General features: G+C 44.0%; 3 protein-coding genes and 1 long non-coding RNA gene across 5 annotated transcripts; 3 read left to right on the forward strand and 1 right to left on the reverse strand.

The window, feature by feature from the left end:
• Window positions 1–25,615: 25,615 nt before the first annotated feature.
• On the reverse strand, window positions 25,616–31,355 carry CEBPB (CCAAT enhancer binding protein beta). The gene has a single exon (XM_054045532.1). The coding sequence runs from the start codon at window positions 31,101–31,103 to the stop codon at window positions 30,120–30,122; it is 984 nt and encodes a 327-aa protein (XP_053901507.1). The 5' UTR covers window positions 31,104–31,355; the 3' UTR covers window positions 25,616–30,119.
• Window positions 31,356–33,032: 1,677 nt separating this feature from the next.
• On the forward strand, window positions 33,033–37,544 carry LOC128846437 (uncharacterized). The gene is made up of 2 exons (XR_008446786.1): window positions 33,033–36,279; window positions 36,620–37,544. It is a non-coding gene; the product is annotated as an uncharacterized LOC128846437 (long non-coding RNA).
• A 6,577-nt stretch (window positions 37,545–44,121) lies between these two features.
• PEDS1 (plasmanylethanolamine desaturase 1) lies at window positions 44,122–80,022 on the forward strand. The gene is made up of 6 exons (XM_054045470.1): window positions 44,122–44,464; window positions 50,833–50,952; window positions 71,085–71,176; window positions 71,897–72,041; window positions 72,847–73,059; window positions 78,781–80,022. Exons 1-6 carry the CDS (start codon window positions 44,164–44,166, stop codon window positions 78,900–78,902), a joined length of 993 nt encoding a protein of 330 aa, XP_053901445.1. The 5' UTR covers window positions 44,122–44,163; the 3' UTR covers window positions 78,903–80,022.
• Window positions 80,023–93,037: 13,015 nt separating this feature from the next.
• On the forward strand, window positions 93,038–112,203 carry UBE2V1 (ubiquitin conjugating enzyme E2 V1). Of its 2 annotated transcripts, none has more exons than XM_054045471.1 (4): window positions 93,038–93,140; window positions 105,947–106,095; window positions 109,917–110,042; window positions 110,426–112,203. In XM_054045471.1, exons 1-4 carry the CDS (start codon window positions 93,119–93,121, stop codon window positions 110,570–110,572), a joined length of 444 nt encoding a protein of 147 aa, XP_053901446.1. In that variant the 5' UTR covers window positions 93,038–93,118; the 3' UTR covers window positions 110,573–112,203. The 2 variants fall into 2 exon arrangements, with proteins under 2 accessions (XP_053901446.1, XP_053901447.1); XM_054045472.1 differs by lacking the exon at window positions 93,038–93,140 and adding an exon at window positions 104,287–104,334.
• The last annotated feature ends 31,976 nt before the right edge of the window (window positions 112,204–144,179 follow it).

Here is a 144,179-nt window from a genome sequence, read left to right on the forward strand (position 1 = left end):
ACCAAGCTTGTTTCCTGGGTGGTGGATGGGGGAGTATCTGCATGTGGGCAGCTCCGAATAATGAGTAAAGAGCCAAATGCAGGTGGACTTGGTGATCTTATCCATAACAAGCAAAGATACTGTGACCGTGGAACATGAGGACATAGTGTTGTGACCCTTAGTTGCCCAATGACCCTGTATCATGAAGAGAAGCTCTTGGAGTTTTGCAATAATAACCATTGTGCTACTTCAGTGGAATTTTCTAACACTCTGATAATGTCTCCTCCCGTTACCAGCAAAAACCACATCACAGCTTGAAAGCTTTATTATTATTATTATTATTTATTTACTTACATCTTTATAACAGAGGAAGAAGTTAGATCTATTCAAGTCAGCAGGGCCTGATGAAATTCACCCTAGGGTACTTAAGGAACTAGCTGAAGCAATCTCAAAACCATTAGCGATGATCTTCAAGAATTCATGGAGGACAACAGGTGAGGTCCCAGAGGACCAGAGAAGGGAAAACATAGTACCTATCTTTAAAAGGGGAAACAAAGATGATTTGGAGAAACGAGCCAGCCTAGTTTTGATAACTGGAAAGATACTGGCACAAATTATTAAACAAACAATTTGTAAACACCTAGAAGATAATAGCGTGATAAGTAATAGCCAAGATGGATTTGCCAAGAACAAATCATGTCAAACCAGCCTAATTTCCTTCTTTGACAATTTACTAGCCTAGTGGATGAAAGAAAGCAGTAGAGGTGATATATCCTGATTTTAGTCAGGCTTTTGACACAGTCCCGCAAACTAGGGAAATGTGGTGTAGATGAAATTACTATAAGGTGAGTACCCAACTGGTTGACAGACTGTACTCAAAGAGTGGTTATCAGTGGTTCGCTGTCAGATTGGGAGGTTGTATCTAGTGAGGCCCTGCGGGGGTCTGTCCAGGGTCCGGTATTGTTCAACGTTTTCATTAATGACTTGGAGAATGGAGTGGAGAATATACTTATAAAATCTGCATTTAGCACTAAACTGGAAGGGGCTGCAAGCACTTTGGAGATAGCATTAGAATCCCAAATGACTTTGACAAATTGGACAATTGGTCTGAAATCAGCAAGATGAAATTCAATAAAGACAATTGCAACGTACTACATTTATGAAGGAAAAATCAAATGCACAACTGCAATATGGGGAATAACTGGCTAGGTGGTAGTATTGCTGAAAAGAGTCTGGGGGTTATAGTGGATCGTCAGCAATGTGATGCAGTCACAAAAAAGGCTAATATAATTCTGGGGTGTATTAACTGGAGTGTTGCATGTAAGACACAGGAGGTAATTGTCCTTGTCTACTTGGCATTGGTGAGACCTCAGCTGGAGCACTGGGTCCAATTCTGGGCACCGCACTTTAGGAAAGATGTGGAAAATTGGAGAGAATCCAGAGGAGAGCAACAAAAATGATAAGTTTAGAAAACCTGACAGTCTTGAGAAAAGAAGACTGAGGGACAATCTGATAAGTCTTCAGACACGTTAAGGGCTGTTATAAACAAGACTAAAAGCATCTAGGTGCCCAATAGGTATTAGGCATTTAGGTACTTTGGAGAATTTTATTAGGCACCTATCTGCATGTAAATTCTCTGTGTCTCAGTTTACTGACCTGTGACATGGGCATAATAACTTAGGCTGAAATTGATGTGTATGTACTCAGCATGGCTGAGCTGTGTCTCCTCTGCCACTATCTGTGCTACCATGGCTACACTGCTGTTTATTCGTGTGCTAGCTCAGTGAGAGCTAGCACAAGTATGTATACATGAGCAGGCAGGGCCAGATTTCCAATTAGGCACATGCCTAGGGGTGCTGGCATTCTAGGGGCTCCTTACCTCTTTAAAACTGTGGGCAACACAAAGGTCATCTGTAGGTGGGGGGGAGCTGAAGATGCTGTGCCTAGGGGAGCATAAGGTGTAAATCTGGCTCTGTGAGCAGGGGAATAAACTCCCTACTCTGTAGTGTAGACGTAGCCTCATCATAGAGACGTTGTGTTGAAACGTCATTAATTAAAACATTGCAAATTGCCTGATCTCTAATGAAGGGCACTATATTTGTGCAATCTAGTCTGAATTATTACATAACAATAATTAATACTTTACTTTGCAATAGAACTTTTACTTTCATATTGTAGATTTACCTCAGTGGTGGAAGATGACAGAACAAGAAGCAATGGTCTCAAGTTGCAGTGGGGGAGATCTAGGTTGGTATTAGAAACACTGTTTCACTAGGAGGGTGGTGAAGCACTGGAATGGGTTACCTAGGGAGGTGGTGGAATCTCCATCCTTAGAGGTTTTTAAGGCCTGGCTTGACAAATCCCTGGGTGGGATGATTCAGTTGGGGATTGGTCCTGCTTTGAGCAGGGGGTTGGACTAGATGACCTCCTGAAGTCTCTTCCAACATTAATCTTTTATGATTCTACCTTGCAATGGAATTCTCCACAAACACCCCTAGCAAAATGATGAATCTGAGACATGCAGGAAGTGTTACCCTTGCTCTGAAGTAAGAGAATGACCAGCTTTGATCAAAACTGGTCTCTTTCACTGAACACCTGAAAGAAAAATTTCCTAGGCCTGGAATCAGTTTTGTACCAGACGAGATACCATTGTGGTTTAAAAACACTTGGCTAGAGTGGAACAAACACCATAAACCCCACTGACAAACAGATTAAAATTAATAGTACCCTTAGTTTGCAGGCAGTCCAACAACTGACATTGGATCCCACCCTGCAAATATACATGACTTTTCTCACATGAGGAGTCCCACATGAGCAGTTCCATTGACTTCAACACTTCAGTGAGGCTACACACATGAGCACAGTCACTCACATGTGTAGGTGCTTGCATCTGTTCAGTGCTGCAAGTGCCGAGCACCAGTAACTTCCACTGGCCTCCCTGAGAGTTGACAGTGCTCAGCACTTCATCGACTCAAGCTCATCAGCCCTAAGCATGTGCTTAACAGTAAATCAGTGGGATTTTGGCACATGTAGTAGTGCTTTGCTGAATCAGGGCCATAGTGAATAACTTTGTGCACCTGCACCCTGGGGTTTAATGTGTGCTTTCAACGAGTATTTTGCATTGAATTTAGAACTTTCAGTGAAAATATTAAGTGACGAATAAAAGTGCTGCTGACAGTTTTCTCTGATGCTATTAATAATGTAGGGCTGGTTTCACAGGGTGCCACTGGTCCTTTTAGAGAGAGCAGGGCCAAAGCATCTGTGACGGGTCAGCTGACCCCAATAAGGTTTAAAAAGGGGCTTCGGGGCCTAGAGAAGAGAGAACCTAGGTGAGTCAGCTCTGAGAGTCAGTCAGGAAAGGGGCAGAGAGAGCAGACCTGGGACTTTCACTGCCTGCTCCCTGGGAAAAAGGAGACAGACCAGCAGCCAAGAGGCCTGGGTAGTGGGAGAGGGAGCAATAGGGACTCCCCTGAGGGTGGGTGCCAGGCACTGTCAGACTCCCCTGGGAAAGGAGACAGTGGGACCCTGCTGGGGAAAAACACCTCCAGGGAGTAACAGTGTTCAGTGAAGAGAGCATGGAAGATTCCTGCAGGAAGGACAGAGGTTAAGGGGGAAAACCCCTGGGAGCTGTAGCCCAGGCTGGCTTGAGGAACTGGTTTTGTTAATTTTGCCTTTGTTGGGAAAATAAAACAGCCTGGAAGGATACTCTGGGTGTGGCAGTGGGCCCTGTGTGAGCTGGAGAGCAGGCCAGCTTATTCCAATCAGGTTGGGCAATCTCGACTCAGGGAGGTGAGCTCTTGCTCACATGAGGAGTCAGGCCTATTGACTTCAGTGGGACTGTTCATGAGAGTGAGTGCTCACCAATGTGAGTCAGGGGCCTGTGATGTTTGCTACGTAACAGCCAGATTACGAATCCCTTACTCAAACTGGTGAGCAGTTACTCACATGAGTAAACTTCAATGGGACGAATCTTGTGGCCCTACATTATTATCATTGTTTATTATTTTGCAGCTACAGGCCACCCAGATCAAAGCCCCAGTGTGCTAGGTGCTGTGCAAACATACAGTAAATGATAATCCCGGGCCCAAAGAGCCAGTACATTTTGAAAATGTTCATTTTCTCCGCTGTTGGACAATACAACCTTAGGGCACAAGCTTATTCAAATCAGGGCGTCTCAGAACTGACGACCACATCATCACCCAAATTATTATTATTATTAATTCATTTGACTTCATTTTCATTAGCTAGAGACTTCAATGTGGATTCACACGGTCTGAGTTAAACTAAAATCAGAAGCCACGACATTAGGAACGGAGCTAAAATAAAGGCTATCATACGGTAAATCAAGGAAAGGCAAACTGTACATCTGCTAGCATTGTAGCGTACCATTCCTCACAACCTCTCTGCAGCATGGAGAGCTGTGAGCTGACATTTTTCAAATGGCCCAAAGAATGTGAAATGTAAATGTTTAGAAAAGAGTTTTTCTTGCCAAATTCAAACTGAAACAGCAGCTTCTAATAGAAACGTTTTCAAAAACCGCATTCTGCTGCCAGCTTTTGAGATCAACACTATTTAAATTAAATTGGAGCCTTCAAATTCCTGATGCTTCGTGGCTGCCTGTTATTTGCCAACAATTGCTGGATTAATATAATGGGAAGCTTAAAATATGAACTGCAACTGTATAAAATGTTGCTGAAATGTCATGCAGATGAGTGATCAATCACCTGCCAGGCATTCAAATTGGTGGAGACACAGAACTAGAGTAAATGTGGAATTAAGAGAATCATTGTTGCTAATGATTAGGTATTATTTCTATAGTGCCACAAGTATGCATGCTGCTTTCCCTGTCCAGAGGAGCTTGCAGTCTAATTGAGACACAACTCAGCAACACGTGGCAATAAATGAATGAGTCCACCTTGACCATCCTCTGCCTCTGGAGATCCCATTCAGTAGATAGATCCATGGATGTAATTGATAAAATAACCGGATAAATAGCCATCTTAGATCTATATCTGCTAAGGCCCTGCCTGTCGCCATGACCCGGAGGAGGGAGCCCTGTCTATCACAAACCAAATGTCTCTTTATTTAGTCTTCATGCATGCTCCCAGGCCTCCCCCTTTGTTGCATAGTGAGCAAACCAAGTCTCCTGAAGTTCCTGTGATTTTTGGACCATGATTATGCATCTATTTTGACAAGGGCTTTGAAACAACCAAAGAAGAGTCTGACCCCAGATAATCTACTCACACCCCTCCATCCCCAGGTTTTACATTAAACCCAACTCTTGCTGGGACAGGGCATTGGGATTTAGGGGAAGACTTTCATAGGCACAAAGGGTGGTTTTAGCACCTACCTCTTGTGACCCAGGAACCTCTTGGTGCCAACTGGGGGAGGATACACAGGGTTTTACAGAGATCCCTGGGTCAGATATTTGCCTAATAGTTCACTAAAGGGTGGGAGAGGGGCATGTGAGGTCTCTACCATGAGCCAGTAGCCCTCTTGTCAACATAATCATTGCAAAATGTATGGACAGATAATATTAAAGAAGTTAAGTATCTATACCGAAAATGATGTTATTGAAGATTTGGGATTATGGCAGATCACCAGGAGGTGATAAGAGGAAAGCTACAGGAAGAAGCAATCAGCCAGGGGAGTCCTGCTTATGAATAATGATTGTTCTGATCTATCTAGGGGTACTAAGAGACACTCTGGATCCTTCACTGAGGAGACAAACTGACAGAGCATTGTGTCTCTTGAAAGAGGGGTCATAGCCACCCTGGCTGTAAAGCACTGGTGAGCAATACTTTATTAGACATGAAAGTATCTTCTTTAGTAAGTCTAGACTCTAGAATGCATGTTTTTATTTTATATGTAACCATTTGTTTCCAAAACTTCTACTTTCTATTACTCTGAATCTCTATTTTTTTGTTAAACCTATTCTTGAGTTCACTATAAATGTATCTTAGTGCTGTGTGTTAAGGGGGTGGAGCAGTGATGAGAGGTGGAGCTGGTAAGATGGGGTGTACTGTGTCTTTGGAGGAAGCAGATTTGTAAGTGACCAGTGGACCAGGGGCTGGACACTCCAGGGAGATGCTCAGAGGCCTTTCTTTAACCTGTAAAGTGACAGTGAGGCCTGTGTAGGCCTAGAGGGGTACACTTCTGTTGCTCCTGGCTGTTGGAGTTGGGGAACTGACCCCCAGCAGGCACAGCCAAGGCTTCCTCGCAGTAAGGACAGGTGGTAGCGAGGTGCCTCTCAACCTGGGGCAGAGTCACAATTCCTAACTTAGTGGGAGCAGGGCACCACAACTGCCCTTTGGGCCTTGGAAAATCTCCCCCCTTAGTCACTGCTGTGTGGATACCCATGCAGTGCAGACATAGTCAGTAATTCTCATTGTTTTGTAGCCAGCATTGCCTACTACAAGCTTTCAAAAATCACGAGTCAGACTCCCAAAATCTCAAGACTAGCTTAAAAATTATGAATTTTTTTTAAAGTAGTATATTTGGGATTCTTTTTATTTGCCGTCTGGCTTCTGAGCCTTTGGGGTGCACGCAGGTCACATTGTAAAGACTTCTTATGTAGCCATGAGGGTTAGAAACTTACTTTTTATTTTAAATGAAAGCTGAGAGTCTCATTTAATCACATGATTCCAGGAGCTGAGGCTTTAAGAAAAAATCAAATATTGTGAGACTTGTGATAAAATCACAAGAGCTTGCACCATCTCACTAATGAGTCTCAGTCTCTTGAATTAAGGAGCTCCCAGTAAGCTGGGATGCAGTCCATTTGTGTCTTGAAATTACAGTGAGTCCAGCTGTTTTATGTTCCTGCATTCATACCATAAGTCCTTAAGAAGAAGTGGGCCAGTTATTCTGAGATCAGCTGGATGTTCCCATGAGGCTTATAATGAAAAGCAAGAAGGAGAAACACTATGCCATCAAGCCAGGGAGATGTCCATTCAAGTTAACACAGGAGCCCATGAGTGAATGCATAGAACAAAAATCTCTGCCTTGCTTCTTACTCTCTACAGGAGTTAATTTCTCCTCGTGATGGAGAAGCCAGCCTGGTACTTACATGGTTAACTGTGTCAAAGAAAGAGAAGCAGAGAAGAGGAGTGGGCATAGATTGGACACCACACAGAGAAAGTAAAGGAGGGAACCCCAGAACAGCAGCCGAGAGGGCAGAGAAAGGGAGGATTTGAGCCCAGTCCTGCTGCCATTGAAATCAGTGGGAGTTTTGCCATTGACCACAATGGAAACAGGACTGGGCCCCATGTTGCTTTATTCTGTATGAGCATAACTACAAATTACAAATAAAAAATTAAAATTAAAAGGCAGGCAGGAAGCTGGTTTCCTTCCAGTAAGTCAAGAGCCAGCAAAAGGCGGGGGCCCTTGAGCCAGCCAATCCCAGCCAAGCTGTCTCCTATGTAGAGTCTTCACTCCCAGAATCCTGCTGGGGCCTTTTTTGCTCCCATCTCCCCTATCTCACAGCCCTCCTTTCCCTCCTTTGAATTCGAGTTCCACTCTTTTCCCTTCCCTTCATCTGATCCAAAACCTATTGCTGTCACTAGGAGTCTTTCCATCGACTTCAGTGGATTTGGGATCAGGAGCAGAGGAGAGATGGTTTATAATTTATTTCATTGACAAACTGGGGCATTTTGCCAGTATTCTTATTTAGGCTTGAGGTAGCCTCTGACTGAATAGATACAGCAAAGACTTAAAAAGGCTACAGGGCAACCAGGAAAGTTTACAGAAGTCATCCCAAGTCACCCAGCTAAATTGGTGACAGGATTAGGACTGGAACCCAGGAGTTCTGACTTCTAATGCCTTCACCACTAGGTCTTGTAAACTCTCATAAATGAATGGAGGCTTGTGCAAAGAGTGACATCCAACAGAGACAAGCTAAGCAAGCTTCCACTAGCTAGGCACGGGCCTATAGGATGGAAAGGGGAGGCTGAGAAGGTGGGGGAGAGAAGAATCAGGCAGTTCATTTCAAGAGGGTTGCCCCCCCCCTTTTTTTTTCTTCCTCTTTGTGGTTGTTTGTGAAATGCTGGAAGAGAACGTTACACCGTGCAGATAATGTTCCGAGGAAACCCTCCTCCAGGCCCTTGCCCAACAGGCATCAGACGTACCAACCAAAGAGCTGGACATAAGAACGTAAGACACACACTGGGGCCTACAATTTCAGCTGGGCTAAGGCTGTCCTCCCTTTTGCACTCACAATGGGATGCAGCCCCAGAACCTCAGCGCTGGCACCTCCAACTGCCTCTTCTGTACCCTCCCACCCCCCAATTCAAATGCAGGTGCAAAATTACCGGTTCCAATTGCATGAAATGGAGGCTGCCCTCTGAGCACTTTGCTCTTGCTTTCCTGGGAGTTTTTTAGTTCTCCTCCTGGGCTGTTTTCTCCGCTCTGCCACTTGCAGCTTCAGCCTGGACCAAAATCTCAGCCTCTGTAATAGCCCTGAATCCAGATCCAGCCTTCACATCTGGGTCTTTGTCTAGAATGGCCCAAACCAAAACCCTGGAGCCCAACACCCTGTATTGTTAGATCTTCATGGCTCTGGGCTATTTTTAGGCATTCGGATAATTCACATAGAGCTAAAACCTGTCCTCTCCTCTGAGGCCTGGTAAAAGGATTCAATATAGTGGCAGAGTCAGAAATAGAACCCCGGACTCCTGACTTCTGTTCCCCTGTTTTCACCAATAGATCATGCAGACTTGGGCAAACACCCAAGACTATCTGCTCCAGATTGATACAGGAAGAGTGAGAGGATGATTCGGGCCATATTTCAGCAAAGCTAATAGGCAGCAGCTGCTCCATTTAGAAATAATTAAGTACAGCGCTAACAACTGAGAAATTAACTCAGATTGCTTCTGTGGTTGAAAGCTGATATGTTTCATTGGGGAAGGGGATATTACAGTGACCTTGGACTATATCTTTTCATGCTAACCTAACATGTTGCTTTCCTCTTCTGACCTTTCTTTCCTCCAAATATCCACACTACCACCTGTTTTGTAGGGGCTGCCATGGAGAAAAACTGGAAGGCCCAGATTTTCTCTGGTGCTGAGATATACTCAGTCTATGATGGGGGAGCAAGTTTTGTCTCCTTAATTCTCATGTTGCGTCTATGTTGGCCCCAGCCCATTAATGTAAATTAGAGCAGTTTAGGGGCTGCTCTAACACCATGGGACTATATGCTAGTTGGGAATTGAGATAGGGCAGGCACACTCTAACCTTCCCCCCCGCCACTAAGCCAGGAATCAGCTGATGTCAGAGCTGCCCATGTCACTCCCATGCCAGGGGAATTCCCAGCTGGCCAATAGGGCTACTTTCTACCACCATGCACCACCTGAGCAGCACAAAGTGGCTAGAACAGCAGAGAACCTGGGCCACTACATGTAAGGGCCCAAACCTGTTTACTATTGTGAGCAGCCTCGCTGTAGGCAACAAGACTATTCAAGGGACTAAACATTCCATCTGGGGGAGAGAGTTTGCAGATCAGGTTGTAAGACTGAAAGTCTACAAAATAATGAAGAAAGGTGGGGGGGGGAGAGCTTTCCAGGGAAATATGTAAATTAGGAGACTTTTTTTTTTAACTGAACAAACCGCAATTATTTTGCTGGCTAATATTGTGAAGACATGATAGGACACACAGCTTCCTGCCAGGACCTGGCCTGCTCCAAAATTATTTTGTGCATTAATCATGTGGGTTAGATGAAGAAGATTAGGGCTGAGTGAGCTGGTTCAGATAAAAGAAGATGCAAGCAAGTAAGCTTTCACCCAAAAGGCCAACCCAAATTTTCTGAACTTTGAAAAAAGGTAACTTTTCTTTATTGTTTGTTTATTTTGTAATTAAGATTTAATTTAAAGATGTAGTTATTTAATTAGCCAGGGTGAGTCCAGAGCTTTGAAAGAGTAAAATGCTCTCTTTAAGTGCAAGCTACTGTTATCATTGCAAACAGAGAAACACATATTTCAGTTTCACAAAGGTTCAGTTGTGCCCCATGTCCTGAACTGCCCACTAGTCTTGCTTTGTTTTAACCTTTCTTTTTTAATTCTTTCTGGGATAAATAACAATACCTAATATCTCCAGCTACAAGAAATTTCTACATATCTTTGTTTTTACACAGTTGGCATGGAACATCCAGTTAGTGACTTCCTGGTGAGGACTCTCACAGAGCTGTCAATTTAACAGGTTATTTGGCCAAAGGTTCTCAAAAAATTACATACATAAAATTAGGTTTCTAAATCTCAATTTGGATGCTAAACTAAGTGGTCTGATTTTTTGAAAGCCAATGGACAGGAGCTGCTGGCTGTTCAGCCCGTTTGAAAATCAGGCTACTTTCTTCGGAGCCTAAACATAAACTATTTTTAGGCACCTATTTTTGAACTGTTCCTTAGTGTGTTACACACTCTGGCCTTGACTTTCAAAGGCATTTGGCATGCAATATGAAAAAGCAAATACAGACACAGTTACAATGACTATGCACAAACTTGGTAACTGCATGGGCAAATGTCAGTTGGATGCATAAGTAGCTATTTGCACGTGCAAATACCTGATTTGTATGTACAATAGTAGTAGCCATGGGCCTGATTGTCCACTGCCTTGTACCTTGTGTTGTTATTAACAGTTATACAAAGTGGGAGCAAAATGCTACCAGATCATAAAGGTAGTGTTTTACACACACTTTGCACTCATATATATATGACTATGCAATGTACAAGGCAGTAGTGAATCAAGCTCTGTGTCCAAATTAGGTGTGTAATTGCACACTTTTTTTTTTTTTTTTTTTTTTTTTTGCTTGGGGGCGGCAAAAAACCTGGAGCCGGCCCTAGGCACCATAATAGACAAATAGACTGGACAAGACTCTCATAGACAAACACAGAAGGGTAAAGGGTACATCACTGAAGATTACAAGATCATGGTGTACACTCTCCAGAGAGCTGTGTTCATCAATTTCATTTTTGTGTGCCCCTGCAATTCTTGATTCTGGAAGGGTGAGAAGTGGAGGTACTAAAATCCCATGAGCGGTACTATTGGTCCAGAATTTCTAACCCAGCTGGAATCCGGTTATATTATAAATGTCATGAGAAAGGCAGCTCTGAAGTGAGATTTCCATCTTGATTTATAAACCAAAGAGGCTTCGATTAACATTTGAACTTTTTTGTTGCTTATCCAGATAAAACCACAGAATTGTCTGAAAGCTTCATCCGTCACTAATTAAGACCTAGAATTATTTATCTGTGTTTTGTTTTTGTACCCAGCAGTCTTTGCTTAAGTGGAACTCAAGTGATGCATAGCCCTGTTGCTAGCCCGCTGCGCTGAGGTGAATGTCACCCACAGAGAAATACTTAGACTAATGAACTGTACACTTCATGTTAGCTGTTTTGATCTTGTCACATTTAAGAGACAGCAGCATGTCAGTTTGGCCCAAAATTTAGGTTTTCTGCAAATAACCTTCTACATCACCTAACAGCACTTGGAAAACTCCCAGGGCTATTTTTAAAATTCCAATTAAAAATAATTTGTTAAAAAGCAAATAAATTTCCCCCCACAACATGTGCAACCCACACATTTCAGCATGTAAGCCAGTGCACAAGAGCTGGATTGTAAAAACTGCCCATAAACAATAGTGAAACTGACAGGTCTATTTTCATTCTTCTTCTCCTTTCTACTCCTGGAAAATTCATAAATATTACCAGAAAAAAACAGGGAAGTGCAGTGTTTTTGTTTCATCTACTTAATTATAGAGCAAGAAAATGTCTTTTTTTCTGCTTAGTGAAGCAATTCAAATACTGGATATTCTTAATGTAAACATTTGTCAGGCTTATATTTATTAATATGAATTACTGCTTGTATCTTTTATGAACTGTTGTTCATATCCACACATCAATACAAGGAGATTATTTTGCTTTCAGTCTGTATCTGTACAATAACATTTAGTTATCTTCTCTGCTCTTTAGCCATTTATATGTATGCATGCATGCATGTACCCTGCACTCTGATGCATTTACATACCAGGAACTACAAATGTAGTATTATTTGGATAGATGAGGTGCCATTCAAATAATGAACATGTTGCCAAAGCAATTCAGATCAAAAGATGGGTTTTCAATACAATTAAAAGGCAAGTCCTTTAAAGCAGTTTTATCAATAGGATTTGCGGTATATAGATTACGTTGTGTCAGTTGCTCTATATGATGACTGGCTAAAATAGTTGTACATCTAATCTTATCTAGCTATCTACTTGTCTGTCTGTTTTTCAGCATTTCCGTACCCATCACCATTATATCTAGGTACCACCGCAAGATTAAGAAACTCTGGCATTACCGTCCCAACACAATCAGTTCAAAGGGCATCAGCAGAGCATTTTGTACTGGGGAAGGTTGGAAGAGAGTTAAGGGAGAAAGAGGGAAAGGGGAAGGAGATTAGTGGACAGACTCTCATTGGTTTTGCCCATCCTGATGTGGGCTGCTTAACTAGTGCTGAAATACAAAAACCTCACATTATGTCTCTGGTTCTGATGAAACAATCACTGCAGAAAATGACCCTCATGTGGCCCTTGTCTCCCTCACACGGTTCCTTTTTCCGGATCCCATTCAGGTGGGCTGGCATGCATGGTCTCGGTACATGAAATGGCACAGAACTGGGAGTCTGAAAGATTGGTAATACACACAACAGCTGTCCCCCACACTGGAAATGCTTGCTCCAAGTTACCCGAGACTCAGAGCACTACATTCCTGTTTTAGTTTTACCTTGCGCACAGTCTTGGAAGTAAGTGCACTTGAAATAAAGAGTACTTGTTCAGATGCATGTAAAGCTGCACGAGACGCCCTGAATCAGAAAAGCTGACTTTATGCTATAAGGGCCCGATCCTGCTCCCACTGAAGATGATCACTGTAATACCACTGATTGCCATGGGGGGAGACTCAGTTTGATCAGTGGGATTTGCAGGATGGAAATAAAATGTCCGCTGTACTCTACCCATTGACAAGGCCTGCGGCTGGCCATTTAAGCAAAGGCACTGGATAAGTGACAGGTTATCAGAAGCATTTTCTTCCACCCCAGCAAGTATTAGGCTCCGTCCTGTCCCTACTGAAGTCAATGGAGGCTCTGCTCCTGAATGCATGAATGGGCCCATTATTTGGTACCTTAATGGTCTTGTGCTCTTTTTTTACTTTTGCCTGCACACTGGAGAATAAGTGGCACCAAAGAGAGAAGAAAAGGAGGAGAGTTTGGAACCTCTCGACAATATGTGGGAGTAAGTGATTAACCAAAGCTTTAGAGTAACTCTGCTATCATCAGAGTCTGGTTTTATGGGTATGGCCTCCAGATGTTTCTCTCCACTTAATTAAAGAGACAGATAAGTATCTAGGTGGAGTGTGCAGATACATTCAGAATGAGTTAGCAGCTAAGGCTGGTTCACTGTGCCTATTGTTAAAGCCAAGACATAATATCAGATTAATGCATTATATGTGCTTATTATAACACTATGTCATCATTATGTGACACGTTATAATTAAAGCTGGAGTTGGAAACAAAACTATTTGGCTTGGGATATGTTGCCTTTATGACTTTCATGGTTATGGTTTCCACCTTCTTTTAACTTCTTACAAACCACATAATAGCTATCTCTAACTGTACACACACACACAGGGCCAGATTCTAATCTCAGTTGCACCAATGCAAATAAGATCACAATATGGTCAGTAGCCCTGCCAAAGCTTGTGCTCTTGACTAGCAGATGGGCAAATGCAATGCTCAAAGGGTTAAAGTAATAATGAAGATGGGCATTAGACAAAGTGAGACCACATATAAACTGCCCCTTCTGTTCTCCTTTTTAGTTCTGCTGTTCACATCAGTGCATGGCTCTGTACAATTCCTGATCTCTCTGTGGGGGAGGGAACAACTGAGAACAGTTTTACCCTTCATGGAAGTTTCTGTCGGGGGAGGGGGGGAATTGACAATTAGACTAGATTGTGGATGTATCTCTTGGGAAGGTGATGCTCACAACTGCAAATGTGCAAAATGGGTGTGAGATTCCATGTGTCATTTTGATAAGCAATTACCATGACTATAGTTTGAGTAACTGCATATGCAAATATGTCTAATTTGTGATTTGCATATGCAAGCATTGTAATTTCAAGCACAAAATTCATTCAATCATATGCCTAACATGTCTGAAAATTAGGCCTTTTGTAACATTTGGGTGGCCAGCATATGCCAGCAATGCCCTTCACGCCAAAACCCGCAGAGCTAAAAACAGCCAATGTCATGGCAAACCCATCAGTAGTTCTTGTGGGCACTCTGGTGATCTAGGAAAGAGTTAAGAATGTGACAGGGCAATATGATACAGTGTTGAAGCTTTACTCTGCTGTTGTTTAGCAATAACATATTAATAAATATTTTGCAAGACCCTTACATAGTCTCACTGATCTCCAGCAAACACTGCCTTTAGGAACTGGGCTAAGAGGGTGGTTGTTATTTTTGGTTTCTTTTTTTAATTTTAGGGTATGACTAGCCCTGGGATTGAAGTTTAATTGCTAAAAGACAACTGCTTCCACAAATATCTAGGAACAATGTCCCACTCGTGATGCAACCAGTTATCCCACAATCGGTCAAGAGGAGTTTCTTTTGATGATGTTATGCCTGTCACTTGATATCCTGATTCCTAGTTTATAGGGGTGACATTTCATTGAGAAGCCATATGGATTCAGCCCCTGCAGCTTGCTCCTGCAGTTTCAGCTCAGCTAAGTGGAATTAAACTCTTAATAAAGAAAGTTACTTATTTGTTTCTATTTCACTTGGAGGTTGAAAATGTGCTGTCTTATCTTAGATGAAATTTCCCCCTTGTGCATATGCCCAAAACAAGGCCCATGCACCAATTATATTTCCCTTAGGCCATTAGCATAGCACTTATATGGGGCATCCATAGTACAACTGATTGGAAACATATTCTTTTCCCCAAAAAACTTTTAATTCAAAAAGAAAAAAAGGACAGGGGTAGGGGAGAGAAACAACTAAAAAGTTTTGGGGTAGCTGAAGAAAAGTCAGAATTTTCTGTGGGAAATCAGAACATTTTCTGGGGAGAATTTCCTGATGTCAAAAACCCAATTTTCCATCGAAAAGGAGTTTCAGGAGAAATGTTGAGACCTGGTGTAGTCAGTTTTGCATTGGCCCTTGAGCTGGTCCTCTGCACAGAGAGAATTTCATGTGTGATCGTGCATGCTTTACTCACGGGAATACATCCGTGGACTTGATCCAGCTCCCAGTGAGACTGCTTCCACTGAAGTCAATGACCTGCTCCTGCTGCCATTTAAATCAATGGGACTACTCAGATGAGTAAAGTAGAATGAATTTGGCATCACATGGATGCACTAGAAGACAATGTGTTCCTTCCAATTGCACTTCATTTTCTGCCCTGCAAAATATTTAACAATATAAAACACTGCGTTTGCCCAGCTAATTTCTTGGAGCATTAAACCAGCTTCCCCTGGCCACGTACCTCTTACAGCTGCATATGCTGAACTGCATTCAAACATTATTGCTCCATATTGTTTGATGAGTCAGGCAGAATTACATGGCTAGTTTATTACCATGACACACTGTCACTGCACAATGTGTTATTAGGTACTTAATAAAACTGTGCCAATTCCCACCAACATATGGAATGTCATGCAGTATGGGGAGGAAAATTTGAAGGGAAAATTCTGAGGAGTCGGTAGAACTAGATGATCATAGATTTCAAAAATCCAGGGAAAGAAGAGAAAGAGTTCAGCTTTGAGGGTCATTTCAAAACACATTTTACAAATCAGGTTTGTTAAAAACACAGCCTGTTCCAGCTAAGCCATTGTCTGAAATCAAACTACAGCTGTGAAGTTAGTAAATCACTCGGAATGAAATCCCACCCAATGCAGGGAACTAGCACAAGGTCTTCGCTCTCAATATAGGGCTTTAGTAGGATGTAAGTGATTTGTAGGCCTTGCTGACCCTCGGTAAGAACTGAGTGCTTTAAAGCACATTGTCTGTATTTACAATTTTAATCTATAACGTTAATTTTCAAAGTCGCAAATTTATTTTTAGCCAGAGGAATTGATGTTGCCGACTCTTATGATCTTGTGATGTTTGGAGTCTTTCCGGGAATCGTATGAACCCGTGAGAATCTCAGAGGAAGTTTCTAATCTTCATGGTTGTGGGGAACAGCTCAAAACACCATCAGGCTAATGAAAAGATCCCAGAGTTATTATTAAAATCTTATGATTTTTAAGACAATCTTGTGATTTTGGTAAGTCTGACTCATGGGGTTAGCATTACAGGTCATGCTGCCAGTGGGGTTTTGTGCATTATGAAATGGTTTTGACATGGGAAGGTGATTCATTTTTCCCCCATTTGTTCCGGCCTCTCTCCACTTCCTCAATGAAGTTACTATGTGCCCCGTTGTCAATGACAAATCCTTCATTGGGTAAACCCCACTTTGAGGCAGATTAGTGTTGCGAAGACCAGACACACCTATAGCTTGCTTGGAGATGAGCCGCAGCAGCTAAACAAAAAAGGGTCAAATCCTGCCCTGTGTGGTGGGGCTGGATGATGGGAAAGGAGGAAGAGGGTACAAGATGATAGTCTCCATCTCCATCCCCAGAAAGTGCAGCTAGGGAAGCACTCCCTCATGGCTAGGGCCCTACCAAATTCACAGTCCATTTTGGTCAATTTCACAGTTGTAGGATTTTAAAAATCGTAAATTTCATGATTTCAGCTATTTAAATCTGAAATTTCATGGTGTTGTAATTGTAGGGGCCCTGACCCAAAAAGGAGTTGTGGGGGGGTCACAAGGTTATTGGGGAGGGGAGGGTTTTCAGTACTACTACCCTTACTTCTGCGCTGCTGCTGCTGGTGGCAGCGCTGCCTTCAGAGCTGGGCAGCAGGAGAGCAGCAGCTGCTGGCTGGGAGCCCAGCTCTGAAGGCAGAGCCACCGCCAACGGCAGTGCAGAAGTAAGGATGACATGGTATGGTATTGCCACCCTTCTGCACTGCTGTCTGCAGAGCTGGGCCCTCAGTCAGCAGCCGCCACTCTCCGGCCTCCTAGCTCTGAAGGCAGCAGTGCAGAAGTAAGAGTGGCATGGTATGGTATTGCCATCCTTCTGCGCTGCTGCTGGCAGGGCGCTGCCTTCATAGCTGGGCACCTGGCCAACAGCTGACGCCCTCCAGCCACCCAGCTCTGTAGGCAGTGCAGAAGTAAGGGTGGCAATACCGTGTCCCCCCTGCAACTTTCTTTTGGGTCAGGACCCCCAATTTGAGAAATGCTGATCTCCCCCCTGAAATCTGTATAGTATAGGGTAAAAGCACACAAAAAAAACAGATTTCATGGAGGAAAAGCAGATTTCACGGACTGTGACGTGTTTTTCATGGCCATGAATTTGGTAGGGCCCTACTCATGGCAATTTAGTGAGCTGGTGTTGGTGTTGTCCCCAGTGGATGCTTCACAATGTGACCTTTTATCAAACAAACAAAATAACTCTGTTTTATAGTTGGCAGGCTAACCTTCAGAATGTGAACTCAGTGTGAATGGATGCAATGACGTCCAATTGAGTCTTCTGACAGCCTGAAACAATAGTTTTGAGAAATGCAAACTTACCCCTTTTCTGGCCTGAAACAGCAGCTCTGAGAGGTGCAAATTGCTCCTATTCATCTCAGAACATGTTGATTCTGAAGCTTGATAGTGAGCATTTAGCTGCCAACTTTGTTAGGTATTTCACTGTCTACTGTGTGTGGTATCTCGTTTTGGCCTCCCAAGTGGGGTGGAGCCTGGGTTGTGGGTGGAACCTGGGGGAGTACCACCACTATTGTTTCCAGTCTGACCACTGCCTTGAGCACTAACTGGATAATATGATTAGTGCATCTATAGGCCTTCCATGGCCACAAGTGGACTTTGTCTGTTGACTTCTTATTGACTGGACACTGCCCAGCCCCAGTGCACATGTGATGTGATGGCAGCCAATGCTAATGGGCACATACACTCATTTTGGAGCAGCAGGACGGTGTGTTGCAGAATGATGTATTTTCCCTGGCTGCCCATGCAGTGTTGAGATGGTACAAGGCTCCAGCGCTGCATCGGCACACTCTGCTACCCTTTGTAAAGTTTGTAAAAGCTGGAGTTTGCCCTAAACCTTTTTCTTTTTTTTTTTTTGTTTTTTTGTTTAAATCCAGACATTTTCATTGTGTTTACAGTAATAAAGTGAATCTAGGGCCAATAAAACGTGCCTAATTGACAGGCCTGAAGACTGATCAGAACAGGTAGGACAGCAATGCAAGCGTCCCCCACCCAGCCTCACCCTTCCCCACCAATGGGCCTCAACCCTGCCCTGGAGGGGCCACCTGGAGGGCTGAGAAGGGAGTTCCCTCTCCACGTGCAATAAAAAGGCTGAATGCTACAGTAAACAAGTCGATCTTATGGCTGCTTGCTAGCTGATGAGCCCGATAATAAAGTGCTCAGAGGGCTTGCACAGAAGAGCACCTGCTGCCGCTGGGAAAACTGCATGGTGCTAAAGGTGTGAACAACACAGCAACCCGTTGCTGTGGTTTTGCCTTTAAGAACGTGGCATGAAAGACTGGAGCAGCAGTCGGATGACCTAGGATGACCAGACAGCAAATGTGAAAAATCGAGACAGAGGGTGAGGGGTAATAGGAGCCTATATAAGAAAAAGACCCAAAAATCAGGACCGTCCCTATAAAATCGGGACATCTGGTCACCCTAATCCCATCTGAAGGAGGTTGGGGTTGGGCTTTCTATTGAGGAAAACGCCCTGCCATTTCAGCTCACGCTCTCTTTGTTTCCTTCTGCCACAAACAGCTCTGCCCCTTCTCTTCATTCTCTCTGGGCCTGGAACAGCCTCCCCAGCCCCGTGGGCCATTTAACCTCGCTTCTGTCTTCTAAACCCTCCTCAAAACCCAGGTCTATTGGCCAACCCCCTTTCAGTGCTAACCCCTGTCCCTGCCCTCTCTCCACACTACTGTGGGCCTGATTGTGTCTCCCTTACTTGTGTTGAATGCAACCTCACAAGCAGTTCCACTGAAATCAATGGGATCACTTCTAGAGGAAGGTGCAACTTGGCATGAGCCAGGCTGGCCTGCCTGGGCTCTGTCTAGTAACAACAAAAAAGAGGTTAGATGGTGTCCCAAGGACACAGATGCTAGTAAAGGGGCGTCACGCTGTTGCACTGCCCCAAGAGTGTTTCTTTCACTCTGTGGCCTTGGGCAACTCACTCCATCTATCCAGCTGTAAAATGGGGATAATTAGACTTGCCCATCTTCATAAGGTGCTTTGAGAGCCATGAATGAAAAACCCTACAGAATATTAATTGTCATTATTAGCCTACCTGTACAGCATCTTGCTTATGGTGCTGTAGAAATGTAATCATTATAATCATGCTTTTCAGGAATTACTTGCAACAATTAGACTGGCCAATGCATGCTGCTGGCTGCACCGCTGCCACTCTCCGCACCTGCTTTATCCATTGCCTTCCAAGCCGCAGAAGCCCATAGATCATGGCACCAGCTCTTGCTGCTCTAGAATGGATTATTGCTTAGGAAGCCTCTGATTACCGGCCAGGTTCTAACACTCTGCTCTGAAATATCAGCTTGCCCAGCCCTTGCCAGCACTCATGATAAAGGGCTCTTGATACACCATTGACAGTAAATCAGGATTCCTTTTGGCCCATGTGAGTGCAAGTTGATCTACAACATCTCACTTAACACCTTTCTGAGCATCCAGTCCCTGCGTTACATGGTAACCTTTAACCACATGTTTATGTTCACTTCTATTCAGCAAAGCACTTAAACATGTGCTTAGCTTTATCATAGACTCATAGGACTGGAAGGCACTTTGACAAGCATCTAGTCCTCCAGTCCCCTGCACTTGTGGCAGGACTAAGTATTATCTAGACCATCCCTGACAGTTGTTTGTCTAACATTGCTCTAAAAAAATCTCCAACGATGGAGATTCCACAACCTCCCTAGGCAATTTATTCCAGCGCTTAACAACTGTGACAATTAGGAAGTTTTTCCTAATGTCCAACCTAAACCTCCCTTGCTGCAATTTAAGCCCATTGCTTCTTGTCCTAGCCTCAGAAGTTAAGAACAACAATTCTTCTCCCTCCTCCTTATAACAACCTTTTATGTACTTGAAAACTGTTATCATGTCCCCTCTCCGTTTTCTCTTCTCCAGACTAAACAAACCCGATTTTTTCAATCATCCCTCAAAAGTCATGTTTTCTAGACCTTTAATCATTTTTGTTGCTCTTCTCTGGACTTTCTCCAATTTGTCCACATCTTTCCTGAAATGTGGTGCCCAGAACTGGACACAATACTCCAGTTGAGGCCTAATCAGCATGGAGTAGAGTGGAAGAATTACTTCTCCTGTCTTGCTTACAACATGCCTGCTAATACATCCCAGAAAGCTTTTTTTGCAACAGTATTACATTGTTGACTCATATTTGGCTGATGGTCCACTATGACCCCTAGATTCCTTTCCATGGTACTCCTTCCTAGGCAATCACTTTCTATTTTGTATGTGTGCAACTGATTGTTCCTTCCTAAGTGGAGTACTCTGCAGTTGTTCTTATTGAATTTCATCCTATTTACTTCAGACCATTTCTCCATTTTGTCATGGGCTTACATACTTTATTGAACTGGGGTCCACTGCTGGCTGCCAGGGTGCAGAGGAGGAAGATAGTATCTGATTCCCTCCCTAGCTGTGATATGTGTTCATTCCCTGGATAGTACAAAATGCTGCTTCCCCCCCTTGTTGCACAGAGAGCCTGCGAAATCACCCCGATCCTCAGACAGCTCCACATTCCTCCTCGTGATTGATTGTGTGTATGCTAGGTGCTGTGCAAACAGAGGACACAATCACTTCCCCAGAGACTGTACGATCACAGGCCTCGATCCTGCAAAGATTTATGCATTTGCTTATCTCTACTTTCATGGATAATCCCACTGAAGCCAATAAGACTGCTTGGATGCACAAAATTAAGCCTATCTTTGTGGGATCAGGTCTCAGAAAATGGTGGATAGATGAAAAACACAAGACAAATAAGATCCAGTTCAAAATTCCCCTCCCTGCTTTCAAAGCCCTCCAGCTGAATTCCCTGACCTAGTTTATCTCTAGTGCTATGTCCTTTCTCACGAGTGTAGCAGGCCTCTCTCCAGCCTTCCAAACTATTTGTGCAAGAGCCTTCTTCTCTGCAGCTCCTGCCATCCCAAACAGCTGCTCTGTATCTTTCCAGTGCAATGACTCATAGTCAATTTTCATATCTCCCCCTTTCCCCTTTTATAGCACCTTCCATTGGAGGATCTCAAATGCTTTACAACCTTTAATAGATTTATTCAATCTATAGCCTGATGAGGAAGAATAAAGCTTATTTTTCTCCATTTTACAAATAGGGAAACTAAGATGAAGCACAGTTAATTTTTCAGAAAACTGCATGTATTGTATGTACAAAAATGTACACACTTTTGTGTGCCTATTTAACCAAGATTTATGTGTAGTCATGGTAACTGCACACACAAATGACTGGTTAGATATGTATCAGAGGGGTAGCTGTGTTAGTTTGTATCCACAAAAACAACAAGGAGTCCGGTGGCACCTTAAAGACTAACAGATTTATTTGGGCATAAGTTTTCGTGGGTAAAAAACCACTTCTTCAGATGCACGGAGTGAAAATTACAGATACGGGCATAAATATACTGGTACAGGAGGAGAAGGCAGTTACTTTACCAAATCGAGAACCAGTGATGACAAGGTCAATTCAGTCAGGGTGGATGTGGTCCACTCCCAATAATTGATGAGGAGGTGTCAATACCAAGAGAGGGAAAATTGCTTTTGTAGTGAGCCAGTCACTCCCAGTCCCTATTCAAGTCCAAATTAATGATATTAAATTTGCAAATGAATTGTAGCTCTGCAGTTTCTCTTTGAAGCCTGTTTTTGAAGTTTTTTTGTGGAAGTATGGCTACTTTTAAATCTGTTATTGAATGTCCAGGGAGATTGAAGTGTTCTCCTATTGGCTTTTGTATGTTACCATTCCTGATGTCTGATTTGTGTCCATTTATTCTTTTACGTAGAGACTGTCCGGTTTGGCCAATGCACATGGCAGAGGGGCATTACTGGTTAGATATGAAACAGGTCATTTGCACCTGCCATTACTGCAACTGCATTCACAATTGGAGCTACACATATGAGCATACATCTTCCTGTAAATATAGGCCTAACGAACTTCTAAGTCTTAGTTAATCAGTGGCAGAGCCAGGCCTAGAACCCCCACCTTCTGATTCACAGGCCTATGCCTAACCATGTCATTGATCCCCATTCCTTTTCATTTTTCTCCCTGTCTTACATTGTTAATTATTTAACTTTGCACTGCTGTTGTTATTTGGCTCTCTAAGCGTCTGGGAATACAGTGAGTCTGATGGACACTGTGTACATATACAGCTGTAGTGTTAGTCTTTTGTCTTCCATTCTGGTTTCTCAGAACTAGGGACCTGCTGCAGCAAGTTACTTGAGCACACGTTTAACTTTAAGCACAGAAGTGTTCACTGCCACCATGGCTCATTAGCAATAGCTGAAGTAAGATATCTTTATTGAGCATGCAGCTAGGCCTGTGTTACAGGCTGAAGCTCTAGAGTTTTAAGTGTAAGAGGACTGGGCCAGCTTGCACTCTTGGCCCCCTGGTACCAACTGCTAGACTAAGTCTCTCTTGGAACGTGACCTTCTTTCTTTAGTTCCATTAATTAGTCTATCGTGAACTGTTCCCTCGACTTCATTGTGACTACTCAGGTGCTTACAGTGAAGCCTGTATTAAGGACCTTGCTGAATCGTATTCTAGATTAGCTTTCTGGCTTTTTGTTTTCTAAAAAGCCCATAAGGACATAGACAGACAGTATTTCACCAGCCTGAATAAGACACCTAGACAATTAGGAGTGGAGCCAGTCAGTGTCAGAAACATCCTCAACCCCCAGCACCATTGTCTATGGCAGATGCTGGGGAACTTAGCGAAACAGCTTTTCTATTAGCTGGCCAGCAGCCCTTTTCCCCTCTGCCTGTTGAATGGGCTCCAGGCACTTTCTCTTGTTCCTGTGATTCCCTTCCTGATTTACTTCAGCCAAGTAATTATTTCATCATGTTGCACAGAAATATTTTCCCAGTGCATCACTGTGACTTTCATTTCTGAAACCAATGCTCCTCGGCTCACTGATACATAACATAAATCATGCTCCCTGAGCTTCTGCAGACCCAGATCACAGGCAGCCCAGTGTAGGAGGGAGCAGTCGATAGGTTATAAATCAGAGGGATTTTTACATTATTTTTAGAGTCCTGTTTACTGTTTCTGTAATTTGGAGGCATTGTTGATGAAATACCTACCACGGGCTTCATTATCTGTTGTTGCAATATACTAGTAAGCCAAAGTATTTATAGAAAATAAACAAGCCATGATGGTGCTGGTTTTAAAGAGGGGACAGAAACCATTAAGCTCTGTAGGCCCTATCAACGACTTTATTTCCTCACTTCATTCTGATTGGCTCAGTGTGCAGACTTGTTCTGTGTTAGAGCCAATCAAAAACAGGTCTGTTCACAAAAGGTCAGTGTTTTTAAAGAGCACTGCATACAGGGAATATGTTGGATTTGTAGAGGCTATTTTTTTTTCATTGTATTAATTACATGAAATTACAACACGGGACCTAAGTAAACCCCCAGATGCAAACACCCCTGAACTTTGAGGAAGTGCTTTGATACCTGTGTGACTGATAGGTGCTTTAAAAATATCACAGACAGGAGAGGAAGGGACAGGACAGGATGAGACCAAGACCCTCATGTGGATCAAAATGTGTATCTAGATTCTGTCCCTTGAATGGGATGAGCAAAACTGGATCTAGGCACTCCAAACTTTGGGGAAGTTGAAAGCAGATGAAGATCAGAACATTGTGGCTCTGTGTGAAATTGGTGGCAGCCAGCTGAAGGTCTGGGTCTGAATTCAGCTCTAGGGTAAATGGTGGCACCTCCATTTATGTCAGTGACATCATTTACAATCAAGCTGAATTCTACCCCTCCTGTCTCAGAATATAATCACCCACTTTTCTAGGGGGGAACAAAAGCTTCCATACAATAAAATAAAATAGAAAACAGTCGAGCAGGCAGGTGGTAACAGTTTCCAAAAGGCACTTTGGTTGTGAATGAATCAGACTGATGGAGAGTCAGAATTAGGATGAATTCAGCGGTTTCACTTCACAGGAACTCATGAATACATTTCCTTTGGCTTTGGTCCATGTGGGATTACACTCCCCTAAAATTATCTTTTGAGCTTCAGGTTCAAACATAACCAGAAATTCAAAGTGAAACTCGATTGCAGCTTCACCTAGTTTTGCATCAGGACCATATGGAACCATGGGTTTTACATGGGTTTGATGCCAATCCAAAATGGAATCTAATCTATGTGTTTACATAGGGCACCAGTCACTATAGCAACCTGGTGCTCATCCACCCAGTCTGGATTGAAATGGAGCCCAATCCACCTGAGAGACTCAAGAACCTCAGGAAACATTTTGGGAGATGTTATCTGAATTTGTTTCAATGCCAAGGGAATTTGCATGGTTTGCATTCTATTGCAAACACTTCCCATGGCTCAAGTTATGAAGTATCTTTGGAGCTCAGCAAATAATTTGCAAAGGAAAATTTATAGACTAATAGAGCCTCTTTTCCTATTCAGGGACTATCTGCCAACGGAGATACAATTTCCCCAAATATATTTTCTGTTCAACCTTGTCAACATATTTTATTTTACTTTTTTTTAACTTTATGGACTTTATGGACAAATATTCAAAATTTGAGCTGATTTGTTTAGTTGTGATTGGTCAGTTAAGTTTGTGGTGGTGTTTTTGTTCCCTGATTGGATGGTAAGTATTTTCAGCCCAAATACTTGTGGTTGTGTGTGAATTTAACTCTACTTTCCGTTCACATTGGTTCATGCAAATTTGAAACACATCGATTTGTGCTGATAAAACTGTCTCTCGAATATTTGCACAAAATAAACATAAAAGGGTGCAAACATAATTCATTCAAAAATTCATAGGATTTTGTTTGCATTATTTCATCCAGCTCTAATGTTTAGGAGGACTTTTATGTAGCAAAAGAAGTTAGGGCCCAAATCATCACTGCCCTCTACATGTTGTATAGGTATATCATGGCAAACTGGATGCAAATCCTACCCTTTTGATGTATTCATGTTCTACATTCACTTTGTATTTATGTGACTGACTGCACAACGTGCAGGGAGATAATTGGACTCTGAAGTTAAAATATAAACATAAGTGATGAGGTATAATATGGCTTCCAATTTTTTTTTTCGGTTTCTTAAAGCAGATATTATTTTGAGTTGCAGCATCCTTCCTTCTAATTTAGGACTACTGTGATTGCAAGGGTAAATCTCAGTCATCAAAACTTAGTTATACTGCCTCATTTATAGTTTTCCTGGGCTGTTTTTTTAGATATTTGATGGCTCTCACGTGATTTCAAGAAGACAAACCTGTTGTTATTAAATTAATATATGACTGATCCTTCCAATAATCTTTTTGTGCATGTTTGTAATTTGTAAGATTGCATTTATTAGTGTGACACAGGAAAAAATGAATGCAGACACAAACAAGGGTAATTTTTAACAATAATTCCTACTGCTGAAAATTCCAGGGGTAACTAATGGAAGGCAATGCGAGTTAAGCATCTTTAGAATGTGAAGCAACAGCATATAACATCAGCAATGCAGAAAACTGTTGCTAAAATATCTGTGACACGCAGATGCCACGGTGACAAGTGTAGTACAAGGTAGACAGATTGAGAGAGAACTTGCTTAAAAGTTAGAACTTGTTAATATTTTAAATTATGTTTATTTAAACAATACATTTTGAGGAATGGATTTTCTGTTGTGGAATTAAATATCACTGAATCCAAATGGTGTAGCACAGGGATTCTCAACCTTTTTCTCTCTGAGGCCTCCCGCAACATACTATAAAAACTCCACAGCCCACCTGTGCCACAACAACTGTTAAAGCCAGGGCCAGCGTTAGGGGGTAGTAAGCAGGCCAACTGCATGGGCCCCATGCCACAGGGGCCCCCACAAAGCGACATTGCTCAGGCTTCAGCTTCAGCCTTGTGTGGGCGGGGCTCAGGGCCCCGGGCTTCAGCCCCAGGAGGTCGGGCTTCAGCTTTCTGCCCTGGGCCCCAGCAAATCTAATGCTGGTCCTGCTTGGCAGACCCCCTGAAACCTTCTGCGACCCCCCCAGGGGTCCCGGACCCCTGTTGAGAACAACTGGTGTAGCAGATTCAGAAGTGGGATTTAGAACCCTTTAGAAACAGAATGTATATGGCAGGGATTTTATGTTCTCATTAGGAATATTATATTTCTAAAGATGGGGAAATTCTGCTATCTCCTACCTCAGCAAATCCCCATTGGGGTCAGCAAGCATGAGCTGGTAGAAATAAAAAATAAGTGTTAATGATAACTTGGAAAAAAAAGGCTGAAATCTGAATGGTTCGCACGTATTTCAAAGGAGACAAAATTGTGCTCATGGGTCTCATCCTGATCCTTTACTTCAATGGGAGCTTTGCTTGCATATAGACTCCAGCATCACACCCCAAAATATATTTGGCTCCTCAATGAGCGTCCTCAACACAGAGAAGCAGAAGAGACAGAGCAAAGTGACAAGTGAGGTGCATGAGGCTCTGTTTTCAATCAGCAGAAATGTATTTTTAATGGGACTCTAGATCAATATTTGAGAATGAGCTAGGTTTGGACGGGGATGGTCCCCATTTCTCTGCTGTGATCATACTTCGACGGATTGCCCAGATTGCTTTGTTTAGTTGTTTTTTGTTTCTGTTTTCCCCCAGATAACAGTCCCTGCATATTTTATACGACAAAGTCTTTTAATTGTGAGGTATTTTTTCTGAAGACTCTTATTCCATGGCCCATACACACCTAAAATCATTGCAAAGCTGCTCAACTGTAAGGTAGGTGGCTGGATAAAACACACAGAACCAGAGATTCATGAATTCTTATCCTGGCTTTGACACAGATGCCCTCTGAGGCCTATGGCAAATCACAACATTTTGCTTCAGTTTTTATCTGTAAACTAGGGGTAGTAATACCTACCTCACCAAAGCTCAGTGTTGTACTGATACATCCCAGCTGAGTTACACATGGTCCAAATTAAGGGAGGCATTAGATTCTGTAGCAATAATCCAAGTAGTCTTTATATCAATCTGCATAAATGCTGGAAATAGGGATGTTGGGGGGAGGGAAGGGGTGCTCCCGCACCCCCTGACTTGAAGTGGTTTCCATTATGTACAGTGTTTACAGTTTGATTCAATGGGTCTCAGCACCCCCACTATAAAAATTGTTCCAGTACCCCTGTCAATCTGTCTTGATTACAGCTGTGTGGGTCCCAGTTAAATTATAGCAAGTCCAGGCTTAAAGGCAACAGGTTAGCCCATCCATCATCTCTGGTGCAACTCCACTGCTGGAATTTGGCCCACTGATTTATAATGTTATTTTAAACAAATATTAGGATCTTTAATATGTCTTCTCTTTCAGTTCCATTCCCCCTCACATCTGCCCTCCACACACAGATTTGGATGGAAATGTTGTCCTTTATAAATGAAATAAGAAATGTTCCTGGGGATATTTCCAGCCCTTCATTCAGCAACTCTAAAGCCAGCAGTCCTCCCATGTAACTCAGAACCATCACTTACAAGTTTGAGAACAAATGGGCCTTCACTGCAGAGAAGAGAATAGGGTCTAAATATTAGGATAAGTTTTGTAACTAGGAGAACAGTTCAACAGTGGAACCAGTGGTAATGGGAGATTGTGGAATTCACCATCACTAGGTAGATTCAAGGCAAGACCTGACATCCAGCCAGCCTGCAAGAAGTGAACCTGCCACAATGCAGGAAGGTTGACTAGATAACCCCAAAAAGCCTGATTCTAGGGGCTCAGAAAAGTCCCTTAATTACTTTGTATAAACTGCAAAGCAAAAGGGAAATACAGCTGCATTGAATCTAATCCCACACTCCTTACTCTTGCATAGCTCCTGGTGAGGGCTATGGGAGATATGCGTGAACAGAGAGTTACTTGATCAACTCCACTGTAGACTCTAGTTTTCCCTGCCTGAGGAAGATGTGATCACTGTGACTGAAAATTAAAAACAACTCCCTCATTAACGACATATTTTGTGAGTAAAATCAGTATCAACAAACACCAAATTTAAGGCTACTCCACATCCACTCCCAATCACTGTCCTTTACAGTAAAATATATAACAGGCAGCAAGTTCAAATCCACACCCTTAAAGAAACAGAACATTTGTGCCCTACTGTAAAGCACAGTATAGAGGGGTTAAGGAAATTCTTTCCTGGTAGTTTTCGACATCTGGATTAAGAAGAGGGATGTGCTTAGAGTAGGCCTAGTATGTTGGAAAATGCTGAATAAGACCTGAACATGTACCCAACTCCCTGCACGTAATCAGCTCTAGGCTCTCATAACATTTTACAGGCACGTACACTAGAGCAAACTATAGAGAGCCATGTGTAACTCACAGGCCTTGACAAATCCCACATAGTACATCTGCTGGCAGAGCCTCTATTATTTTTGTCACAAAGTTCTTATGGCTCCATACACACATCCTCCTATACCCTAACTTTTACCCTAAACCACATACCTGACCTGTTCACTACCACCACCACTACCACACACTCACCTTTCAAAAACTCAGCTGTTTCAACAGCTTCTTTTAGAAAAACGTTTTAAAAAGAAGGCTCAGTAGGAAATTATAGAGAGAGTTGTTCACACATTTATCACGGGACCTAGTTATGTGAGAAAGAGGTCCCTCATTGCTGGCCCAAATGTACTGCCATCCAACACAAAAATACCATGTTATCACTATTCATTGCTGTAAACCACAGACATCAGAAATGCTGAGTCATGAAACTGAGAGGCTACAAAAACTTGAGCTTTAAAGAAAGAACCCCTCCTCATTTCAAACTTCCTCCTTGACTTTTTCTTTTCCCCACCCGCTCCCACGCTTTAACCTTGTCCCTCCCCTGGAGGGACTTTGTTGAACATTTTTCACGGTTTGGATGGCACCTCTGGGTCTTGGCATGTGGAGAGTTATGAGTGTTGCAAAAAATCCCAAACAGCATTTAACTCAAGGGGATTAGAGGAAATTCAGTGAGGCAGCAAGGGGGAACTGGCTGCAGCTCCCACAGCTGCTCTTCTCCGGTTCTCTCCCGTTTTTTTGCTGAGTCACAGAGAAAGTCAAAAGGCCAACAGAAAGCCCTGATTCCTGACACAGCCAGATCTAGCTGGCATTTCAACTGATTTCATTCTGGCTTTAAAGTGCCTTTAAAATAAAACAAGTTTCCTTTTTTTCCTAGCCATAAAGTTTATTAAAATTGTTCATTAATGCTTCGAATGTAGCAAGAACGTTTATAGATCCCAAAATATACATATGTGTTTTTTTCTTATAGAAATAGATTTTTCTTTATAATAAAAAAAACCCCAGGAACATCTTTAACAGATTACTCAATTCATGACTGACAGTTACACGAGATTGCATCATGTGTACACAGTATTCCCAGCCATGTTTAAAGGATTGCATCACTCTCTGCTTTTTCTCTCCCTCTCTCGCTCTGTTTTAAATAACACGAACATTCAACAAACTCTGCAGAGAGACCGCTTCGGGGAAAGGGGGGCTCGGTGGGACTGTAACATAAAAAAAAAAATTACCATCGGCAACTGTCATTCCGCCACACGGTGCTGAGGACCCCGGCGCCCGCCAGGAGAGTCCCCCTCCTAGGACAAACAGGCTGCGGCGGAAGATTTTTCCACCAAATTGCAAACAAAAGACAACAACAACAAAACAAAAACCTTGAGTCTCTCCCCATTTCTTCCCCCTCCCCGAGCCAATCTGTCCTCATAGGGGAGGGAAAAAGCAGCCACCAGATCCACCCCTCCCCCCTCCCATCCTCCTTCCCCAAATTCAAGCCCTTTCTCCCTCTCCCTCCCCCCGAACCCCAACCACTGCGGCTCTAGCAGTGTCCAGCGGTGGGGCTAGCAGTGGCCAGATGTGGCCAGCAGGGGCTCGGGCAGCTGTTTGAACAAGTTCCTGAGGGTGCTCAGCTCCCGGGAGAGCTGCTCCACTTTCTTTTGCAGCCGCTCGTTCTCGGCGGTCAGTTCCAAGACTTTGTGCTGCGTCTCCAGGTTGCGCAGTTTGGCTTTGTCCCGGCTTTTGCGCACCGCGATGTTGTTCCTCTCCCGGCGGATCTTGTACTCGTCGCTGTGCTTGTCCACGCTCTTCTTGGACTTGTTCTTGCCCCCGGGGGTCCCGGCGTAGCCCCCGCCGCCGGATTTGGAGGAATCGGACGGATTGGGGGTGCCGGGGGGGCTGGAAGAGGACGAGGTGGACAGGTTGCCGCTGCTGCCGCTTGGCACCGATTGGTAACCGAGGTAGGAGCGCATGGTGCTGCCGTAGGGGGAGGACATGCCCCCCGGCCCCGGCCCTGCGCCTCCTTCTTCCTTACAGGGCCCTTTGCAAGAGTCCAGGGACTCGAAGACCGGCTCCACTTTGGTCTCCACGATCTGGGGCGGGAAGCAGGTCAGCAGTCCCCCGAGCTTCTGGCCCTGGCCGGCGCCCGGGTGGCAATGCCTGGGCAGGCTGATGTAGGTGTAGTCGGGCTTCTTGCTGCCGCCTTTATAGTCCTCGGAGAAGAGGTCGGAGAGGAAATCTTGGCTGCTGTTGCTGCTGCAGGGAGGCTCAAAGTTGCCCCCTGCTGCTGCTCCTGCAGGAGGAGGCTGCGGCTGCGGCGGCGGCGGCTGGGATGCTAAGGGGTCCAGGTAATGGCTGATGTCGATGGTTCTCTCGTGGTCCCCTACGGTGAACTCAGTCATGGAGCGGCCCCCTGCCGCCCGCGGGTGCACCTTGCTCAGAGCAGCCAGACAGTCCGCCTCGTAATAGAAATTGGCCACTTCCATGGATTTAAAGGCGGGTGGCTGGATGGGGAGGCATGCTGGGTCCCAGGCCACCAGGCGTTGCATGAAAGCAACGGGGGGGTGCAGGGAGGAGGAGACAGCGCAGGGGGGGCCCCCCAGCCACAGGATCAAGCTGCCAAAGGTGACGTGGGGGGCCTGCAACTCCTGCCTCGGTCTCTGGTGCTGGGTCCGGCTTCCCAGCTGTGCTGCCCACCTGGGCTGGCTCAGATCCTGCTGCGGCGGCGGCTGCTGCTTCTCCTCCGGACCATCTGGTTCTAGGTCCCGAGTCCTAAAGTCTCTGACTTAGGAAAGTTCCTTTGCTGTTATTTATAGGGGTGGTGGATCCCATGGCAACAGGAACGTCACTGGCTGGATGTCTGCCACCTGGTGCACACTTTGTACAGTTGTAATTGTAAACTACCGCCTCTAGCTCCGCGGGAGGCACTTGGTGTGTGTGACTCTGACCTAGTCATTCATAAGAAAAACAGGGCTGGCTTCCGAGCGGAGGGGACTTATTCTCACCATCATTAAGGGGAGGGAAAGATTTGAGACGGAGAAAGGGATCGCAGCCTTCTCCTTTCTTCTCTCTAGCTGTTGTCAAATCTCCAGGAGATGTCACTGGACGGTAATCAACCCTGGTGTGACCCTAGGACAAATGCACACACAGTGGGACACTGCATGTGCCCATGTCCCAGTATGGGCATAAACGCTTGAGTCTCTCCCCTGCCCGATCCAATCTGTCCTCAGAGAGGAGGAAAAAGCAGCCACCAGATCCACCCCTGTCCTTCTTCCCCAGATTCCAGCCCTTTTCTTCTCCCTCCCCAACCCAAACCACTCAGGCTTTAGCAGTGTCCAGCTGTGGGGACAGCAAGTGGCCAGATGTGACTACTAGAGGCCAGTATGGGCTGGATCCATTGTCTCTGAGGCTTGTGATGTCTGTAGATTTCATCTGTAGATCTTTAAGTGTTGTACAAAGGTGGGTGAGTGTCAGTATTCTCATTTTACGTATTAAGGCACAGAAGTTAAGTGATTTACCCAAGGTAGCTCATCCAGTCAGGGGTAAAGCCAGGCAGAGCCATCCCTTGGGTATGGCGAATTGGGGCGACTGCTCCGGGCCCCACGCTTTGGTAGGCCCCGCAGGCCAATGCAATTGGCCGGTGTGATCGGTCCCGTAAGTGACGGGTCAGTCCCAGAAGTGACAGATTTGTTACTTCCACCCTGGGCCCGCACCCCCCCTAGAGACAGCCATGGAGCCAGGAATAGAAGCCAGATCTTAATACCAATCCAGTGCCCTATGAATTTTATCATGCTGGCAGGCAAAATTGTCCCATACAGATGCACTCAGAACCAGGTTGCCACAGTGGGTGTAAAAAGCATACTGTGTTGGGCTCAAAGCAGGGTAAGGCACTGCCTCAGAAGACCCTCTCTGTATCTGGCCATGATTAGAAGTGCCAGGCAAATCCCAAACTCCCCTTCCCACCTCTGTGTGCAGGGTGGATGGCCTTAAAGTTTGGCCTGGCATGTTTGCCTTATATGGTATGTTGCAATTGTCAGAGTACACAAGTGCTATGGAGTTTGTGCTCTGGGAGTTGTAATTAAAATTAATGGAAAAAAGTGAGATGTATATGCGTAAAGGCATGGGATGCAATCATTTATTAATTTATTAAGTCAAATTGACTTGGGGGGGGCATGGTAAATTTGGGAAGTAGCAATAAATTCTTATGTCCATTTTAATTAAAGACACCCACCTTGGGAATCAAACTTACGTTTTCCCTTTTACTCCCACATTTACCTGTTTACAAGCTGGTGATTCATGCTCAGAATAAAAGACATCAATTTAAAACAAAACATATAATTAAAGGAAGTAGGAGTGTCCTTCGTTTCAGTAAAGAAGACCAGCACTGCAGAGAAAATGACACTGCCTCATAGAATAATGTGAAGCAATCCTGCGGTGTGGGAAATATTGCAACGTTAAGCCAGAGGAACAGGTATTGCATTATACGATTCAAACAGTCAACTGTTCATGAATGTTCAAACCTCAGACTTTGAAAAGAGGAAGAATTCAAAAATCAGCCTATGAAGCATCCTTTCTTTTTCTTTCTTTCTTTCTTTCTTTCTTTCTTTCTTTCTTCAAAAGTTTTAAACTTCAGTAGCAAATGTACACTAACAGGTTTGTAGAATTCAAATATTTCTGTCTTTATGCAGTAGTCTTTGGTGAATTACATTTGTTAATAAGGATATTTAATTGTGGAGCTGGGCTTGGACAAAGAATTCTGGATCCAGATCTGGATCTGAATGTTGTGGCTTGAGCCTACAGCTCTATAGATCCAAACATCTCTACAGAATGCAAATATTGGTAAGTTGCAGTGAGCCAGGGCTTGCTCTTATGGCTATTTACACTCCTATTCTGTGTCTTCATCCTCCTAAAGAGTTTTTGCTCTGGAAAGCTGCTCTAGGTAGGTATTGAGGTGTAGACATTCCTATTAAAGGAAGCTGAGCTCTGGTTCTTTCTCCAAGACGCAATTGAGAGTAGCAGCACTTTTTATTAAGGCTGATCCAAAATTTTCTGTCAAAACATTTTGACAATTGGGTTATCGACAACATGACATTTTTTGCAGAAAGTGTCTACTTTTCTAGACTATTTTTGTTGAGGGAAGCCTGAATTTTGTTCTGTTTTGTTTTTGTTCAAAGCATTTCATTTGCTCAAAAAAAAAAAAATTCCTTGGAAAAATTCCCCAATTTCCAACCAGCTCTATTTCTAATTCAATAAAACACAAATTCTTACAGCTTTGCTTGAACAAGAAGAAAGATGCAAACAGTGAAAGAGTGAAACAAAATGAATGTAAAAGGAAAACGGCAAAGAGAACAACCTATTCAGATCTGTTTTACAGAGATCACTCTTGCAGCTTTCCCATCATGTCTTGGATTCTGCTCCCAGATTCACAACTCCCCGGGAGCATCACAGTAGCACCTTGTTTCCCAATGTGCTCTTTTCCCAGGCTCAGACTTATACCAAAGCATTGCAGAAGCTCTCCCTCTTTTTCAGTGATTCCAGGATCTCCAATTCTGCACCCACCTCTTTCTACAGTCCAGAAAGAGCTGGTGTTAGCTTTGGGCAGAGGACATCTGTATAATGCCAACAGATCAAAGAATGAAGTGTTCATAAGAAGATCTGCCTACTGAAATTACACTATTAGCTGCTCTCTAGTCAGGCTGCATTTGGATAAAAACTGCAAATACTTCCCACTGCAAATTGTTAACTTGTTATTTATTATTTGTATTGCAATTAGTCACTAGAGATCTCAGTGAGGTCAGGGCTCCATTGTGCTGGGCACTGTACAGACATATAGTAAGAGACAGGTTCAGTCACAAAAAGTTGCAGTATCAAAGACAAGACTTAATTTCAAACAAACAGGAGGAGAGAGGGGAGGAGGAGGAGCAGGAACAAGTGCTTACCACAATTTGGAGATGTAATAAGCCGATCAGTAGCTGTAACATTAACTTGCCACCTGCCTAAACATTATCAGCAGGGTGGGTTTTGTAGGCAGCATGACAGAGGTGAGTTAAGGGGGCATTTGAAGGAAGAGAAGGTAATGGCTGTATAGATTCTATAGGGGAGTTTTTTCTATGCATATTGTGCAGCATGGGAGAAAGTGCAAAAGTGCTTCTGAAAAAATCTGGTGGATGGGAGGTAGGTAGGAAGGTAAGCTTTTCTGGTAAGGCTAGCTGGAGGATCATGGTAACAAAGGCTGCCACACTGAACTAAAATGTAAGTGTATCTTTGTCATATTTGGCTACAGTGCACCAGGTTCACTCTGTTTTGTCCGCAAAAAGAACAGGAGTACTTGTGGCACCTTAGAGACTAACAAAGTACTCCTGTTCTTTTTGCGGATACAGACTAACACGGCTGCTACTCTGAAATCTGTTTTGTCCCCTACTCTTGCCCTTGCTCCCTCCACATGCACACTGGTCCTTAGTTATGTACACATACCTCGCCACTAACATCGCTTTAAATCACACACCTGCAGTGGAATGTTTTGCACTCATAACTTGCCACATTACAAACATAGCATGTGTCTAACTTCCTGCTTCAGGAGGTGGTCAATATCCGAAGTTTGAGGGAGTTGGATCCCATTCCAACTTACCCTCCCCCGATCCTTACCCTAATCTTCATATACAAATCTACAAATCTTGTTATTGGGCATAACATTTCCTTCCCCTTTCAAAACCCAGCTACAATATTTAACTTTGTAGTCTCCTGCAGCAGTGAGTTTCACAGGCTGACTGCACACTAAAGCTGGCCTCATTCAACTCTCTCATTGTAGAGCATGTATCAGTGATTGGTTGCCAACCCCTTCTCTCCCTTGTGAGCTGGTGATGCTTAAGTATTCTTTAGGCCTCTCCCCTCCCCCACTTATTTTCTGCTAACGTCTGACCTGGCACACCCAGCCTCTGCAGTGTTAGATTGCTCAATCACTGCGTTATCTGTCTGCATGTTGCTCTTTGCCCTACAGTGTGCTGAAGAAATGATACCTGGACTCTATAGCCTGTGGGACAACATGACCAAAATACCTTCTTCTAACAGATGGCTCTGAAAAATTTCCAGTGAAACTCCAGGGTCAAATCAGCTGCTCTCTGGCCTTGGTGGAAGAAAAAAAGAGAGAGCACAAAGGCACAGATGGAAGGGGCCAGCTAACAATGATGAGTCAAATCATTCAGTCTTCACTCCTTCTATATCATAGGCAAAGTTCCTGCTGATGTCGATGGGAGTGTCAGGTGCTCAGCACCTCTAAGGATGTAGCCCAATGGCAATTTTGCCTCAATGAGGACTGCAGTATTTGACCTGATTGTTTATGTTTATGTTTTATTACTGAAAGAGATGTAATTGCTTGCCAAAGACAATCCTCGAGAAGTCCCAGCTCAATATTATTTTAGAGGTTATGATCTTGACAGTTATACCCATCTGATGTCACTCTTGCTCAGGCAATTGTCATCTTTCCTTTGGTCTCCTAAACTGGTGAATTTCTCCTAGATCCTGGAAAATGAAGACAGTGTGATATTGACACTCTTCTCTGTTTTATGCAGGTTCTGAAATGATCCAATCAGATGAAATGGGAAGCTGATATCAATGGGAAACCACTGCAAGTATCACTTCCTGGTATCAATGGACTCTGGCAATGATTTGTTTGGGAAATTCCTAAAGCAGGAAAGCCACACAAAGGCCTTGAAGTTCCTGACCCAGGTAGATAGTACATCACTATAGAAGCTGGAAGTGATAGCACAAAGCATGGAAAACTATACAGAGGATGGCGGAGGGAGAGGAAAAGGGAGGGGAATCCATTCCTTGGCTGGAAAGCCACAGAAGATTAATAGTTGGAGATTTTCCCCAGTTTTCCCATTACAAACAAATAGCTGAGCTGTGAGTGAAGCTGGTGTGCTATCCTCTTGCCTTTGCAATTCATTTTTTTTCACCTGAAAATCAAAGGCCAGGTTCTCAACAGCTGTTGGCTTTTACTGAATGCAGCAGAGAGGGTGGGCTGTCAGGGAGCTTATTATAACTATTTGATTCTCTGTCCCAGCAGGTTAGGGTACCTTCAGACTGTTCTAACTGGTGTTAGCTGGCAACTGTTCCTTCTGGACTGTACACCAACTGGAGATAGCCAGAGCATATTGTGCTCCAGCCGACCCTTTTCTGGACATGACCTTCCCCATCCCCAATACACCCCCTGCACTGGGCTTTGAGGGGGGAAGTGTAAGAGCTGCCTACCCTGGTTCTACACCCTCTGGAGCCGCCCTCGGGCTTGGAGTGGGAGTTGGGGGCTGTCTCTGCTCTCTTTGTGCCACACAGACTGAGAGGCCCACAGAGATGGTACAAATGAGTGGAATAGGGTGACCAGACAGCAAATGTGAAAAATCGGGACGGAGGTGGGGGGGGGGTAATAGGAGCCTATATAAGAAAAAGACCCAAAAATCGGGACTGTCCCTATAAAATCGGGACATCTGGTCACCCTAGAGTGGAATGAGTCAGAGAAAGTGGCCTCCAAGCTCTAGCACTTCCACATCTTGACCAGCGAACAACTATGTCTGCCATCGTGTTCACCTTCACATCCCAATAATCATGAAAAGCCAGCAATGAACCTCACTCTGACTGGAGTCTGATGAAATTCTCTTACCCTTCCAGTGCTCACCTCTCAGCACAGGCGCATAAGGAAGAGAAAAGTGACGGTATATAGCTGGTGCCACTCTGCTGAATGATGTGATACCGTGATGATTGGGTGCTTTATAAAGCTAGATAGATCAGATAATCCTTTTTAGATTGTAATCTCTTTGGGGTAGGGACATTCTCAGTGTTGTGCCTTAGCACATTGTCTGTGCTTTCACAGTTGTTAATAGACAGCTACTGAGGGCTAGATAAAGTATTTTAGAAGGATGCTGTCAAGGCATTCTACAAAGTGTTTAAAATCCTGTTATTTTGGCAATGTTTATAATAAATAATTCACACCCACAGAGAGGCTAGAAGCTGAAATCTGTTTTTTTTTAACTGAATTTTTTACTCTCCACTTTATGTGCAAACTGGTTTGGGACTGATCAGGACTGACAGAATGGAGCTGTCATTTTTAAAGAGCCATATATAGATCTGAAATACATATAAAGAATTATATGGAGTTTGACAACTGAAAGAAAAAGTAAGATTTGGGCTAAAAAATTACAATTTGCTGCTGAAATTCATTCCCTTGTGTAAGTGGGTGCAACTTCAGTTGAAGCCCAGAGAAGTTGCCTCTTACTTAGTCCAAGACTGATTTTGGTCCCCACCGGTCTAGCAAGGTATGTCCTTTTTACTGAAATATATGCACTTTATACCATTGCATACATATAACGAGGGTTTTTTTTTTTTACCCAGAAGAGGTTGGTTTCCAGTTAATATTCGTGCTGTGATTGGGTGGAATCTGAACAATCTTCTTGGAGTAGAATCACATTAAGCACAAGCAAAGTCATTGCATTGACTCCACACCTTTAGTTGATTCACCTTAACATTCCTCACTGTCCCTGTGTAAACAAGCCCTTAGTGAACTTCAGAGTTCAGGGACTTGTTTTTTTCTCACTGCCTGCATGTGCTTTTAAAGTGCAGTGGCTAAGCTCATACTGCCACCTAGTGACTAGCTGCAGAAAGAACATTTATAACATTGGTTTCAGAGTAGCAGCCGTGTTAGTCTGTATCCGCAAAAAGAACAGGAGTATTTGTGGCACCTTAGAGACTAACAAATTTATTAGAGCATAAGCTTTCGTGGGCTACTGCCCACTTCTTCGGATGTATATAGAGTAGAACATATATTGAGGAGATATATATACACACATACAGAGAGCATGAACAGGTGGGAGTTGTCTTACCAACTCTGAGAGGCCAATTAAGTAAGAAAAAAAATTTTTTGAAGTGATAATCAAGCTAGCCCACTGTGCTCTGTATGTGTGTATATATATCTCCTCAATATATGTTCCACTCTATATGCATCTGAAGAAGTGGGCAGTAGCCCACAAAAGCTTATGCTCTAATAAATTTGTTAGTCTCTAAGGTGCCCCAAGTACTCCTGTTATTTATAACTAAATTTTTCAAAAGGGCTAAGGCCCTGCCTCCATTTGGACTCATGAAATATGTGTGTGAATATTTGTGCTAGCAAAATGAATCAGACTCTTCATAAAATCACAAGAACTTTTCTGATTCTCTGACACACGATCTCTGTCAACCCATCAGGACTATTTATAGTCAGGCCCCACTGTACAGACATCCCTGTACAGGGCTTCTCAACATGGGCAGATTTGAAACCTGCAAGTTTCAAGCTCTTCCTATCCTGCGATGAGCTGGTTGCATTGAAAGATGGACACAGCAGGACCCTCTTCTATTTAGGAAAGTCCCATGTACTGAGCAGATGCTCTGTGTGCCTTTCATTCTCCACAAGAATGTGTATGTTGTGGGATATGCAGCTGAAGCTTTATCTCCTGGAGCAATCTTTGAAGGGTTCCTCAGATCCCTGAGGCAATGAACTCTAGGGTCCAGACAGCAGACAAGCCAGCTTCACCCAGTACGCCATCTAGCAGGCAAGTGACTGAAGTGCTGACCCACCAAGGAAGGTGGAATGGAAACTCCCTAACAAGGGGTACAGACTACTGAAATTCCCTGATACCAGAGATAAGGACTATGAATCCGGGAGTCAGATCAAAGGCCCCAAGTGAGGTTGACAGAGTACTGTTTATAAGACTTGTGGTTTACTTTGGAAGGTGTGGGGACTATATATGACCCAGATGGAGGGCCAGATTGCAAAAGAAGCAAGCCACCATAGGGCTGGCGCATCCATAACCAGGGGGTGCAAAAGGAGGAGAACCTGCTATGTGGCACCAGCCCCGAGGGAGTGGGGGGTGCTGGTAGGTAAATCTCACTCCTACACCTGCCCTCTGAGCTCTGGGATAAACATCACTGAAAGGACTGTCAGCGCTCGTTGTGCAATTCAGTTGCTGGCAAAGCACCAAAGTTCGAACCGGACAATGATGGAGTGCACATGGCTGGGGCTGCTGAGCCACTTGTCAGCAGGCACATGCTCGATGCTGCTTGCCCTTGCAATGGTGGCTGAAGTCTGTGTACTTCCTGTCAAAGTATCCCCTGGCCAAAAGAGTCAGGCTTCTGCCTTGGGTCCTACATGCTTCTGAAACTGAGTCTCTGGGCTCTAGCACTCCTGTTTCCCACACCAGGAGCTCTGCCTGGCAAGTCCAACTGAGATGGGTGCCTGGTCAGAGACTTTTACGCTTTTCAGGGATCAGTGCACCTCCGCAAGTTTTTGCAGTGACACCTGGCAGCTGTTTCAAAACACAGTAGCTTTAATTAATCAACTGGAATGCAGCATCAGAAAGTCCTTGCATCGAGAAGCAAAGGTTAAAACATAGTCCATATTGGACAAGCCAGAACTTCCTTGAGCCATGGTGCCATCAAGAAAACATCTTGGTTTCCTTTCTCGGTCCCTGTCCCTTTGTCTTCCAGTCCCAGGTGAACCCATATGTCTGCCCAAGGGCCAGGTCTTATCCCAGCCTCCTGTCACCTCTTGGTCCATTGTTCTGCAGACCCATGCTGAGTTCACCCAGAATTTCTTACGGAGTAGTGTCAATTGGTCAGTCAGTTCTGGAACCTCGGTTGATCTGGGTTGGTTTTAGCCAGACCTTTAACGACTCATTCATACCACAACAGACAGTTATGTAACACAAACACCTCATGTCAACTGATCTGCTCCAAAAGCAGCTTTTTAACCCTTCACACTCTGTGCACAGCAATGCAATACACAGAGGGAAACTGAGGCACGTATAGGCATCATAAAACTATTACCAAAATTCCCCATTTGTCACAAAGTTTGATATAGTAAACATAGAGACTTCAAGAACCCTAATTAATTCCAAAACCAGAGATACTGATTACCAAAAAATCCATCTATTAATTGTATTTGGTGTCTCTTTGTCCATTTCCCAGTGCAAATCACATCACTAAACCCAACATTACAACTGGTACTTGTCATCAGTCTCGGCAGAGAGGCCATCGGGCCAAGTACTGAAAGAGCCATGGAGACTAAACTCCCCTTTCACCACTAGAGGCTATTCCAGTGGTTCCCAAACTTTTGTATTGGTGACCCCTTTCACAGAGCAAGCCTCTGAATGTGACCCCCCCTTATAAATTAAAAACACTTTTTAAATATTTAACCCTATAATAAATGCTGGAGGCAAAGCGAGGCTTGGGGTGGAGGCTGACAGCTCGTGACCCCTCATGTTATAACCTTGTGACCCCGAGGGGTCATGACCCCAGTTTGAGAACCACTGGGCTATTCCTTGGGTCAGGTTTGAGGTGACTTGCTGGGGCAGTGAGTGTAGGAAGTGGGCACTGTTAGCACCTGTTCTGTACCCATCTTGTGGATAAATAAAGGACTTTGATCTCCAGGCTATCAATCACCACCTTTCTCCAGCACCAAAATGGAGGCTTTTCTGTTATAAACCAAACAAAGGCCTAATCCTGCTATCATTTAAGTTAATAGCAACACACCCCTTGGCTCTAGTTGGAACCTCTGGGATCAGTCCCAAACAAAAAACAAGTCAGAACTTTGTCCGTAAGTATCAATTCATCAGATACCATTATGAAACATACCAAAAAAAAAAAAAAAAAAAAAAGCCTTTTAGGCAGGTGGTCTTGTATTATTAAGAAGTTAAAGGTGTCTTCAACTTAAAATAATGTAATTCTCAACACTGGGGTCTGGCATCTAGCAATGAAAAATTGAAGTAAGTCTTGTCATGGGGCCCAATCGTGCAAAGTGCTAAATACCCCTGGGGAAATGCTGAGTGTCCCTAGCTGCCGCTGATTCACTGTGTTGCAGGATTGGGCCTTAAGATTATTACAGCCACCACAACCTGTGTGAGAATCTGTATAAGATGCAACTGAAACAAAACACACTTGAGAATCTGAATTTATTTCTAACACATATGACACTTCCTGGTTAGAATGAGCTTTACAGGGCATCAGATCAGTTCATTGAGAACTCATATTCATGTGCTAGGTAACCACGAAATACGTGTGAATCACTCTTTGGCCTGTCATAGACCAAGTGCACCACAAGATGGAGCTGCGGTGGATATTGTCTCTGGTAATATGAGGGTGGTACAGGTGTGCACGAAGCTCTGGTTTTGAGTGTAAGAGGTGATTTTTGCCTTTGGCTGTAAGGTTGTCCCCCTTAAAAGATCTGGCCCCAGAGTCGTACCTAAGCATTTTAGCACCCGGGGGAAGTAATCGTATCTGTGCCCCTTAGAGGTGATGTGAGGTGGGGACATACGGGATCACGTGCCCATCCCCAGATTGCTGCCTATTTGTCACAGAGGTTCCGAGTACTCTGCCTGAAGAGCTGGCCTGGCACTGTGGGTCTCTGCAGAGGAGCTGGCAGATCAGAAGCTGGTGGGAGCTGCCCGGCCCTGTGGTTCTCCATGCTGTGGGAGCCAGGGCCCTGCTCCCCAAGCCGGCTGCCTTTGCACAGCTGGGCGCTCCTGAGGCAGTGTGGGCAGTACAGCTCTGAGCTGTGCCCCTGACGTGTTCTTGCCTCTGCCCAGAAGGTGCCTGGTGCCGGCCAGCGACACCCCCTGGAGCTGGCCCCTGGCCATGGAGCCTGGCTGGCATGAGATGCTTCCCAAGGTGAGCCCTGCAGTACTCATTCCCCTTGGGCACCTGCCTCTCAGCTGCCCGGTCATCTGGTCACCGCCCAGGGACCTGCCATTCCAGCCAGGTCGCTCTCCCCACACTCCCTGTGCGCAGAGTAGAACTGCTTCTTGCTCCCCTTGGCTGCCCTGGTCCAGCTTCCTGGTTTCTGGGCTCGTGGTCACACAGCCCGAGCTCTGAGCTTGACCATGAAGCCCAGTGCCCAGCCCAGGCACTGGGGGGCAGGTGGCTGTTGGCAGGGTGGACTTGCTTTTGTCAGCTCCGGAAACGAAGGCTGTGAGAACAGAGCAACCCCTAGGGTTGCTGGGGAGAGGGGAAGGAGGAGCCGGGGGCAGGGCCGTCCGGGGGGGAGGGCAAGTGGGGTAATTTGCCCCAGGCCCTGGGCCCCGCAGGGGTCCCCACGAGAATATAGTATTCTATAGTATTGCAACCTTTTTTTATGGAAGGGGCCCCCGAAATTGCTTTGCCCTAGGCCCCCTGAATCCTCTGGGTGGCCCTGGCCGGGGAAGCACTTGGGGGGTCAGAGGAGTGTCTGTGTACTGTGGGGGTTACTTCGGGACTGCTGAAGGGAGGGGATATTTGGAAGGCACTGGAAGGGGTACCTGCGGCAGGGGAACTGACTGGGGGTGGGCTGCCAGTGCTGGGGAGGATGGGCTGGCTTAACAGGGGAGCCCCACTTCTTCTTTCCCTCACCTCACCCCCCTTCCCCTGTAGTCCCTATCCCCATGGCACTCACCTTTGTATAGGAAACAGGATGCTGGCCATATAGCAGGGGTGGCCAAACTGGCTCGTGAGCCACATGTGGCTCCTTTACCATTAAAATGCGGCTTGCAGAGCACCCCATGTCCTCCCCACCTACCAGACTGGGGTGGGGGGAGCTTGGGACATCTGTCTTGTAGAGGGGTGGTGGGGTAAGGGCTTCTGCCCAGCGGGGAGGGGGAGTCTCAGGGATTCAGACCTACGGGGCGCACCTGCCTGGGCTCAGAGCTTCAGCAAGAGCAGGGCTGAAGGCCCAAGCCCTGTCAGGTGCGGCCCGGGTCTCGAACTTGTGAAGATTGTCATAGGTGGCTCGCAGGGTCAGTAAGTTTGGCCAGCCCTGCCAAACAGAGAAGGGGAAGACATTCGGCACTAGGAGACAGTGTCCAGCTGCAAAGGTATTGGCAGGAGAACAAGCAACTCTATACCACCCCCTCCACTCCCGGCACCGGTTTCTTTATGGGCGGGGACAATGCCACCCCTACCCCCAAACTATGCCCATCCATGGACTCCGGCTTATGCTGCTTGACCCGATCCTTTGGGGGGGGGGGGGGCAGAGACGACTGATGCCATTGGGCCCTATCCTGTCCTGCACCATTTTTGCACCTCCGCCCACTCTGCACCCTGGGCAGCTGCCCCTCTCGCCCTAGTTACAGCCCTGTGCTGCCCCTCTTCTGTTAATACAACTGGCAGAGGTTCTGCTCCAGCTGTGGTGCCCCTCCCCCATTAATATAGGTGGCAGAGATGCTGCTCCATATATGAAACCCCTCCCCATTAATGCATCTATGCAATGGTGCTTCTCCAGATGTGCTCCTTTCACGGTGTTAATTCAGCTGGCAGAGGTGCTGCTGCAGATGTGAAACCCCGCCCCCATGAAGGCCATCCGTGCAATGGCGCGTCTCCAGATGTGATACTCCGCCCCCTGTTAATGCAGCGAGCAGAGGATGTGCTCCAGATGCGAAGGCCTCTGTTGTCTTGCCATTGGCTGAGACATAGGAACCGCTGGTTTCCATTGGCCGAAAGGCGGTGCGGGAGTGGAGGTGATTGGACGAGCGGTGCTGGGGCGTAGCTGGCTACTCCCCCTCCTCTAGCCGGCGACTCCCGGCAGGCAAGTAAGTGCGGCTGCCCCAGCTAGTGTCGATGCCTGTGGCGCGAGCGGTCGCACTGGGCGGTCCCCTCGGCCCTGGAGCCCTGTTGCCCGGGCCGCAGCCCGAAGCCGACACGCTGCCTCTGGCCGGGGCCCGGGAGCACGCGGCGGCGGAGCGGCGAGGCCGGGCCATGGCGAGCGGCGGGGACGAGTGCGCCCGGCTCCAGGCGAACGGGGCCGGCACGGAGCTGGAGGCCGAGGCCGTCTACGCGCAGGAGGAGTTCGAGTGCAGCAGCCGGCGCTGGGGAGCCCAGCACGTCGGGGCGCGGGAGCTGGCGGAGCTCTACTCCCCAGGTGCGCGGGGGGACCGGGCGGGGGCTCTGCCCCGCTGGGTAGGGGGCGCGGCGGGGTCAGGGAACGCGGGGCTCTGCTCCGGGAGTGGGGTGGGGTATAGGGGCGTGGTGGGCGGGGGAGGGGGGGTGTAGGCAGTATGGGGGGTATAAGGGGAACTGGGGGGTGCAGGGGGGTTATAGAAGTGGAGGGGAGGCGCTGCATGCGGGGTGGGGGGGAAGGCAGCCCTATTCTTCCCCAAGTGATGCCCAGGCAGGAAAACACCCTCTTTCCTCCCCACCCACCCCCTGGTGGCTAAGCTACAACTTCCAGCCCCCTCACCTAGGCCAGGCAGATGTTGGAGGGAGCAGCCTCATGTACTGCACCCCCAGAGTTGAGTGGGGTTTCTTTCCCCCTTGGATCAAGCAAGTAACTAGGTATGAACCCTTCTTTCCATGGGCTAGGGCAGGGGTAGGCAACCTATGGCACGCGTGCCGAAGGCGGCACACAAGCTGATTTTCAGTGGCACTCACGCTGCCCTCCTGGCCACCGGTTTGGGGGACTCTGCATTTTACTGTAATTTTAAATGAAGCTTCTTAAACATTTTAAAAACCTTATTTACTTTACATACAACAATAGTTTAGTTCTATATTATAGACTTATAGACAGAGACCTTCTAAAAACATTAAAATGTATTACTGGCATGCAAAACCTTTCATTAGAATGAATAAATGAAGACTCAGCACACCATTTCTGAAAGGTTGCCAACCCCTGGGCTAGGGCATAAGCTCTTAGGCTGGTAGCATTCATTTGAAGGGACTTGTCCAAGGGGTCTGACTTCTCAATTTGAGACCTGAGGAGGAAGCCCCCTGGCCTTGTTGCCTTTGTAGCCAGACAGGGAATTTCACTTGAAGTGAATCCCATGGGGATGGGATGTGGGAGGAGGGCTGGGCCTGGCCTGGACCCTCATGCTCTCTGTGGAGCAGCTGATGATTTGAGCTGAACTTAACATGTCAGGTCTGAGGAGTGTGTCTGAGTGGAGGATGGTGCTGAAACCAGGCTGCCACCTGTCAGTTTTCTTGTAATTCACTCTGCAGGGCAACCAAGTATGCTCCATAGGGGCCACCATGTGGCACACAACTGGTCAAGTCAAACCACAGGTTAGGGCGTTTGGACCAGGAAAAGTCCACTGATGGAGGTCCATAATGGATGTGGAATGGACAGTTGGGCGTGTGGGGCAGTAAGCGCAGTAGTCTGGGACCCATGGGAGAAGATGGAAGAAGAACAGATGCTTGGATAGAGAGGCGGTCTGAGGAAAGTGCAGTGACAGCAACAGGGCCCTTTGAGGTGACCAAGAGGAAGACAGGCAGGAAGAAAAAGTCATTAGGAAGCTCAGCAGTGAACAGGGTTTGGGAAGTAAAAGCGAGTGGAAGGGAGGCAACAGAAGACTGCGGAGGCGGGGGGAAGCTGGGAGCCTGAGAGATCCACTTTCCAAAGCTAAGTGAGCTTTAGGTGATTTCCTTACTGCCTGGAAAGGCAAAACGCCGCCTTCCTTGGCTCCAGACAGCAAGGCCTGTGCATGCCAAGAGAGGCATAGGGCTGCAGCATGTGGCAAATCAGCTACCTAGCTTAGTTGTCTCTCCCAAGTCTGCAGAGGGAAAAGGCTGACAGGAGAGATCTTTTTATTCTTCAGACTACTAACGCAACACAACCCCTACCCCTCAAGATCTAGACATGGAAGTTATTAACTTCCCATATCAAAGGGCTTTTTTGTCATCCTTCTTGGGAACACTGTGAAACAGCAATGTCCCACACTTGGTATCTGTGTTCAGTGTGACATGTGTCTTGTGAAGATATCTGGAATGAACTCATCTGAAGCAGAACTGCAATAATATACACTTAATACGAGGCACTCCATGGTTTTTCTGTACTCTTTTTAGCTGAATTTTAATTGTTTGAATTTATTATTTTTATCAGTAATACCCAGCACTTAAATATCAATTTTCAAAAAGAGATTGCAAAGCACTTAGAAAAGAGAGTTGGCTGTATCCCTATTTTACAGATGGGGAAAGTGAGGTATGGAGAAGCTAAATGACTTGCTGTCTAGGCCAAATAGTTGAGTCAGACAGACTGGAATCCAGGTCCCTTGATTCCCGCCCCTAGAGCATGCAGCCTTCCCTGTTGCCTAGCAAGAGAAATTGTTTCCCTTTCCGCACCCCAGTCTTGCAGTTCAAGTCTTGTCTCCCGCCAAGGCAGTATCAACAGAAATATTCATGGCATTGGCATGTACTAGTGATATAGTGCTTTGAGATTGGGGCGGGGTGGTTAATTTTTTTCATACCCGTTATCAAACTTTGCTGCGTGTCATTTTTTTAGTCCAAACCATCGATGTGCAATCATGCAGTGGAAATAGCTGCAGAAACTCATCCTAATATTCCTTTCTATGAGTGGAATAATATATTCATTCTTTGGAATGAAGGGTAGAGAGTAATTTTCGATGCCATTGTCATTTCCAACAGATTCCTCCTAAGATGAGAGCTTAAATCTTCAGAAAGAGGAAAAAATACATATTTCAGCACTCAGTGAAACTGTGCCTATTGCTGTTTCCAGCAAAACAGCCATAAACGGCAGTTCAGCTAAAACAGCTTAGCTCACAGATTTGAGGTGATTAGGAAAAATAAACTTCACACACAGGCAGAACATGAATATCAGTGAATGCATTTAAGTGTCTTAGCTTTTCAGTTTTCTGGATTGTTTATTTCAAGTGACATACCCACTTGAACTTGTTTCTCTACATTGGTCACACCACAGCTGTGCTGAAAGATCAGACCATTAATCCAAGTATGCTAACCTAACCCCAGCAGAGACTGCCTAAGCATCAAAGGAAGGTGGCCAATAATTTACCTTGCTGACTTTGTCATGGTTTATAGCGGAAGAACTTCTTCCTTACTCTCTCTAGTGGTCTGTTTACTCTCTGAAGTATGAGACTACAACCTTTACCTTCAGCTACAGATAAAAATTAGGGAGCAGTGCATATTGTGGATTTTGTAGGGGGTTTTATACCAGTAACTCACTAATGCTAGTAGGAATTAAATGTGTGAACCCTTTATGCACTGGTGGGACCACACTGCAAGTTCCATAAGTAAGCATATTCTGATACTTTGGGGGTCCAAATATGAAGCTAGAATAATGACTTTGGTGGGGAATGACAAATAGTTCCTAGGTACATCGAGAATGTCTACATGGAGAAACTTCCTGGCATAACTATACTGCTATAACTTCACAAGTAGACATTTTTATTCTGGAATAAGAGTGCCTTTTCCCAGTTCAGCTCATGTCACTTTGGCTTATTTCCATAATGCTTTTTTAAAATGGTAAAATGCCTCTCTGTTTGGCAACTATTAAAGTTCACATGTTCCATAAATATCAGGTGATCAGTGCTGACTTGCACTCTGGTCAATCAGTTGCAAGTCTGGCCAAGATTGGGGCCATATTCCTGGTTTCAGATGTCAGTATGAAGAGAGTGGTCTTGGTATCCCTACGGTAGTATGCAGAGTTCCAGGGCTCTAGTCACACACCTTGGGACATGCAAAGAAGTGCCTTGATCTTTCCCACATTGTCAACTAATTGCTCCTTGTGGACATCTTAAGTTAGCTCTTCTAATCAGGATGCCACTTCTCCTTGCGAATGTGGATGTTAATTAACTTTAACTTCAGGTACCTTGGAGGCCTTTTTAGAGCAGCCTTTCATATTGTTACCTTCTGCCTCTTTGAAAACCTGTTCTTTTTGGTGTTCCTTTAATCACTTTTGCTCTTTTTACAAAGTCATCTGCTATCCCAGGATCCAGCTTTACAATTTAGATACGTCCATCCTTCTCAGAACAAAATTCTGCAGTGGTGAGATTAGGACATGTTTACTTTTTAAGATTCTTATTCCCATCCAATTCTATTTCTGAATTATTAAAGCAATGCTTTCTGGGCATGCCATATTACTCAGCCTACTGGAGAATAACAAAATGCCCTGCTCGTCATACCAGACCCTTGATCACCATGATTTTTTTTTTTTGCTCCTCTGTATACAGCTCAACAAGGTTTTCCCTAACAATTGGAAACAGGTATTAAACCTAAGTTGGCACTGATTGACTGTTTTCTACACTACAAAAAGTATCCCTTACTGATGGTTGATATAGAATCATAGAATATCAGGGTTGGAAGGGACCTCAGGAGGTCATCTAGCCCAACCCCCTGCTCAAAGCAGGAACAATCCCCACCTTTTTTTTTTTTTTTTTGGGCCCCAGATCCCTAAATGGCCCCCTCCAGAGTTGTGGGTTCAATCCTTGGTTTAGCAGGCCAATGCTCAAACCACTGAGCTATCCCTCCCTTCCAACAGGTAAATTTGAACTGGTGCTGAACATGATTTATCTGTAAAAGTAGTGGCTAACTATGTTCAGCACCTTTTCAGAAAGGAGTTAACTTTTAATAACTTGTACTTGACAATGCTTACAGTTAAACTGTGTTCAGCACCAGATCAGCTCTGTTGCTGCTGACATTTGTTGTCAGCAGTGAGAGAGTTGCTAGAGCAGATGAGATCTAAGAAGGGGGAGTGATTGGGACTTCTCACATCTGATAGAATATTCAGAATATTCATGACCAGTAACTACATCAACTGTTGTTATTACTGGCCACTTTAAAAGATTGTAAATTCACTTTTTTTATTTTGTCTGAGGAAGCAAAGGCATATCAGATAGTGTCTCACTGTCCTAAACTAAAGTATCTCTTGATTAGCCAGTAGCGGATGCTTTCTAGCTCTGATTCCCTGCAAATCAGAACCTTCCTAGAGTGTAATTCTATCCTGAAACACATGCTTCCTCTTTGTAAAGGTAAGGAGTGAGCATTTGTTGAAATGTGAAGAACTGTAGCAAGATTTAACTGAAATGACTGATTCTTAGACCGCACCTTCTTGTGTCTTCCCAAGTGTCCCAGAGTATCTTGTCTTAGCTGTATGCCCTGTTATTTCACAGTACAGTAGAACCTCAGTTATGAAAAACTTGAGAATGGAGGTTGTTCATAACTGACATGTTCATAACTCTGAACAAAACAATATGGTTGTCCTTTCAAAAGCTTACAACTGAATGTTGACTGAATACAACTTTGAAATTTTACTGTGTAGAAGAAAAATACTGCTTTCCCTTTATTTTTTTTAGTAGTTTAACACAGTCCTCTTCCCTCCTCCCTCCCCCCCCCTCCCCCCCGCTGCTGCCTGATTGCGTATTTCCAATTCCAAATGAGGTGTGTGGTTGACTGGTGTTTGTAACTCTGAGGTTCTACTGTATACAAAGTTCTGAATGTGACTGGGAGTCAAGACTCCTGGGCTCTATTCCCAGCTCTGTCACAGACCCACCTTGGTTAAGCAATTTAACCTGTCTGTGCCTCTGTTTAACACTCAGAATTATCAATTTGAGATGGCTAATTTGAGGTAAAATCCTAGGGAAGATTAGGCAGTTGATCATTTTCATACAAGTTAGCAGGCTCAGATAAAGGCTGTCAGGGAGGCTAGTCTTTAATATTACTTGCTAACTTGTGTGAAAATAAAAAACTCCCTTGTTTTAACTAACTCAAGTTAAGGGTTTTTTCCCCTAGTAAAGATAAGGCCGTGGAGGTTGGGGGGGGGGGAGGGGAGGGGTTAATGCCTAAAGAGCTTTGAGAGCCACTTATAAAGATGTTATGAAAGCAGCTCTGATGCGGCACGGGAATACCAGAGAACGCATTTTCCTGTTCATTCATGTTTGAAAATGAAACATATAAAAACAGTTTCTGTTCATTTCCCTAATATGATGGAAGCTTTTCATGACCAGTTTTAAAATAGCCTCTGTACATGGATATGGGGGACAAAGTACTTCAGTCACTATATCTGAGACTTCTAAGACTGAAAGGTAAAAAAGCCTGCTGAAGGAAAATCAGCACTTTGAGGCTGAACTTCACTCCTGCTGACAACAGTGAAAATGTGCCATTAGCAGTGAAGTGGTGTGCTGCTTCCTGTTCTTGCGTAGAAAAGGTGTGGCAGCTACAAAAGCAAGACCAAAGCTGCTGAAGGGCTTGACAGTGAACACTGCAAGAAGGAAACTGAAAACTATGCGGAAAGATGTTTTTTCTGTCCTTGATTTTTATTTATTTATTTATTTAAATAATGGTGCATAGCGAAGGAGTGTCTCTGACATGAGACAAAATATACTGTTCCCACCACTAAATAAGTTTCTGCCTCATCATTTCTAAACAACATGAAAGAGGAGAAACTGAGCAAATCATACAGGCAATAGATTACTATAGTACCTTGGCTTTTAATCCCAAAGTGTTTCAAATATTACTGTTAATGTGCCCTCTTTTGTTCAACAGGGAAAAGACTGCAAGAATGGATCAGTGTCATCTTCTGCTTCTGTCTGATCTCTTTCAACTTCTACAATCTCCTCTCCTACTTGAGCCTGGACCATACTCTCTCTGTTATTGTTGGGATATGTAAGTAGAAGTCATTCACAAGGTAGTAACTGAATTGTAATAACATAAATGTTCATCATTCCCTGGTCACTGAAATGCATTTTGTGAAGCTGGAAGTATATGCATGATCATAAGCATTTGTTCAGATTCTTGTCTCCTAGTTGAGGAAAGTGGTAATGAGTATCTGCAACTAAATATTCAGTGTAGGGTGCCACTTCAAATTGAAGTTCATCACTACTCTGGCTGTTGTTCCAACCATTTCTGTGCTCTTGTCTTGTAGATGAAATGGCTTTGCCTTGTAGAATAATGCTCACCTCTGTATGTGCTCTTCATCAGTGGACCTCAAAGAATTTTACAAAGGAGGTCAGAAGGATCACTAATTGTTCTGATATTTTTTCCCATGGTTTTTTTTAATTTCTTTCAAATAATTACACGAGAATTGTTCAAAAGATAAATAACTGAGTTACAAAATTATTATGGATATTTATCCATTTAAATAAATGCCGGCTATAGAAAGTCTTTAGGATTGCACCATTAAGGTGGGTACAAAGAAAGATCTTGGTTCCGAATTGTCAGACATCTGTAAAATTTGGGCTTTTGGAGGTATATGCTCTTCCTTAGTGTCTCTGATTATATTACAAATTTGGAAATAAAGATATGTCAGGAGTATCAGAATCTGAGACCTGGCCTTCACCTTCAAAATGTTAACTCTATCATTTAACTGAGATTGCAGGTCTTTTCTGCTAGCTCCTTGTTGTAAGTAATCCATAAAGAAGTGACTTTTGATTGGTTTTTAGTCTGTTGGACTGGAAACCCATAAATGCAAATTGGAAAGATAAAGTAAACAGATCAGATTGCCAGACAAAATCTGGTCTGTTTACTTTATCTTCCCAATTTGCATTTATAGGTGCCCAGATTGCCAGGGACAGTCTAGTCCTTTTGCCTTGCTCTGGTGGTACAAAGGGGTTGAAAGCTGACTGGATTGCCTGAGCAGAGAGGTGCTTCTGCTTAAGGGAACGCATAGCAGACTCCTACACTGTTCCCTTGTCCCTGCACTGAAATAGGGGGAAAGTGTTGGGAGAGGAGGCTTCTGTCTGAAAGCATTGTTGCATCCTGATATTATCAGCAGGAATGGAGGGTTCTTTGGCTGCTCTGAATTATACTGGAGCTGGTGAAGAGCCAAATTCGCTCCTCCCGTGGGGCACCCCTCCCACAGGCAGCACCACAGAGAATCTGGCCTGATCACTTTCTGTACCTATTGTGGACTAGTTTGGGAATTTCTGGGGAAAATTTGTGTTTGGAAAAAAGGCAATTAGTAGTTCCAGACTTTCATCATTCACATTGTATCACACGATGTTACACCAGTGACAGTGATGCTTATCCACCTTACTAAAATGCTCTGAGATCTACTGGCAAAACTTGTACACTTTGTTTTATTTTCTGTTACAATCATCAATACAATTTTGCTGATAAATTGTGGCGAGATTCAGAGGGGAAAAGGAATTATGAAAAAACCCACTAAGTGTGAGCCCTCAGATTGGGGGGGGGGAAAACAACTACCAAATAAGTTACTAAAAATAGTAGGGAAAGAGAATACAGTATGGAAGGCTGTAAAATGTGTTCTTATCAACACAGGTTATATGCTGTGCTACTTCACTATCTCTTTTCCGGGTTCATAGCATACAGGATTTGTGAATCTGAATAGCAATTATTTTTAATATCTGATGTGTTGGAAGTTGTTTGTAGCGAACTCCTGCTATAGTAATTCTGCCTATCATGAAGCAGAACAAGAAATCAAGTATTTCAATCTCATAACTTATTTATGGCAACCCTCAATTTATAGGGACAGATTCAACCCCATAGATGGAATGTATGTTGTGTGGATTTAACAGAACACAAAACTGAGTTGAAGGTGGTTCTGGTATATTAGAATTGGGCTCCATGTAACAAGTTGCACTCTTAACAACTTGAAATGCTGCCCAATGTACAGAGGGAAAAAAGCATCCCCAGGTGCCAAATATATCTGCTTTGAAGAGTCAGCATTCTAGTGGAATGAGATTGCTTCAAAGAACGCCACTGTGATTCCGTGTTGCATGGAGACTGTAATGGGAATCGGCAGAGAAAGTATTAGAGAGAGCATGCTACCTTGGCATAGTGCTTGGCTTAGATTGTATGTTCTCCTATCTGACAAACTGTAGGTTAAATACTGGTTTCTCAACAAAGCATGATGCTAACAAACGTCCCTAAAATGCTAACTTTCTGCCTCCTCTAGTGTATGTGACTTTTGTACCATATACTAAGGATGAATGGTAAGGAAAAATATAAACATGGGCTTTACAGTAACTGCTTTATTAATGAATAGAAAAGAGCATATTTGCAGATGAATACCCTAAACTCTTCTCAGCTGCTGTGCTTTCTAATATGCTTGTTCTCTGAGAAGGAGCCTTGAATAAATATAATGTGAGCTGTATGTTTCACACTGTTCCCGTGGGTGGTGAATGGGAATCTAAATCCCAGTTCAGTGTGAGCAGTGTTACTTATTACAGGATACCAAGCAAGTACGACAGCTATTAGATATTGCTTGCTCCTGGAACCTGAGCAGTAAGACTGCTTGGCCAGTTCTCAGTGGCTCTTAAACTTGTTTTTTGCTCATTTCGGTGGTGGTTTTTTTTTTCCTCCTTTCACTATGAATTATTCCACCTGATTTACTTGAATTTTAGAATGTTGTCCCCTCTTCCCTTCTCTGTTTCCCATTTATGGGATGGTGGTGAAAAGAGAATCCCATCTTGCATGGGAATTATCCCATAATCAAGAGACGATAGATAGGGGAAGAAGTCGGCAATTATTTTTAACTAGGGTGGATAAAAATCAATGATTTTTAAAAAATCGTTTTTTATTTAAATTGGATTATTTTGATAAAATGCTTTTTGAGGAAAAACTATCTAAAGATACACTATAGTTCAAAGATATCCCATCATGGAATAGGGATTATAAATTCTGATTCTATAGTATGAGACAATATATTCATGTAATGTTTAAGTAAAGTTTTGTAAAGGAGTTCCAATAGTTCATGGATTAGGGACCCAATTTTATGGGGTTCCAGGGACTTCTGTATAGATTATTTAGGTTAATCTTTCTATCTACCCAATGGGACTCGGTGCTCAGTCTAGAAGATACCATCAGAGATGCTTAGTTTTGCAGTTCTCAAACTGTGGATTTGTGTCTCCAGACATAACATGTTTGTTAACAGCAAAAATGTTTTTAAATACATAATATATATAGGTGAGAAATAAGACCTCAAATTTGTGTATGCAGAGTCAATCTCTCTAAAAGTGCAAAGTTTCAAAAAGTTCCATGAATAGAAGAGTGTTGGGGGCGGAATAGGTCTGGACAAGGAGAAGTCTGGAGATAAATGTGAAAAGGGAGGGACAGGCATTAGAAACAAAAGTGAAACTTTCAGAGTAACAGCCGTGTTAGTCTGTATCCGCAAAAAGAAGAACAGGAGTACTTGTGGCACCTTAGAGACTAACAAATTTATTAGAGCATAAGCTTTCGTGGACTACAGCCCACTTCTTCGGATGCATATAGAATGGAACATATAATGAGGAGATATATATACACACATACAGAGAGCATAAACAGGTGGGAGTTGTCTTACTAACTCTGAGAGGCCAATTAATTAAGAGAAAAAAAAAAAAAAAAAAAAAAAAACTTTTGAAGTGATAATCAAGCTAGCCGAGTACAGACAGTGTGATAAGAAGTGTGAGAGTACTTACAAGGGGAGATAGTCAACGTTTGTAATGGCTCAGCCATTCCCAGTCCTTATTCAAACCGGAGTTAATTGTGTCTAGTTTGCATATCAATTCTAGCTCTGCAGTCTCTCTTTGGAGTCTGTTTTTGAAGTTTTTCTGTTGTAATATAGCCACCCGCAGGTCTGTCACTGAATGACCAGACAGGTTAAAGTGTTCTCCCACTGGTTTTTGAGTATTTTGATTCCTGATGTCAGATTTGTGTCCATTAATTCTTTTGCGTAGAGACTGTCCGGTTTGGCCAATGTACATGGCAGAGGGGCATTGCTGGCACATGATGGCATAGATCACATTGGTAGATGTGCAGGTGAACGAGCCCCTGATGGTATGGCTGATGTGATTAGGTCCTATGATGATGTCACTTGAATAGATATGTGGACAGAGTTGGCATCGGGGTTTGTTACAAGGATAGGTTCCTGGGTTAGTGGTTTTGTTCAGTGATGTGTGGTTGCTGGTGAGTATTTGCTTTAGGTTGGGGGGTTGTCTGTAAGCGAGGACAGGTCTGTCTCCCAAGATCTGTGAGAGTAAAGGATCATCTTTCAGGATAGGTTGTAGATCTCTGATGATGCGCTGGAGAGGCTTTAGTTGGGGGCTGAAGGTGACAGCTAGTGGTGTTCTGTTATTTTCTTTGTTGGGCCTGTCTTGTAAGAGGTGACTTCTGGGTACTCGTCTGGCTCTGTCAATCTGTTTTTTCACTTCAGCAGGTGGGTATTGTAGTTTTAAGAATGCTTGATAGAGATCTTGTAGGTGCTTGTCTCTATCCGAGGGATTGGAGCAAATGCGGTTATATCTTAGAGCTTGGCTGTAGACAATGGATCGTGTGGTGTGTCCTGGATGGAAGCTGGAGGCATGTAGGTAAGTGTAGCGGTCAGTAGGTTTCCGGTATAGGGTGGTATTGATGTGACCATCGCTTATTAGCACAGTAGTGTCCAGGAAATGGACCGCTTGTGTGGATTGATCTAGGCTGAGGTTGATGGTGGGATGGAAATTATTGAAATCATGGTGAAATTCCTCAAGGGCTTCTTTTCCATGGGTCCAGATGATGAAGATGTCATCAATGTAGCGCAAGTAGAGTAGGGGCGTTAGGGGACGAGAGCTAAGGAAGCGTTGTTCTAAGTCAGCCATAAAAATGTTGGCATATTGTGGGGCCATGCAGGTACCCATAGCAGTGCCGCTGACTTGAAGGTATATATTGTCCCCAAATGTGAAATAGTTGTGGGTGAGGACAAAATCACAAAGTTCAGCCACCAGGTTAGCTGTGACATTATCAGGGATACTGTTCCTGATAGCTTGTAGTGAAACTGTTTGAGCAGAAAGAACAGGAGTACTTGTGGCACCTTAGAGACTAACAAATTTATTAGAGCATAAGCTTTCGTGGACTACAGCCCACTTCTTCCGATGCGTATGCATTATTACTTTATTGCACTCATTGCATATGCATACGCATCGGAAGAAGTGGGCTGTAATCCACGAAAGTTTATGCTCTAATAAATTTGTTAGTCTCTAAGGTGCCACAAGTACTCCTGTTCTTTCTGCTGATACAGGCTAACACGGCTGCTACTCTGAAACCTGTTTGAGCAGCATATTCCAGAAGTCTTGAGGTCTTCCTGAGTGTTGTCTTCATTGATTTGAGATCTACCATACCATTCTCTCACTAGAAGGGAAAACCTATAAGGGCAGCAGTCTGTAAAAGAGACCCAGTTTGAAATAAGAACCATTCAAGAAATATGTTTGCTGATGATGATTTAAAGAAAGTCACATCAGTGAACTGGTGGAAGTCACTTAAGCACTTGGATTCAGAGACTGTTGAAGTGTAAATCTCACTTTTAACAGCAGTAGCTTCTTCTGCTGGTGCAGAAAGAATATTTTCTTACTTTGGATTAATTCATTCCAAATTGAGAAATCGTTTGGGACCTGTAAAAGCAGGAAAGTTTTGCCACATTATGAACAAACAGGAAAATGAAAGAGAAGACGACTGAGTTAGATGCAGAAGCCAATATTTTAAGTTTCTCATATTGACCTGGCTAATGTCGATTTAATTTTATTTTAAATATTTCATTTAACTATTTTAGTTAAAAACAACTTTAACAAAAACAAACCTGATTTTAAAAAACTTGAATGTTTAACTAAATTCAAAAATTCATATTCTTGTTTTGTTAAAATATTATATGTTTGCTGTTGAAGAAGAACATTCAGAATACATAATGCTGTTGTTTTAGTTAACTAAAACAATTTAAATATCTGTCTGGTGATGTCCTCCTCCTAATACAGCATGTCAAGAAAATCCTCCAAATATTAATGATTAACCTGTTGAATTGGAGATAGTTCACTCCCAATGACTTCGTAAATATCTGCTTCAATTACCTTTGGTAAATGAAATAACCAAACAATCATTCATTTTCTGATTTAGCTGTAAAACTAGTCTGAAAATTTTCAAAATAAATCACTTTAAAAATGTATAGTGTGTACCTTCTAAAAACTATACCTACATCTATCTCTGAGTTGTGAAGAATATATATTAAGGTTATAACAACCAACAAGAATGCACTTTTATGTAGAAATCCATGATTAAATTGAGTCTTCTTGACTAGTGATTTAAATCAAATCCACCCTGTGTTTAACCCATAATATCTGTTCCCAGCCGGCTTTCTTCTCAGAAGGAACAGTGATGAAAGACTGAGCCCTTGGTTGTCCCAGTTACGAGCTTAACTGATAAGGTAGCCAATTCACTGATAATAGTGTTTAAATAGCAGTGAATGATTAAAGTAGCAGAATTTGGATTCTGTGTAAATATAGTAGTGTGGAAATAGCTGATAAACTATTCAAAAATGAGTCCAATAAAGTAATATAAATGTCACACAGCAACAAACAAGACGCTATGCTCTAATATTATTCCTCTGGAGAGGGAGATTATCAGTGTTTCATTTGGTCTAGGGTTACTTAATTTCCCTCATATGCTTTCCCCATCCTTGTCTTGTTTAAAAAAAACATTAAACACTTAAGGCCAAATTCAGCCCTACAGTAAGTGGGTGTATTTTATATTGACTTAAATGAGTGCACCTGCTGATCCTAAGGTTGCTTTTGGTCCATAGTCAAGGATTCTTTGACTTTTTTTATAGTTGTTCTATTTCTGAATAATGTCATTCTGAGTATGGGAATGTAGAGAATTATTCATCCCTGCACAAATGGCTGTTCTGAGACCTCCAGAGTGCCTGAATCCCTGCTTTAGATGATCTCTGTCCCTGCTAAAGGGTTACCCCAGGGGTCATTTTGGCAAAACCCAAAGGGCTTTGAGCTGAAGAGCAGGAGTTATCTCGTTCTCTTATTGCAAAAGGTGGCATGGATTGGTGTGTGTTAATGTTATGAACCTGCTGTTGTGTCTAAAAGTTTTAATTTAAAGCTCTAAATGTTTTTTTTAATGATGTGAAGCAATTAGTAACAGTGGAAAGCTCCATTATTACTGCTGTGTCACTGGAGGTCTTGAATATTTAATTGAGAATCCTGAGCTAGATTCAATATTACCTGTCATTTGTTTGAATCCAGCACTGATCAGAGAGAATTGTTCCTTGCCACCTGTCTAGCCTATGAAATGAATTGTGGGGTTTCAGTCCATTTCTAGTGGGTGGCCATTGCATTACAACATCCACTGACTGAGTTATTTGCCTCCTTTCTTGCTAGTGAAATTGCATGAGTTTTGGAGATAGGGGAGGGCTTTTCAAGGGTGAGATGAATTGATTGGCTGTGTGGGGAAGCAGGTAGTGCTGCTGCCTGTGCTGTATCTGTTCTATGGGTAAACTGGAGTTCTGGCTGAAGGTTCCATTCACTAGCGCTACATTTTTCAATGTAAAAACAGAAGTGGGAGGAGTTATTCCCTGTGAAGGTGAAAACATGGGGAAACTAGCAAAAACCTGTTTAACTGTAAAATATTAAAGATCCAGAACAGCTGCTGCAGTAGTAACTAATAGTTTTCTTGTTGTTAGTTTTCTGGTGCCCCTTCTTCGGGCTTGTTTGCAAAGTGTGTGTTTGAGCATGAGGTTCAGAGTGCCTGGAGATAAGACAGATGTGCCACCTCCACTTAAAACAGCACGCTTTTTTAAAGGGTGGGGGGTGTGTGTGTGTGTGTGTGTGCGGATGTTGCAGCACTGACAGTGGTTCAGGCTGACCACCCAAGTCCAAGCCTGTTCAGCTCCTGGGTCCAAACTCAGGACGAGACCGAGACCCCAGCATCCACGCTTCAGCACTCTAGCTCATGTGCAGCTAGCTAGTGTCTGTCTCTCCAGTCTGGGAGGCATGCTCCCAGCTGCAGTGCAGGCATACTTTAAATGGCCACATTACACTCCTTCTCTGTCAGTGCCTTACAGGATAGGAAAAATTTCTTTATTTTTTACTGTTGAATTTACTTAATATATTTAGTGACATTCACTGACTCCAGAAACACTTCCAGCTCTAGGGGCCTGGATCCTGTGTGTGCAGGCTGTCACGAAGGCAGTCATTTGCCTGGACGATGTGAGCAGATTCTTTTATTAGATATCATCTGACCTGGCATGTTGTAATGTGCTGTGCCAAATCATATGCTATGTGAGTCTCATGCAGGGAGAGAGGCTGGCCAAGAACTTTGTTTGGTTTCAGAACGATTTCTGAATTAAAGATTCTGTATTTGTTTGCTCAAAGGTGACCTAGAGAGGAAAGGAGAATTGAGAATGTGCCTAATCCGGGTCTTTCCTGATGTGCACAGATGGCCTGAGAGGCTTGTTTTGTTTTGTTTTTTTAAAGGGTGGGGGTTGTGTGTGTGTGTGTGTGTGTGCGCGCTTCTGCTTGCTTTTATGTTAGAAGTTCAGGTCTTGTTCGCTGTGGATCTCTCTCTAGTGACTGGAGAGCTGTGAAAAGTCTCATTGTGAGACAAAGCTGAGCTGTTTGAAGGGGAAGTGGTATTGAGTAAGACTATTTAAAACTCTGGGGTTTTTAACACTTTTATTTAACTCCATTGCATACTGGCATGGATGTCTCTGCCGAATACTTAATATACCTGCCCTCTCTGGGTATGTCTACACTAGAAAAGTAAGTCAACCAGGGAGAGGAGGAGGAGGAGGCTGAGTTCTAGTTGCCAGGCCTACTTGTCAATTTCACAGCTCCTGTTGTAGAATTGACAAGACAGCCAACCGCCAATGTAAGGGACGCAGTGTCCTCACAGACACTGCAATGCCTTAACTACATCCTTGTAAGCCTTACGCCTCTCGTGGAGGTGGAGTTATGTTGGTGTAGCAGGGCAATTACGTCCGCAGGAGGAAGATTGTAGAAACTGACATTATTAGGTCGATGTAAGCTGCATTATGTCTACCTAACTGTGTTGTGTAGACCAACCCTCAGTTAAAGTGAGACCTTGGACTACATTGTGAGACAGTACCTCCCCTCTCTACCCCCCTCCCGCCCCACCTTTTCTCCATGTAAGAAGCCCTACTGCAAAACTAGAGAGGACGAGACTTGCTGGTCTTGACATTGTAAATGGGTTTTCTCCCTTGTTTTTCAGGCCTTCAGTATGTCATAAAGCAGCCAAAAAAAACACACAAAACAACAAATGCAGATGAAACTTAAAATCTTTTGTACCTTTAGGGCCGACTTGTGGTATTTGGTGTTATCTTTGTGTTTTAGAGGTTTATTAATTGCAATATTGTCATCAGACTGCAACTTGACAGATAAACTGAATCCAGATTGATAGTTTTTCCTCCATTTCTTTCCTCTGTGCAGAAAAAAGTGATTAGCTATAAAACCTTAACTGATTGGCTGCTTTGTTGTAAAAGTTGATTTTTATCTTAGTTACTTTAAAAAAGGTTGCTTAACTCTTATGTTACCTAAGTATCAAGTATGATCTATGTTGACTCTCTAGAATAAGTTCAAAGTCTGTCAGGATTAAGAGAAATTAATGTTTTTTTTTGTTTGTTTGTTTGTTTTTAGAATATAAAGTGCTTGGATATCCAAGTGACAAGTGCAGTATAAATCTTGGCAGACAGGAAATTTATCCCTTCATCTTTTTGAGGTAGATGCATTGAATTCCACGCTGTCTCAAGTACATACCCACGTGAGCACACTAACTCCATTAGAGCTAGCACAAATGTGTCTAACCCAAGCTGGGAATCACACCAGTGTAAACATTTGTACATAGCCTGTTCTGAAAGAATAGATGTCTTGGTTAAAAAAATCCCACATTCAGTACTATTGCAGCTGCATTGCAGACGGGTGCAATGATTCTTATAAGTATGTAGCTGAATGCTCTGGGATCCCTCAAAGAGAAAGGTACTCCTAGAAATGTACATTATTTTATAAAACTGGGCCCTTTACCTTGAGCCCTACACATGCTGCACCATTGAAATGCTGCCACCTTTGGGGTGGAGGTGCTAGCTAGTGCTGCTGGAGGGAGTGTTGAACAGCCATGCTAGGGGCAGACACAGGCCTTGTATGAAGCGCACCATAGGATCCTGAAGGTATATTTGAGTATTATGTTATCCTCCGGAGTAAACTGCATGGTACTGCAAAGGGCTGCATTGATCCTGATTGATTGGAACCAGAGACTTCAGAGAGTGTCAGTGTGTGGCAAGAGGCTTTGCTCACTAAGCCACCCAGGAGGTGAACTGCTGGGGGGAGGGGAGTCTTTTTAGCAAAGGAGCAAGTCTCCATTTTGGTTCTCCTGCAGCATCCTCTACTATACCAACCTGCTCTGGGGTTCGCATGCTGCCATCGTTTTTCTGAAGAGACAGTAGAGCAGAAGAGTTCCTATGTCAGTGTCCTATGTATAACCATCAATTTTCAGTTCTAAACAGAATTCTAGACTAGTGCATGTGTAAGTGTGATAGGAAGAAGGTCTCTCACTTCAATCCCATCTGGCTCTCCAGCTAGCTGGGTACATCCAAAGCAAGCTAGTTTTGTTGCTGTTTTTTTTTTTTTTTTTTTTAAGTTGAAACTTGGTTCTTTAGTTTGCTGAACTGGGGCTGGGTTGTTTTGCTCAAGTCTTCTATCTGATAGATGTTTGCTTACGAGCCAATTTCTCTGGCCGATCCTTGTGTTTAGTGTCTGGCTCCCCAGCTGATTTTGCTGGCAGCTTCTGGCTGTAACTCAAGCTACAGTGTCTGACAGGCTGTTTTCCATCTTTCTGGGCACTTCTTCCCTTTGGTACCTGTGACGGGTTAGATCACAGAAACCCCCTTGGGAGCTGCCACCCCATGTGCCGAGACTACTTCTATCCCGGTTTTACCTAGCTGATCAGGACTCCAGCACCCTGTCTTGCTGAGCCAGACACTCCCGTCTGCTCCAACACAGACCCAGGATCTGAATTACTTGAAAACAGCTCACAGACGTGTGCTTGTTTTTTAGCACTCAGATGCCCAACTCTCAATGGGGTCTAAACCCAAATAAATCCCTCTTACCCTGTATAAAGCTTATACAGGGTAAACTCATAAATTGTTCACCCTCTATAACACTGATCGAGAGAGATGCACAGTTGTTTGTTCCCCCAGGTATTAATACATACTCTGAGTTAATTACTAAATAAAAAGTGATTTTTATTAAATACAGACAGTAGGATTTAAGTGGTTCCAAGTAGTAACAGACAGAACAAAGTAAGTCACCAAGCAAAGTAAAATAAAATGCGCAAATCTATGTCTAATCAAACTGAATACAGATAATCTCACTCTCAGAGATGCTTCAGTAAGTTTTTTCTCAGACTGGACACCTTCCAGGCCTGGGCACAATTTTCCCCTAGTACAGCTCTTGTTCTAGGTCAAGTGATAGCTAGGGGATTCTTCATGATGGCTCCTCTCATCCTCTTTGTTCTGTTCCACCCCTTTATATATCTTTTGCATAAGGCGGGAACCCTTTGTCCCTCTGGGTTTCCACCCCCCCTCACTGGAAAAGCACCAGGTTAAAAATGGATTCCAGTTCAGGTGACATGATCACATATCACTGCAAGACTTCGTTACCCATTTGCCAGCACACACACACATACAGGAAGACTCGCAGGCAAAACACAGCCATCTGCAGACAATGGTCCTTGTTAATGGGAGTCAAGATTCCAAACCACCATTAATGGCCCACACTTTGCATAATTACAGTAGGCCCTCAGAGTTATATTTTATATCTCTAGTTTTAGATACAAGAATGGTACATTTATACAAATAGGATAATCACACTCAGTAGATTATAAGCTTTGTAATGATACCTTACAAGAGACCTTTTGCACGAAGCATATCCCAGTTACATTATATTCACTTATTATCATGTTTTTATAAAACCATATAGACTGCACAACGTCACAGTACCTTCTTAGATGTAACTCTTGTTTCTAAATTCCCCAATACACGCCTTAAAAGACACAACTTTAATGCAGCCAACTTCTGTCAGTTCCTCTCTAAGGGGACAGAGCATCTCAGGAGATGTTTCTATCCTTCTAGTACTTGCTTTTTGATTCTTTTGGATTGAACTGAATGAGACTCCCAATGTGTAAAGCTACCCAGCACAGGTTTCCCAGAACTGAGTCATTTGTTTCCTTAGTTGATTGAACAGAGAATGTGCCAGGCTGTCTGAGGAGAGCCTATCCTGTTCGCTTTGAATTGCTGCTGCTGTTTTGCATCTAACTCTCTTCCCCTCACACTTTGGTAGTTTAACCAAAAGAACCTATTAGTTTTTCTCCCATAAGCATCTAACCTTCAGATGTAAAGTAAAAGGCTGAGACTCCTGCACTTTCTCCTCTAGGCCGCACACTGTTTCTGGCTTTTTGGTGGACTCTTCCATTGTGTTCAGATGTGAGCTACAATAGTGGGAGGCCAGGCAAGAGATACTGCTGTATTCTAATAAAGCATTTCTGAAAGAAGTGTAATACAGTGACTAGACCGCATGTGGTTAGGAAACCAGGAGACCTGTGTTCCATCCAGGCGTTGCCACTGACTCGCCATGTGACCTTGGGTGGGGTGATTAATAACTGTTCCTCACTCTCCTCCTTTTGCCTCTCAGGAATACTTGTGGCTTAAATTTTGTAAAGTGCTTTGAGATCTTTGGCTGAAAGGTGCTGTAGAATAGCAAAATATTAGTAATAATTACACTTGGCAGAATAGTCATTCAGTGCCCTAATATTCAAACACATCGACCAATGTTTGTTTCAGCATTTTTGTTTAAATGTTCAGACAATACTATATATAAGCAGATTTTTATCATTAAACTATACTCACTTTTGAGTAAACTTTGTGCACTGTTTGTTTTGGGGGCAATGCAGCCAAGGTTAACATGTTCAGCATGCTGTTGCTACTTGAGACAGTCACAAATTGTCTTGTCACCACACCCTCTGTGCTGCCCCAACTACCCCTGGTGGACATGTGACCAGTAGCTACGAAGTTTATCATTGTCTTGTGCTTGCTTGACCTTTGTTTGTTGGTTTTAATGTTCCCTGTAGATTAGATCAGGTGTTGCCAACCTGTGGGACACATGCAGTGGCAAAAGGAAAAAACCTTCAGCTTCTTCTAGCTAAATCCTTTAGGGACCACCTTCCTAGCAGCCATTGGGACTCTGCTGTCCTGTTGATATAGTTAGCTGCTTGTGTAGGCTATGCATCCAGCTCCAATCTTGATTGCTTTACTTGGTATTTATCTGTAATGGCCTTCCAGGGCCCATATATGTGACCGGGCTAAAATGAGTGACTCTTAATTTTTTTTTTTAATTGCAGGAAACTTAAAATGTTGCAGGATTCCTTCCTTTACTGTTAATTGTTTTCTAAAACATCGATGTCATTAGTTCTTATTTGTCATGTAAATAATTTTCGACAAAAGTGAGGGGGTGACAAATTTGTATGGAATGTAGATGGGCGTTACTGTTACGGGAATACCTAAAACAAGTGCTTCTAGGAGTAAAGATGTTACCAGTAAACATATATGTATATTTCTATCTGTTTTGGGAATTTAGCTTGAGTTTTTTCCCTTCTAACCCCCTCCACTTGCAAATGTTCAGTCATTCACTTTAAACAGCAATTGTGGTTAAGTACACAGCCTAGGGAAAAATACAACACTTCAATACATGTGACACTCCTCAGTCCAACACACCTATAGTAGGAACTCTGAGTAGGAGTGAAACGTCACTTACTCCAGTATAAGACTGCTCTGTTGGTGGAATTCAATTGGAAATCACAACCAAGGGAAGGTACAGTTATATTTAGGATGACATTGGCGTTATCCCCATTAATGTATCTGATTTGTCACAAATCCAAAAAGAAAAAAGAGAACTTTTATCTGTGGAGCTCCCAGGCATATGAGGTGCACTGCTCTCTGGCACCTTCCTATAGAGTTTGGGAGCTCAGGTCACCAGAGAATTGTCAGTGTTGTGTAACATGCTCTAATGCGACGTCTCTGTTCTCTGGTTACACTCTGTTCTCTGGCTGTTGCAATTTTTGTTTTTTCCTGCCTGCCCTCTATTGCTAAACAGCCCAAAAACATCAGAAGCTGCCATTCCCTAGGCTTCTGCTTGTATTGATGCATGGTATAAAAGCTTCAAGCTTCTTAACACGTCTCAAATCTTTTAAGGGTCAGTCACATTCACTGGCTGTATCTCACCTGTATACCTAGAAACTCTTTACTGAGTTCTCCACAATGATGCTCATTTTGTAACAATAACCACCAGCTCAAGATCTTGCTCCACTAGCCATCACACCTTTGCCTCTGCCGAGGTCCATTGCAGCCTCTTGCTTCTGTACCTCAAGACCCTGTATATATCTGAGGGCAAAACCAGCCACAGCCTTTCTGGCAAAATCCAGTGCCTAGCCTCTTACTTTAATAAAACTTCCTCCCTTGCATGCCAATGATATGAGGGTTATGCCTTATTGAAACCACCTCTGTTGCTGTTCTTTGCTCCAGTTAAAATGCCTGATTAAACTCTTTGCCTGTGAAACCAGATTTCACCTTCTGTTGAGGCCTGTCAGTTTTATTCACTTCATGATCAGTAGGCTGCTTTTGAAAGAAACGCCCTTCTGTGTGTTCCAGGCCTCTGTTTCCACTTCTTTTCAGCAGAACGACATTCTGCATTAATAGTCTAAAGTCACTTAAGTAGCCCAAAACTAGATAAATATTTTTATTGGGCTAGTAGCTGATTCTGTTTATTGAAATGAAGTGTTTTTTTAACACGTTAGTCTATGTATCAAACAAATGAAAGCTTTCATTAGATACCTAGTTCTGAACTGTTTTTTTTTTTTAAAGCATTAATCAAAAAAATTAAAAACATTATTATATATTTCTAATTACATTCAATGATGGTAGTCAATGGCCATTATTCTTGGCCATGATATTTTCTGAGATCTTTCTAATCTATCATGAAATAAATGTTCAGAGTTCCTATTGATTGGATTGAAATAAGATCAAGTTCAGCAAAAGTCCCTTTTTCTGCTGTTCTACAGTGGCCTGGCTTTTGATCAGCATGAGACTCGTGCATCCCTGAATCACAAACTTTAGGCTTCCATCTTTACTGGATATGTGACTGGCCCTCCCTAATGTTATCAATCACAATTGGGCTATATTTTTCTCTCCAGACCTCGTTACATCTCACTCAGTCAGAAAGGAAGGAAGTTCTTTATAATCACACAGGCGTAGGAGTCCAGAGACCTTAGTTCTATCCCATGTGTTGCTATAGGCTTCCTGTGTGACTTTAAACAAGTCACTTAGCATCTATGCCTCCATTTCCTCATTTAAAATGGGAGAATGCCTGACTCATGAGGAAAATGAGGCTACATTCATTAATGTTTGTAAGGTGCTTTGAGATCCTTGAATCCAAGTGTTATAAAGTGCAAAGTATTATCCCCACCACGAGTGCCAGGTATAATCCTGCATCCTCTTTCCATACTCCTTTCTGCCAGAATTACCCAGCTGTGAATCAGCTAGATTGTAAGTGAAACCTACCTAGCAATGCTGCTTGCTAGAAAGGAGCTTCTAGCATTTGCTGGGATTTCAAACGGCCTTAGAATAAGGCGCGTCTTACCAAACTCTTCACTCTTTTCCCTGATCTTGGTGTTTGATAATGACTGCTCCTGAAACGCTGTGTAAAATATTCTCAGACCCTTCCACAGAGACTTTCTTTCTGCTTTTCTTCTCTTCCTTTTTCAATTATCTTGAAAGTTTCAAGGCCATATGATCTTCACAGAACATACTTCAGTCTTTGTGAGGTCAGGTGAGAAAGAATTGGGTACACGGCTGGTACAGCCTCCGTATTCGTGGTATTTGAGGCTATGGCTACACTACAGATTAAGATGACTAAATTACGTCGCTCAGGGATGTGAATTAGCCACCCCCCCGAGCAACATAATTTATGCTGATGTGGACAGCACTAGGTCGCGGGAGAGCTTTCCCTGCCAACATATTTACCACCACTCACAGGGGCTGGAGTAATTAAGCCAACCGGAGAGCTTGCTCCTGCCGGCTTAGAGCAGCTACACAGAAAGCTTATAGTGGCGCAGCTGTATTGATGCAGCTGTAAGTTCTCTAGTGTAGCCATAGCCCAGGTTTTTAAAATAAACCACCTATTCCTTTTCCCCTGTAGGTAGAAGCCACACATTCTTTCAGATTCATGATGTGGGGTGATCCCAAAGGCTGAGTGCTGTCCCACACTGGCTAGCTGTATCTCTAGCATATCCATCTATCTTAGAACAAGACAGTCTTGTTCAAAAATGTATTAATCATGGGGTTTTTTTATGGTAGTACCTAGGGACTAGCCAAATCAGGGCTTCATTGTGACAGGCACCATACAAGAACAGCAGTGGACAGTTCCTGCTCTGAAGAGCCTACAGTCTAAATTGACAAGGCAAGACAAAGGACAGAGAAAAGGAATATAACTTGTGCCTCTCTGCCCCCAACAATAATGGAATTAACATGTCTGAGATTAGCTAAAAGACAAAGGGAAGGGCAAAGAGTGAGGGGGACCCTCAGAATATACTGTGTGAATGGAGGGGAGTGGGTGAGCTGCACTATCTCTGCACCACACGCAGACGAAGAGAATTCCTGCAGTACTTCATAGTATTAACATCAACAAAAAGACTACTCCTCTCTTGTTTCATAAAAGTATCTGCACTTTGGGAATCCTGCTAACGTCAAACAAAATCTTGTTAACAGTCCCAAGACAGATGATCTAAGCATCCTGATTGCAACAGGATGTGTGGCTCCATAACCCCATAGTAAAAAGCATGTCAACATCAACTCATGACTAGGAGAAACCCAACCTGTCTCACTGCTGGATAAAAATGCAGAGGTAATTTACTCCTGGTGCATCCTGGAAGGAGGTGTTTGAGACTCTCTTTAGAGCAGCAGTGAGATGCCAGAATAACATAGCCAGGCAAGCTAACAATGTAACCATTAATTTCTGGTTTGGGTCACAAGTAGTGACACGGGTCTGCTTGTCTCTGCCTAAACCCTAGCAGACCCACATGACAAAAGCACCACCTCCTGTGACTGGGGAGCTGAGGTGGAGGGGAGGTCTAAAGTTGTCCACATTGCAACTAGACACCCATGACTGGCACATGCCAGCTGGCTTGGGCTGCAGGACTGTTTGATTGCGGTGTAGACTGCTGGGCTCAGGCCGAAGCCCAGGCTCTAGGACCCTGCAAGTTGGGAGGGTCCCAGAGCTCAGGCTGCAGCCCAAGCTGGAATGTCAACACCACAGTTCACCATGCCTGAGCCCATGAACCCAAGTCAGCTGACTTGGGCCTGTGTGGGGGTTGGGGGGATGTGGTAGTATCTAATTGCAGTGTAGACATACCCTAAGGCATCTGGAAGAGAAGATGCTTGCCTGCTGAGTAGAAAGCCAGGAGCCCCCTGTTTTCTTGGAGTGGCAGACCAAGGTCCCAGGAAGAATCAGTAAGGCAGTTTGGGTATTACCCTCCAGTTATATACAGCAAAAATAAAATAAAACTCTGTTCTTATCTTGTTTTAAAAACTAGCTGGTGTTTCTAGAGTTAAAAAGTCAGAATATGTCTGACATCTATTACTTTTGTAACCAAGCTGGTTTTAAAATGTTAATGTGACTGTAAAAAATGGAGAACTAAAAAAACTTCCAGAAACTCTGACCATGGCTATATGACTAGTTCTATTATGTGGCTTCCTATGAGCAGTTAACCAGCTCCTCAAATACAGTATGCACCTGCCCTTAGTACACATACTGCTAGACTACGAGCCTCTGCCTTATAAATTACATTCCAAGTGTCAGATATGAATGGTGTGGTTCATTAGGTTTTATACTGGTTGCTAGCCAATCCCTTTATTGAAATGTTACACACACACCCCTCATTTACTTCTGATTCCAAGGTGCCCTTTGACAATGGATTGAAAGATCAGTGTGATGCTTAGCTTGGCAGGAGTTGTGTAAAGTTTCCATGTGACTCCCTCCAGGATAAAACACCTAATCAGTTTCCAGGTATATCGTATTTGCATATTCCACTTCGCAGATGTGGAAATTTAGGTCAGTGTCTTCTGAATGCCTTTAAATAGAGCTGCAGAAGGAGTGGGTGTGGGAGAGGAGAGTACTGCTGTTCTTGACAGTTTAAGTGCAGTTATACACTGAGAAACTAATGCACCTTTTTATTCAATACAGTTCTTCTCTGTGGCCGAATTCAGAAGATAAGACTTTAAATGCACAGAAAGACTGTAATTCTGTTATACCTGCAGAGCCAACACAGCTCCACAAGGGAGTTGGATTCTATTCCTGCTTACCTATCAACAAAATTGTAACCAACTCCTGCCCTTGGTGACACTTCAGAAGCTCCATTCAGAGCAATAAGGGCAAAGTTGGATCTGTAGAATCTATTACTAATGATTTTTTTGTACCTATTGCTGGCCATGTGATGGTTAAGGTGGTGTTGGGTTTTGACCTATAAGGCCCTAAATGCCTCAGGACTTGCCTACTAGAGAAACAGTGTCTCTCCCTGTGCCATGCTGCCACAGCTGTGATCAGCAGAGGCCTTTGAGCTTGACTGCTCCCTCCCCCCATCTTGCCCCTATAAAGTGGCTGCTGGCAGAGCCTTCTCTCCAAGGACTTTCCTGCTAATTATCTCCCCCCAATAGGTTGACGTTCTGGGCATGCTGTAAATCCTGTCTGGTGAAGAGCTGAGGCAGCTGATGGTAGAATTTCAATGTAGTGAGGAAGTATGATAGGGTCATCTTATGATGCATTGGTCACACAACTGATCAGATGTCTGACGGGAAGATGTGCTGTTGCTTCAATCAATTTTTATTTGTCTTTAGATGCGCCAAAGTTGCTCTGAGTTTTTGAACAGGTGCTTTTGGCAAAGAGTTTGTATAAAACTAAAATTTAAATAAATCTACTTATCCGCAGGAACAGAAGAACACCATTTAAATTGCAAACTTAGTGCACATGGCTGGCAGTTTAAAATAAGATTCTTATTCACAAACTGTCCATGTTTGTCTACAGATTTAGACACACATTCTTCTAGATCTACCATGCCACTGTAATAACTCTTCAGTATAGAACACTTTCTGCAGGGAATCATCAATATGGACTCTGCTCCTCATTGCATTATTGTAGGTGGCTCCACCCGATAGCTGGCTGCTAGGCTTTCAACCTTACTTTGTAAATAGCCTTGCTGTAAAGAACCATGTCTGGAAGCCCCTTCCAGGTATTAGTGTGCATCTGTAGCTGATATTATTTAGTAGTAAGCTGAGAGAGTTCTCTGCGGATCATGCTTAGAAAGCTTTGGCGAGGTCCAAGAGTATGTGGTGGTAGCGGAGGTCTGCTGGTAGGAGGTCTCTGCTGAGTGCAAAAAGAATAACAACCACGTTGTGGCTAGTGCTACCCACTAACACTATGAATATCTGTGCAGATCTGGATATGGGTGGTCTAAACAGAGTACTTACTAGGTAAAACCAAACTGTCCCTTTACGTTGGCTGTTAGATATGTTAATTAGATCTACCAGCTATACATATAGATATTTGAGAGAGGATCATATGCAGAGTAGAGATGCATTTTAGAAGGAATTGGTTTCACTGACTATCATTATAAATTAATTTCTGACAAATCTAGATTTACTGGTATGGAAATTATTATGTGATGATAATAGGATTGTAGGTCAGATCCAAGATCTTATTGTCCGCTAAGAGAAGACTTAATCTTTTAATGGCCTCTGACATGATCACCCACCTTTCATTGAAGAGTTGACTTCTGTGCATTCAGAGTGGCCAGATCACGCTTGTGTTTAGGAGTGTGCATCTGCCCAGAAAATAGTAGTAGTGATATTTTTTTTTCTTGGGGGGAGGAAGGGTATGAGATTGTGGACATTGAAACAATACTTCTGGATTCCTAACTCTGTTTTCTTAAAGTTGCAGGAGTTATTACTGCTGACTTTCTGTCAGGATTAGTGCACTGGGGAGCAGACACCTGGGGATCTGTGGAGCTGCCCATAGTTGGAAAGGTTTGAGATTTTTAATTTTTAAAATTTCAAATAAAAATCACTTTGGGGGAAGCTTCTTCCATCTTAAATGTGCTATGCACTATATATGAACTTGTTTCTTTTTGTCTTGTCTTCTCTCCTACTGATTTGGCCTGCTTGTGTCCTCCTCACTCTCTTTATCCCATGCTAATTGGCCTGGCATATTGGCGGTAGAGCTATGACCTACAGTGTTAAACTTCTTCTAGACTGATAAGTCAGGAAATTTGAGGTGACTCTTTCTAATGTGCCCTGTTCTGACTGGGAGTATTGACAAGCAGAAGTAACAGTAGACTAAGACTAAGTATCTCTGTTCCCAGATCTGCTGTTGCCTAGCTGTGTGACCTTTAACAAGTCACTTAACGTCTGTGCTTCTCCCCATCTGTAAAATTGTGATAATGCATATCCACCTTTATAAAGCACTTTGAGATGAAAAGTGCTACGTATGTGTTAACAATATTAATACATTGCTTAAAAATGCAAAAACTGGGCTGAAATATAAGCATTGTATGAAGATTTGCCAGTGTAAAGCAACAGATGGTTGAATTATTTCAAACACTACTTCTAAAAGCTTGAACCTTAATTCCTAGGTGCATGATAGTATGGAAGCCCTTTTATCACTCTTTGATTTGATGTTTTCATTCTGTTTCTGATCCATTCATTCGTATGAGTAATGGCCTGGCACTTTTGGCTTTGTTCTTTCAGGCTTTCATCAGACCTTTTAGAGAACATCACATTGACCCCACAGCAATTACTAGACATGATTTTATAGAAACCAATGGAGATAACTGCATGATGACGCTAGTACCATTGGCAAACATGGCCTACAAATTTGTTTCTCTTTCCCCAGGTAAGCTATTAACAGTGACTATGTAGATGTATTTAGAATCTTCATCACTGGATAAATTGAATAAGTGCTTGTCCTTGTGTGGGGAAGGGATTAAAAATTGAATCTGATTCATGTCAACGGCTCTAATTTATGTTGGAAGCAGATGTTTGGAAGGGGGGGGGGGGAATTTCCACGGTTTGATAATGGGTGATTAATTTTTCCCGTGCCAAGGATCTCCCATCTCCAGGAAAGTGTCCTATTGAAGAGTTCAGTAAAGAAGCCTTAAAATATAAATTCTGCAGAAGAACTAGCATCTCATTCTTTCCCAAAGGACTTTTAAACTCAGACAATTAAGGAAGAAAGCTTAAGATTAAATACCAGTGAAATTTGCTATTTTGCAGAAGTAGTTCAATAAATGTAAAGACTAATAATGCAGCATTACATTCTCCTATTTAATTACAATAGCCAGTAAACCCATAGCTCAGGTTCCCACTATCCATTAGACTGAATTTATTTTGACTAATTTGGTGTGGTGCATACTAGTCTTGCAACCCTATTACTTTGTGGTATTTCAGAATGTTATATGAGATGAGTTGTTCATGACTCAGCGGCTCTGCTGTCAGTCTATTGCTGAAGCAATTTGGTCATGGACCTTGTTAACATCTGAAGTGTCAGCCACTGCTAGAATCGTGTCAGAATTGAGGGGCAATTTCTAAACAGGGCAGGCATTATTAGAAACTATCTGGTAGGAATCTGCTTCTTCAATAAAATAAAAGAAAGGAAAGAGAGTCTGGGTTTTTAATGCTTTTTTTTATTATTTTTGCAGAAGCGTTGTACCAGACATGCCCATGGGAATGTTATGTCTTTGCCCTGGCTATCTTTGTAACGTTGACAAACCAGATTCACAAATGGTCTCATACGTACTTTGGTCTTCCTCGCTGGGTCATCTTTCTGCAGGACTGGCATGTTATCCTGCCGCGGAAACACCACCGAATCCATCATGTGTCTCCCCATGAGACTTATTTTTGTATTACCACAGGTAACGTAAACTATATCTTCCTGGACTGAGCTTTTTTTCACTGAGCCAGAAAGCATACATGTGGCAAGAATGTAGTCTGATTGCATATATGATTACTGTTTAGCAGTCTATAAAATGTGGAAGATGTTATGTGCCACAAGTTGCAGTATGTTAGCTTCTACTGTACAAGTCAACTGAGGCTCTTTACTTGGTATTGTTACATAAATAAGAAAAATCCCAATCCCAAAAAAGAAGAAAAATCAGGCTTGTGATTGGCTGAAAATCAGTAACTTCTTACTGTTGACTTCAGGTCAGTGATGCTGAGTCTTGGGAAAGGTCAAGCAGTCTGATCTTGCATGCAAATTAGTGCATCTTTATTCAATGTAGTGAATTCTGTGAAAGCTGCTATTCTTCTCATATAAAGGGAATGATTTCATTTTCTTAATCTACACTGGCATCTCTCCTTGAACGTTAGTTTCCAAAACAAGTTCTTAGACTTATGGAATTCATGGCCATAATGAGAGAATTTCCAAATACTTCTAACAAAGGCCTTCAGAACATGTGTAACTTCTTTATCAAGGTTTTTTTGGCCTCTGATTCCCCTTGGATCTATAAATCATGATATTCACCTCAACTAAAGTCATTCTGGTTATGTCCATTTTGCAGATGGGCAAGCTAAACCAGAGTGCTAATGACTTGCTCAAGGTCACATAGCGAGCGATGGCACAGCTGGAAATAAAATTCTAGATTCCTGACTCCATTTCCTGCTCTGACAAATGGACCATGAAATAAATAAAAATCTATAGATTTGTATTAGTCATGCAGTACTGTGTGCCCTGTGTAAAGCTTTATAACTTGTTCCTGTCATCGGTCAAAAAAAGTCTCCTACCCTAAGCATTTGTTTCATTTCTATTTCAGCTTCTTTAGCTCCCTGGTACTTTAGGTACTACTGTGCTGGTAGCTGAGTCCTCTTTTGACCTATCTCACCTTTTATACTTACACTGAAGTCTGGATTTCTCCTAACATCCAAATGTGAAGCAAAGCAAATGGTTTGCTCCTAATCATTGTTAGAACAAAATGCAGTGAGATTGAGACAGTATGGTAGAGTGATAAGAACAGAGGACTGGGAGTTAGGATTGAGCTAGTCACTTGACTGTCTGCCTCCAATAGCAAGCTTCTGTGAAGGACTTGGAGTTCTTCATATGGAAAGCACTAAATGAACGAAAAATATTATGAGAAGTATTAATCCCATTCCCTCCTCTCCAGCCCACTTTGATTTCACATCAAGGTAATATGATGGATTGCTTCATTGAATAAAGTGTAGGTATACAAGGGCTTTTGGATCCCTAATCCCAGTGGTCTTAGTTTTAGAACAGTGGGGAAACCCACAGCCTTTGACGTGTAAAGCTCTTTGTGTGTGTTGTGTGTGAAGTGTTAATAGATACTGAGGCATGTACTGCACTTCAAAAGCAGCCTTGCTTGTTAGTGTCACTGAGCAAGACTTCAAATCCTGAGAGTACACTCTGCTTCAGAGCTGACCCCATGTACATAAGTGTCTGCCCTTGTATCTTGCCAGGAGAGTGTCCGATAACTGAGCACACGGACTCTTAATGGAATTCCTAATGCTAAAGCTTCCAGGCTGACTGTTGGGATTCTTTCCCAGATTTTTCCACTTGGCTTATCCAGAGCATGTCATCCAGTTCTGGGAGAACAGTTTATCCAGTTCTCTGGAATCCAAAAAATTGGTTTGAATCCAGATGTATTGCTGAGGTCTCTTTATTGGCATTTCATAAAGTTATACCTGAGGTGATGAGGCTTAGGTGAAGGGGATGGGTTAAGATGCACCACAACTCCCAAGTGCATAATTATAAATCAGATTATATACCTAGTCTAAAACAGACTAACATATGCACATTACATTCTGCATTGTATCACATTATTTGATTGGCCTCCTAATTTTGTGAACCAATTCCTGTATTGATCATAAGCTATCCATATACTATAAAGTATGCATTTTTCACAAAATGCACTGTCAACCTGTGGAACTCCTTGCCAGAGGATGTTGTGAAGGCCAAGACTATAACAGGGTTCAAAAAAGAACTAGATAAATTCATGGAGGATACGTCCATCAATGGCTATTAGCCAGGATGGGCAGGGATGGTGTCCCTAGCCTCTGTTTGCCAGAAACTGGGAGCGGGTGACAGGGGATGGATCATTTGAGGATTACCTGTTCTGTTCATTCTCGCTGGGGCACCTGGCATTGGCCACTGTCGGAAGACAGGATACTGGGCTAGATGGACCTTTGGTCTGACCCAGTCTGGCCGTTCTTATGTTAGGAAGCAGAGCTGCAGCTGCAAGCTTATCACGCATTACTATTATCATTATTATTATTTATCTACTAGCTCTATATTATTTACAAGGCTATTTGTGAATTCATGCAGTCTGTTAACTTCTGTTTCCTTACATTGTTCATGCAAAGCCTACAACTGTCACATTTAGAAGTTTGGGAAGGATGGGTCAGTTCCCAGAGGGTGCTGGCAACATTGCTCTGATGAAACTTGACTTGTTGCCTTTCCAGAAGGGATGAGGTGTACAGAGAGGGAGGGTTGCTAGCAGGCGACCTAGTAAATACTGGCCCCAGGGTACAGGTGCTGGGTCATTAGCCTGCACACAGACTTGGTGGGAGATAGACCTGCTGGGTAGGGAGGAGGTGGGGTACTGGTGGCCAGTGTTGAAATGACCCTGAAAGTGTTCTTGTTTTATTTTGGGATCAATGGGTGCCACTTTAATGTTTGAATCCTGTGATGGGCATATACGCAGCATGAAGATCCCACCAGCCCGGATTGGTTTGCTCTGATGTACCCCATCTATAGGAATGCTTTGCTCTGACCTGACAAAGCTGGCTGCAGGGCAGCTCCTCTGGCAGCCTCTCAGTTCCTCTCCTCATCCTGCCTCCCATCCTTTCCTGCTTGTTCTGTCTCTTGCCCAATAGCCCTTGTATGTCCACGCACCTGTGCCTCTCTTTGGTTTCCTCCTCTCCGCCTGCTGCTGTTTTCCCTTCACCCATGAACTCTTGGGGGAAGAAAATTTGAGAGTGAGGATTCCGCTGGTGGGTGCAATGTTATGTACTTGAGCCAGTTTTCCGAAGCATGGATTCACTGGCATGACTAACCTAAATGCCGCTGCGCAGGAAAAGATGGATTTAAGCTTTTCAGAGCAGTTCAGTTAGTATTATGTGGGTTAGTTTAAAGTACAGTATCAGGAAAGAACTGTAACTATCCTGAATAAGATTATGAAAGTGGCACACCAAGTGGTCTTGAGTCTTGCAAGTTGCATGCTAAACAAAGTCTGAACTGCTGTTTTAGAATTTCAACTTTATACTGAGCACAGCATGTTGTTTTACTAAGCACATCCAAGGAAGGTATCCCAATACTTTAGGTAAATACTTCGAGTGCTCTAATCTCCTGACTGTATGCGGAGGACGTTAACATTACTTAATTTATTATCAGAGGGGTAGCCGTGTTAGTCTGAATCTGTAAAAAGCAACAGAGGGTCCTGTGGCACCTTTGAGACTAACAGAAGTATTGGGAGCATAAGCTTCCGTGGGTAAGAACCTCACTTCTTCAGATGTGAGGTTCTTACCCACGAAAGCTTATGCTCCCAATACTTCTGTTAGTCTTAAAGGTGCCACAGGACCCTCTGTTGCTTTTTACTTAATTTATTGCAACTCTGGGCTCTTAAGATTAAGCTAGTTCTATACACCTTTTAAAATCAGACATAAGGTTACCTAACAAATCTACCACTGAGCAAGTCTCGTGATAAAAGCATAATCCCAAATGAAACTCCTTATAGTCGAAGCAAAGGTGCACTACAAGCCCCTCCCTTTTTAAATCAATAGGAGCACAGCTCAAACATTCTTGATTGCATCTGTGGCAATATTGCATAGCCAAGGTCCATGCTACTTACTGTTATAGGCTAATACCAACATCTTGACCACTGCCTGGAAAATTTTTGATGGCTACTTCAGATACTGGGACACTGGAGTTAGGTGCTCCCTTTGTGATGCTTTTCTTAATAAACACAGGTGGCCCCATGCTGTGTTAGCTTCAGTTTCCAAATAATCTCAATATGTATCCCCGTCTAGAACACACGACAGTATCTAATAACAAGGTGACAAAAGCATAGATATAATAGTACATAGGGTACAGTGTGATCAGAATTATTTTTTGAGTTATAATGTTTAGACAGATATGAGTTAATGTGTTTTTAAAAGCTGGAGCTTCCCTAGTTAAACATGCAGTTTTCCCTACCACTTCCCTGGCTGTGCCACTGAAAACAAGGAATTAATATAAAGCATATTTAGTTATGACTGGGGCAACATATACTGAATCTTACTGTTTTAAAGTTCATTCTTTTTTATTAGAAAAAGCAAATCTGGAGTATTTACAGTGTCAGAAGTGAAGATCTGTTTAAGTACCTTGTGTATGGTGAGAAAGGAGTTGGCTTGTTGGTATAAACTTTGTTTTTTAAGGATATAAGTAGTGTAGATCCAAAATGTAGGTTTTTCTGAAATTTTACAAAATCTGGTGAGTTAATAAATCTGTCTAAATGTCAGTGACCAGTTACGTTGTTTGATTTGAATATTCTCTTGCACTGCTTGCAAATGAGGCATTGCATCTGTGCGCTAGTGCACAGGAACCAGAAAGGGAAACCATCTGAACAAAAAGTAGAACAGGAGTACTTGTGGCACCTTAGAGACTAACAAATTTATTAGAGCATTAGCTTTCGTGGACTACAGCCCACTTCTTCACGAAAGCTTATGCTCTAATAAATTTGTTAGTCTCTAAGGTGCCACAAGTACTCCTGTTCTTTTTGTGGATACAGACTAACACGGCTGCTACTCTGAAACCTGAACAAAAAGTGAAACTCACTGGTCTGAATGAAGGGCAATTTGTAATCTAAATAACTAGCTAGAAATTTTAAAAGAGAAATATCTAAATTCAAGGTGCTGTATTTACAAATTACTTTTGGTTTTTAAGTTTGTCTCTTTTTTACCCTAATAGTCTCCTTTAGCTTTGTGTAGTGACCAGGGCCGGCTCCAGGCACCAGCGGAGCAAGCTGGTGCTTGGGGTGGCAAATTGTTCGAGGCGGCATTCCGCCCAATCCTAGGGCGGCATGGCCACTTTTTTTGGTTTGGTTTTGTTTTGTGCTGCTCTGGCTGCCCTGTAGGGGGCGGCGGCACAGAGGACAGGAGCGCCCTGCAGCAAGTCCGGCAGGGCAGTCCGCGTCCTTCCCTCCCAGACGACTGGAGCGGCGCGGAGCCTCCCGGCAGGCGACGCACCAGTCGGGGCCGCATGGTAGTGCCCCGCTGAAGCCCTGGCTGCCCCCCTTCTCTCTCTCCCCCCGCTTCCTCCCCCTTCTCCCCGCTAGCCGGGGCACATCTGCAAAATAGGGAGTCCCCCTGCACCCTGGCTCCGGCCGCGCCATAGTTTTTTTGTTTGTTTGTTTTTGCTTGGGGCGGCCAAAAAGCCAGAGCCGGCCCTGGTAGTGACCATTCTTCACTGTTTGCCCATAGCGCACTACCACTGAACTTTTCTCTAACACATTTTTGTTTGATATTTAAAGTGAATAACATTGTTAAGTAGGGAAGAAAAGCAATGCAAACTTGAGTTTCTACTGCTATGGTTTAAGCTAATGCTCAATACTTTTAATTCCCCCTCTCCCCCCCCTCTGGTCTTTCAGGTTGGCTGAACTATCCATTAGAGAAGATTGGATTTTGGAGATGCTTGGAGAATATTATCCAAGGAGTGACTGGGCAAAAGCCTAGAGCAGATGACATGAAGTGGGCTCAGAAAGTTAAATAAAACTCTTACCAGCCTTCTACAGTTCTTATCTTTGTTGCCAACCTTTTTTAAAAAAAAAAAAAAAGCCATCAGCCAAATGCAAGACTTATAAAGAAATAACAGACTAAAGCACAAGCTAAAAAGTGCTAACATCGACTGCAGTTAAAAACTCATTCTTCTTAAAACAATACTTGAAATGCGAATGGTTACTTTTCCGTTTGTACTGAGCACCTTTCTTTAGCCATGTCTGCTGATGTCTTAGAGTCTCATAAAAGCCATCAGGTGAGCCAGAGAGGAAGACGATGCACCATCACTTCTAATACATTGGTGGCACAGTAAACATGTGTTGTATCAACATTATTTAACTTTTAAAAGTAGCTTGTTGTCTAAGACCAATATGGAGAATAGTGAAGATAACTTGTCACGGCATTTCAAGAAATCCCATCCAGATATGGTGCATGAAAACAGCATGTCAGAGTGATCGAAGCCAGTAAAATTGTCACCGTTTCAGTGCGTTTAGTGGTTGATAAATCTGTCACTTCCATCTTTGCTATTGCGTTAAGTCTTGTTAACGTGGTGTGGAGCAGACTTTGAAATCTTGACTCTATCAATGGGCAAAGAATTCTTAAGTGTTTTCAGTTTCTCTTAAAATAAAATAAATTTGTTCAAATTTTTGAGGAATTTGAACCAACCATTTCTGTATAAGCGTTCAGCTTTACATTAATAAATGTTTGAGTATCTGGAGGGCACATTGTATATGTGTATCCCACATGCTTGCATTAATTGATTCGGAGTGCTCACTGATGGGATCTTGCAAGTATGTGTTTCCTGTTCCAATAATGTTTAAAGTAGGTGTAGCATTGGGCACATCTGCAAATTGTTGTCTCTTGAGAGCAAAAGACATCAAATTTGTGTCTTTAGCACAGAAATGTTAATGGTTGGTGTTTTTTAAGGTGCTTGTTGGTTTCTGTAAATAATATAAAGCCTTAATCTATTCTGGTGTAACATGGAATAATATTTTAACGTGATGTTCTGAATGTATATAATTTATAACAGCAGTTGGATAATACTAATCACATTTGTTAAGTCTTGTTGCAGTTCTTTGTTTATTTGATGGTATAAAATCACACTTCATCCTCAACACTTAGTCTGAAATATCTAGCACTCACAGAATTAATGCGTGAGTCCCCCAGCAGCCTGGGGAGGTAAACCTTGCGTTTCCTTTGCTTCTACTATAACAGTGTATTTTACTCTTTCAGTATATAAGCATCTGACATTATAACAAAGGACTATTCCAGTTTCTACCACCCTGCAGAAAAGCTTTACATCCAGATCCTACAGTGAGCTCTACGTAGGGCAGGGGTGGGCAAACTTTTTGGCTCGAGGGCCACATTTGGGTATAGAAATTGAATGGCGGGCCATGAATGCTCATGTCATTGGGGGTTGAGATGTGGGAGGGGGTGCGGGTTCTTGGGTGGGGCTGGAGATGAGGGGCTGGGGGTGCAGTAGGGTGTTCCGGGCTGGGACCCAAGGGGTTTGGAGGGTGGGAGGGGGACTGGGGCAGGGGGTTGGGGCATTGGAGGGAGTCAGGGGTGCAGGCTCCAGGAGGTGCTTACCTCAAGCAGCTCCCAGAAGCAGCGCCATGTCCCCCCCCCCCCCCCCCCGGCTCCTATTTGGAGGTGAAGCCAGGCAGCTCTGTGCAGTGCCCCGTCCGCAGGCGCCACCCCCGCAGCTCCCATTGGCCATGGTTCCCGGCCAATGGGAGTGCAGGGGCAGCACTTGGGGTGGGGGCAGCGTGCGGAGCCCTAGGCCTAGAAGCAGGAGGGGGGACATGCCACTGTTTCCAGGAGCTGCGCAGAGTGGGGCAAGCCCATGACCCTGCTCCCTGGCTGGAGCACTGGAGTGGGGTAAGCCCCAGACCCCGCTCTCTGGCAGAAGCTTGAGGGCCAGATTAAAACATCTGGAGGGCCGGATGCAGCCCCCGGGCTGTAGTTTGCCCACCCCTAACGTAGGGTGGATCCCTACCCCTGGGCTGAATGCCTGAGAGAAATGCCCTTAAATTGCTACATTTCTGTTGCTAGCAGTCCCTCACTCAAGTAAAGATGATTAGCATGGTAGCTATTTTTTCCCTTTTTTCCAAGAAATGAATCACTGTGAAATAGATTGAGTGTTTTGATTCTTTTCTTTCCCAGTTGTAAACTCTCTGTACCTCAATATAAAATTGGTACACTTAATTTTGGGGTGGTAAATAAGTTGCATTGGCTTTAAAGTTTGTCACTTTGTTAATAGGAAGGTACATTTTAAAGGTTAAGTATTAGGTTATGTGTAAATTGTGGCTTATGCATAGCCTTGGTGTGAGAATTCTGGCCATGTTTTGATTTTGAGTCAAAAATTTTTAATATAATGAGCTACACTTTTCAGAATGGTTCAGGATGTGGCAGTTCCCTTCCGTTCTCAATGGGAGGTGCTGAGTTTTGAAAATGTGGTATTCATGTTGCAGTCGGTATCTTGTTTAGGCATTTCAGGGCCTGTATTTTAACAAGCTAATGAAAAGCTGTCTCTTCCCCCTCCATAACATGCAATTATCTGCTTCCTCCAAATTCTTCAGTCAGTGTAACCATGCAACAGTTTGGGTCTTTTAAAATAGAGTTGGGTGGGAACACCCCTCACTTTGCCCCCTTTCTTCCTGAGAGAAGGGCCAGAGCAGTGTAAAAAGGCCCTAAAAGCCCTGCATCCAGACTGGGGGAGGGTTTCCCCCAATACAGGCACTGTGGAAGGCAGCATTATGAGCACACTCTGTGTAGGATGTTCTGGGAGCAAGGATGGGGAAGGGGATGGGAAGGGCATGTTGAAGCATGGCTTAAGCACAACACTGGGAGATGCTGGGCAGCCGGGGGGGGCTGCCATAATTTAGCAGCCCCACAGTGCTATCTTAAACTATGCCAGGAGCCTACAGGGATGATTTGTCTACAATAGTTTTAACTAGCAGAGTGTTTGTTACTCTTAGATTTCTGGATCTACCTTTATTGACTCTAATAGTACCGGGGGTAACACCCTTCAGGAAATCAGTTCCTTCCATCTGTTCTGCTGAATATCTACTGAAACAGGAACACTTACATTGGAGTAGAATTGAAGTCGTCCTTGTGTTACAGGTAAAGGACACTGAAGTTTCCTGGAGTTTAACTGTGTACGCCTCAGGTATGTGAATACAAACGTTGCTTCCTGAATAGAAGCCAGTAACTGTGTGATACTTTGCATGTTGATAGCATCTTTCTTCTGGATTTCTCAACTTTGCAAACGTCATGACTCATGCCTTCTTCTACTGTGTGGCTCATGAGTTTATATTCATTTTACAGACCTTATATGCATGGTTTAGCTTACTTTTCCAGGGCCACTAACTTGTGGGATAGAGCTGGCTATAGAGCCCAGGAGCCTGACTCCCAGGCTGTATCCACAGCATAAAACACTCCTTGCCTCTTAAATAATAAACCTCATTTGAGGCCAATGCCTCTAACAGAAAACTCCTTTATTGAGACTGGACGTTGAAAATAAATAAAAAGAGCACTTGGGACGACTTATATAAACGAGCAGAAGTCGCTGGTACTGACTGCAGCAACAAATCTTGTCACCTGCTCCTAATCCTATTTCAGCAACTTACATTCCACTTAAAGACCATCGGTGTGTCCTTAAGAAAAGAGCAGCACAGACTTCTGTTACTACCTACCCTCCACTTTCCTTCTGCTTAGAATGTAAAAAACAGGGACAAGGTTAGACTCTGGCTGTAGCATCCAGGCAGCACCTGTTGACATACTCCTAAACTGTACATTCCTGGGCTACAATTGTGTTCAATTGTTGATGCAGCTCTCACAGATAAGTGTCACTCTGGCATGTTTGGGGGATGTTACGGATGTCTGAATGTTTGTAGGACCATGATAACTCAACTTGCAGAGGAAGAGGCAGCGTGGGAAACTGGGAGGCACAGCCAACGAGCCCTGAGCTTTTTGTTGTTGTAGTCCTTGTTCTTCCCCTGATTGCTGTGTGATCTTGGACAAGTTTATTAACCTCTATGCCTCTTTGTTAATGGGGATGCTTACCAATCTCTCAGGATAAATGGGTGAAAAGCACAAGTTTCTCCTGGGAGAATTCTGCACCACTGCGCAATGCAGAATTTTGCGGAAATTAACAGGTTTGCAGAATTTCTTTTTCCCCCACAGAAATGGGCTGCAATGCTTCTAGCCACCATTAGGGGCCACTGGACTTGGCAGAGCCCGGCTTGCACATAGAAGATACTGCTGGGGAGAGGGAGCTAGAGCAGTGATTTTCAAACTCCACCCCCCCCCCCTCCTCCTCCTGGAGACACAGTTGAAGAAAATTGTTGCTGCCCATGACCCAGCGGAGCTGGGGATGAGGGGTTTTGGGTGTGGGAGGGACTCAAAGCTGGGGCAGAGGGCTGCAGGGTGAAGCCAGGAATGAGGGGCTCAGGGTGTAGGAGGGGGCTCTGGGCTGGGGCAGGGGGTTGGGGGTGCAGGAGGGGGTCAAGGCTCTGGGCTGGGGTGCAGGCTCTTTGGGGCTAGGGATGAGGGGTTTGCGGTGCAGGAAGGGGCTCTGGGTTTGAGGGGGGCTCAGGGCTGCGGATTGGGGCACAGACTTACCTCCGGCAGGTCCCGGACAGCAGTGCAACTAGGGTGCAGAGGCAGGCTTCCCGCCTGTCCTGGCACCTCAGATCACTCTGCGCCCTGGAAGCGGCCAGCAGCACATCCGGCTCCTAGGCAAAGGTGTGCGGCTCTCGCCTGTAGGCACCACCACCCCCCCAGCTCCCATTGGCTGGTGCTCGGGGCAGGGGCAGTGTGAGAAGCCTATGCCCCCCCCCACCTAGGAGCCGGACCTGCTGACTGCTTCCTGGGCTCAGCGCAGTGTCAGAACAGGTAGGGACTAGCCTGCCTTAGCCAGGCAGTACCGCTGATGGGACTTCTAATGGCCCGCTCAGCAGTGCTGACCAGAGCCGCTATGACCCAGTGCTGGGTCACGAGCCGCAGTTTGAAAACCACTGAGCTACAGGGGTCCAGGCAGCTGCAGTTCCCAGCATGCCCTGAGGGAAGGAGAGCATATTGTGCAGGAAATTCTGTGCAAGCCTGGGACCGAGGATCAGGCTTTCTCCCTCGGGATCCCTAGGAACTGAGGGGGGGAAGGGATGCGGGTATGTGGGCTGGGAGGGCTGTGACTAGGGTCTGGGACGGAGAGGGGTTGGGTGTATTGGCTGGGGGGATCCCACAGGTGGGCCCTGAGGGAGGGCTTGTGTGTCAGCCCCCCGGTTTGGCTCTGAGTGGGGTGGGGTGGAGAGGAAGGGAGTAGAGAAACAAGAATTGGGTTGTCATAGGGGTTTCTTTTAACTCTACTCCTGGAGGAAATTGTGTGTCTGTATTGTTACAGACATACTTGCTGATAGATATTTTGAAAGAAATTACCAAAATAATTGAAACTGGTGTGACCGACACACAAAATTGGCATAATTTTAAAATGTGTGCAGAATTTTTAATTTTTTGGTGCAGAATGCCCCCAGGAGTAATAAGTGCAGAGTAAACTAGTGATGTCTGGTGGTATGCCACTCCCTACATGTCAGTTAATAAATGGGTTCTGTTCTCAAGTCTCTTCTTTCCTTTTGGCCTGTCCACACATGGTTGCACCAGATTAAATACACTTGGGTTTAAAAATCAATTTAGTTTCACCAGTGCAAATGAGGCTGTGTGGGTGCTCCTAAATTGATATAAATAGCTTATCCATTTATCTTAAATTGATTAGAGACAGAATAAAGCTGAATTGGAAGAAGCCACTCCCTTTAAATCAATACAAACCCCTGTATAGATGCACTTATTTCAGTTTAACTAAATCAATTTAAAAAGCTATTTGAATTAAACCTGAGAGAGACTTGTGTGTACAGACATGATCTCAGTCATGTCCTGCTCCCACATATGGCCATGTGAACAGAAATGAGCCCTAAAACTTTTCCAAGTTTTCCTGCCTTTTTTCTCTGCTCTTTCCTGTAGTATTGTGAGTTAAAATGTAGGGTTGTACTGTCTGCTAGTGCATTAGGATATAATAAAAATGGGTTGACGTAGTCACGTTCCTGTGTAAACAGACTTGCGAGAGCAAGATTAATTGGCTGCTTTAGACCTGAAGCTCTACGAGTACTCTGGTACCTATTTAGCTTTATAGCAGAAATACTTAAATCTAGGGTTTTATCATTACAGTTTATGGAAGTTTTGCAGCCAATCAGATTGCCAGTTGATACTGGCTAGATTCACTAACAAGTTTTACAGGTTCCTCCAGTTAAAAACAAACCTCTCTCTAAATGTGAAGTTACGTAAAACCAAGTGTTTCAGTTGGAAAAGGTAAAACTCAAGAGGACTCTGGTCGTCAGTCCCTAGATCACTAGATGCATGTGGTAGGCACTTTACAGAAAGAACAAACTGGGCTGTCTGAAAGAACAAATAGAATGAGCACCTCCATTGCTTTCCCTCTTCAGAGGTGGTTAATGTTTGAACAGTACTTTTGAAGATGATAATCACTATGCTAAGCATTACCTGTATGAACAAGTCTTGGGTTCATCTCAACAATTATTTCCCTAAGAATGTGGGCTTTGCTTTGACATTTTGGTTCAGGAAGCAGTGTTATCTTGGTCTCATGCTATGTCCTAGTAGTAAGCTTTCTATTATTAGAGAGGTGCTGAGGAGGAGACAACCTGGAATCCGTTCCAGACTAACTTGGGCCTGTATACCAAAATCTCTCGCTCTTCTCACATTATTTCAGCTGCTGATGGTGGCAGTTGTGAGCCACCTAGGGCAGAAATCTTGCCTGTAGATATGTTCTCATGATATAGTGGCTGGATCCAAACAGAAGCTGCAAAACAGACTTCTTCCAGTTCTGCATCTGACATGGAACCAAGTCTCTGAAAGGGGCTTTGGATGAGGCAAAGATTCTAATCCCAGTTCGAATGTGGTGGGACTGAGGTTCCTTTTTGACTAGTCTTTACCAACTAGAAATGTTCTGTTCTGCAGCAATTTAACATAAAAGTAGGGGTGTGGGTATTTGTGTTCATAGGCTTGAAGCTAAGTAGTTCAAAATAACAGTTGCGGATAACTTTCAAGATTTAGACACAAACTTTGCTTGTTGGCTAGAGCTGACTGGAACATACCATTTCTTCCCTCTCTCGGGAACTGCACACAATCTCTCTGTAATAAAATAATGGAAGTGAATGAGTCCCAGTGGAATTAAACAACCCATAGACAGTTGTGGGATTTGCTTTTGGTATGTGGTGTTGTGGATATATGTGCTCATAGGGATGGCAACAACAAAATCCTTCTGCTGTTATAATAGGATAAAATTTCTAGGGAGCAGTACCTGAGGGAGCAGTTCCTCAGCTGGTGTAAATTGTCATAGCTCCATTGAAACCAATACAAAAATGACTTCAGTGGAGCTATGACAGTTGACACCAGCTAAGGATCTTACCCCCAAAAATACTAGAGGGCTTTGCTAACTTTTTTTCTGCCTTTGCAGAGCAGTAATGACTGTCTGTATCCGCTAGCAATTGTTTGACCTATGTGAAATGAGTTGGTACTTTTAGATCACAAAAAACATAATCAAATTTGCCACCTTATGCTTATATTAAAAATGTAGGACTCAAGAGATCATCAAGTCCAGTCCCCTGTGCTGAGGCAGAACCAAGTAAACCTACCATCCCAGACAGGTGTTTGTCTAACCTATTTTTAAAACTCTCCAGTGACACGAATTCCACAACATCCCTTGGAAGCCTATTCCAGAACTTAACTACCTTTCTAGTTAGCTTTTCTTAATATCTAACCAAATCTCCCTTGCTGCAGATTCAGCCCATTACTACTTGTTCTACCTTCAGTGGAGGTGGAGAACAACTGATCACCAGCCTCTTTATAACAGCCCTTAACATATTTGAAGGCTGTTATCAGGTGCCCCTCAGTCATCTCTTCTCAAGACTAAACATGCCCAGTATTTTTAACCTTTCCTCCTAGGTCAGGTTTTCTAAACATAATTTTTGTTGCTCTCCTCTGGACAGTCTCCAATTTTCCACATCTTTCCTAAAGTGTGGGACCCCAAATTGGACATAGTTCTCCAGCTGAGGCCTCACCAATGCCAAGTAGGGTGGGAGAGTTATCTCCGGTGTCTTACATTTGACACTCCTATTAATACACCCCTAAATACCCTAGGATGAATTTTATCTGGCCCTGCTGACTTAAATACATCTAACTTATCTAAATATTCTTTAGCTGCTCTATCTCTACATTGGCTTGTGTTTCTTTCTCCCTTGTTGTTAATATTTACGGTGAGTGTCTGGTTACCGTTAACCTTTTTAGTGACGACTGAAGCACAACTGGTATTGAACACCTCAACCTTTGTGATGCCACCAGTTATTTGCTCACCTTCTCTGCCAAGTAAACCTGCCAGGACCTGCACTGTTTATCCTTCTCTTGCTCCTGATGTATATAAAGAACCTTGTTGCCTTATGTCCCTTGATGGGCTAAAGCACAAAATGACAAACCTTTCTGATTTTGCTTTTGCTATTTTATGCTCCTCCTTAACAATTTGTCCATATTTCCTCTTCTTGATTTTCAGGTCACTGAAGAGCCCCACGTGGAGCCATATTGACCTCTTACTATTTTTCCTTCGCATCAGGATAGTTTGCAGTTGGGCCTTCATCTTGAGCAACTGCCAGCTTTCCTTTATCCAAGGGACCTTACCTACCAGTTCTCTGCATTTGTTAGTCTGCTTTTTTTGAAGTCCACTATCCTTGTTTTGCTGTTTTGACGCCTTCCTTTCCTTACAGTAATGAAATCTATCATTTGATGATCTTTCACCCAAAAGGCCCTCCACCTTTAGACTTGATTCTGACCAACAGAAATCTTAATAGCTGTCCCCCTGGTTATGTCCTACATTTTCTGAAACAAAAAACTTTTATGGAAATTTTGTGTTTTGCCATATTTACTTTTCCAACAGCAGTCTGGGTATTTAAAGTCCCCTATTACTACCAGGCCTTGTGTTTCGGCTATTTCTGTTGTTTGTTCTAGACATGTCTCATCCCCCTCCTCTTTTTGTTTTGCAGTAGCCCCTTTACAATGAGTTTATCCTTGTTTTTCCCCCTTTTATCTTTACAGAGACATTCTACTGATGTATAATGCAACACCTCCTCCCTTTTTTCACCTTGCATATTCTTCCTGGACAAGTTATGCTGCTCTGGACCAATATTCCAGTCACGTGATTTATCCCTCCAAGTTGTAATGCCAGTTGAATCATAATTTAGCTCATCGTTTTCTTCTAATTCCTCCTATTTATTCCCTATATTCCTTGCATTTATGTGTAGACATCTAAGATATGGAGCAGATTCACCTAATGGTTTTCCTCTTGTTGCTTTTATGACCCTATTGTAATTTTCCATGTCCCATTCACCACCCCCAATATCTAGTCATCTGTAACCTTTTTATTTTATGCTTACCTATGAGCTTTTTTTCACCTGCCCCCTTTGAACCTAACTTAAAACCCTTCTCAGGAGGCTGGGGAGTCAATGAACAAAGATGCTCCTCTTCCCAGACGTTGTCCTTACTGGAACAGCATCCCAGGTGAGGAAGCAGAAGGCCTCCTGTTCACATTATCTGAGTAGCCCTGAATTCATCTCCAGGATGTGTGTGTCCCTGTCTGGGCCTTTACCCTTGAGTGGGAGGATGGATGGGAACACAATCAGTACCACCGCCTCCTTCACTCTTGCTCCCAGAGCCCTGTAGTCACTGCTGATCTGCTCAGGGTCATACTGGCTGTATCATTAGTGCCCATGTGGATGAGTAGCATAGAGGGTAGCAGTCAGAGGGATGGATAATTACCTTCCCTATCCTTGACATGTCCAATAGTGAATTCCTCATCTATTTACCTAAATTGCATTATATAATATAGCAAGACTTTAAAATCAATGATAATTACTGTCAAGAACCTGAAGCCACTCCATGTTGCTGCAAGTACTTTGATCTCAAGCCATTGTGTTGTGTAGTCTGAACTGGCTAAGGCCTATATACTGCTGCCCTCTATGGGATGGAATTACAGTTGTCTCATATGCTGGGCCTGTGCTCTTGGAGTAGTTTGGATCCAAGTTTCATCCCTACTGTTGTTACTGTGAAGTTACAAGTGGTGAAGATGTATAGTGTGCTGGCAGCAATTGAAATCCTAGGTCTCTCTGGATTTATTAATACCTTTCACTTCTCTAGCAGTGAGACAAGGTCTAACCTGAAGAAGAGCTTGGTGTAGCTCGAAAGCTTGTCTTTTACACCAACAGAAGTTGGTTTAATAAAAGACATTACCTCCTCCACCCTCTCTACTATCCTGGGACCAACCCAGGTTACAGCTCCACAACACTGAACTTCTATAGCACTTTTATCTGATGATTTCAAAACACTTTACAGACAATTAACTGAGCCTCACAATACCTCTGGGAGGGTTACATACATTTACAAATAGTTATTGAGGTGTATTAAGGTTAAAGGGCCTACATAAGGTCTCGAAGTGTCAGTAGCAGGGCTAGGGCCAAAACCCAAGAGTGCTGTAACTCTCACCTACACATCAGCATATAAATGAGGCCTCTATAGACTTCGGCTCTTGCCTATTTTAGAAAAATGCACTGGTTTTACTACATTGATTTAAAACTACTGTGTTAAGCAGCTGAAAGCCCATAATGTAGACCCACTTAACCCAGTTTAACTCTTGCTTGTATTGTTTTACCTTAAATCTTACAGTCCTTCTCAGCCTAAAACAAAAAATCATGGACAATGTTCCTGAGTTTTAACGATACCAACACCTTTTTCCCCCCGACAAAATGTCAAAGAACAAAGCAAATCAATTTAATCCACCTAAACAGCATTTGCATAGTCTTAGAAATTAAGATTTCAATGAAAATTCTGGATTCATGCATCATAACTTTATAATCAGAAATATCAATTGTTATAGCATCTGTGCTTATTGCCCTCAGGAAAGGTTGGGTTGGATATTAAATAAATTCAGATAATCCAGCTATGTATACCACTGGGAGGAAAAGTATGTTTAGACTCTGACTTTAAGGTCAGAAGGGACCATTGTGATCATCTAGTCTGACCTCCTGCACATTGCAGGCCACAGAACCTCACCCACCCACCTTGGTAATAGACCCCTACCCTCTGACTGGGTTACTGAAGTCTTCAAATCATCAAAGACTTCAAGTTTCTAATATATACTTTTAAACATTTTCACACTTTGTTTTTTCTCACTGGACAAGTGTGATACCTGGTGATGGGAAAACCTAGGTGTGAATTTTCTGGAATGGAAACACACACACGTCCCTTCTAAGATCAGAGTGTTTTCTGATTAATGTAAAATCTAGTGATGGCTTTTGGCCAGTGAACCCTAGAAAAAGCAGAGTCCAGTGTTTACCTGAATCCCCCTGGTAAGTGATGGCAAGCTTATCCACTTCTGTTGGCTGCTCCGTGCTACACCAGCAGTGTAATCTAGCTATAGAGAGAGCATAACTGATTCCAGGCTGCTAGACCAGAGCTTGTCTGCCCAGTGGGATAGAGCCAGAGGTTCTCAAGTATTTTACCATCATGCTCCACTTTTATAAGCAAGGTAAATGAGCTCAGGTCCCAGTTTCCTGTGTGCTGGAGACAATATTTATGTATACTAGTGAAATGCTAGAATACCAAAGCATGTGAGGGTATAAGTAACCTTTCCTTGACACATTGCAGTGAAAGGGATAAGCTTGGGGCAGCTGGGGTGTGGGATCCTGGAGAACATTTGTTTGGGGCAACCTGGAGCAGTCTTATATCCAGCCCAGCTTTCTACCCCTTGAGCTCCCTATGCCCCCTTCCTCCCCCAAGCACATTACTGTTTGCAGTCCCCCTCAGTCTGTTCCACTATGAGCCCCTGGTCAGCCTTCAGCTCAACCCCTATGGTGCCCTGTCCAAGCATTTCTCACCTCCATGCCATCAAGGCATTTAGGCGAGTATGTAGATGGGTGCTGGCAGCTCTAGGCAAGCTGGGTAAGGCAGAAGGGGGAGAGCAGTAAGGCCAGAGGAGAAGGCAGTGTTCCTGACCTGCATGCTGGAGCCCTGGTGGCTGGAAGAGTCACGGGGAGGCTGTGCTCAGTGGCTGCAGGCTGTCAGAAAGGCTGTTGGAGGAAGCACTGGTGGAAATTCCAGGCAGCCAGAGGCATTTTTTTAATTTTTAATAATGTAAATAATAAAAAAATTAGTCAGAGTTTTCTGTCTTGCTGCCAGTCTGAGAAGGGCTGGTGGAGAGCTGCTGGTGGGCTTGCTCACACTACACATCTTCCCTGCTACTAGCATAGCATAACTGGGGAAAGGGGTCACAGTCCGGACTCCCCTGCATCATGCTGACCCTCAGCTGTCTTCAGTTCCTTGTGCCCTTTGCAGCCCAGTGCCTTCAAGCTGCTCTGAACAAGGCAAGAATGACAATGAAGAAAGCAGAAACAGGACCATACCAGTGCAGAGTAATGCTTTAAGTCATGTTTAGAGGGACCTTCCTGACATTCACTCTAGGTGTTTTGCCCTTTCCCTAGAAACTGATCCTGAATGTGAATCATGAAACACACGAGGAGCTGTGTATTTCCATAGATGTGTGGTGGCCCCTGCTGGAAAAGATGTGTATTGAAGAAGCCACGGGTCGGTGGGTGGATGGGTGTTACATTAAAGTTCAATTTTGCTGAAACTTTTCAGAACCATTCTCCTTGGGATAGAGACCAAGCATGGACAATATCCGCCCATAAGACACAATATTGCAGCAGTTATGAAAGTAAGGAAAAAGGCATTATAATGGAAATTGTTTTGCAACGTTGAATATAGTGTAACTCTAAAATACATGCTCCGATAGATACTGAATGGTTATTAGAGACAGTAACATTGTTCCCTCTATGTTCTTCCTATAGATCAGCTTTAGCTCCTCCTCCAGAGGTGCTGTAACTTCTTCTTTTGCCATCTAAAGTCACTGCTACCGTACAGATGTGTGGCCTGCACATCTCTCATATTTGGCTTCCAGATACCAGCATTGTTCCCATATGAAGTGCATCATGTATGTGCACATGGCTTACCTGACTAACCAAATCCTGTTATCGGTGCCACCTGTTTTCTACCCTATTATTTTGTTACTTCCTTCCGTGTCTGAAATTAGGTTGTAAGCACTTTCGGACAGGGAGCTTATGTTTTTAATCCCTCGTATAAGCACATAGGACACATTGGGGGGGCTGCAAAATAATACATAACAATAGTATTACCATCATTAACTCTCTTGATAGAGATAGTGGAATTGTGATAACCTAGTGTCCCCTATAGATACAGGCTTTGTTCCTCTATATGTGCTAGCTTCACTACCCTATAGACAGGGGTGCTGGAATAATTTTTATAGTGGGGGTGCTGATGACAGAAACCAGGGAAACAGTATATTTGGTGTTTGTTACTACTTCAAGCCCATGGTGCAGCAGCACCTCTAGTTCCAGCACCACTGCCTATAGATGCCACTATGGGTACTATTTTCATCCCAGGTATACTGCTGTGGTCCTGTCATCTCCCCTCTAGATTCTATGCCTCCAGGCTCCCCGGCTACCACTGAAACCTGTCACCAGGCAAGGCACTGAATTTAGCCGTATGCACTCTCTTACCACTTCAAAAGTTATCTTTCCTCCCTTGGTATCCTGCTGTTCATTGATTTATCTCATTACACTGATGTAACACTCGGTAAAGCAACACACATCCTTTCATGTATTTATACCTGCTCCTGTATCTTGTACTTCATACATCCGATGAAGTGGGTTTTAGCCCACGAAAGCTTATGCCCAAATAAATGTGTTCGTCTCTAAGGTGCCACGAGGACTTCTCGCTTTTTTTCGTACTAGTTACTGTTATTGCTCTCATCTCCTCTTCCTCTTCTAACGTCTATTGTTCTGAAACCCACATACGGCCCGCCCGCCCGCGGGTCTAATGTCCCACACAAGATATCTGCATCTAGAAATCTCTCTGTCTAGGTTCCCCTGGTCAGCCCCGCCCCGCCCCCAGACCCTTTCTTACTGCGCCCGCCTGCACCGCGTCCCGTCAGCCAGCCCCCGACTCGCTTACCGCCGCACTTCCCGCGTTAAGGTGACGTGGGCGGCAGGGCCGGGCTAGTCGGAGCGACAGCGGCGCAAGATGGCGGCCACCACGGGCTCGGGTAAGCGGGGCTCGGGTAGCCGAGGCCGGGCCGGGGAGGAGGGGCTTGCCGCCGTAGGAAGGGGGGGCAGCTTGTACCGGAGGCGGGGGGTGACCGGCTTCGGCCCAGTGGGCTCCGTGAGCGGGGGTTCGCCGGCGGGGCGTGTCTGGGGCTGGAGGGGCGGCGGCTGGGGGCGCTAGGCCGGGGGCCCCAGCGTCAGGGGGCTGCTGCTGGAGGCCCCAGTCCTGGCGGGCGAGGTTCCGGGGGGCGGGGTTTAAGGCGCCTGTGGGGGGTGTAGGGATATCAGGGGGGAGGAGGGGCTGCCTCGTGTGCCAGGCTGTGTGTCCCGGGGGGGGGCGTTTTGGGGGGTGGTAGGCTGGAGGAGGGGTGCCGTGTGTGCCAGGCTGTGTGTCCCGGGGGGGGGCGTTTTGGGGGGTGGTACGCTGGAGGAGGGGCTGCCGTGTGTGCCCCTGGGGGGGGGAATGGCGTTCTGGGGGTGCCAGGCTGGAGGAGGGGTGCCTTGTGTGCCAGGCTGTGTCCCTGGGAGGGGGGCGTTTTGGGGGTGCTAGGCTGGAGGAGGGGCTGCCTTGTGTGCCAGGCTGTGTGTCCCTGGGGGGGGGCGTTTTGGGGGTGCTAGGCTGGAGGAGGGGCTGCCTTGTGTGCCAGGCTGTGTGTCCCCGGGGGGGGGGCGTTTTGGGGGTGCTAGGCTGGAGGAGGGGCTGCCTTGTGTGCCAGGCTGTGTGCCCCTGGGGGGGGAATGGCGTTCTGGGGGTGCCAGGCTGGAGGAGGGGTGCCTTGTGTGCCAGGCTGTGTGTCCCTGGGAGGGGGGCATTTTGGGGGTGCTAGGCTGGAGGAGGGGCTGCCTTGTGTGCCAGGCTGTGTGTCTGGGGAGGGCATTCTGGGGGTGTTAGGCTGAAGGAGGGGCTGCCTTGTGTGTCAGGATGAGGTGTCTGTGGGGCAGGGAAGGGTGTTCTGGGGGTGCCTTGTGTGCCAGGCTGTGTCCCTGGGGGGGAAAGGCGTTTTGGGGGTGCTAGGCTAGAGGAGGGGTGTCTTGTGTACCAGGAGGGGTGCCTTTTGGGGAGTAGAGTTCTGGGGGTACCAGGCTGTGGGATGTCAAGATGGTATGCCTGTGATAAAACCAGACTGGAGGAGAATGGGGATGCCTTGTTCCAAGTTGTGAGGATGTTCTTGGCTGTTTCTCCTTGATTCTCAACATGATTCCTCTTTCTCAAGCATTCAGTCCCACTCTTTTATCACTTCTGAGTATGATATTGTTCCCTGATTAACAGGGTTATTAGAGTAAACCTGATGTTACTAAGGGCGGGTATACATCAGGAATTTATATCGGCATAGCTACGTTGGTCAGCCTGTAAAAAAATCCATATCCCCCAAGAGACCTAGCTATGCTGACCAAATCCCCTGTGTAGACAGTGCTAGGTTGACCAGAGAATTCTTCTGTCAGCCTAGCTACCACCTCTTGAGGAGGTGGATTACCTACACTCATGGGAGATCCTCTCCTGTTGGCGTAGGTAGTTTCTACACTGGGGACTTGTCTACACTTAAGATGCTACAGTGGCACAGCTGCACCATGATGGTGCTTCAGTGTAGACACTACCTACACCGATGGGAGGGATTCTCACCTTTCCAAGAGACAGTAGCTATGTCAACAGAAGAATTCTTCCATCAATTTAGCACTGTCTATATGACGACTTAAGTCGATTTAGCTATGCCACTCAGTGGTGTGGAGTTTTCCCACCCCTGATTGAGCTAAAGTGAGCTAATGTTTTAGTGTAGATTAGGCCTGAAGTGCTACAGCAGCGCAGCCACAGTGGTTTAAGTATAAATATACTTTGAGACATGACAAATTACAGCACAGGATGGGGTGGGAGAAATGGAGGAAGGGAGATGTGTATTGGCTGAATTGAACTGAACCCTGTGTATCTGGGTGCAGTAAGAACAGCCATGAGTGAGACCAGATCTACACTAGGAAATTAGGTTGGTATAACTTCGTCGCTTAGGGGTTTAAAAAATCCACATGCTTGAGTGATGCAGCTAAATTGACATAACCCGCAGTGTAGACAGCTTCTCCCCTCAACATAGCTACCACTTCTCATGAAGGAGGAGTACCTATGTTGCATAGGTAGCACGTTCACTGAAGTGCTATATTGGTGCTGCTGCAGCATTTTAAGGTAGCTCAGCCCTTTGATTCACAGAAGCTGTATAAATTGACTTGGGGGAGAATGTTGAGTCAGCTGAAATCTCTGTGGGGAAACTCAAGAAGACATCTCTTTAGCAGTTCATAAAGGAAAAGCTGTCTATATTGTCATTGGTTATGCCTACCAGAATAATGTCTCTCTCCTGAGGTTGAACCTTTGATCCATTTGTCTGTTCTCACTTATCAGGTACTTATTTATCTCAATTCTGGGGTAAAAGTTTAAAATGAGGTTTCAGACACTGGCAACTGGATAACATAACAATGTGAGTTGGGCTCTGCTTTTTCTTTGTTGATGAAGCAATGACTTGCAGGTGCTACATATTTGAATACTTTTTTTTTCTGGCTAATGCTGTGTAGTGAGACCTGAAAACCCCCAAAATCATTTTGGTCACTTATTGGGCTAAAACTGGTATTGTCTAGATGAAATTAGATGTCTTTGTATTCACTTTTGCAGCACATAGCTCTTCACGGGGAGGGCTTGACCTAATGTCCTTTACAGGCCTAATATATTTCAAAGACTGAGGATTTTGTGGCTTTTAATTTTATTGTTAATCTAATTTGAAAGGCTAAACAAACTCTACCAGCATAATCTCTTACTGTAAATACTCTTTACATCCGTAACTAAATGCCTTATGTTAAAACTGAAAGAATATTCAAAATCTAGTAACAGATTCTACGGGCATTGTCTACTTAATTTCTTCAAGTTGAATAATAAAGTCAGTTTCACTTTCAGGTTCTTGCCCCAGTGTTCGGGTTTCAAATGTTGCATGAGAATAGTTGTTTTAAAATCTCTGTTGAAATGTAAAATTACACATCCATCCATTAATCACAGGACATTCCTCTTTGAAGTAGCAAATGAACAAATCTTAAGATCTTTCTCTTGGGATAGCGTATCTCCAAAGACAGTTTAAAGTTTATAAGAACAATGGTTGTAGAGAATCAAGATTTAAAGGGGGAAAACCTGGTGTTATAGCAACGCAATGGCTACTGCCATAAAGCTTGTATTTTATGGATCTGTATATAAAGTTCTCATAATCCTGATATCTCTGTTCTGCCACAAATGTGCGGTATATTTCAGGAGACCATGTTGGAACACTCAGTATAAAACATGAAACTGTGATATGACCTCATCAAGAAGAACAGGAGTACTTGTGGCACCTTAGAGACTAACAAATTTATTAGAGCATAAGCTTTCGTGGACTACAGCCCACTTCTTCGGATGCATATAGAATGGAACATATAATGAGGAGATATATATACACACATACAGAGAGAGCATAAACAGGTGGGAGTTGTCTTACCAACTCTGAGAGGCCAATTAATTAAGAAAAAAAAAAAAAAAAAAAAAAAAAAAACTTTTGAAGTGATAATCAAGCTAGCCGAGCTAGCTTGATTATCACTTCAAAAGTTTTTTTTTTTTTTTTTTTTTTTTCTTAATTAATTGGCCTCTCAGAGTTGGTAAGACAACTCCCACCTGTTTATGCTCTCTCTGTATGTGTGTATATATATCTCCTCATTATATGTTCCATTCTATATGCATCCGAAGAAGTGGGCTGTAGTCCACGAAAGCTTATGCTCTAATAAATTTGTTAGTCTCTAAGGTGCCACAAGTACTCCTGTTCTTCTTTTTGCGGATACAGACTAACACGGCTGTTACTCTGAAACATGACCTCATCAAGCTCTCTCATGTCACTTCATTCTGGCAGCCATATTTTCCCAATAATCCTTTGCAGCTGCTGACTTTTCAATTTATGTTTGTCTGGCAGAATAAGGCAGGTGGCTTTCTTTTGAAGCCAGTGCAGATCCATAAATTCACTGTTTGTGTGGACATGAGGGGATGTGCATGAAGAGATGCAGTAGGAGCTATGCAACCAACATTTCATGGAGACAAAGTCTAAAACTTTTCTTGGTACCTGGCTTCCACATGGCATGGCATTGCATTGTAGGCCAGACCTGAACAATCTTAACTAACCAGTAAAATGTGTTTTGATAATGGGCATGTATGTTGCTTCTTCTGGATCACGTTCTATCTCCATGTAATTCTAAAACAGGGGTGGGCAAACTTTTTGGTCCGAGAGCCATATCTGGATATGTAAATTGTATGGCAGGTCATGAATGCTCCCAAAATTGGGGTTGGGGTGTAGGAGGGAGTGAGGACTCTGGCTGGGGGTGCAGGCTCCGGGGTGGAGTCAGAAATGAGGAGTTCAGGGTGCGGGAGGGGGTTTCGGGTTGGGGCAGGAGCGGTGTGGGCTCTGGCTGGGGGTGCAGGCTCTGGGATGGGGCTGGGGATGAAGGGTTTGGGGTGCAAGAGGGTGCTCTGGGCTGGGACCGAGGGGTTTGGAGGGCAGAAGGGGGATTAGGGATGGGACACGGGGTGGGGGTGGCTTGGGGTGCAGGCCCTGGGCAGTGCTTACCTCAAGCAGCTTCCGGAAGCAGTGGCATGTCCCCCTCTGGCTCCTATGCAGCCGGACGGCTCTGCTGCGTGCTTCCCGCATCCACAGGTGCTGTCCCTGCAGCTCCAAATTGTCGTGATTCCCGGCTAATGTGAGCTGCAGGGGCGGTGCTTTGGGCGGGAACAGCGTACGGAGCAGAGCCCTCTAGCTACCCCGACGCGCAGGAGCCAGAGGGGGGGCATGCTGCTGCTTCTGGGAGCCATGTGGAGCAGCCCCGGACCCTGCTCCCTGGCTGGAGTGCGGGAGCGGGGCAAGCCCCAGACTCCGCTTCCCAGCGGGAGCTCGAGGACCAGATTAAAATGGCTGGTGGGCCAGATGGGGCCAGGGGGCCGTAGTTTGCTCACCCCTGTTCTAAAAGCTCTGCTTTATTGGCTCTTGTAGTATTGAGGTAATATATGGCTTGGGGGGTGGGGGGGGGGGAATGGTGCAGGAACTTTGCATGTCAGTGAAGAGCATGTGCTAACGGTCATGTTCAAGTTTAAATTGCTGCTGGTAGGATGTTGTGTACCTTAACTACTTTTGGCAAAAACTCTTAACATTGGTATGTAACTTTTTTAACATGGTATGGGAATCCTGAGACTTTTCCCTAACATCTAATTGTGGAACCTTAGAATATAGGCCATCAACTTAATTTAAATCTAACTTTGGGCTTTGTTCAGTTGGTAAATGAAGCAACTGATTGTTGCTGGTAATAGATCCTGCCATGTGACCAACAATGCAGTTTTTAGACTCATTTTCAGTAATGTTACAGTGATACTGTTGGTAATGTACACAGTTGATACCGGACGCTTCATAAGTGTAGTCTTAAGGGTACAACAAGGACCTGGGAAATGAGTCTCTTGGGGTTTTCTGTTTGTTTGTTTTTCCTTTTGATTTACCATGGGGCTTTTTTGGCAAGCAACTTATCAAAATCTACTTTACTAATAAGATATAATACTTGTTTCACAAATTCCTTTTGAGGTATGCATGTTTATTTGTAAAGCACTTGGATATTTTGAATGATATCTGTAGCATATAGTGTTTCAGTAAAAGAACTTAAGTGGCTGGGCTCCTCCTTTTTAACAAAAATACCCAATTTCTCATCTAAAGACAGCACTGTTCCAGAGGATTGGATGGTAGTAGTTGTACCTATATTTAAAAAAGGCTCCAGGGATGATTGAGAGAATTACAGACCAGTGAGCCTTACATCTACATCTAAGAAATAGATTGAAACAACAATTAAAAATTAAATAATAATGTTTCTGAAATATCTTGATACAATACGGTCTGACCAGTATGGTTTCTGCAAAGGAAGACACTCTTTTATATCTCAGAATTTTTTAAATGTGTGAATAAAGAATAACTGGTTGAACTTCTTATTTTTAGACTTGCAAAAGGCCTCTGACAAGGTCCCTCATAAGACACTACAGAAAAATCTAAGGAGTCATGAGAACAGCAAAGTGTTATAATGGATCAAAAACTAGCTATTACACAGAAAACACTGGGATTATATGGTCAACTTTCATCATAGCAAAAATTTAACAGCAAGGTACCTCAAGGTTCCATCTTAGGTCCAGTGTCATGTAGTAAACATATTAATGAAATGAGAAAGGTAACAATCTGCAGATAATAGAGTTACTTAGTCTAGTCAAGACCAGAGAGGACTGTGCAGCACTTCAGAGGGAGCTAACCAAACTAGGTGAATGGGCACCAAGATTGCATATGAAGTTCAGCATTGCTAAATACAAAATAATACACAGTGGAGGGAAACAAATAAACTACTCCTACACCTTACAAAGTTCTGATTTTCCCGAGTTACTACAGTTCGGGATTCTAGGCTTGGTTGCAGATGAGTTAAGGCAGTTAAGATCTTTGCCTAATATGCATCTATAGTTAAAATCAAAGTGTTAGGATGCATAAAGAATAGGCTGGAGAATAATATCGAAAATACTATGCCATCATATAAATCAATAGTGTGGCCTCATCTGGAGTACTGTGTGATATTCCTATCTCAAAAAAGCATTTTGCAGAGTTAGTGAAGGATGACAAGTGATATGGGGTGTGGAAAAATTCATATGAAGAGATTGAAAAGAAAGGAAATGAATAAGAGGGGACACAATAAATGTACATAAAAAAGGGGTGTGGAGAAGGTAGATTGGTAGCTTCTGTTCTTCCTGTCTCGTAACACAGGAACTAAGGTCCATTCAATTAAATCCAAAGATGGCAAATTCAAAATTGGTAAGAGTGGGTTTTTTGTGCAATGCATAACTGGCCTGTGGAATTCATTGACGCTGGATGTTGCTGATGCCAAGAAGTTAGTAAGATTCAAAAAGGGTTTAGACATGTATATGGATAACAAGAACAACCAGAATTATTATAGTTAATGCTAAGTGACTTTGAGCTTCATGGTTTAAGCCAAACTCTAACTACTAGAAAGCAAGATGAGATCTAGCATGGACAGCAAATTATCCCTCATCTGCCTACAGTAGGTTTTTTTTACAACTTCAGAAACATTTCGTGTTGGTTACTGAACTAGATGGACCTTGGGCTGATCCAGTATGGCAGTTCCTGTGTGCTTATAAGAAACCTGATATTAAACTGACACAGGATTTTAGCTAAAAATAAAGTTTTGTATCATATTTGCTCTAATCTGCTGGCGTGAACTTCCTGCTGTTTTAAATTAATCTTAATATCCAGATAACACTTGCATTTTATTTTATAATTGAGTACAAAAGGATCAGCTATTTAGAAGCTTTTTTAATCAAAGGGATTAATTTCAGAAATTCTAGCAGTACTAAAGGAAATTTTTTTTTTTTTGAAGGTGGAAGTTTGAGAGAGAATGTTGAACTCAACATCACCAATATTCTTGTCGCATATAAAAACAAATACTTTTGTCTCATAAGAGTTGGTGTAAATATTTTCCCCACAATATTAGTTTTGAATGACTTCCTTAGCCACATCAGCTACAATTTATTTTACTGTTATGGCTTGTTTCACAGCTTAAAAACTAAGAAACAATGTTGACATTGCAATTGTCTAATTTGTACCACAAAGTTTTCTTTAGTTTGAGACCTCTTTAATGGAAATGCAAGTCTCTGGAAGCCATTTTAGGGCTTGTGTACACTACAGGTTATTACGATATAACTTATGTCACTCAGGGGTGTCAGTAAGCCATCCCCGAATGACGTAAGCTACACCAACCCAAGCGCTGGTGTAGACAGCACTATGTCAGCGACTAGTGCCTCTCGGGGAGGTGCTTTTATTATGCCACCAGGAAAGCTGTCTTCCGTTGGCAGAGAGCGTCTTCACCAGACACGCTACAGCGGCGAGCTACACCGCTGTAGCGCTTCTAGTGTGGACTAGCCTTTAGTCTAATTTACAAGGAATGCACGTTAGTATAAAAGTATGCAACTAGCACTTTATCTTATTCAGAAGTATTTCATAGGGTTTGGGGGCTGGGTTAAATATCTCAGTACAAGTCAGTTTCTGTTGTCTTGTTTGAGTACAATGACATGTAAGGGCAACATATGAACTTTAAATTTCCTGGCTTCTTACAGTTTGTATCATAAGCAAAAGCCTTTAATTAAACGCGAAATATTGCATCACTTCCAAAGTATTCTGAGGACAAACTTCTGCATCTAAAAGAGTATTTAATTGTGTGATTGTTGGAAAACCTAGCATTTAAAAATACTTCCAAAGAAGAACTGCAAAAGAATACTTGGAGCAGATATAATTAAGGCTGTAATATCAAACATAACATGGAAAGTATTTTAAAACATTTTTTTCCTAGCTGTTTTGTGCATTTAGGTACAAAAGATAAGTTATGGTTGAAAGATGTGATTTCACTTAAGCTAGTTAAATCTGGAGTAATTACTGATGTCAAAGTTAAAATTGGTATGAGAGATCAGAATCTGATATGTTTCCTCTTTAAATTAGTTATGTAAAATTATCCTCGACAGAACAAGGACTTTTTTGTTAGAGTTCCTAATTACTGAAATGTATTAGCTATAAATTCTTGTGCTTTATTCCTTACAGTTGAGATAAATCCATATGTGCCAAAACTTGTATCTTAACTCCTCTGTAGAAAGAAAAGCTGCAGATGTAATCTTTCAGTGTCATGCCAATGTAAAGCTTACTCTTTACTCTGAAGGTTTGATTCTGTGCATATTGAAATCGATGGTAAAACTCCTTTTGACTTTCATGGTGCAGCATCTGTCCGTCAAAGTATTTTGACATTTCATTGTATCAGAACCTACTAGCGCTGCCAAAGTACTTTGGTGCTTCCAAAATGGACCCAGTTTTTGAAAAGGCTTTACCTCTGTAAAACATACTGTGCGCTTTAATTTGGTTGTACAAGTTCAGAAATTTCAGTTCTATAATTTAAATGATACCAGATTCAGAAGTTGGAAAAGCTCAGAAAAGCAGAGTAATGAACTTTACTTTTTTTGCTTCATCAAATATACATTTGTTTGTGACTTATTTGAACTACTTTAAGTGTTTTTAATTAAACTAAAAACACTTAAGTATCAAGGCTTTCTGTGCTCTAACTTTTAATACTGTACCTCAGACTGACAAGATGCAAGAGGTCTAACTAAGAGTTAACACATGCCCTGTTAATTTTTTGTACTTAAGTGGTTTGATAGGAGTTGAACTTTGGAATGTTTTTTAAGGCCTTTTGTCAAACTAGGACTTTAATATATCTGCCTGGAAGCATATTTTTCTTTCTTAATACAAAAATTATCTTAGATTCTGACTGACCGGATTTTTTCCTTTATCAATCTTCTACATCCTTAATTTATCCTGTTGTGCCTGGGGTCTGGCAGGTCATTGTTGGAAAGCAACTTAAAATCTGAGATGACTTGATAGATACTTACCAAGAATCAGTTTTAGGCTGCTGCTGCTGTTTGGTGGAATTCTGAGGCGCAAAGGCTCATGAAGAGGGTGCTGTATCACTTAGAACGCTAACTTCCTAACCATAAGGCTAGCAACTCTTCTTTAGGAACTTGAGATCTATAGAAATACGGCTTCTTCACTTGTGGCTGGCAAGTGGATTTTTTTTTTTCCAATCCCCACTGTAAAACTAAAAGTCCTTCATGGGATTTGTCAGAGCTAGTAAACAAAAGTCTAAGATTGGGGCCAGGTGTGTACAAATTTACTCAAGACTTAAAATTTATATCCAATTTATAAACCCGTGAAACTGGAGATTTACCATTCAGTGCTGCTATAGTTATGTCTCCAGCAGGTTCACTGTGGTAATCTTTCTACTTTTGCTCTTAAGTTTATACTATAATATATTTCTCTTTGGAATATTTCCATGAGGTCTGCAGGCAGTAAACTAAGATGATGTAGATTTTTCTCCTACCTTTTGTGTCATAATTTAAATGAAATTTGAAGCTGCTGCTCAGAGTATTCTGGGTTCATAAAGAATTGGCTAAATTAAAATTTATAATCTGAAGCCTGTTTTGGTGATGTAGTTATTCAAACTTGGACTAAACTACTTATTTCATCTGTATTCTGTTTTTGTACTGAAGGGCTCTTAAAGCAAACAGGTTTGTTTTATTGTTGTGTTGTCAGTCTCCATAACTACACTTAATAAAAAAATTATGCCAGTATTTGTCATATGTGGAAAATGTAGTTGACTCACTGAGTCAGCTGGTGTAGGAATACTCTTGTGTCATAGAACTTGCCCCGGGTTTAGCTTGCAAAAGTAACTTGGTAAATACTGAATATGCACAGAACAGATAAGAACATATTTTAGGATGTATGATTGGATAAGTTTTCTCTTCTTCCTACTCTTTCCTCATCCCCTGATTAAATTCACAAATTGATCTTCATCAATTTGTATGGGTTTTTTTAACTTCATTCAAGTACCAGGTTAGGACCAAACTTCCACAGATGCTGTATGCTTTAGCATGCAGACAGAAGATACCCTACCCTAGTACAGCCTGTACAAGGGCAAGACACTAATCCCCCCCCCACCCCCCCAAACAGGGGTTTTCCGGTTTTTTTATATAGTGTGAAATCAACATTTTGATAGTGCCTCATGGACCCACCACTTTGCAGTTGTGACACTTGCAATTAAAAAAATTCTGTAGCAGTAATCCTAAGTGTTTATTTTGAGGCTTTTTTTTTTTTTTCTCTTCATGTGATACAGCAGTTGGGAACAAGGAAGCCCTATGACCAGCCAGCTCTCTGTGGACCACCAGTGATCCACAGACTAGTTTAATTGCTACTCTACAATTTTTTATTTCTAGGACCCTTGCTATTCATTGCTCTGACTCATTCTGAATCAGAGTATTTGGAAGGGCCCTAAATCAATGTTGCTGTCTGTTCCCATGAGAACTTATATTTATATTATGCACACCTTCCCCCACACCTGATTAAGGTTTCAAAGTCAAGAACACTCAGGTTAGGAAATGACGGAGTTAATGTTGCCGTTTGAACTTTAGTTTGACTTTCCTGTGCATTTACATTATGCTAGTCTTTAATCAAATGATCACATACTGCTTTCTTCCCACAGGATTCCTGCCTTATTCAGTGCACAGACTTGATGGTGCTCACTGACTGGGTAGCTATTCAATATTTCCTTTTATCCTTGTCAGTATGTGGCTCCATGCCTTACCACAAACCATCCAAACCTTGCACTGAATACAGAACTAACTTCATCTTGGGCTCTTCTGTGGTGTCTACATATCTTAATGAATTATTTTCATAGCACCCAATGAGATGAGGTGGTGGTATTATCCCTGCTTTACAGATGGCAAGTTGAGGCAGAATGATATTAAGGCTAAATTTGTCAAGTGTCATAGTTTTAGATGCCCAATATGAGACCACTGATTTTTGTGTGTGTGTGTCCAGGTTACTTGGCATTCTTATGTCAGTTCAAAGGTTTGGATTTTTTTTTAATGTATATTGTAGTGTTTGAGGATTAGGACTTTGATTCCACAACAAAATCAGAATTGGCATTCAGTCCCTTTTAGGTTTTTAAGACACTTGAGAGAGACTTTAAAGACACTAAAGTTGTCCTACTCTAAGCACTCTCGTATGCAATGTGACAACCCTTCCAGGTTCTCAAGCAGTCAAAGGAGAGATTTTCAAGACTCTGGCTTTGCCTCTTTCCTCGTGTCATGTTTCTTGAGCACTAGATGAGCTTACTCATCACTGAGAACATTTTAGTCCCATAAACAGAATGTCTGTCTGTTTCTTCTATGATAACCAACAGGTGAGGCTGGAGAAGGGGACTAGGCATTCTCTTCAGTCATATTGCATGTTATGCAACTATTCAATAGTTAACCTTTTGGTGTTTCTGTGAACAAAAATTTCTTTAGAAGGTCAAGTGGAAAATAACTCCATTAGCGTTCTCTGTCCTATCAATGCATCTTTGTTTCTCTTAGGACTGTTCTTAAGCACGTACTGTGAGCAAATAAAAGAATATGACACAGACTAGGATTTATTCAGGATTCTTAATGGCTGTGGCTTGGTCTTAAAGGGAAAGTCACTTAGCCTCTCTGTGTCTTAGTTCCCCACCTCTGAAATGGTACTGATAATTCTTCCCTATCTCACAGGGGTGTTGTGGCACAAGTTTGTTAAAGATGGTGAGGTGCTCAGATGTTACAATATTGGAGGGCCCCTATAAGTACTTTAGCTAGATCTTGCACTGATGACGTCCACTACAATTAATTTCAAATTAACTTGTTTGTTACAAAACAGATTGATTTGCTACTTTTAAAAAGCTCTGGAAAGAGTAATAGATGTCTAGGCCCTTACAAAATGTTGTAGCTTCTACCTTTTATCTTCTAAATGAAATGGACATAAAGTAGGAAGACAGACTGTAAGGAAGCAGGAAGTAAATATACTGCTTACATCTCTGAATACACAGAGGTCCTCTTCCTCCTCTGGCTGCATGCACCAACGCAGAGCCTAGCTGCCTTGGCTCAATAGCATGATTTTTTTTTTTTGGTAAATGCAAAAGACTCCTTGTTTCCACTTATTTTTATATTTAACGTCTGCTCTTGTATCTTCCTCACACCATGAAAATACTGCCACTCAGAAATATTGCTGGTTCTCAAGGTTTTGGTCTAAATGTTTTGACATAGGATTATCAAAAGTAGCAGTCCAATTATCCAGTCTTGTATCACTGCCAGATACTCTCAGTTCAAAGTTTTTCTGATTCTTTTTAGGAGTAAAAGTTCCTCGTAATTTTCGACTGTTGGAAGAACTTGAAGAAGGTCAGAAAGGAGTAGGAGATGGTACAGTTAGCTGGGGTCTTGAAGATGATGAAGATATGACACTTACAAGATGGACAGGAATGATTATTGGGCCTCCAAGAGTAAGCATCAACTTTCAGATATAAATGCCAGCGTCACTCAACATTCTGCTTTCCTCTCCTTTTCTTTTTTCCCTCCCCTGCAGACATTCTCATTCATGTATCTGAGTGGGTACGTGTATGCAACCACATTCACTCGGCATATAAATTGGGGTTGATATGCCAATATATCTTTCTGCTTATGACTTTAAACAATGCTAATACCTGTTAATTGATTAGCTCTGCTACACAAGTGACGTTCACATTTACAGATTAATTTACACAGTAATTTTCTAGTGTCCTGTAGCCCTGAATTACAGCAAAGTCTCAAAGCCTGTAAGAATTAAATATGGAGCTAATACTGGTAATATCTCACTAGCCAGTCCTTATCTATTAACATATTCTGCCTTAGTTCAGTTCAGTTTTGGTCATCGCTTTAGGGAGTTTCTTGAGGATTTGGGGGGTGGGGGTTGGTATTTCTGTTGCAGCAAAACTGGCTTGCTCCTTTAAAGTTTCAGCTAACTCAGAAAACTCTTATTAGAATTTGAGGTTCTAGCCATAAACTAAATTGTGCTTTTGACTTTATCACCTGTCTTCCAATCTGTGTATTTAATATGCCTCACAGTGGCTTTTTATAATGCTACCATGCTCTTTACAGTAATACTGCAGCTGGAGAGTATCTGTCCTCCTGTTTAGAGAGGTTAGTAAAAAGGACATCTTGATGATAGCGGTACAGCTATGTTATCGCTATGTGTGAGACAAATAATTAGGCTTAGTGTTTCCATATCATTTGATATTTTCAAAGTACCTTACTTACTAACCTCATGGTCTTGCAGTCTGAAACCTACAGTGGTGACAAGCTTAGTATCTCATAGCTAGTCTAAAACATGGCTGGTATGATGGTTCTTCAGAGCTATGGTCCATGTGACTACACTCTGCCAGTAGTGGACAAATTGGACTAATTTTTTGGGCGGGAACTTTGTTGATGTCTCTACAGTGGGGTGAGCCCCTCTAGGCCCTACCATCTATGGAATGTCCCCATAGGTGACTCCTTATCAGTTAGTGATCAGCTTCTGCTGTGTCTCATGAGGCTTTATCCCTACTTTTTAACAATATGGAAGGATAATGTAACTATATGTTCTCATCCATATGTCAAATCCCTTTTTTAATCCTATTAAACTCTTGGCCTCTACTTTGCAGTAGTAAATTCCACATGTCACTTATGCATTGTGTGTATCTTAAAACAAAAACACACACAGAAACCTTCCTCATCGCTCTTAAATTGACTTGCGGCCTTCCAGTTTCACTGACTATTCCCTTGCTCTTTTACTATGGAAGAATAAATGTGAGTGCCTATTACCTTCACCATACCATTGCATTGTGATGTGTATATCATGTCTGGTCTCTGTCTCCTCTCTAAGTAATCCCAGTCTTTTCAACCCATCATTATATGGAAGCCTTCAGATGCTCTCATTGCCTATATCTGCACCTGTCTATTTGTAGCCACTTCTGAGATAGGGTGACTGAACTTAGTACTCCAGCTGAGGCTTTACCATTCAATTAGTGTAGACTTTGTTTTGACACTTCAGGTGTTCTGAGAGAAGCTCTTCCATGAAGATTTGGGGATAAATGATGTGCCAACCTCAATTTTGGCTGTAAATATTTTTATTGACTATAGACACTTATATGATCCCGTCTTTTAGTACTTGTCATTCAACAGTCTTGTATTAAACAAATATTTAAAAAGAGACTGAAATCTGTACACACTTGTGTGCTTTTACCATAGAAGTGTTGTCATGGGAGCAAAATACAGCGAAGTGATTCTAATGTCAGAATTGTGTAGGATAATCCAATCTGTCTAGAGGTGACAACTTTTTGCCTCAGTTCACAACTATCTTCTGTTTTTCACCTTTCCTGTCTGACACCTTTTAAAAAGATCTCTTCTACCAAAGTCATTAGAAAATCCTGCTCTGCATAACTGACCACTGGATGTCACTGTTGCATAGAAAGACAACTGCAAATGCATTTGTGTGTGTACCTGTCTATGAATACAGTGACTTTTACTTGAGTATCAAACTGGCAGGTTCTAGTTTACTAGTAACAGATATGTATATGCATCTGTGTCTTTACTCTAAATCTTGTAATAGATCATATCCCAGTACTTGCTGGCCACTTTCTCAATCTGTCCGTGGTCAAATTGCGCCATAATTGTGAAGAGATTGCACTTAAGCATGTATTTACATTGAAGAGAGCTCTCTCAATGTAAAATCCTAGCAGAGACAAGGCATAAGTATTTTTTACCTCCAATGTACCTACACACGAATGACCATACTGGGTCAGACCAATGGTCCATCTAGCCCAGTATCCTGTCTTCCATCAGTGGCCAATACCAGATTATTCAAAGGGAATGAACAGGACAATCATGAAGTGATCCATACCTTGTTGTCCAGTCCCAGCATCTGGCAGTCAGAGACTTAGGGACACCCTGAGCATGGGATTGCATCCCTTACCATCTTGGCTAATGGCTATTGATGGACCTGTCCTCCATGAACTTATCTAATTCTTTTTGAAATCCATTTGTAGTTTTGACCTTCACAACATCCCCTGACTGTGTATTGTGTGGAGTAGTTCTTCCTTTTGTTTGTACATCAAGGTTATTCCCCAGGTGGGGGGCATACAGTTGATTTCGGTTAGCCTGTGTAAAAGTAAAAACTGCCTGTGGCTTATCTCCAGTAGGATTTTACATAGAGAGCCCTCTGTGTAAAAACACACAGCATTATGTTTGTGAGTGCCCGTATGCTTGCATGACGACAGAACTTGTAGTTTTTTGAGCAATTCCCATCTTTTGGCATTCAGAGCCATGTTGACTCTGCAGGAATCTGTGCTCAGATTTCCCAGTCCAGAGACTTTCTGCTCTATCCAGGCCTCCCCGCTTTGTGTCCTTCTGTCATGCTCCCTTCATTGTTGCCTGTTACAGCTGGAATCCCTCCCTGACCCAGGCTACCATGTGGACACTTAAAACTCCTGTAGTTTCTAGTTATCTTCCCCCCACCACCACTCCATTAGTTGTCCTAATTCCTCTCCCCACTGTCTTAAATCGTCTTTAAAATTTGCAAAACAACAAGATATGTTCTTCAGTCCCTGTACATTTTATGTCCTCCTTTCCATATGTTTAGCTAGATTGTAAGTTCCTCAGGATAGGGACTGTCTTATGTCTGTAAGGCACCTAGCACAGTGTAATTGCTATGAAAAATAATAATCCTTTGATTCCTTGTCTGGGGATGGGGAGTGACCTGTGAATGTACTGCGATTCGGAGCATTCTCCTTATCTCCCCACAACTCTCACTTCAGTGAGTTATGAATATGGTGCAAAAATCGAGATCTAGCTATAGTATTTACAGTTAAATGTTTCCGATAAAATTTAAAAAATTACAGGCTTTTTGGGGTAAATTGGGTTTAAATAGGTGGCTAATATAAAGCATCGGTTTCATTTCCGAGGTGGCCTAGCCCATTGAACCTACAATTCAAAACTGCATATGCCTTTGAATTGCCTGGTATGAAACTGAAGTCTATGGAGAGATACTGGATTACTTTACTCCAAAATTAATCCCCAAGCAGGGATGTCGGTTGTATTCCATAATCTGATAAATAGATGATAATTTAAGTATTGGTGTGCAGTATGACAATGTTGGGCACTAAGTGAATTTTTTTGGCAATTTTCAGAGTGTAGTTTAGCAAATGTGGAAACATCCGCCATGTGTGTCACACTCAAACTTTGTGTCCCTGATGACTATTGTAATTAAGTGATTCTAATACTGCCTGACACAGATGTTCCTCTCTTCCAGACAATTTATGAAAACCGAATATACAGCCTTAAAATAGAATGTGGGCCTAAATATCCAGAAGCACCTCCATTTGTAAGATTTGTAACAAAAATTAATATGAATGGAGTAAATAGTTCTAATGGAGTGGTAAGTTGTTTTTTTATTTTTTTCCTGTTTGTTAACATGGTTTAAACATTGAGCGTTAATTTGAACCTACATCTTTACTCAGATGTTTAACAGAATACTTTGCTTTCTTTTTGAGTATTGGAAGAGGGGAGGTGTAAGGTAATTGTCATCAAATATGTTTCAGTAATTGAAAGATATTGCCAACAACTCCTCTCTTTTGCCTTAGCAGCACTCAGGTTGTTACACAGTATAAGCATTTATTAAGCTTGAAAGGAAACTAAACATATGTTAAGTTTTTCAAACTTGCTGGCAGTAACTTGATTAAAAACCACCGTATCTGATAGGCAGCTATATTTCTTGGACTCCGAGGACTGACAGGAGTGGTGTTTTTTGTCTATTTTTAGGTGGATCCCAGAGCCATATCAGTCCTAGCAAAATGGCAGAATTCTTATAGTATCAAAGTTGTTCTGCAAGAGCTTCGGCGTCTAATGATGTCTAAAGAAAATATGAAACTTCCTCAGCCACCTGAAGGACAATGTTACAGCAATTAATTTAAAAAAACAACAAATCCTGCCCCTTTATTCAATTTAAGCTGTCTTCATTTTCCACAGTAGTAAATTTTCTAGATGCATCTTGTAGACCTCAAAGTACTGGAAAGGAAGTTCCCATTCAAAGGAAGTTTATCTTGAGATACTGTAAATGATACTAATTTTTCATTTGAAATATAAGTTGTGCTATAACAAATAATCCTGTCATGTGTAACCACTGTCCACATAGTTGAACTTCTGGTACCAAGAAAAGTCTATTTAAATTTATTACTGTCAAGACCAGTGTGGCACATTTAATTCAACTGTGAAAACATATATCACACCATCACCTTGCTGTGTGTTTGGCCTGGGTTGTTGGGTTTTTTTGTTTTTTTTTTTCTTTCTCTGTCTTTTGCAATAGAGTTGAAGCTCAGGGCTATTTATTAGAATAGACACAAAGGTTTTAGCTTCCAGGACTATGCTGGGCTTTGTGGACTACTAATGGGGATGTGTGCTAACCTCAATCATCCCTCCCTTTGTGCTATCTCTAGTAAAGGCTGAATGTGACTGTGGTTGGTTTTATTTTTTAAGTCCTAGTAATCTAGGGCAGGCTTTCCTTCTTCCCTTTGGCCAAGGCACAGATTGTATTTCTCCTCCTGCCCCCCTCCCTTCTCCCTCAATAACATGGGCCTTGGGTGAGGGATTCAGGGTTTTTTCAATCTTTCCTCTCCCCCATCTTCCTAGAGAGGGTGCTGCTTTATTTTTGCCCCTTTTGTGACTCTTCTCCTTACCCCTGGCCAGTGGCCAGCAGGGGAAAGTGTTTGGGCAATCACCTGACCTGTCCCCTCATGCTTGTCATTTTGTTTTTGCAATGAATTTAGTCTTCACCAGCCTGGGAAACAAGAGTATCTATTCTGCTCGCAAACTTGGATCTCCCTTGCCCCCATGGCACTGCTGCCACACCGCCAAGCTGGCCATGGCTGATGTTATTAGATAGGCTTTTGACATGGTGAAAAGAGCAGTAATTTACCAGGAGTGCTTGGATTTGCTAGCTGCCAAACTTTAATGGGGAAACTCTGCGTGTAGAAATTCTAAACAAACACTCCAATTCAACCTGTCAAATTTTGGTGCTTCAAAATTGACCTGAGGATGTTAACTAATAAACAGTGCACTTACTTTTGACCCTTTTTAAAGACCTGACAATTAGAGACAAATCAACTTAGTGTAGACTTTGTTTTGACACTTCAGGTGTTGTGAGAGAAACTCTTCCATGAAGATTTGGGGATAAATGGTGTGCACAGCAGATTAGAGAGAGACCTTACTGGTAATGCTTCCTGGCAAATCACTGCCTTTTCTGACTTACTGTTTTGGACCACAAACTGCTGACATGTGGATGCAAGCTTAAATACAAACAACCTAGTGTGTCCTAAGTTTTATGACAAATTCAGTGTTTGTGTAAAAACCACACTTTAAAGCAGTGGCTATCAAGTCAATGAACAATTGATGTTTCCATTAACTCTTTTGAGGAAAATATTAGTTGTAAGGATTTAACATCCTCTGTGATTAAAGTTTAACATAACAGTATTCCATAAGCAGCCTTTTTATTGTATCAGACCATTGCCTGATTTTAATATAATAAAAAGTGTGCATTAATATGACAAAGCTTTAATTGTATTTATGTTTAGAATTTTGATCACTTAGGGAGATCTTGAAATGTTTTGGAGTATCTTGTTACAGACCATAATATGGTGGTCTGATTTAATAGTAAAATGTGAAAATTTTTGCGTATAACTTAATGTTGTGTGGTGAAAGAAACAACTGTCCTGATTTGGGTGTGCTGCTGCCTCCTTGAGAATACTTTGTAAAGGAGGATTTTACATGAGTCGCATCAGTGTGATGGTTTAGGTTAAAGCCAGACCCAAAATAATTAGTGTCTTTCCTGTGATGATCTTAAGGAACTGCTGAAATAGAAACTCCTTCAGACAGAAAACTTCTACCCTGGTGCCTACCAAGATGGCCTTATTTGTTGCAGTCCCTCTGAGAGAACGAAATCCAGGCGTTGCAGCCTGTTCTGTTCTTCTATCTGTGTAGCCACAAAAGGAAGAAAAGGTGAGGGCGACTCAAAACTGGAAAGTCAATTAGATTCATTCCCATCATAAGATTTTGTCCTGCTCTCTGTAATAGTGTATTCTGCAAAGCTGGATTTCTGTTCAGAACTTCATAACCCCTATTTTTATCTCTCTGTAATAGTGTATTCTGCAAAGCTGGATTTCTGTTCAGAACTTCATAACCCCTATTTTTATCTGGGATTTGGTATTTCTGGCTATGAAGAGAGCCTTTTTCGAAAGGGAAAAATTAGATATTGCTTGTGAATTCACCTTAAAGTCTTAGGGAACTGGACTCTTTTTGGGGGGGGGCAGGGGGCGCGGTGGGAGGTAGGATTGTGTGGGGGAAGGGGTTATGTTCATATGTGGAACTTACTGATGTGTTTTGGTTTGAAATACTCACCATATGGTGAAGCAGAAATTATCTTGTAAAATGTGGAGACAGTATTGGGACTAGTGCTACATCAGCTTGTAATGTCTATTTCAAAGACCTTGGCATCTAAAATGATTTTAAATGGAAAGCAGAAGGGTGGCTGATTATTGTGCTGCTTGACACCAGTACTGTTTTTTTAAGATTACCTTTGCAATATCCCATATAACATGGGCAAGGCTTAGTTGAGGGCCTTAATACTTTGAGTAATCGACTTTTCAAAACCCACAAACTTCTCTGACAACAGGTAGGATGTAAAGGTTAGGATATTCCAGATCCTGAACCCTGGTCCACACTAATTTTGAAATTGTGCTAGGAACAGCCATGCTTAAATATAATTTAAATCGTACTATCATGGAGACGAGTTGCTGAGGAAAGGATTTAATGTGTATTTAAAACCTTCATTGTGAGTATTTGACTTTTTTGAGATGCCAACAGAACACCATACCAGTATTCCAATCTGAGTCAAAGATGATCTGAACCCAGATCACTGAGATGTGTATCCACTGCAGATGAATTATAAATTGTCCTGGTACAACAGATTCAACAGTCTGTTGCCTGTTCTCAGACAGCAAACCTAGTTTAGATACCTCAGAGCTAAGAGGTAGGGAGAGGAAACAACCCTGTATCACACCTGCCTGGTTGTTTGTTATGCCACCTTTGGAGGGAAGGGGAGTGTGAGGTTTCTGCTTGACCCTTTCAGGTAATTGATTTGTATCCTGAAACATGTCTCCTCTTAAAGCTCTAGAGAGAGAAGGGGTGGAAGAAGAACAGGTATCAATTGGAAATCAGAACTTGGCCCCGTTGGCCATCACTTGTCTTGAATGCATGCAGCTTCGATTGAGATCAGTGGAAGCAGCCTGCAGGACTGAGTGGGATTTGACCCTAAAAGTGCTTCCCTTGACAGCCCTTTAATTTTTAGCTACATTTCACAACTAAACATTCTATATATTTTGTATATAATCACTTTCAGCAAGTACAATCCTACCAAGACATTTCACGTTTCCACTCTAAGTGGTCTTAGAACGAAGTGTTATACTCATGCCTACACTGCATTTTAAAACCTACAACAGTGAATTTCATAGCCCAGGTCTACAGACTCGGGCTCATGCTGTGGTGCTAAAAACAACAGTGGTAGGCATTGAGGTTCGGGCTCAAGCTCTGAAACCTGGGGACAAGGGTGGGCTTCAGAGGCCAAGCTTCAGTCTGATCCGCAGCCTCTACATGGCTGTTTTTTAGACCTGTAGTGTGAGCCCTGAAAACGTATGTCCATCATAGACCCGGGCTCTGAGACTCGCTGCCTTAGTATGGTAACACCTCTTTCTATGGCCACTCAAGTAGTAGAAATTGGAGGTTTCTTGGAAGACATTCCCTCGGTTACTTAAATAGCATTCAGGCAGTAGAGGGAGCTAGCTAGCTTTACATCCCTTTTCTCTGAGCAAAGTGCAGATGCTGTTTAATTTAAATGCTAAATCTTTCTTTGGAGCCACTTCTCCTGTATTCCTTGTATTGATTTAAGACTTTAGCAGCCTGTTCAGCATGATGGCTTCCACACTGTCCAGAAGTGGACAGTTATATGTGGCATTGTAGTTTGACATTATTTTTCTAGGGGACAAATCAGTACTGCAATGAGATCTTTATTAATTAAAACTGACTTCTTTCTCTGTAATTAAGCAAAGCTACGGGACTTATTTGTGCTTTTTCTGTATCTCTTGCTCCTGCTGTAGCTTTTTAGATGTACATTTTTTATCACTATTAAGTGATTATTTTAAAAAAAAAAAAGACTAGGCATAGTTTTAAATTAACATCTTGCTTCTGCTTCAGAGAACATATGCTAATTAAAAATGTTAATTTGATATTTTTAGGTGGCTACTTTATCCATTTCTCTTACCTTGGATAATGAACCTTGGATAATGATAAATTTAATATTCACTTTCAGTTTCTGATTCTCATGCACTAGAACAAAACTGCAGTATTAAAGTTGCCTGGAAATGATCTGATTTAAAGAGGAGAAAACCTTTTCCCAACAGAATTTAAAATACGTGGGTTTTGTTTCATTTTGTATATTAAAAAAAGGAGAGGGGCAAACAGACTTTATGCACATTTTGGGAAAGTTTATGGATATCTTGTTTATAAACATTTAGCAATCTCTGATCTGCTGTTAATAAATTTTAAGTGAATTATTAAAACATGCTTAGCCAGAGAATTGGTAGTCTCTATTTTTACTTGTATATCAAGGAATTGCATAATAGCACATTACTTATTAGATTGCAAAGTTACCATCGTCAGACTTATAAATCTATTAACATAATAGCACTCTACAAACAGAAGGACAAAGTTCCTACTCTAAAGAGCCTAGATCCTGCAATGAGCATTGTAACAGTAGACTAGACTCCTCTGTCTGCACAGAGTCCCCTTGGCTCAGGGACCTCCTAGTGCCCATTTTGGGCCTGAGGCTTGAAATAGGAACAAGCCTTTTGAGCCTGATGAGTCAGACATAGCCATCTATTGCATAGAGCACAGGCCCAGCAGCCAGGCAATTGAGTTGTAAGCCAGACCCTGCCACTGACTTGTTGAGGATCAGCTGAAGTTTGTTGCTATTTATCATGCACACCCATGAGTGCTGTATAAATAAATATTAAGGTCTGTCCCCATTTGATATAGATGGTCAAACTGAGGCATAGAAGTGCTTAAGTAACTTTACCACAGCCACGCAGCCAGACAGTGGCAGAGGAGCCAGAGAATGCAAGGGTGACAGTGATGGTCCTGTGTTCAGTCCACAGTGTTTCTGTGAGCCATGTCTTTACTAATCATGCTTTTCCCCCCTCTAGCAGCAAATGGGATATACAAGATGGGAGAGACTGATCAGCTTTATCCAAGAGTGTGCTGCTCAGAAGCTATTGTCTGTAGTAGAGTGGCACCTACATGCTCTAGGACCTCATTGTAGTAGCAATAGGCAGACGCATACAGTAGAGTAAGTATTATTTATCCCAAATTTAACTGAGGGGCTGAGGGAACTGGGGTGGGATTTTCAAGAGTGACTCAGGAGTCAATGGCACTTAAGTAAGTTTTGAAAATCCCAACCTTAGTGACTTGTCTACAATCACACAGGAAGTCTGTAGCTTACCTGAGACTGGAACTTGTGTCACTTGAGCCCAGTGCTTTAACTGTGGGACCATGTTTTCTCCATCCAGGGGCAATGGCATAAACACCCACCATAACTACACCACTATCCTCACCAGAGTACCTGCTAATTCAGCACATAGCCACAGCAATGGCTGCTTCTGCTTCAAAGTTTAACTACCTTGAGTCAAGTGAGGGACAAGAGACTCCAGTCGTGGCTCTCTTGCAAAACTTTATTTTGTAAGCAAAGCTCTTCTGACTACTTAGCAGAGTTGTCTCTTACGCCAATGGAAGTCATTGTCCGTGTATTAATCTTTGATCGGACTGACTTTCAACAACGGGAAGTTACCTTTCAGCTGGCTCATGTACAGGTCATTTCATTTCCCCCTATTTTTTCTCTGGTCTTACTCCAGCAAAGCATTGGAGCATGTGCAAAACTTTAAGCCTCTGAAAGAGTCCCCCTGAAATCCTAATTGTAGGCACATGCTCAAGTGCTTTGCTGAATCAGGGCCGAGTACTCAGCAGCTTGCAGGATTGAACATTTATTCTCTGTGCTCCTCCCAGTCTTCTTTCCTTCCTGCTCTTCTCATCATCCTCATCTGTTTTTGGCTTTGCATTTTCACACCATTCCCTAAGTTTGGAACAGCAAAGAAATCGCAAAGTGGTAGGAGGAGATGGTGGGAACTAAGGCGTGGGAACTTGGAGGAGTGGGCAGGGAGGGACATGGTGTAAAATGAACTTCTCTGCTAGGAACCTCCTTCCCCATCCAGGGCCAGCTCCAGGCACCAGCTTGCCAAGCAGGTGCTTGGGGCGGCCACTCCGGAGAGGGGCGGCATGTCCAGCTATTCGGCAGCAATTCGGCGGACGGTCCCTCACTTCCGCTCGGAGCGAAGGACTTGCCACCGCAGATCGCGATCACGATCGCGGCTTTTTTTTTTTTTTTTTGCGCCGCTTGGAGCGGCAAAAACCCTGGAGCCGGCCCTGTCCCCATCCTCTGTATTCCTCCTTAAATGTACCTGCAAAATATTTTCCAAAACTTTGGGTTTGTGTCCTATCTTTCTTCCCTCCAGGTGTGATTGTCCGTGGCTTTGCTACAGGGCCATTGGATGTGGTAGAGCACGTTGATGATGAGCTCTGCTTTAACTGAAGGTTGAGTCTTCGACAAAAATATTTTCTTTCAAAAGATCGCTACATAGGGAAGTTAAATACATGATCATAAACTGGAAAAGTAAGTTCTTCTTCGAGTGCTTGCTCATATCCATTCCATTAGGTGTGTGCGCGCCGCGTGCACGATCGTCGGAAGATTTTCTACCCTAGCAACACCGGCGGGTCGGCTGTGGAGCCCCCTAGAGTGGCGCCTTCATGGCGCTGAATATATACCCCAGCCGACCCGGCGCCCCCTCAGTTCCTTCTTACCGCCCCTGACGGTCGTTGGAACTGTGGAGCGCTGCTTAGCTGTTCTCCACTCTCCCTAGCTTAGTTTGTTGTATCACAGTTATAGTTATAGTTATAGTTCTAGTGTTTATAGTTAAATAGTTAAATAGTTTAAAAGTTGTTCTAGTTGTTCTAAGTAGTTCAGGGGATTAAGGGGGTTGTCTCCCCCTTTCTCCCCCGGCCGCGGGGCCGGGCTCATGCCCAACGCTCCCGGCTTCAAGCAGTGCGCCTCCTGCGCTAAGCCTATGCCCACGAGCGACCCGCACGACTCCTGTCTGAAGTGCCTGGGAGAGTCCCATCAAACAGACAAGTGCAAGATCTGTAAGGCCTTCAGACCAAGGACCAAGAAGGAGCGGGACTTTCGGCTCCGGCAACTCCTGATGGAGGCGGCACTTAGTCCGGACGCTCCATCTACAAGTCAGGCCCCGGCACCTAGCACCTCGGTGCGCAGTGCCCCGGCGGCACCGGCTATGACGACCACGCGAGTGGCGTCAGACAAGCCTCCCCGGCACCGGACCTCGTCGGCACCGCAAGCAGTGCCTCGGCGCCGGTCATTATCCCCGGGGCATAAAAAAGCCCATAAGACGGGGACATCCGTGCCGAAGACGCCGGCTCCCCCAGTGCCGGGGGTAGAGCCGCGTCCGCCGGTGGAGCACCGGAAACAGGTGCCTCCAGCACCGTCGACTCCGGCGCCGAGGCCGTTGAGTCCGGTGCAGATAGCGTCTCCACCGAGACCGGCGGTGATACAGTGCCTCCTGTCGACTCCAGAGACCTTCGCGGCGGCGAGAGACTTAATAGCTCTCACGGAGCCGGCACCGCCTCAACCACCGGCACCGACTGCACCGTTGACTCTCCCGGTCCAGTCGAGGGGGAAACCTGCCTTGATGCGCCCTCCATCGCAAGGGCTGGAACCTCGGCACCGATCCAGGTCCCGAAGCAGGTCCCCACGCCGCTCGCAGTCCCGGCACCGAATATCGCCTCGGCACCGGTCGTTCTCGTGGCCAAGATCTTCTTCGCGGCACCGCTCTACGTCTCGGCACCGCTATGATCGTCGGCACCGATCAACGTCGAGACGTAGTTCTCGGCACCGCTACGGTCGACGCTCGACGTCGAGAGGCCGCTCCCGGCACCGGGCATACTCCAGGTCCTCGTCGAGGTCCAGATCCGACTCCCGGCACCGACGAGGTCATCGGCACCGGTCGCGGTCCCGGCACCGGTCGCCGGCACCGCGTAGAGATAGATCATCTCCGGACCGGCACCGTGCGGCACCGCAGCCAATGGGAATCGTCTCGACGCTCTCGGCACCGCCGTGGCCATCGAGATCGGTGTCCCACTCCTCGGAGGACCTCTCGAGATCGGCATACCCCCCTCAGGGGCAAGCCGAGGAACAGGACTTGGGCCATTGGCAAGAGATGGCAGAGGACCATTCTCATGGCCCATCTCACTGGTCGTTTTGGACCCCGTGGGCGTACCATCAGGCGCAAGGGGCTCCAATTGCTTCGACCTCTCGCTCCGGTCACTCCATCAGAGGGGCCCCGGAGTCCACCATTTCTCGGCCTCCGCCAGGGGGCATGGAGGCTTCTGGGTCCGGACCACCTGACGCCCTGGACCCAGGCACAGGTGATGCTCCAGCCCAGGAACAGGGAGACCAGGACCAGCCCTTGGATCCTGTTCCACAGGAGGCATCTTCCTCTTCTTCTCCGGATGAGGCAGTGGCGGGCACATCGTGCACAGGCCCACCTCCAATAGATCTTCGGGCTCACCAGGATCTTCTGCGCAGGATGGCCCGTAATATGGACCTGCAGGCGGAGGAGATAGTGGAGGTGCACGACCCGATCGTGAATATCCTTGGAGCGGATGCCCCATCGAGGGTAGCGTTACCCCTGATCCGCACGATACAAATCAATGCGGATACGATATGGCAAACTCCTGCCTCTATCCCACCCACAGCGAGAGGGGTGGAAAGGAAGTACTTTGTCCCATCTAAGGACTATGGGTACTTGTATACCCACCCCCAACCGTGTTCACTGGTGGTGGAATCAGTGAACGCACGAGAGCGCCACGGCCAGCAGGCTGCAGCGCCTAAATCAAAAGAGGCTAAGCGGCTCGATTTGTTTGGCCGTAAGGTATACTCAGCCGGAGGGCTACAACTTAGAGCGGCAAACCAACAGGCGCTACTGAGCCGCTACAATTTCAACTCCTGGAACTCTATGGGAAAGTTTAAGGAGTTGATTCCCCAAGAGTCCAGGGAAGAGTTTGGGGCCATGGTAGAGGAGGGCAAGAAGGTGGCTCGGACCTCCTTGCAGGCCTCCTTGGACATAGCAGACTCAGCTGCGAGGACCCTGGCTTCGGGTATCGCTATGCGCAGGATCTCCTGGCTTCAGGTTTCGGGTTTGCCTCCGGAGCTGCAGCAAACCCTACAGGATCTGCCCTTTGAGGGACATGGATTGTTCTCGGACAAGACGGACTCTCGCCTGCAGAGCCTCAAGGACTCGAGAACAATCATGCGCTCCCTGGGGATGCATGTTGTGGGCCCTCAGCGCAGACCATTTAGGCCGCAGCCTCAGCGCTTCTACCCCCCCCCGCCTCGTCAGAGACAAGACTCGGCCCGGAGGCGAGGGCGAGGTGGTAGGAGAAGATGGGCTGGCCCTCAACCCGGTCAGAACCAGGGGCCACCAAGACCACCTTCAGGTCCTAGACAGAACTTTTGAAGGTGCGGTCGAGGACGGTGCCCCAGTCATCCCCCAGGATCCAGCCCCCTCCTTTCAGGATCGTCTCTCCCACTTCCACCGCGCTTGGTCCCTTATAACTTCGGACTGTTGGGTCCTCCGCACGGTGGAGAGGGGATACGCTATCCAGTTTTCTTCTATCCCCCCCTCCCACCCCCCTTCCCCGTCCCTCTTCAGGGACCCTTCTCACGAGCAACTTCTTATACAGGAGGTTTCTACGCTCCTGGCCATGGGGGCCATAGAGGAGGTTCCGATAGAGTTAAGGGGCAGGGGATTTTATTCCCGTTACTTCCTGATCCCCAAGTCCAAAGGAGGTCTGCGGCCCATCTTGGACTTGCGCGGACTCAACAAATTCGTAGTAAAGTTGAAGTTCCGCATGGTCTCTCTGGGGGCCATTATCCCTTCCCTCGATCCTGGAGACTGGTTCGCCGCCCTCGACATGAAAGACGCATACTTTCACATCTCAATTTACCCACCTCACAGACGCTTCCTGCGATTCGTGGTAAACGCGGTGCACTACCAATTTGCAGTCCTTCCCTTCGGCCTATCCTCGGCCCCAAGAGTGTTCACGAAATGTATGGCTGTCGTGGCAGCGTACCTTCGTCGGCAAGGGATACAGGTGTTCCCGTACCTAGACGACTGGCTGGTACGCGGTCGCACCAAGGAGCAAGTTCAAGCTCACGTCCACATAATAGTGCACACATTCAACGAGTTGGGCATCCTACTCAACAAGGACAAATCCACTCTAGAACCTACCCAGAGAATAGAATTCATAGGCGCAGTTCTAGACTCCAGACGTGCACAAGCCATCCTGCCAGACAACCGATTTGGCACCATCACGAGCCTCATTCAAGGGCTCCAGGCGTTCCCAACTACCACGGTGAGGTCGTGCCTTACCCTGCTGGGTCACATGGCTTCCTGCACGTACGTAACCAGGCATGCCAGACTTCGGCTTCGCCCACTCCAGACCTGGGTGTCGTCAATATATCGACCACATCGGGACAGCCTGAACATGGTGGTCACGGTCCCGATCTCGGTCCTGACCTCCCTCACCTGGTGGCTAGATCACAATGTGGTCTGCGAGGGGATGCCATTTCACGCCCCACAACCCTCTCTGCACCTGGTCACAGACGCTTCATCTCTGGGTTGGGGCGCCCATCTCAACGAACACCATACCCAGGGCCTGTGGACTGCACCCCAGCTAGCCCTGCACATCAATGTTCGGGAACTGATGGCGGTGCGCCTGGCGTGCCAGGCATTTCTCAACCTCCTACGTGGCCGATGTGTGTTAGTTCTCATCGACAACACCACGGCCATGTTTTACATCAACAAGCAAGGAGGAGCACGTTCGTCAATTCTATGCCAAGAGGCCATTCGCCTGTGGGACTTCTGCATCGCCCACTCAATCCATCTCACGGCATCGTTCCTCCCTGGAGTCCAGAACACTCTAGCGGACCGACTCAGCAGGTCCTTCCAGACGCACGAGTGGTCTATCCGTCCGGACATCATACATTCCATCTTCCAAAAGTGGGGGTTTCCCCAGATAGACCTGTTTGCATCTCGAGACAACAGGAAGTGCCACGTGTTCTGCTCCCTACAAGGTCGAGCTCCGGGCTCCCTCTCGGATGCGTTTCTCCTTCCCTGGAAAGACCACCTGTTTTATGCCTTCCCTCCGTTTCCTCTGGTCCACAAGGTACTGCTCAAATTGCGCAGAGACCAGGCACAGGTAATTCTGGTCGCTCCAGCGTGGCCGAGACAACATTGGTACACCACACTGTTGGAACTCTCGGTTCAGACACCGATCCCGCTTCCGTTGTGTCCGGATCTCATCTCTCAGGACCACGGCCGGCTGCGTCACCCCGACCTGCAATCACTCCACCTCACGGCGTGGCTGCTCCATGGTTCACCCAGGCAGAGCAGCAATGCTCGCACTCTGTCCAACAGATTCTGCTGAGCAGTAGGAAGCCCTCAACACGCACCACGTACCTGGCCAAGTGGAAGCGGTTCTCCTGTTGGTGCGAACAACGAGCCATGTCCCCGTTGCAGGCACCCATTCCTCTCATTTTGGAATATCTCCTCTCCCTAAAACAGCAGGGGTTGGCGATATCTTCAATTAGAGTTCACCTGGCCGCTATATCGGCCTTTCACCCAGGGGAACTCGCGTCCTCGGTGTTCTCTAACCCGATGGTCGTTAGATTCCTCAAGGGCTTAGACCGGATGTACCCACAACAACGTCAGCCCGTTCAGACGTGGGACCTCAACCTGGTTCTCTCCAAGCTCACAGGTCCTCCATTCGAGCCACTGGCCACCTGTTCACTTTTGTACCTATCCTGGAAGACAGCCTTCCTTGTAGCCATCACCTCAGCAAGGCGCGTTTCTGAACTCAGGGCGCTTACATCCGAGCCCCCTTATACAGTTTTCCATAAGGATAAAGTGCAGCTTCGTCCACATCCTGCCTTTCTCCCTAAGGTGGTTTCTCCTTTTCATATCAACCAGGACATCTTTCTCCCGGTCTTTCATCCCAAACCACATGCCACTCGCCAGGATCAACGTTTGCATTCCCTGGACGTACGAAGGGCCCTGGCCTTCTATATTGACCGCACAAAGCACTTTAGAAAGACGACGCAACTCTTCGTTGCAGTGGCCGACCGAATGAAAGGCTCACCGGTCTCCTCACAACGCCTATCCTCCTGGATTACGTCTTGCATCCGGACTTGCTATGACCTGGCAGGTGTCTCAGCACCGCACCTCACCGCTCACTCCACGAGGGCCCAGGCTTCCTCGACGGCTTTCCTGGCACAAGTTCCGATCCAGGACATTTGTAGAGCAGCGGTTTGGTCATCAGTCCACACATTTACAGCTCACTATGCACTAGTGCAGCAGTCCAGAGACGATGCTGCTTTCGGATCAGCGGTTTTGCACACAGCAATGTCTCACTCTGACCCCACCACCTAAGTTGGGCTTGGGAGTCACCTAATGGAATGGATATGAGCAAGCACTCGAAGAAGAAAAGACGGTTACTCACCGTTGTAACTGTTCTTCGAGATGTGTTGCTCATATCCATTCCAAACCCGCCCCCCGTCCCCACTGTCGGAGTAGCCGGCAAGAAGGAACTGAGGGGGCGCCGGGTCGGCTGGGGTATATATTCAGCGCCATGAAGGCGCCACTCTAGGGGGCTCCACAGCCGACCCGCCGGTGTTGCTAGGGTAGAAAATCTTCCGACGATCGTGCACGCGGCGCGCACACACCTAATGGAATGGATATGAGCAACACATCTCGAAGAACAACAGTTACAACGGTGAGTAACCGTCTTTTTCAAATGCTCTATTTAAAATTCCCTTTCCATCAGGTGCTCAATTTTCATTCTCTTATGATATATTTCACTAGTTCTCCAGTCACTGAAGAATTTTCCATGGGAGACAACCCGATTTCTAATTCAGAAGTCACCATTCAAAGCCACTTATTTGGCAGATCCTTTGTCCCCCACATCTTAGGGCCTGTGGCCTAGTGTTTCTGTTTACCTTCTACTGTAAGCTCTCTGGGGCAGGGACTCTTGTTTGTTTTGCAAAATGCTGACAAACTTATGATATTAATCGGGAGAAGGTGGATCGAGAGCTGAAGGGTATGCACACGCTCAAACACACACACACGGAGATCGGGAGCTGACTTTTTGGGGAGAGAAGGCTGCTCTTCACACTGGTAAAGGCTGTTTTTTCTCTCGTTTCTCTGAGAGAGACACAAGCCATTCACATACTTCAGAAACGTTCCTGCAAAATGGGGGATGAGGAGTGGGGTTGTGATGTATAATTAATGAAACATTTTGTAATCACTAATGAGGCAGAACAGGCAATATCAATAGGACCTCTGTTACACCGACAACCTTTCTATATGGCAAGTGTAATACTGAAGCTTTGACTGGGGCTTGAGGAACAACTGTGGTTAGAGTAGGGATCTCCATAAGAAATTTGCCAAACTGCATTCCCTCCAAAGAGACCTCTGAAATCCCTGAGCTACCAGATTGTCATCCAAGGTTAGCTGCCAGATGTTTCTCAGCTGTTGGACCGATTTCCAGATGAGACCAAATGAGTGGCTAGTCAACATGTAAGTATTAATATAAACATTTTAGGGGCCTAGCCTTGAGCAAGCCATTAAAAACTTCCCACGATACTGTGAGTGATGCTGACTTCCTCAGAGAGCATCAGTATTTTGTATATCGCACTTGAATATCCTGCGTGGGTCAGACTTGGGCTGCCACCTGCTAATAGAGAGCCTGGGCTAGGCCTCCCCCTTGTTTTAGTGGCGCCAGAGCAGTGTGGTCCCTGGAATTTGATTATTTGTGTTAGCAGATAATTTAGGCCAGAAGGCTTAGAGTGCTCCCTTCGTTCTCTGGCTGTCGTCATGCTTCCCAGCAAAAAACAATCCCAGGGCCTGTGTCCCTTCTCCCTCCCTCCCCCCCCCCCCCCGACAAAAATGTTTTCAACTTTACTCCTTTAAAGAGTTCATTTTGACTAGTTTTAAGCCCAGGGTTCAGATTGGGGGGGGGATGGGGGGAAACGCTAGAAATGAAGCTTTTACCAAGTCCGACGCGAAGAAGGTTGTATTAATGGATTTATTTATTAAAATGGGTTCTGCAATGTAGTGAATGCCAAACCAGACTGTTGGGGCTAGTGCGCTAGGAATGGAAAGTGAAATTGACCTATCCCTTTTTTTTTTTTTTAAACTCTCTCACTCCAGGGAAATCAAAAGTAAAATAACCTGGCAAAAAAGGGTGAAAATTAAATGAGACACAGCAAGTTTTTAATACTTTCAGGTTTACTTATTTGTGGCCCAGACTGTTGCAGCCTTATTCATGCTGACTTGTACCGTACACCAGCAGCAGTTCCACTGGAGTCCATGGGACTAACTATGGGTAGAGGAAGGCGCTACTAAATGTGAATACGTGTATTCCAGTCTGACCCTAAGAAGTGGCTGCCAAACTCTGGTCCATGCAGCACTTGTTGGTGTGCTGTGTAGAACTGTGACACAGTGCCGGTCTCCTTATTTGAAGCTGCCGAATCATATTAAACTCAGTTAAAAACACATTTTATACTTTTCTAATGTTACTTTTCCATGTAAACAATTACCGTAGTGGCCTGATGATGTTACAATTACAAATGGACAGAGAGGTGTCCAAGAGACAGTTTTTCTGGGCTTGATTCTGCTATCTTTGTTTGTGCAGAATAGTATCGTGCTCTGCAAATAGTCCCATTTGTTTGGGATTATTGCTCTTGAACTAAGTTGCTACTCAAAGTGGTAGAATCACACCCTTTATTCAAATGCATTTCACCTGATGAAAAACTTAGCAGACACTAACCTGTGGTGCTAGTATGAGAAGGTAAAGATTTTATTTTAAAATAAGACTCTTAGGTTGAAAGCGTCTCTTTGAGACGTCTTCACTAAATGTCGTCAGCATCTGACAGCCTTTCTATGGAATCGACTGAAACTGGCAAAAATATTTGAATAAAATAACATAGTTTTCCTTCTGGGTTGACAATCCCTTCCATTTCTGTTGTTATAAAATCTAAAATATCAGCACTAAAGACAAGCTTCTGCCTTGTTTGGCACCAAACTGGAAAGCAACTGAAACTTAAGTGCACAATTTCATTTACTAAAAGCCACAACAAAACTCCTAGTAACAAGCAAGTCTTAGCTCTTCACTTGGTAAGATCCTCATTCAAATGTTACTGTCTTGAGTAGCATTGGGTGGTGCAGTGAGGAAAGAGGGTTTTAATTAATTAAACATGTTTCTCTTAGGTAGCGTCCCTTCAGTTAGATTTTCTATTAAGTGATTGCTGCTTTTATTATTCTCTTCTTGGGTGGAGGGTATAATCTTGCATATTGCTGAGTGATTTTATACTGTTTACATAGTCTGTGCTTGATCCACAGATTGAATCCATCAGTTTGATAGCCTTGTGACGTTTCTACATGGGGTGAACATTTCCTGTTAAACTGTAATTACTTTAAAAAAAAAAAAAAGTTCAAGAAATAGGGGTTTTTAAAGCTAACTTTTCAAAGGGGGACTGTGGGGGAATCAGTGCTAATGTTTGAATCAGTTATTTCTGTTTACAAACAAGGAGGTTATTTACTGTGGATTAGAATTATTCCCTAACAACCTTTCTGAAGTTTTCAGTTGTCGAGATGGAGTAAATATATGGTAAAAAATTGTGTGTTGGATTACATAATACACTTGTACTTCACAATTGTCCTGCTGCCAAATTAAGACTTTACTTAAGCCTGTAGATGTTATAGATTTTGGTCTATGCTTTCCTTAGCTTTTATTCAACCTTCATTTTTGCTCCTAATTTGTCCTATTGGTATTTTGAAGTGTGTTATAATTAGAGCATTGGAATAAAATACAGTTAACACTAGTCAGTCCTGTTTAGTGTGTGTGTATCACACCTGATACACAATTGGAAAATGATTGCTCTTATGCACCTTTGCACTACCTGCAATTCAGGAGGGTGAGTTTATTTTGGGTTGTTTTCTTTATCTGCTTTTAACACAGCTGAGTTGGGTATATATTATTTCCCTTTTTCTCATCTAACAGAGGGCCTCAGTAAAAGATTACGAATTGACTTCAATTGGCTTTGGATCAGGCCCAGAGATTTTATCTTTTTAAAATGTGTGAGTGAATGTAGCGGTCAGGGAAAAAGAAAGATTAATAGTTCCTGTATGAGCCATCCCAGTGCAATGAGGTGTTGTGCAAGCTTCCCCTTCTCAGCAGCTGCCAGTGTTTCATGATCCCAGCCCATGCTACATTCTGTGATTTCAAACCCTGAGTCCCCACCAACCTCACGAGATGCACCTCGATGTGTCCTGAATCACATGTTGCTATTCTAATCCCGGTCCTGTCCCCACCCTATCAATGCACCTCATTCATGCTGTTCGAGTGTCAAGTCTGGTGTTAGCAAAGATGGCCAATCATTTTCTTTTGGTGCATGTAGAGGGCTTCAGACGCTAAGTATCCTTCCTGTTTTATTTGAATCCCTTTGCTTTTTGTAGGAGCTAAGTTTCCAAAGAGGCTATGAAAATGTACAATATTGAGATTGTTTTCAGTGTAATTGTTGTTGCTTTCTAGGTGGAGGAAAATGTACACAACTAGGCAGAGTCCTTGAAAGTCATGGGGAGAAGAGAAGCTTTGAAGTTATAAATCGTCGAGCTACAAGGTTTATTTTGCCATTCTCTTTTTTGGACTTTGTTGAATCGTTTTGTAACGTTTCTCCATTGATTTGATGTGATACATTTATGAAAATTCATCCAGAAAGGGAGAATACAATGGCAAAGTTTCACCTTGGATAAAATTGGCAAAATACATGTGAAACAGATCAGTTCTCATTAGAGTAATTCTTGTGAAACAGACTTGTCCTTTTGCCTAGATTCTGTCTTCTCCAGCTCCACTCAGTGTGTGTTCTGTATTGCAGATTATAGGTTTAAATGTGAATTGTTTCTCTTTAAGACCAATGAAAAATACAGATTCAGATCCCACTGCATCACCAGCTCTGTCTGGGGCAATTCCCATTGAATCCACAGCATGGAATTGTGCATTCAATGGCAGAAGAAAGTTGGTGTCTGATGGAGCAGAGATACCCAGGCTCTTTTCCTCCCCCTCCCCCCAGTTCATATGCGTATTGCCTACCAAAGCATGTATTGTCTCTGGACGAAAAGGTTGTTCTATGGCTGGGACCTGTTTCCCTGTGGTGTTTTCAACAGCTGCCAAGTCGCTTGGCTTGATGAGCCCTGCACTTAGCATTGCACAAATCACAGTCAAAAGGATGAAGAACAACAAGGATCCAATGGAAAATTTTCAGCATTGTAACATTTTAAAGTTACATTTCCTGTAACTTTATGCTGTTTTCACTTGACACCAGTAGGGGATATCCAGAGCCTTTTGCCTCCAAGTCTCACTCACTTTACTCACCTGAGTAAGTGTCTTTGGACCAAATTCATCCCTGGTCTAACTCCTTTAAGTTCAGTGGAACTGGGTGTCTGTCACATTCCTAATTCTACACTGACCTGCTGTGTGATCTTGGACAAGTTCCTTCACCTCCCTGTCTCCCCCCTCTTCTCTGTCTCACTTATTTATTATTTACGTTGTAAGCTCCTAAGGGCAAGGACTCTCTTATGTGTGTGTTCACCAGCTAGCACAGTGAAATCCTGATGTTGATAGGGCTACTCTGCTCATAAGAACAGTCCCTTTTTCATTATTTGTGTTAAAGCAAGAAGGATTTGACCCTTAATGTGGCTTAATATTTTAGTTCTGAGAAGCCCGTGTGTGAATATTCACTGTTACTTTTCAAGAATTACCATTGCAAGCAATTTTTTTTTAATCTCAGTATCTTGCCTTAAAATCAACATATAAAATATGCTTATAACGATATACACACAGGCAAATATTTGATTGCAGATATCTGACATTCTAGTTTCTTTCCATTTAATTGTCAGATACTGAACGCTCATATTTTTGGACCATTGCTAATTTTACTTTTGAACATCTGTGAGCAAGACTCTATGTTCAGTGTCCATCAGGAATAACTCATCTTCAAAGGATGCTAGTAGATGAGATCAAAATCTGGCCCATTATTTGTAGATGTATATAGGTGTATAAAAATGACAGATAATTGAGATTTGGCTAACTTAGAGTGATTTAATAATATGGAACGTTCCCAACTGCTTTTGTGCCAGGGCCTGCGTGCTGTTGGCTAGGCAGGCCAATGTTTCATTTCTGTAGCTCCTACGGTTACATTCTCCCTAATTGATTGCAGTCACATACAGGAATTTTTGACCCTCATTCTTCAAAATCATTCCCCAAACATTCTCTGTAATCCTGCATCCTCCTGTGCTGATTAGCCTCTCTGCATCTCGGAGCTGCCTCCTGCAGCGAGGGAAAGAGAAAACAGAGTCTTGGAACTTGTTCCTGGGGTTCCTTTTAATCCTGTTGATTATTCAAGAGCTGTGGAGATGCTGTGTCAATAACCCTTTTAAATATGACGTGATTTTTCACAATGTTTTTACTCGTTTGTCAGTAAGCCAAATAATTCTCTGCCTCAAAGCCCTTACACTGAAATCACTTGGTGTATTGAATCTTACAAGTTGTTTGTTTGTGAGGGAGAATGAGTGAATTTAAATGCTTGTGATAGATGCTGCCCTATTTGACGTCTGTCCATGTGACAGATGCTGGACTGATGCTAGGAAATTGAAAAGCTCTGTATCGCTATAGAAAGTACAGCATTGGCTACTGTAGGGCAAGTTTCCTCCTCTACTGCCCTGCTATTCTGCTATCCTGCTATTCACCTGGAGCTGGAAGAATCCTTCCTGGGGTAAGGCTGCGAACAAAGAAGCCAATAAATTCCAACTGTTAATGTCTGCAGGGAATTGTCCTGAGACCCACCAAGCTCATTACCTATTGGCCACCACAAGAGTCCTCAGATGTCAATGGCTTTCAGTTACTGTCAGCTTGGGCTCGTTTTTGGAATCGGTGACCTACAGGTGAGAGACTCTATATCCCATTAGGAATGCAGATGCAACCCCCTTTTAGTTTGAACCATTGTGACCTTGTTACTAGAGATGGATCTGCATCATAAAATTCAGAGCAGGGTCTGAACTTCCCCAAAGTTCAGGTGTGTTTGGATGTGGGTGTCTGGGCTCATTTCTATTTCTAACTGATCGTAGCCTCTACTCTTTTTTTACAGTCCAGGAATGCTGGATTCCCTAGAGGCGAAGGGGGGAGGCGGTTTAATTGGAAAATAAAATTAAATGTCTTTTTCTCTGCCTACCACAGAAAAGGTATTATTCCAAAGTGGAATTTTCTGCACTAGACGCTGAGCTGCATGTTTTCAATCATCCCATTTCCTTGTACTTCTTGTTCACTTTTTACCCATTCCAATTTATTTTTAATAGCCCTGACACCCTTGCTTATAATAATAAATAGCAAACGCATGGACACAATGAAACTGTTTCAGGTTCAAGTGTTTTTAATAACCTTGCAGCAAAAAATAGAACAAATCCTTCTAAATCTGGTGAAACACGATGAAGACTATCTTTTGCTGCCGTGAAATATGATTTCAGAATTGCTGCTGTGAAAATGCACTCCAAGATAGTTAGCATTTCATTACTTTGACTCCTGGCCAGTCTTTTGAGACAAGACCCCGCTTTGTATCACACACACTTCAGATTTCCAAGTGCAGTACTTTTGTCTTCCAGCTTTAATCTGGTTTAACCAAACAAAGGACCGAGTGAAGACATATTATATTTGTTTCAATAAATTAAACATTTAAAAGGCTGTGGCAAAATAAACAGGAAGCATTAAAGGATGGGTCTTAGACAGGGATAGTGGGGCATGTGCTGCAGGTGAGTTTGAACCTGTATGTTAGGCTATGCAAGCATTTTTATGGGAAATCTATTGTTGCATTATAACTGGTGCTGCCATCCAGTGCTGTTTAGAAGTGGTGGCACTGTGGTCTGGAGGACTGAAGACAATGTTTGGGTTAACAGATCCTGACTTTGCTGGACTGTCTTGGGAATGTCCCTTTGCTTTCCTCTCTTGAGTTTCTTCATCTGGAAAATGGGGATGATGATAATAATAATACATTGACTCTGATGTGAGATCAGAAGTAGGCCCATGGAGTCACAACTGCTAATGTTAGCTCTGAATTTGACCCTGAGATAACACTTGGAGAGAGTTCCTGAGTGTCTTGGTTATAGTTAGGACCCTACCAAATTCATGACTGTGAAAAACGTGTCACAGATGGTGAAATCTGGTCTTTTTTTGTACTTTTACCCTATACTATACACATTTTCATGGGGGAGACCAGCATTGCTCAAACTCGGGGTTCCAACCAAAAAGGGAGTTGCAGAGGGGTTGCAAGGTTATTGGGGGGGGGGGGGGGGAATCATGGTATTTCCACCCTTACTTCTCTGCTGCCTGGCAGCTGCTGGCAAGAACCCAGCTCTTCAGGCAGCAGCACGGAAGTAAGGGTGGCATACCATATCATTCTTTCTATTGCGCTGCTGCTGGTGGTGGCTGCCTTCAGAGCTGGGCTCCCAGCCAGCAGCCGCTGCTCTCCAGCCACCCAGCTCTGAAGGCAGCAGCACAGAAGTAAGGGTGGCAATACCACAACCCCCTACAATAACTTTGCGACCCCCCCCCCCAGCCCTCTTTTGGCTCAGGACCCCTACAGTTACAACACTGTGAAATTTCAGATTTAAATATCTTGAAATCATGAAATTTACTATTTTAAAAATCCTATGACTGTGAAATTGACCAAAATGGACCAGGAATTTGGTAGGTCCCTAGTTATAGTAAAATACATGCAGAGAGGAGCATGATCTGAACCATACGCTGGTTAATCTCTAGCAGGATACCACCGGTTTTTAGAGCAAAGGAAAAATGATCACATGGATTGCTCTGTGGAGTTTAATTAGATTAAAAGGTTATTAACTATTCTCAACTGTTTAACAAGTTTGAGAGACGCATTGTTTGCCAAGGGAAATAATCACGCAGGTCTCCTAGCATCCTAGGTAGGCTGGTGGCTTTAGTTCCAGATGGATTTCCAGAACAGATTGAGAGAAATGTCATCCTGCATCAGACTCCATCTATTAGCCTTTCAGGAAAACGTTTATTTATTTATTTTTAGAAATCATGTACTTGTAACAGAAATAGGGGATGGTTATTAATGAATTACATGGAAACTATCTAGGGCAAAAGCCAATCTGAGCAGACCCATATACAATGGTAAGTGCCACATTCTGTTACCAGGTGTTTGGATACTGTGGGGGTGAGCACAGTGTAAAAACCCAAGATAGAAGATCATCAGTAAGTGCTTGTTCTTGCACCATTGATGTCAAGGAGTTGCACCTCGATTGGGCCCCAGATAGTGTAAGGTTGCTAAGCAGCATAACTAGCACTGATTTGACAGGCAACGGATGTGCGCAATGCATGTAACTTACGTTGATTTGGTACAATCGCATTGAACATAGTGGGCAGTGGTTGCTTACTCCATGAATGAAATTGGACTAGGGAGTGTTGGGAACAGTGCGAGATGTAAGTTAAAGTGCATGTGTGCGCCCTAGGAGGCTACTTAAACCTACACCCTCTTGTTAGTTGCATTTCCTGTTATGCCCCAGCCCCCTGCAAATTTCTGCCTGGATGTTATAGTTGTTTTCCACACCCACTGGATAACCGGAGCTTGACTTTCTCACTTACACCAGTTTCGTGCCAGCGTGACATCACTGACTTAAACATTGTCAGACCAATGTAAGTGAAAGCAGGATTGCTCACCCCTTCTCACCGTGAAATTCGCGGGGGGGGGGGGGGGGGGGGGGGGTAGGGAATGAAATCTCCATGAAGGTCCCCTTGTGGAGGTTGCCCCCCACCCCTCATTTCAAAAGGAGGGAGGGAAGCAGAACATGCTGCCCTGCAGCAAAGGTCCATTCCCAAGCCTGGTGGATCCCACAGCTATCTGCATGGATGCCCAGTGCCTCTGCACCAGCTGTGGCCCTCAGTGGCTCCCCACTGGCAGTTCCCCAGCCTACAGCTGTCTCTCTGTGATGAGCTACTATGCAGAAAAGATGAGTTGTTAACCTGCAGCTTTACTGGGATTCTAGAGCTCACCTGTCACTTTCCTTGTGTTGTCTCTGGGGCAGAGTTAAGGTTGCAGTTGTCAACTGGGTTAGCATTAGCGCTTTGCTTGAGTCGTCCTCATTTCCTGGCTTCCAGACTTTTGCTGCTGCTGTAACTCGGCCACTCTTGGAAGTTCTCACACCCTGAATTCCCAGCGAGGAACTTCCAGCCTTAACTACATCTTAACAAAGGTTTGTCTGTGTTAGAATGCACTGAAATTCAATGTGATTTAAAACAATATGTATACGGCGGGGGGGGGGGGTTGGGGGGAAACAAGGCTGCAGTTGAACTGATGATGGGCTCCTCAGTCCTGTGCATCGTCTCCCCCCCCAAATACTGAATGGATTAGCGCCCTGCTGTGTGACCGATTTCACAAGCTGAGTTAAACAGCGTGAAAGGTCTGGTCAGCAGGAGCCGGGCTCCTGCCTTCCCACTGTGCTGGTGTAAGGGTCACAGACCTTCCAGTGAATTAAAGGACAAAATGCCTTTTATCAAGACCCCCAGACTAGCAGCAGTTCTTTGAAAAGGGCCCGAAGAGAATATTTTTTAGTCCTGTCAGGAATGTGGTGTGAAAATAAAAGTTCCATTCTACCCAGCGACTGTCATTTAGCAGCTAGTGCATGTAAAATGATTGTTCCATTAGTTCTGGAATTCGATAAATTACCACCACCATCACCACCCCCCCGGCAGCCCTGTCCCTTCACACCACCTGGGCTTGTAGGTACAGAGTGCGAATCCGTGGGCAGGTGGCCAGTTATCAGATCTGGGCGATGTCTATCAGGCACCTTGTATGCTGGGAGTAGCTAAGTCCCACTTGCTCATAGGGTGGGCAACCGTGGGTTCTCATGTAACTAACATCCAAGCAACTGTGGGGGGTTTTCCCCCAAGCAATCCTTTGGGAGGTATTTCCAGATGCTTCTGATTAGGGCTAGGGAATGATTAGGATAGAAGATAAAACCTCTGAAATCTGTATCATAGGTGCTAGCTAATGCAGGCTAAAGGCCTGATACTGTGAGGTGCAGAGTCACTTCTGCTGATCTCCTCAGTTTCTACTGACTTCAGTGGGAGCAGGTGCAGGCCCAAGGGGAGTTGTGGTGCTCCCATACAGACACACCTTCATACTGCCCCTGCTTTCACTTGCCTGCTACACTGTCCAGCAATAAAGTCAAAGGCAAGAAGAAAAATTGAAGGTGCCAGCAGAGAGACTTGATAGCTGGATTTATGCTGAGAATTACGGGTGAGACTCTGTTACATAGGTATGAATCCAGAACGATTTAATTGAGGTCAGTGGAATTAAGCAGGATCTACACTAGTGAAGCTGGGAGCAGAGTCTAGTACAGGTTATTGCTTTTGCTGGATTCAGATTCACTGCAGGTTCAGAAAAACCCTGGTTGGTATTGTTAATGGGCCGGATGCATCCTGCTATAACTCCAGTTGCCTAATGGCTGATGATCTTACCGGCGCTACATTATATAACAAAATATTGAAGTAGCGGGTCATGCCGAAATCAAACAGAGCGTATGTAGCACCTGTAAGAATGTGGGGCCACACCCCAACTTCAGTGGGACCAAGTCCATAGGACCCATAGTTACTCCCTAGTTCCAGGGCTAACTTCAGTGAATTTACGCCAGGGATGGATTTAAGTAATGAAGCTGATGTGATCTTGTAGGTTATTTGATGATGATATGCAAAGAAATTCAGGAGCTTCCAAGAAGAATTCCCATGGGGTTGGCAGCCTCTTGCTTTTATGGTCAGAACAGTTTAAACTCGGATTGTGTGAAATATGTGCAATGAAGTCAGAGGGTCTCAGCATGGCAGAAGTTTCTTTAGTTAGACTGCAAGCTCTTTGGGACAGGGATTTATTTTTTCCGTTCTGTTTGAACAGCTCCTAGCACAATGGTCTGTTAGTGAGGCCCCGAGGTGCTGCCATAATGCAAGGAATGTACAGTAACACAGATGTGACATTTCAGTGTTTTCCTCAAAGTAGGACCACTTTGGGTGGAAAATGTTGAAGTTTTTGCTGCTTCGATTCAAATATGCTTTGGACTTTGAGCAAAAGCCCTGCAATGCTTGTAGTAGTTTCTGAAACCAGAACGCTGGCTTCAAAGATCACATTTTGCACCGAGACGTGTTACATATTTGATGTTTGTGGGCCAAAACTGCCCTTTGGTGAAAACATCACAAAAAGATAACTATTTGGAGTTGAACCATGGCCCAAGATGAAGCTGCAAATTTTTCTGCTCTAAATTTCTTGGGAAAATATTGGCTATTTTTTCGAGCTAAGTAGAGGATGGGAGTTCCGTTTCAGGAAGGATTTCAAGACTGCAATTGAAACACTTTGTTTCAATTTTGATTTTTTTAAAAATGTCGTGTTAAAATATACACTGTGCTACAAAATCAAAAACATTGCCATGTAAAGTAATTTCCAAATGAAAAATAGAAACAGTTTGGAAAATGTCAGAACGGGACGTATCAACATGGTCAGAACTTTTTTTCCAGTTTTCTTCCTAAACAACATTCTGGTAAAATCAACCCGATTTTGTGACTTGTTTAGATTGTGACTGAATGGCATGTTCCAATGGAACATGGTTCCTTCCTTCAGTCTCTCCAAGCAGCTCTGCTATCTTAGTTTAAATGAAAGGAATAACCAGACAAATGTTGTATTATCTCAGGGTACTTCATTACTGAGTACTCCAAAATTGTGGGCTAAGATTGTCACACTGACCGGTGCTTTGTGCTGCCTCTGTTTTTGGCAACTCAACTTCAGACACTTTAAAAGGGCCTGAATCAGAAAGTGCTGAGCACTCATCCTCTAAAAGTCAGGTCCATTTAAGATACGCGTCTTGGCCACCCAAAATTGCTAGTCACTTTTGAAAATCTTGGCTAGGAATTGCTACACTGGAGTTAGAAAGCTGTTCAGGGGCTATTAGCCAGTCAGTGACTGCAAAAGGTAATGCGGTTAGGCTTTCTGGGAGATTTACACCCAAAGCAACCCAGGGCCCCATCAGCCACCAGTCTGCAAGAAATTATAATACACCATGAAGGTGTGTTGTAATGAAGATCCCCAGGGGATCATGGAATTAATGTTGGCTTCTGGGTATGTCTACACTGCAATTAAAGACCTGCGGCTGGCCCGGGTTAGGGCTGGAGCCCTGGCTCTAGGAACCTGTGAAGTAGAAGGGTCCCAGAACTCGGGCTGCAGCCCCAATGTCTATGCTGCAATTAAACTGCCCCTTGGCACAAGCCCCTCCCCCCACCCCAGTCCAAATCAGCTGGCATGGGCTAATGTGGGTTTTTAACTGCAGTGTAAACATACCCACAGTGGGTGGCATGAAATGAACTGAATGCATCTCAATCAGGGTTCCTGGCCAGGCACTAACTAGCACCGTTATTGGCCTTCTCATCAGCTAGGTGCAAGGCTGGCTCATGGGGACTAGGCCCTGCAGTTAGTAGTTTAAGCACTTGAGTAGAGGCAGCTGGCATTACTGGTGTTACCTGTGCTGACCCTGTTCGGTGCATAAAGAGGATGTCAGTCCCCAGAGCATTTCCATTCCCACCGGCATTAAATTCACTTGGAAAAGTGTGTGGGTGAAATTCACTGAAGACAATGGCAAAACTCCTATTGACTATAATGAAGCCGGGATTCCCCCCTGTGCGTGTATATACAGGAATATGGATACTGATATTGCAGCAGGCTGGGCTGCATTCTGCTGCTAGGAGGGAAATCAAGTTCAAGGGTATCCCCAGACTTCGCTCCCTGGAGGAGAGAGGCAGAGGGGAGCTGGCTTTCATTCCCCCTCCATTTGCCCTGATCCTGGAGAGCAGCTTTAACTGATGCCCCAAAAGATGCTGTGTGGTAGCCTGTCTGCTGCCTCCTCCACCCACTCAGCCCCTGGGCTGGATCCTGGGTGAGGAGTGGAGGATGAGGTTCAGGGGATGAACTATGCTTGTGGTGCACAGATGTGGATTCCCTGGGCCCAAGCAGGAGCTGGGTGTCCTTGCCAGGATTAAACACAGTCACCGTGAACGTGTTGATAAAGTAACACCCAGAGCGAGTGCAGCAAACGGAGCTTGATTTCACTTCTCTCGGGGCTTTAGGTCAGAACCAAAAGGGATGTGGCTGGAGCAGAGCTCTCAGAGCCCTAAAGTCCTTTCCTCCTGCGGGCATAGAGAAACCTCCACTCTGCTTCCTTTGTCAGCGCTCAGCTTTGAGACATGGTAACCACACTAGCTTCTGCGTAACTGGAGAGATCAGAATTCCAGAACCTCTGTCCCTCACGTGTCAATTTCCATTGACAACAAACGGCTCTTCCCCAGTCTCTGGCTAAGGACCTTTCTCTCTGCTTCCAGCCTTGGGCAAACTACCGCTCCAATGGGCTGGGGAGGCTTCACAGGCAGGTGGACCCTACAGTAGAGGAAGGAAAGGGTAAGAACGAACCCTGGTGCCCCATGGTGCCAGGGTTTGAAGCAAATTCCAGCTTTGAGATTGGCTGAACGTCGTCGTCATCATATTAACGGCGGTAGACCCAGTACATCCCTCAAGCTGCGAGCTCTTCCCAAACCAAACCCAACTCCAAAGTCTATGGCTCAAGTCCACCTCTGAGTGATTGCTAATGAAAGTTCACACAGGAATCTAAACAAAACTCCAGAAAATATGTAACAGGAAACAGCCTTGCACCTGCTTCTGGGGGACGGTGTTGATGAGCATCCACAAGGTCTTTGCTAGCTCCACCCTTTCTCTCCTTCGCTCCCCACCCACAGAAATGCACATCTTTCAAACATTTTAGTGCCATTGACCCAGTCGCTCTTTCTTAACCTTTCAGAGGGAATCGGACTCCAGTGACAGTCCCCATAAATTACACTAATTCACAAACCATAAATGATCGTTACAAGCTGGAGAGTGAGTGAGAGAGGTGTGGCCTGAACACAGGACTCGGAGCCAGGAGTTTCTGAGATTTGATGCACTGATTCCTTTTGTGACCTTGACTAAAGTCACGCCATCTGCCTGTGCCTCGGTTTCCCCATGTGTACAATGGGGCTAATGATACTGACCCCCCCCCCCCCCCCACAAGCTTCCCAGAAGGGCTATGAAGATTAACTTGTTTGCGAAGAGCACTGTAGATGGAAAATAAGTATTGGTAAGCTGCATTTCTCTCTCCTGCTGCTCAGGGCTTCTCTAATCTGGAGCGTCATCAGAGCCAGTCAGATGTATACAGGTGGATTTAATGCGGGTGGCTGTGTATGTGTGTGGTGGGTGGGGGAGAATGGAGGTATGTCTATGCAAAAGGGAACACTTAAACATGTACAAAAATACACCTTTATGGCGTCTTATGTCTTATTTAACTCCCAGATTGAAATGGAAGCTGTTCCTCTAATTCTCCAAAAAATAATAAACTGCAGCAGGCTCTGTAAACAGAAGTCTATCTCCAAACCCATTTGAAATGTAGACAGACTCAAGTGAATTAGCTCACCAAGTACTTAATTGCTGTCCTGTCTGTCAGCATGTGTAGTGCTGAGGGTTAACAGGCTAAGGCTGTGGCATAGGAGATGGATGAGGTCTTGTGATGGGATGGCAACCGGAGGTCACTGCTCTAGCAGCCAAGTCCCTGAGTGACCCTTGGTGAGATAAGTGTTCTCTGCTCAGTCCACATCACTGTCTCTTTCTAGTGCTCACAACCCCTCCCCTCCTCCCCCCAAATCCAGCATGGTCTGGGTCTCGAGCTGGGAATGAAAGAGTTGGGAGAAAAGTGTCTTCTGCCGTGATTTGCAAAAACGGGCTGGTGCCCCCAGTGCCTAGTCACATGCCATTGTACACAGCTCAGCAGTCAGGGGAATTGTCTTTAGCTGAGATATGTTTAGTGGCTAAACTAATTTGAAATCTCATGGCACAATCCTGTACAAAATGCAGATTGGTCTTGTACGTTCACATTGAGGGCCAAGCTGTTGGCGGGGGGCTGCTCGCCACGATGTACCGAGTGCTAATTCTGCCTCTCACACTAATAGCATGAGCCTGACAGCGGCTAAGCTCCGTCAGTCCCTCCTGGAGTTAACAGGAGCTAAGGGCACTCAGCACTTTGCAGGATCCGGCTCTCTGCTCCCCCTGACTTCAGTCCCAGCAGAGGAGTAGGACCAGTGAGCTGAGTTCAGAATGAGGTGACCAATAGCTGCCCAGAGCAGCAGGCACTTAGCGCGTCTCCACTCTGACTGGAGGGGGTTTATCTTTTAAAGCCCCATAGGAAGGCACGGGGCAGAAGCGATTCCAAATGGTTAGAACCTAAGAGCTGCTGTGGCAGAGACCGCCCAGCTCAGATCCAACTATCGATCCAGGCATAATATCAGACTTTGGTAGGAGCCAGTACCCAATGAGCAACCTCCAAAATGAACTGCTCATGGTAAAGGAGGGGGGGGGGGAAGGAGCCGTTTTGATCAGCCAATGCCCGGGCTGCTACCATTTGAGCTGCTTCTTCCTCTGCCTATTGCAGCATGGTGGGCCCTTTCAACTCCCAGCAAGATCAATCCCAGGTGAGGGCGTTCAGCACTGTATAAGACTGGGATCTCTCGCTCTCTGGTGTCTGTACTGCAAAGGGCTATCACATGATCCAGCCATGAGTTGCCTCTAGCATGGAGGGCACTTGGCCATAGCAATTCGCTGTGTTCGTGTGGCGCTGGTGCCATGCCATGCTGTGGGACGTGTCCCACACGCTGCCCGGCTTGTGAGAAGTGAGAAACCACCAGCGTGTCCTTTCCCACAAGGTGCTGTTTAGACACACATCGGCCAGCATTCAGCTCTTAGTCTTGCCTGCAGCGCCTGCTAAAAGGGACCCTCCCCGTCCAGTTCAAGAAGCGGCGCTTGTGCCCATGAACTGCCTTTAAATCGTGTTTGCAAGTAACAGAAAAAGAAAAAACAATCCCCCAATAAATAAAAATAATACTGCAGGCTTTGCATATAACAGAAAAATCCCTTAAATCTCAGGTAATCCCAGGCAAATTAATACCCCTGGAAGAAATGGAGAGCTGGCTTTTGACTGCTGGTCACTTCAGTGTGCTACCAGCTGGTGTATAACAGTGTGGGGTTAGATTACAAAACCAGTCGTACATAAAGCGCTGCCCAATGCTTTCTCATTGCTTCAGTGTTTTCGTGTTGGAGACAATGGGCCAATTCCTGCTCCCATTGAAGTCAAATGGGCAGATTCGGGATAGGTTTCCTGTGTTGGAAACTTGGTTGATAGCGTATGTCTGGGGAAATGGCATGTAGGCAGAGCCCATGTGCAAGAATTCCCTTGGTGGGCCCAATAGCAGCTTGTCACAAACAAGGCAAATGGGTTACAGAAAGGGATTTGGAGAAACCACCGCTGAAGACTTCAGGCAAGTCAGCCTCCAGCTTCAAGCAAGACCTTAACTGAAGTGTTTGGCTGCCTTTGCCCTACCCCCTTTCCCTTTAATTAAATGGCAGAGTTACTTATGCATGTGCAAAGGAAGTGGGGGAGGGAATCAAGCCCTTAGATTAGTGTTCTCCCCCCCCCCCCCCCCCCCCCCACCGCCCCAGGAGCACACAAGTAGATTGTCCATTTAATAGAAGCCTATAAATCAGTGCAAAACATTTATAAAATAATTGAAGGTAATGGGAACCATTTGTTTAAATAACATCACGCTCATGCCCCAGAGGTGCAATAAAAGTTAGATTAATTGATAGGATTTTATATCTCACTGTGAAAAAACCTCAGTCCCATTCTAGACACCCACGGTTTGGGAAAGCTGCAAATTCATCAGGCACCCAGTTACTATCCAAATAGTCCCTTCCATGCAAAGAGGCACATTTATGTGACCCTGAAGGGTTTAGGGATGAGAACTATTTACTTAAACTGTGAAGTGAACTACCCAGTGTGAGATCCTGACCCAGACAGGATTTTTCTTGCCTTTGTATCTGCTGTTCCAGTATTATTATTTTATTTCCATTGTGATAAAAGGAAGAAAAAATTACAGAAGGCTCATGTCTAAGCCTGGGGTAAAGATCTCCCCTTCTCCCCCCCCCCCCCCCCCATCCATTCGCCCCTGTGAGAATATGACTTTAAAGTCATAAAGAAAATAATATCAGGAAAGCGAATGCTGAACATGGCTGTTGAGCAAATTTAGTCAGCTTCATGGAGGCTCAGGGTCAGATTCCAAACTCCATCACAGTGTGACTCCAGTGGAATTACTCTGCATTTACACCCATGTAACTGAGAGCAGAATCTATCCATTATGCCCAACTGCTTCTCACTGGAAAGACTTCCTCGCAGGAGTTTCATATTCTATGGACCTGATACAAACCTCTGGATACAAATACCTTCAAACTTGGGAAGTGAGCGGGGAGGTTGAAACACCATCAGTTGCAGCTATTCAACAATTACCTCTGTGATGGGTTGCGCCGACACCCCTGAACTTTGTGAAGTGTGAAATCCAGATCAGAATTTTGTGACTCACCTATAATAAGCCTCCTCCACGCCAGGGCAACACAAATAGAACTTGCAGCAGATGAATTCACTTCAGACCTCGACTGTTGCTTCCCTACACCCAATCCTTGGCTGAGCAGTGCTTGGTGCAAGAGCGCCCGGGGGGGGGGGGGGCAAAGATAATTGTATGACATCTTTGTGCTCTCCAGTCCCAAAGGCTGCCAGATGCCAGCATGGCACAAGTTAGAACAGCCTCAGGGGCTGCTTCACAGCCAGAGCAGTGCAACGAGGCCATATGGGAGGGCCAGGGTCTAAGAGGTGCAGCTTCAGTTTAATGTAAAAGAAGCATAAAGATAAGACTAAGTGAAGCGGAACATGATTCTTGTTGAACAGGCTGGTGGCAGATCCTGCACTGGTATATTCTCTTGAGCATCCAGTGGGGCATAGCTTGGAAGCTGGAGAGATTCAGCTGCCACCCATGTCAGCTGGTCAGACTAAAGCTAGTTACTCACCCAGCTTAGATATTAAGGAGATTAAAACAACCCTCTTTGTAGGTTGCCTTGTCCACCCTGCTCATGCTCCAATATTTATTGTTTAAGGACAAACTCACTTCACTCTAGTACTGAGCGTCATCAGCCGACACTAGGGACAGGCAAACCCAGGGCACTCTGAGGTTTGCTCCTTTCAAACTATTTTGGGGAGTCACAAAACTAGTCTGAGCTTCCAAACTTTTTTTTTTTTTTTTGCATATTGTTTAACTTTTAATTTACTAAGGACATTTTAATAAAAAACAAACCAAAAATTTTCTAGCTAAACAGCAGCCTGTGCCGTGTAATGAGCAGAGAGCTCTACGAGAGACCACACTTCTCTTTCTCCTTCTGTGCTTCCCTTATCCCCCTTTCTCTCTGTCCCCATTTGCTTTGCACTTTGCCCACTCTTGGCTCCAATTTTACCCTATTTCTTTTTTCTTTCTTTTCTTAAATTCTTTCTGCTCCTTTTACTGAATCTTTCCCAAGTGGGACGTGACCCAGGTAATGCTGGAATCCAACATTTGAAACCACAATGTTTGAGGAGTGAATCTGGACTTAGGAGTTTGCCACCCAAAGTCACAGCTACTAGCTAACGCTTTGTGTACTGGCCCAAACCTGCAAATGCTTCTCCATCAGGCTTAGTTCTTGGACTCATGCCTTGATGCTAATGGTATTGCTCATAGTAACAAGCACTAGGGCCAGTTTTTCAAAAGAACTCTGCACATGGCTGTGGAATTGGAATAGGGACAGACTTAAACATGTGCTAAGCGCTTCACTAAACTGGGGCTAAGAAGGGCAATTATTAATTTTATTAGGCCATGATTTTTATTCATACATCTTAATAATATCTTACAGTTAGATAAAGACTTTTCAAACTTAATACATCTGGTACGCAGGAATCCTGAAATGCTGCCATCTTTGGGGAGAGGCACAACAATTGTGCAATAATGCAAAACATCCCTGGGACTTTCCCCCTGCAGTATAGAAGAGCTGAGAACAGTACTGTACATGCTGGGTGATCTAATGTATTTGTTGTACCTATTGCAACTTAAAAGCCAGACACAGATATTTTTTTGAGACGGTGCAGATCTGGAGTATCAGAAAGAACCTGCTCATACCTTTCCCTGGTAGACAGCACAATTCAAACCAGAATACGTAGGGAGCGTTCGGGGAAGTCAGAGCTTTCCTTTCCTCTCCTCTCTGGAAAGCCCTTCACATGAGCTTTTGATAAAGCAACTCTGTCAAACAAGGACTGAATAAATCATGATGTGTTACCAAGACACGTTACAGCCTTTAAAACAACCACCATGGCATTCTACCCCACGGACTGATGAGCCTGGGGATGCCAGATCCCTGAAGCTCAGCAGCCATGCTGGAGCCAGCACACATCTGGAGTGCAGTAAACGTACCCAGAAGCAAGAAAGCAGCTCTGTAAGGGTCAGGAGTACAGAGAGCGGCTGCTGACACCAGGCGCCACCCCAGAACCCACATGCATTTCCTTATGTAAACACATGTGGCCAAAAGTCTTCCATGGTCACCTTTCTCCAAAGCCAGCCCTATAAAACCGCCAGCAAAGTGAGGAACAATGTCACTATTATTGTTTCAGAGGAATTCCTCTAAAGCAGAAAAGCATAGCCAGGCTGCCTACAAGAGTGTCTTTAAAAACAGGCCCGACAATTGCCTCCAGAGCTGAGGAAAATCAGCCATTATTTGATCAGTTGCGGTTGTCCTGCACTTATTTTAACCTGTTGTGTTCTGAGCACGGCTGGTTTGCTGTAGACTGAGGTTTGAGCCGAGAACGACCATGGCATGGGTCCCTATGCTGCTCCCTCCCCCTCGCCAGCTCCCTGTCCCACTCTCTCTGTATTAGAGGCATGATCTGATAGTTAAAGCATAGATCTGGGTTCCAACGCTGGCAGAGATTTGCTGGACCAGGGGTAACTCATGTGATCTTACTGAGGGAATTTCAGAAAGTCAGAATAAATGGACTCTGCAGGGGGAGGGCAAGTCCACTCATGAAATTATCTTTTGCTGCTAATTAAACCCTAGTCAGCGGTTCCTAGTCAATGGATCACCCTGATCCTAGTGTTTCCATTCACCCAGAACAGGCATGAAGTTCACCTCTTGCATGGGGCATGCAGCAGCCACTCTGCCCATGCTCCCTATCCGTGACACACAAGCCCTGCTGGT

This window comes from Malaclemys terrapin, chromosome 12 (genome assembly GCF_027887155.1).
Source record: "Malaclemys terrapin pileata isolate rMalTer1 chromosome 12, rMalTer1.hap1, whole genome shotgun sequence".
Taxonomy (NCBI): Eukaryota; Metazoa; Chordata; order Testudines; family Emydidae; genus Malaclemys; species Malaclemys terrapin.

Bases quoted from the DNA above. Each gene is read 5' to 3' on its own strand.
- CEBPB (XM_054045532.1), bottom strand. From the start codon at position 31,103: ATGCAACGCCTGGTGGCCTGGGACCCAGCATGCCTCCCCATCCAGCCA.
- PEDS1 (XM_054045470.1), top strand. From the start codon at position 44,164: ATGCCTGTGGCGCGAGCGGTCGCACTGGGCGGTCCCCTCGGCCCTGGA. The intron at 44,465-50,832 runs GTGCGCGGGGGG...TTTGTTCAACAG, and splicing joins GGCGGAGCTCTACTCCCCAG to GGAAAAGACTGCAAGAATGG. The intron at 72,042-72,846 runs GTAAGCTATTAA...TTATTTTTGCAG, and splicing joins ATTTGTTTCTCTTTCCCCAG to AAGCGTTGTACCAGACATGC.
- UBE2V1 (XM_054045471.1), top strand. From the start codon at position 93,119: ATGGCGGCCACCACGGGCTCGG. The intron at 93,141-105,946 runs GTAAGCGGGGCT...GATTCTTTTTAG, and splicing joins GGCGGCCACCACGGGCTCGG to GAGTAAAAGTTCCTCGTAAT. The intron at 110,043-110,425 runs GTAAGTTGTTTT...GTCTATTTTTAG, and splicing joins TAAATAGTTCTAATGGAGTG to GTGGATCCCAGAGCCATATC.